This window comes from Parasteatoda tepidariorum, chromosome 4, assembly GCF_982258835.1.
Source record: "Parasteatoda tepidariorum strain Cologne lab strain chromosome 4, Ptep-v5.0, whole genome shotgun sequence".
Lineage (NCBI taxonomy): Eukaryota > Metazoa > Arthropoda > Arachnida > Araneae > Theridiidae > Parasteatoda > Parasteatoda tepidariorum.
Window position 1 is genome coordinate 92,165,949 of NC_141758.1, and position 144,179 is coordinate 92,310,127.

Genomic DNA, 144,179 nt, shown 5'->3' on the forward strand with positions numbered 1-144,179 from the left:
ACTCTTATCATTAACTTGAATGATGAGCATTTATAAAAATAATTTTCGCTGAATAAGCTGCCAATTTATTAAAAATACGTTTTAAAATAGCCTACGTGCTAAACACACTACAATAATAGTAAACATCCTGTTCAAGTTTTAGGTAAATCGGATAAAATTTTGAAAAAGTTACAAGGCTCCTAACTAGAAAATCAAACTAGGGATATTTAAAAGGTAAAAGCATTTTATTCTGAAATTAATTTCTGTATATTTTTCATGAATTTCAGAATGCTCCTGGTGACAAATGTCTCCCTGTCCCCCCCCCTCCAAAACGCCTCTAAATGAACCTACTTTTCTTTGCTAATTAAAAAAAGAAATGCATTTTAACTTCAATTAGTTACTAAAATAATAACACGTCATTTCGTTTTTGGCGGCAGATTTCGAAATCGCGCCAAGGCCGTACTAATGTATAAATTAAAATTTCATCAGAAAAGCAATGGGTGCATAGTATATTAACTATTGTGAATGAGTAATTTTTTTGAAGGTTTTAAATATGCACATATTTAAAACCTTTTTCCGCCAAAGGAACAAACGATCCTTTTATTTATTTCATTTCCTTTTTTAAACGCGTAAAAATTAAATAAAATAAACAAATTTTAAAAAGAAGTTGAATCTCTTAGCAATCAGCTAATTAAAAAATACCTATACATGTTTGAAAAATAGGCATTACTTAAAATGAGCATTTAAAAAATGGATATAGCCAAAACTGCATGTTTATGAAACTGACCATAGCAAGAAATGCACTTTTTAAAGTTAAACAGTGAACATAATTTTTTTAACATCAACGTTTGTTTTAAAAAAGGTCTGTTTCAAATTTGTAAAATTTCTTTTTGTATTTTAGATAATGTAAGCATTAATTTTTCCGTAGTAAATCTTTTAAATACAACAGTCAGAACATTAATTAGAAAATTCAAAATATTATGCTATGTCCATTTGTTTGTTCTATGTCTATTTTTTAAGCACACAATCCAAGCTATGCATATATCCTAAAACATACGTATTTAGCGAAATTAATTTTTTCAAACGCAGATCAAGCTATGTGTATTTACTTGAAAGCGCCTTTTAACCAAGAACATTCAAACAAGCATTTCAAACTATATATTTTTTTTTTCCTTAAAAATGTAACTTCAGCTGCTCCCAAAACAATACAATTTTGGTTACCAAATAGGTTTACCATAAGAATGAAAAAATAATCACGAATTAATGTTTGTTGATTAAAATAACTTACTGATTAACTATGTTATCCCATAAGCTTGTTTGAAAGACAGTTGAAACTATCATCTTTTAAAATAACTTATATTAAACATGCCATATTTTAAAATTAAATGAAATTATCTTGGTCCAAATTATGTCCAATGTTTGCAATAGTTATGCCATGCTGTGAAAATATAATTTTTACTTAACAAATAGCTTATTAAGTGCAAATACTTTTATTCACAAAAAAAGAAGAAAAAAAACATTTTATAATTGCATAAAAAGGCTTAAAAATGAAATTTCAAAGCTAATGACTTAAGGGAGATTGAAAGAAAATTATATTGCACTATTATTTAATAAGTACCATTAAGAAAATATCTTATTGTAAATTTACCTGATATAAAATAATTTTTAGAATATTGGATGAATTTTCAGAGTATTAATTTCCAAATTTCATAATTTTTATCTAGTGGATTTCAGAATTTTAAGGATCGCGTTACGATTTGTTCATTGTATCTTTTATTTTTAAAATGTCAGACAAATTAGCCATTCTGAAGCAATCTTCAAAATTTAAAGCTCGTAAAATATTTAAAAAAAAAAAAAAAAGAGCTTTCTTTCTGCAAGACTTACCTTTGAGTAAGGCTGAACTAGATTAGTAACTTAACTGTATTATTAAGTTCCGTCATATGCTAAATTAAATACATTGGTACTTTTAAAATTACTAATGGTAACGATCACTAACTTGTAATTGAAAATAATATAATAACCGCAAAATCATGAGCCTATTAATACATAAAAATTAAATTATTAGCAAATTAAACACATTAATAAATAGTATTTATAAAATAAAAAATAAAAAATTAAAAAAAAACTTTATTTTCGAACTTTAATGCTCTATACTAGCCGAAAAGTACTTACATTAGAGTTCGCAGCAAACTTGTAGTACATTGTGAATAACTCGGCTTTATAATAATAATTCAGGTTTTGGAACTAAAGTTGACACCAAAAAGAGACAATTAACTACTTAATAATTTTTTAATTTTATTTCTTTAACGATTCAAATATACAATTTGTACAGTAATTGAACTATTTAGTGCTGATACTTTGAGCGCTGTGTGTCAGCCTTCTATGTCAGTTTACATCAGCTGCTACTTCTTAAACCAGCTCCAATGCTTATCTTGATACCTGTCAATATAATAAAATTATTAAAACAAGAAAAAATTACCGGACAACGCTTACAGGAAGACACGGACAATCCTATATAATTTTTAAAATAGTGATTACATTTTCACGAACTAAGATACAAATGGGATACCTGCAAGTGACGTAGTGAGGGTATCTCGATTTTAATTGGTTGTTGAAACGTGGAATTTGTTTACGTTAGTAACTGTTCTTTCCATTCCATTTCGAGTAAGCCAATCCCGTCAAGTATCAATTCTTTTAAGCGATACATTCTAAATTCTTTCACAAAGAGTCTTTCATAAGGATTCCAATTCTTTCACTATAGATTTCTTACTTAACACAAAGACAGACACGAAGCCATGTAGAACATAAATAAACTAATTACGCATCAAAGTTGCCAGGTACACAAAACAAAAATATGTCCTGGTTACATGAAATATATAAACAAATAAAAGAGCTAAGTTAAGTAAAAGACGTAGAAGTAAAATATTTGCATTTCAACAAATTTGATGTGCGTATGGTGCTGCATTTAGTTAACTTCACGTTAATTAACATTCTAACGGATGTGAAGAAACTTTGCTCAATTTTAACACGCCATTTTGTTTATAAACTATCAGCTAGTGCTGACGTCATAGGTCACATGTGTCAGTATCCGTGGTCTTCTTCTTGAAGTGCAAATACCCAATTTAAGATCCAAAGGATACTTTTTTTTTTTTAAATGCTAATGCAGAGAACGTTTTGGTGTCTTATTTTGTTATTTAAAATGACATTAATAATAAATAATTACTTATTATAGATATATCCCTCAAAACATTAAGTACGTGAAAAGTTATACATGTTTTCTGTTATTTATGTATTTTTGATTTTTCTTTGTTTACTTTTGTGTACCTTAGAGAAGACATATAGGTTCCATTGGGCGTTTTTTACATCCCTTAATTCAGCAATCCATCTCGTGTCAGAGGTTCTCAATAAGATTCAGGTCTGGGCTCTGGACCGGCTAGTTCATTCGGTTACCCCCATTATCACAATACTCATTCATGCTGGACCTCGCAACATAGCAGTTAATGTTACTATCTTGGTTACGTGGATTTGACCCGTGAAACTAGCACAAAATGGGAAGCACTTCGTCATCCAAAATAGTCCAAAAGGTGTACAGTCCGCAAAAAAAAAAAGATATCACCCTGAATAACTTTTGTTCTAATGATCGGATTTTCACGATCTAAGTGTCAATCTTAATGGCTCCCGGGGGTGACCTCAAATATGCTAATTAATTAGTGCTAACTATTAATTAAGTTACGAAATCAGACACAAAAACGTACTTTCTCTGAATAAACATGTATTTTTTTTTACATATTTGGAATCCTGGCCCTTAAAATAGGGGGGGTAGACAAAATTTCGAAAAAAATGGGTTGTAAATTAGGTCGCAATAGGGATTTATATATCTGGCGATGGTTTAAAAATATGCCAAATTACCTCGCCATAAAAGGGGAAATAATTTATAACAACCATAAAGAAACTGAATGAATGACAAGATGGGAAAAGATAGTGCTTCTCGTTGCTAAGCAACCAAAAGAATTTTTCACGTTGCTTTCTGGGCTTTTTTTTTTTTAAATCTCTTTTAAAAAGGAAATTTAAATAAATTAATAAATTATTTTTGATTCTCCAAGATTATAGAATCTTTGAATTTTTATCTGACATTATTTATTTTTGTAAAGCTGTTTTAATGTAATTTGTATGACAGTTTTGAATTAAAACCAAATTTTCATAAGTTATCATAAATTTATGAAAAGTTGTAGGGTTAAATGCTTTTGCCCCGCACTTCGAGTTTCTTAGGAAAGGAAAAAAAAGTGATCAAGCAAAGGTGGACCTGAAAAAAGATAGCTATTCTGATGCATAATAGCAAAATTTTATAGAAATCACGGTATTTATTTTCGATAAAATTGTAAAACTTAATAAATGTTATAAGGCATTTTAAAAGCATTTTGATATATATATATATATATATATATATATATATATATATATATATATATATATATATATATATATATATATATATATATATATATATATATATATATATATATATATATATATATATATATATATATATATATATATATATATATATATATATATATATATATATATATATATATATATATATATATATATATATATATATATATATATATATATATATATATATATATATATATCATAATAAATAAAAACAAAAAAAAACACGAAGAAAATTACGAAAAATAATAAGTTTTATTTATTGCGCATAAGCTGCAAGTAAATAGAACTCATAAAATAAGTAAATAAGTTCAAAATGTAGAAAAAACTTGGGAAAAATTACGGAACGATAAAAAAGGGGGGAAGAAAAATAATAATAAAAAATAAAACAGCAAGAAACCGGAAAAAAAATTCTAAAAATATCCAGAAAATAAAAGATATAATCTTTTCATCAGCTTACACGATTATATCAGCAAAAAAATAGTACTTTCTATTATTGTATCAATATAGCCAAAGTAAAATATATCAATGCAATAGTTTGAGAAGCACTCAAAAGCGAAATCAGAAAATTAAGTATAAAGAAGAAACAGAATAAAACATGAAACGAAATTTATAAAGCGAGCTGCGAATTCAAATGAACTTATTACATGAACGTGAAATTTTTAAAGAATTATTTAAAATATTTTCGAAAAAGATTGCCACATTACAAAATATGAAACAAAAAGTGGAAATTGAGCTAAAAGCTTAAATAGAGGGGTTTTGTATTAAAGTGCGTTCTTACTGCAGTGTTTTGGTTATACCTATTTTATATAATCTGATTATAATGCTTTTTGAATTTATTATTATGTTTTTATCGGAGAAAATAGTAACTTCGTTAAATCATGAAAATTCTTGGAATTAGACATGAAAAGTTATGAATTTGAAAATCTAAAATGTAACAGATACCCTGTATTAAGGAAAATAAAATATTTCATTTGAAATCTATTTTTTTATTCAACATTATTTCATTTTATGCTTTACAGAATATTAAAACGGTGCGGAGATCAAGGAGGTATGTAAATAGGAAAATATATTAAAATCCATATCTTAAGTTCAGAACCTTTTTTCATGGCACTTGTTAACCAAAATGCTGTAATGATATTGTCAGCATTTCAATTAAAAGAACTAATTCGTTCTGTTTAAAACTATCTCTATCACACGACTTTTTTTTCCGAATGTCGCATACCTCCCTTAACTATATCCGTACTTCTTCAACTACGATTAAAATAAAACTTTATTTTAAGGAGCAAGTCAAGAATTTGTACTTCTTAATATTTGCAAATGATATTAAGTAAACTTAGTTTGCAGTAAAAAGAGTTGATGTTATTTACACACTCCTTTCGTTAGTTCTTTAAAAAACATGATTAAACGAAAATTAGGTTTATAATACCCTTAATTAAACAAGAGTAACAATTGTTACAGTTTTTACAATAATTTTTCAACTCTGACACTCTTTTCATGAGATAACTTCTTTTGCCAACGATTTTGTCCCTTTTTTTTTTTGTTAGTTGAAACCAGCTTACGCATTCTTGTAATTTTTACATTTTATCTTTGAAATTTCAATCTCGAAAGACATGCATGAAGTGACGCCTAGTCCAAAGAATCTAAGTTAAATAGTTGTAAGGCCGATTATTACGAAAACAATTAACTACTCAGGTTCAATGAAACAATTACAGTAAAACTTGGGTAAGTTGACCACTTCATGTGCATTGTTTTAGTGGCCAACGTAGACAAGTGGTCAACTTATAGAAGGGGTGGGACATTGTTTACTTTTTCGTTTCCTACATGTTGCTATACATTAAAATTTTTTTTTTTTACTTGACTTGAAAATTTGATTTAGCAAATGGCCAAATGAATATCTCAAGAAATGTGTTTAAACCTAAACGAACTTCAATTTGTTACACAGAAATAATTTTAATATTTAACTAACTTTTAAAAAAAAATTATTTTGTTAGTTATGCATGTGAAGTGTTTAATAAAAATAATTTCTTAAAATATCAGAACACGAAAACATTGAAAACTTTAACAAAACAAAATTATTTTAACACTTTAAAATTTATTCTGTTATTACTACGCATACAAGCCTATTTGCTCACTATTGCAACTGGAAGAGCAACTTTTCAACTAACACACCTGTTTTCAATGAATGAATGAAAGAAATGGTCAAAAGCTGACTCCCTACAGTTTCCCCAGATGGTCAACTCACAAAAAGGTTTAGATTAGCTTTTTACACTATTTCACCAAACAAGTGAAATATTAACATACATTGCGAAATGACAGAAAATTTTCTGAATTTTTTTTTTCTGGTCAATTTATGAGGGTTTTAGAATAGAATTTCAGAATACTCCTAGACAAAATTAACTTATTTCAGTGGTCAACATACAAGATAGACAGGTGGTCAAGTTACAAAGGTTTTGCTTCTTTATTATGTAGGAAAATTTCCGTTCTTGACAATTGAGGTCAACTTATTCAGGTGTAAAACTTACAAGTGTGGTCATCTTGGCAGGTTTCACTGTATAAATAAATCATTAATATTCTTGTTTTTTTATTACGAAATATTAGGAGAAATTTGTATACATAATTTCTTCAAAACGTGTGTTAAAACTATGATTATAAGTTATTTAAGAAGAAAAAAGTCAAATGGAGTAAAAGAACAATTTTTGAGATGATGATTCTAAAAATAGCACATTTTTCAAATCTTTTTGCAATTTTTTATTTTAGTAGTTGTTTAACAAAACAAGGCATATCGAACATTTTCCTGATATAGCAATATTTTTTTGAACTGTGCAAAAGTTAAGAAATTATACAAACAACTTTTAAAGAAAATATTTTCAACTTTTTAAGACAAAAGGGTAACTTAAAAGGGTTAGCGCACAAGATTAACTTTGAATGTTGAATTAAAATTGCATGCCCATAGTTTTTTGTTCATTTAAAAAACAAAACAATCTGTTAAATTTTTCCCCTGTGCGCACATACGCATTTACTTTTCATTACTCGAATAAATAAGAAGTAATAAAAAAAATAAAATTAATAATTTATCTTCATTTTTCGTAAACAATAGTATTTTTAGTAAATAGTCAGCTGTTCTGCTTCGAATGATATTGAGTGTGATCAGTAGAATGTTTTTAATTTCTTAACAAGATTTAATTCTCAGATAGCTGGCAATAATTTTAAGTTTTCTTTCAATAAGAACTTAGCAATAATTTAAAAAGTAATTTTATTTTAAAGAAAAACATAAATTAAAGTACTTAAACAATTGATTAGTATATTATTGGAAAAAAATATACATAATAGAATTTTAAAAAAAAATTGCATTAAAATTCAATAAAAAAGTTAGAAAAATAATTCTGCGAAACACGCATAGACAGGTAATTTACAAATTTATTTTAAGATTAAGGCGATATATAAGATGTAAAGAAGTTTTAAAAAACTCTACTCTAAACTCAGCTGCACGACAGCCCATGGAGGGCCAAGGCCTACTATGCCCATCTCAGTTTTCTGGACCTAGGGCTCTGGGGTGCAGGAGCAGATGTTCCGGTCAGGTGGTCAGCCGAACGCGGAACCCCCTGTGTTTAGTTCCCAATCATGCTTGGTACTTATTTATCGACCCACTGAAGGGATGAAAGGCTGAGTCAGCCTTGCCCGGCCCGAGGAACGACAGGACGAAGCGCTACCGCTCAGCCACCGGGGGAAGTTTTAAGATGATTAAAAATGTTGACTACGCATTCGTATTAATAATTATAAAATATATATTCCAGAAATTGATAAATATATTATTCCAAATCTATGCATACGTGTGTATATTATTGAAATTGTATCAGTTATTGAAAAAGAAAATCAAAAATTAAAAAATAATCACATTAAGAAAGCACAATCTGGTGCATAATCATATTCTATCAGAAGCACGCCTTTATAAAACTAGACATTCGTTGAATAAAGTGTTTTTTATTCAAAATGTTTTATTCGTAATTTCTTTACTAAATTACAAATACATTATTAAATGACTAAAAAGAAACATCATATTTTATAGTTTGAAAGAAATAAAAATAAAAAGATTAGCAAACGATTATTAGCGAAAAAAATATGAATGAAATTTTACACTACGCGCGCGAAGTCAAGTTCCTCGCAAGTTTATCACATTTTAATATTAATCGCCCCATTTAATCATTTTTTTATTGTCGCCAAATTATTTTTTTAAAAATAATTAATTTTAATTTTTTTCAGCTTCTAATAAATAAAAACAGTTGAAACTTTAGATTTTTCTATTGAAAAATATGTAGATTATTATGGTATAAAAAAATTCATACCTTATAATTCAAAATTTTTTCATCCTCAATTTAATTAAATAATAAAAAATAATTAATAATTATTAAAAATTATTTTTTTCATGAAATTATCTTTGGGTAAATGAGTTTTATGAGTGTGTGCAATTTTTTTTTGAATTGCTTCATTAGTTTTGAAAATATGACTGAAAACGCAAAAAGCGAAATTAACATTAAGGGGTACGAACTTTGGATCGCTCTCCTGACCAAACTATGGGGACCACATTTCCCAGATTGCGGCTACCCCCTATATTTTGAAGGTTAGGAATCCAAATATGTGAAAAAAATACATGTTTATTCAGAGAAAGTACGTTTTTGTGTCAGATTTCGTAACTTAATTAATAGTTAGCACTAATTAATTAGCATATTTGAGGTCACCCCCGGGAACCATTAAGATTGACACTTAGATCGTGAAAATCCGATCATTAGAACAAAAGTTATTCAGGGTGATATCTTTTTTTTTTTTGCTGACTGTACCATAATAATTTCATAACCATAATAATTTCGTGTAGCATAATAATCATAATTTATTCTTCGCCGATAAGTATGAGGCAGGCGCTGTATTATAATTCAAGTGTCGAAAAAAAAGTATTTACAGTAAAAATTACAAAAACGCACTTATTTATGCACACGACATTACCTCTGGGTAAATGAATCTTAAAATTGGTTGCTTAAAAGCTTTTTGCTCACGCGATTAGGCACTTTCAACTCGAGAAGTGAAATGATTATGCCTAACCATGTGACTTAAAGATTTATTTGGATTGCAAGTGACGTCACGCGCGAGTGTAGAACCTGATTGTCTTCGGTACCACGATTTACCTACGATGACATCACTAGCGAATATCCGATTAGTTCCAGGGACATGACGTAAAACACAAAAAGTGAAAACATTGAAGACCCAATTTTTATAGTTAAACTATTGATATCATACTTTCTACATAACATATATTTAAATGATCTTAATTCCTTCTAAAATTTTTAGAAAATTAAAAATTAAGCTTTAATTTGTAAAAATTTTTATGTCATTCATTTTCTTAATATATGAGTTGCTCCCTGGAATCACCGACATTACTATATTTATTTTTAAAATTCTAACCAAAAATGAAGTAAATAATTATAAACATTAGAAGTTTCAAATTAATACTTAATCTAGGGGGGGAAAACTATTTCAAATTCCGAAACACGATTGAGGAAAGCGGGGTTGATGGCATCACAACCAGCTCGATGTTATGGAAAATCAATTAAGATGAAAAAATGCCTATAACCTATTCTCAGTTACCAATGGCGATGTCTAATCTCATCTTCCTTGTTAATGATTCGTCAAGTTTTGTCCTTCTCACTTTAATATTATGTTGCGATTCTATACTATCACTTTTTCTACTTCCATTTGGACCAGAATTCTAAAAATATATAAGTTCAGAGCAGGTAAAATATAGGGCAGTGATTGCAAAGTACAGGTCACTTTGTTGTTAAATCCGGTACATTGCTTTTTTGATGTTAAAAATAGTTGGGTTTTTTCTGAGATTGTAGAAGAATTTTTACAGACTATTACGTCTTTATTTAGTGACATAGACATGGAGTTACAACCACGAAGTTTGGACTTGAAAAATATCGCAAAGCTCAATAAAATTCTGTGAAACTAAACTTTTTTAAAAACTTCTATTCCTTTTAATAGAGGTGAAATGGTGCATTGTATGTATGATTACAAGTGGCACTTCAATTAGTTCTGTTATTACAGGAATCCATTGTTCCCGATAAATTTTTATTAACTCAACTCTCATTTTCTTTTTCTGAATCTTGGATCATTGCTTAACCATAATTTTACTGATCGAGAGCACTAGGTAAAAATGCAGTCTACATAAAAAATTTATCAATTATATATACAGTCGGACCCCGATTTAACGAATTCATCGGGACCGGAAATTTTATTCCTTAAATCGGGGTCATTCGTAAAATCGGGGTTCAAAAAAATTGTTTTTTGTACATATGTATTATTAAAAATTACTAGTTATAAACGACTATCTAAGATAAGAAAGGAATTTCCTGTTTGACTCATAGTCCACGTGACAAACCCCCGGAAAATGACCTTGCAAGTGTAATGTCTTATTTACTCTGCCCACCTACTCACGACGAATTTGTTTTTCCCTGTTGCCGGCTTTTCTTTTGTTTGAGACGAATATGCACTTTTTCTATTTTATTCCTCCCAGGAAAGTTTTTTTTCCCTTTAGAATCTGCCAATTACAAAAAAATGCAATATTTTTCTGATCAAAATTAATGAAAAATATTTTTTCCTGATGCTGAAATAATTCGTTAATTCGGGGTTAATTATTCTTTAATTAGGGGTTTTTGACTCTGTTTTTGCTGGGATGGAAAAAAAATTCGTTAAATCGCGAAATTCGTTAAATAGGGGTTCGTTAAATCGGGGTCCGACTGTAATTTTTTTTTCCAATTATATATATTAGTACTACAGTTAAATGGTTTCATCTGTACATGTACATGTCATCTGTTATATGTAGGCAATCCATGCCTTACCAGTGGCGGATCCAGCGGGGCCACCGCATGGCCACCCCCAAATCATGACCACCCTCAACCATGACCACCATGATCATGACCACCCCCAAATTGAAAAAAAATATAAAAATAATAATTTTTTTAATAGTTCACAAAAGAAATAAAATATTTTAAAAATTATTAATCGTTCTTGATTTTAAAACTCAAAATCAAGAACGATTAAATGGACTCGCATTAATAAACTTTCATCGAGAAATTGATTTGGATGTTGAAAAAATCATTGAGAGATTTACCAAAGTTTCTAAAAAACGCATTACATTTATCATTTAAAGATTTTGAATAATTGAATTATTTATGTATTGTTCATTATAAAAAAAAATAAATGAGAAGACTAGCATTAAAAAACCAGTTTCTTTTCTTTTTTTCAAAAAAAAATATTTAAAAAATTTTTTTATAAAAAAATTTATTGTGTGGGGGAACTGAGTATATGACCCCTCCCCCCAGGAAAAATTTCTGCATACGCCCCTGTGCCTTACAAAATGACTCGAAAGCTATGGTGTATGGATGGTAGACTGAATGTAAACAATAAAAAGCTTCCTAATACCAGAAGAAATTTGGCAAACTTCCGATGTATCCCTCCGCTTATGTTATCCTTACTAGGCGATGTGTGAACAGGCTTTATATTCTAAGAAGTTTTATTATTTGTGTTTAAAATTATGAGCAGTTTTACCATTCCTAAGAGTTTTCAGCAATTAATAAATTCTAACTGGCTGAGAGCCTAAAACAAATTTAATAAAATTAATATCAAAGCGCAAATAAAGTGTAAAGCTTGCCATGTTTTGAGAGGTTTATTCCTTATTTGAGTAAAATGGCGCCGTTAGTTATATTTTGGGTAGCATCATAGCATTCCGAATTCATTCGTTTTTCGTTTCGTTGAAAGTTAAAATTCAAAGAAAGCGTTATATTGAAAACACTACAATCACAATATTATTGCATGGCAGGGCCGGATTATCCATTAGGCCATGGCCTGGGGCCCCCATAAAATGGATTTTTTGAAAATAAATTTTAAAAAATTTAAGAAAAACAATGATTTTTCAAATGTTATTATTTAGTTCTAATTTAATCAAACAAAGTAAAATTTAATTTATTATTATTTATTTTAATTTTAAATATGCTTTCTTAAATGAAAAGATATATAAATACTTTTATATTTGAATAAATAAAAAATATACGAGAGAAAAAAATTTAATCTAAGGGCCCCAAAAATTTGAATGGCCTTGGACCTCACGTGCGGTTAATCCGGCCCTGTTGGATGGCACAATATTATTTAAAGCTTAGGCATAAAAATCAGTTGGAAGTCATGCGGTAAATTTTGACCTGCAGCGCCATTTGCGCTTAGTTTTACAAGCTCAATCGTTCATTAATAACTGTTTTACTAACTCACCATACTTTTATATTATCTTGCTTTTCATTTTACATAAATGTCCACAAAATTATTTTTTTTTATTATAACTTTTGAATCACAATTTCTTCAAAGTATCAACACGATTGATATATTTTATGTGCCATACACAATTTTTTTTCGGTTAAAAAATGATGTTGAACAAATTTATACTGACACCTAAGTTCAAACTACTCAACCTTTATCGAGAGCAATAAGTGTTATAGCCATCTTTAATATATCCTTTTATTCAAAACATAATGATGCCAAAATAGAAACTTTATTTGTAAAATATATATGCAGGAAAGAAACAAAAATGTCATTAAAATCTGACGAATCATTATTAAAATAAACTATAAGTAAAAGAGGGTTACAAGCGTCAAATTGAAGTTTAAAAAAGTGGAAGCTTTTAGTTTCCTTTTTTCCAAAGGTACACATTTTAGTTTAATTTCTTACGAAACCCAGGTGATCCTTAAACACATTGAAGGACAATGACACCGTACTATAACGTCATCGACAGTTATTCATGACCTTATTTCCTAATGTCCTTCAAAATCCTGCATTTGTTTAATTGAATAAATAAAATTTTAACATAAATTTTTTTAATTGTCTAATGAAAATTGTACCTTCTTTATAATGTTAAATCGAAACTCATTTAATTAAAAAAATATTAAATTATACTTCTTAACATGACTTCTACGCGTTTTGAAAACAAACTTTTTATTTTACTACAAAATATTTCCCCACAATAGTTTTTGTCACTTTTTCATAAAAATAAAAATTAATTTAAAATATACATTTAGTAATAGAGAATTTGATTGGTACATTTTAAAAAATAAAAAAAAGGACGCTCAAACCACATTCAGTAGGAATGTTCTTCCAGTTAGTAATCGTGAATTGTATTTTATTACACTTGATTTTCAACTTCTTTATAGTAGTTTAATTTTCTGAAAGAAACATTTAAATATTAATAAAAGAATTATTATTAAATATAAAACGCCACGTGAAAATTAAGAATTGAATTAAACGAAAGAAATTTACAACAGGCGAGGCGCAATATTAAATTAAAAAGCTGTTGTCACAAGATTTCAATATCATCCCAAGTCATGAAAATAAGAAAACTATCAGAAATGTATCCTTTCTTTTAACTCTTCGTTTGAATACCTTGACTTATGGCACTCAAATACCATTTATTAAATGTGGGCATAAGGTCAAACGTTATAGGGGTGGTTCATTTATAGAAATACTGAGATCCAATCAGCACGCTCAATATCTCTTTACAAATCTGCAGATCTATCTGCAGATGTAAAGGTAGATTACATGCATCCTGAGCAACTCATTTTTGTGAATTTGAGTACAGCAGTCTTAAACGTTTCCAGTTATTAAACGTAAATGCAAATTCTGGGGGAAATATGATTCCTTAATTTTATTTCATAACCGTCATTTAACAGCCGACCAAATTTTTGAATTTACGAATATTGAACTCCGTAGGCTTGAAGACAAGGGAACTTCTGGATCAATTCTTAGGAGAAATTTACCTTCGTGGAGGACTTTTTGATGGAACTATCCCGCATTTGCGTTACATGGAGAAGAAGACCACGAGAGCCTCCCACGGTTAGACTGACGGCAAGGGGACTCTAACCCATGATCCGTCTACCAGAGGATATTTTACGTCAAGATTGTGGTCGGTGCAAGCCGGATGCGGAATTCGTACCGATCAGCTATCGCTGGAAGGCGAACGCCTATCCCCTTTCGCCGCTCTGGTTCTTTTATTTGCCACACATCTGCCAGCTTTAAATATTCTGTCATTATTGGCAAGCTAACAAGGGGAAATTTCGATTCTTGATGTAAGTTATTAAAAGACAACTAGCCATTGAGCTTGGTTCTTTTCCTAAAGATATTAATCGAATTGTAAATAGTGCCCGATTCATCATAAGGCTTGAGAGGCTCAAGCCCCCATTTCCATAGGCCTCTAAATGTTAAATATATTCTATTTGCGTTTTTCCTTAAGAATTGTCTATTAGAAATATAACTTAACAAAAATTGAAATAAGTTTAAGCTAAAATTTACCAAGATATCGCAATTTACTTATGTTATAAATAATTGAAAAATACTTCATAATTAAACTGCATGTAAATTTGGTTTAAAGTAACAATTCCCCCCCTTTTCGAGATCAGGCCCTGATTGTAAATATGTTAGAGATTTGCTTCTTCTATAAAGTTTCTAAAAGTAAATTCAACTGGTTTTGGAAACCATAAAATAAAATAAATAAAATGAAAAATGAATCATTCTACAAAACATGAAAAAAATTTTATTTGCTGACAGTCACGGTTAAGTCGAATTAATTTCAGTCTTTTGCATATGAGAACAAGGTACAAAAGTTCTTCATATAAATAGATACAAATTTGCAATCAGTACTCAATCAATTCATTAGCAATTTTAAATGGTAAAAAGAAAACGATGTACGTAAAACAGGGGGGAAACATAAATAAATAACACTAATAACTTTCAAATAGGAGGAAGTAAAAGAAATAACAGTTAAAATGCCTACAATATATTAAAAATGAATCAATCCTATCTTACATAGATGAGATACAGGAAATGCATTGTTGAGAAACTTTCAATTTTAAATGTGTACCTTTCTTTAAAAGTAGTAATTGCATAAGAGATTAAAGATTCAATACTGTTCCTATACAACTATTAATGAGAGAATCACTTATAAAATGGAATCAATTCTATAAAAAAAAATGCATATTTGTTTCACAAGTAGATATGTTACTGATAAAGCAAGAATAAAAAGATAAAACTAGGTTTAAAGAAATAAAAGTTAAGAATTGCCTTTTAATCCTATCTTGTTAAAGTTCAAAGAAAATTTCAAATGCTACCGCCTTTAACCAGTTAAAACTTACAAGACAGTGAGTCACAAACACTCAGAAAAAAAATCCGACTTTTCAGACTGATTTTAAAGAATTTTCTCGATTTTTGTAACCATATCATACATTGTTAATTAGTAACCATTGTGATTTTGTAACTGTGACAAAATTCTCATATTAAATTTTAAGCTTCATTCGTATGGAAAAAATATATTTCAAAATTGTTATATTTGATTTTCAAGTTGAAAACAAGGAATTTTATTTACTTATTATTATTATTTGAAAAAATATCGACTTTTATATACTTTATATTCAAACTAACTGATTTTCCATAACAAGGGTATTTAAATTAAATCTCCTGACATTTTCCAAATTTTTAGAATGATAAAATTCCCAAACTTTTCCTTGAACTATGGCCACCCTATAGGTCTAATCAATCATAGTCAGTTTAAACCCCAAGTTGTATGTTACATATGATAAAGCAATCATTAACTATTACATAAACAACCCTTGCCTGTGAGTTTCAAATGATATTAGAATTCACTACAGATTTTTAAGGGCTATTATTCAAATAATAACACATATTAAAGATATCGGCTTTGAACTTTAACTGACTGGGAACGGTTACACTTAGTTTTAGCCAGTGAAAGGGCCTTAACCAAGTCTAACCAAACCTAGTCAGTTAAAGCCTAAGTAATATATTATGATAAAGCAATAAATTATTAATTGATAGATTAAAGACCCTCTGAGTTGATTGTGATATCAGGATTCGTTACATTGATGTTTAAAGGCTATTGTTCAGATAATAACAAAGATTGTAGACATTGGGGTATGAGCTTTAACCGACTAGGATCGGTTAAGACTTGGTTTTAGTCAATTAAAGGGTGGAATACTTATACCAACTAAGATTGATAGCAATTAACTTCATTTGGTTAAACCTAAATTTATTATTCATTCTTGCTTTGTCTATAACAAACACAAATGCCAGCTTTTTTAAAGCAAAATAATCCTTTTCATTTTTACATGCACAGCAATTACTTTCTCCAAATAAAAATGTTATTTATAAATGAGAATTTCAATATATACAGATGGATAAAAATGCAATTAATGCTCTGCAAAATAAAAATGTACAAGCGTTTCAAATCCACTGTTATGTAATTGGCGAAAAAAAACGGTGTGAGCAAGTCTTTTTTTTTGTGTCCTGGGCCTGCGTTTACCGTCCAACAGCGACACAAACACAAGAAGGGTTCGACACATGAAGAAGACATCACACAAAAGCGAACAATGGTAAACAGAGGCACAGTCAACCTTTTTAACATTTTTGTTTTCTAACTCCATCTCTTTCTCTCGTGTTCTCTCTTAGAAGAGGCCCTTCTTTTTTTCTTTCTTCTTCTCTTTGCCGTCCAGCCTGAAAAAAACATAGCAAATGCTGTTTTAAGGTGCAGGAGGTAAAAAGCGTCTAAATGCATTTATGGCATGCTGAATGATCATCTATAAGCAAGCTTATATAATTCATGCAGGGCAACAACAACAAAAAAACTAGTGATTGATATTTTCAAAATGTCAAGTACAATTTAGAATCCTTACTTTACCAAGATTCTTTGATAAGAGTAATACAGTACAGAACCCGCTATCCGGAAACCGGAAAACCAAAAAACCGGAACGAAATTCGATAAATTTTCCCGCCATTTTTAAAAATAAAAATTTTTTTTTTCCCCATAAGATTTTAGGTTTTTCTTTCTTTTTTGAAAGATGTTTACCTTACCATCATTTTGAAAATAATCATTAGTGTATTACTTCATCATTTTTTCTTCTTTTTAAGATAAATTCCATTATTTATTTTTTTTTTTTTTTTTTAGTTGGGTTTAACTATAAAAAAAACGGCTTTTTGTAGCGATTCAGAAAACCGGAAAAATCAGTTATCCGGAATATCGATGGTCCGGATCGTTCCGGATAATCGGTTCCCTTCTGTACAAATTTACTCACAAAACATAAAATATTGATTCATAAATTAAAAATTAACTCAATGGAATTAATATAAAAAATAACTGTCTACAATTAGCTAAAATTTTAATTTAATACTTTTTAATTGCAAAATTGCTTGAGGTTACTAAAATATTGCTCACAGAATAAAAACCTCAACAGAATTATGTATTAGTATTTTTAAAATCTTATTTCAATACCACCAAAACCTACTTCAGAAATTAAAAATCGAAAAAAATAATCAAATTTAATATGAAACAATACAGAAACTTCAAAAATAATTTTGAATCTCTAAGTAATATTTTTAATGTTAAATTAAAAATATATAATTGTTATGTTAAATAAAAATCACTAGTTTTATGTTCTAATAAGAAGTTGATAAATTACATTCTATTCAAAGGAAAATCGATAATACAAATATATAAATGAAATTTTAGGCATTTATAACTAGAATTAGATCCAACATACATTTCTGCTAATGATAATTAATAATAAAAACTATTATTTCTACAATAGAAAATGCCAGTTTTTCCCTTACCTAGCAATTTCATATAAAATAATAAATCATATTAAAATCCACATAAAAAACATGTGCTCAAAAATTCTCACAATAACATATCATCTAACATAATTAAAATAGTAATCAATGAAACTTTATACATTTCTTTTCATAAAATCTTGAGTTTTAAGTTTCATTGATATTTTTCACTCATAAGAAGTATATTTAAGAAACTATCACAGCTTAATTCTTGAATAACTGTAGATTTATCTCTTGTATTAGTAAGTTATTAAATTGTTAACTTTCTAAATTATTTGAGTATTATAATAGAAATGCATTAGCAAGTTTTTCTTCGGGATTTTAAAAATATTAATTTGGACCATTTGTTAACGCAATATTAGAGCTAAACTGTTTTACAGTAAATCGAGAAAAGCATTTATACTACACTAATCAATTAGAAAATTATATGAATTTAAATATCAAGCCTAAAATTCTTAAAAAGTTAAAATATCAAATGAAATTGTTCTAAATGTCACACATAAAGATAGCATAAGCAATTTCAAACTGACATCCATGTGTTAGAGCAAGCTGTTACATTATTAAATTGCAAATATTTGAAATATAATTAAATGAAATATTTAAAGCAATTTTAATGCAATGAATATGGTTAGTAGTACATCACAGACAAGAGCATCCTACTGCTAAAACAATGCAATTATTCAAAATACACAAATTATATTATCCATGCCTTGCACTATACCTTTTTTTACAATAATCTTTATAATTCCAGCTGGGTTTTTTTTTTATTTCTTGAATATTTCAGTCCCAAGGTAAAGTCAATTAATTAAGCTTCAAAATCAACATTAGTATAGTCACAATATTTCAGCAAATTAACCTTATTGGAGACAGTCTTTAGAAGATCAATGGAAATAGCAGCAGCACTTTCAGATTTTCAACCAGAAGAGTTAATGAGATTTTATTTTATTTATTTATGCCTTCGTAAAAACAGAAATCTTGAGAGAAATTATTAAAATAAATTCTTAACAAATAAACACACATATAATAGTCTTTTGCTTTTAGAATCTTATTTCAGAATACCGTGGTCTTTTGTTAATGTTGAGTTAGAGAAAAAAAATCTCTAATTGTACTAAACGATTCTTATTTTATTAAATAATCATACATTTTAGACAAAGAATCATCAGAGTAGAAAATAATGCATTTTTGCAATTTTTTGAGAAGGATACAAAACTAATAATTAGTACATGTGTAGTCGGATAAAATTATGCTTGTTTTAATAGAGCAAATAATTATAAATTTTATACAATGGATTACTCATTGAGTAGAAGCTAATGTATTTTTACCACTTTTTAAAAGAAAAAACAATCATTACATGTTTCATAAGGAAAAATTTTTAGTACTCCAATAATTAAATTAATCTATTCAACTAATCCAGGGATGGGCAAACTTTTTCTGGTCGAGGGCCAAAAATCGAGAAAAAAAAGTTCGGTGGGATGAGTAAAAACTTCTAACATAAAAATTCTAATTTCTAAAATAAAATGAAGTCAATTCATAATTGAACGCATGGCACTCTAAATCAACTTTGCGTTTTTTAGTTGCCATTTTGAAGTGAAAATTTTTTACAAATAACTGAAAAAAGCAGTAGCCATTTTATACATTTAATAATTTCACCATTATTTACAATGACATTGTATGTGCGAAATTTTTCCATACGCAATAAATAATGTTAGAACTCGCGAAGGCAGAAAAATCCGCTCGTTGGAAACTTAAAATGTGCAGTCTGCCACATGTGAAGTATTCACCTATATTAGATTCCGTATGTCTGCTCCTCGAGAAAGACAAACGATCGTTGGAGCCAATCTATGGTTATTCTATAAAGAACTTCTGCTTTTAACATTTTACCAATTGAAGCTGTCTGTGCTAACTATTTCCATCAATTTATGTTTTGTAGAACAAAAATAGAGAAAGTAAAAAGGTCATCAGTACTTAGTTAAAAAAGAAAGAACAAAAATAGCTTTAAACAAAGTAGACAAGAAAATGGTTGTTTATTGTTTATATTCGCCACGGATCAGCAAGTTAAAACTCTGTCTGCGGGCCAGATAAAACCTTCCGGCCGGCCACAGTTGGCCCGCGGGCCATAGTTTGCCCATCCCTGGACTAATCTGTGAACAATAATGCAAAATGAAATAATAAATTTGAGATAGTGTTAAGCAACTTACTATCAATTCATGGCCATTATATATCATTCATATAATATCATTCTTAAAGGGAAGAGGGTGAAATTCTTAAATAAATATTGAGGAAAACATTTTCCTAGTGATACTTTGAAGAGATTCATTCCTTAATTTGACCCTTTCTGTAATACTTTATTTCTATAGTTTGGAAACCAACTTATAATAGAAGGAAGTTTTTTAACATAATTTATTGTTGCCATCTTCAGAGATAACAACTATTGTTTAAAAATTTTGTTCAGGGGTGATATATATATATATATATATATATATATATTTGTTCTTTTTTTGTTTCTGTTGCTGAATAGGAAATATTTAAAACAAAACAATAAAAAGTGCTAATCAAGTGTTTTTCTTATTTGTCCCTTTTCACCAGAGATGTGAAAAAGTCACTTTCACAAAAGATCACAGTATTCAACTGAAAAGCATTTCCCAATTTACAAATTAATTTTCCTAACCTTCATAAACTGTTATAAAATTGAATTAAGATACATTACATGCTAATTAGGACAAAAAAAGATCCTGAATACCATAAGAAAGTTTAAACAGCCGTTAACACAATTGATAGCAATGCAAAATATACTGTATTGTAGAGAATGAAAAACAGTAACGATTGAACAGTACTTTTATACATAGAATACAATACAAAAATTAACATGATCCCTTTTCAAAACAATCATACCATTAAATTTAAAAAAAGGGTTTTCAATTAATTTTTTTATCTAAATGCATGAAAACACAAAAAATATCACTTTGATGTTGTTGTTGTCATTTGACTAGTGCAAATTCAAATGGGACCGAAAGCATGGAGCACAGCCCTGGCCACATCTCCGACTTTTTCAGAATAAAGGGAATATCACTATAGTACTATCCATAAGAGCTTTTGAACTGTTGGTGCCAAAAGGAAAATTTAAATTAAGCATTGTTTTATTTTTTTAACAAAAATTTTAATCTCTGTTAAAGTTTAAAATATTTTAGTTATTCATGTATTGAAAATTTTACTTAATCGGAATAGACTTAAAATTTTAAATCTCACTGGTCTGGATTATACTTGTCATACTTTAATATACTTTATATGTCATTTCTAAAACTACAAATTGAAATAATAACTATAAAAAATAAAACAGTTCCAAAATTACAAAATAATATATAACAGCAAAAATAAAATTTCATCAATAAGTACTGCAAATATCAAAAACAAACAATCAGACCTGAAAATAACCACTCGCCCCTTGGCAAGTCAACTAAAAAAGAAAATAAAAAGTGGTGACTTAAATAAACAACCGGTCACTTTTTCTCATTGCTTTTTTTAAAAAAATCGTTTAATGATAAAAGTACATCAATGTAGAAAAAGACTCTGAAAAATAGAATTTTTCTTAAAATGTTCATTGTCACCATTCAAAATTTTAGTTTTGCAGAATCCATTAATTTGTCTTGAAAAGATTTATGAGGAAAGAGAGTTCTTTAACAATTCATATATTTCAAAGTCGTAATGTATACATCAAATGTACTTTGCTTCTCTAAATATTTTTATAAATTAAGTTCTCTAAAGTTACTATGTTTAAATAAATTTTTTAATGCATTTATATTTTTACTGTTGAATTACTTTTTTATGGCCATAGATTAATATGAATTTTGTTTTCAAAATAAAATTTTATCCCAGCAAAAAAAAAAAAAATTCAAAAAGTAGCTATTGAATGAAAAGAAAGGACCTATCAGTTGCCAACTCATTAAGTTTGAAAAAAAAAAGTGGCTGCTAAGTCATTAGACAAAGAATAGCCTTTTAAAATAATAGCCACTGGCTATTAACTGAAAATTTAAAATTTCAGGTTTATGAACAACTATATTAAACTTTTAAACTTAAGACTTATAGATATATAGCAGTGCACATTGCTCGAAATTGAAAGAGGATATATCACTAGAGTACTTCAGGATATAAGAACCTGTGGCAACCGGAAAAAAAAAGCCAAATCCCCTTAGGGGGATGATACAAATGGAAAGGTTCCTAATAACCATTTTTTCCAAAAGAATTTCAAAAATATCAGGAATGCTTTTTGATTCCACACAGCAATTAAACCGGCTTTTTTTTAAATTTTATTTTCCCCTATTTCTGTAGAAGTTTTTCTGCAAAATTTGTTACATTTTGATAAAAAAAATTTTTTTTTTTTACTTTAATATTAATTTAAAACTCTTACTTTATGTTGACAAGAGCTGTAAAAGTATAATACAGACAGTAATTACAAAACACACACTGAATAACACATTTTTAAAAATTGCATTTTTACAAAGCAAACACACATCATACGTGTGTTGAATAATATTTGAAGTACAGTACAGAACCCGCTATACAGAAATCAGAAAACCAAAACGAAATTCAACAAATTTTCCCGCCATTTTTTAAAAAAAAATTTTTTTTTTTCCTCCTAAGATTTTAGGATTTTTCTTTCTTTTTGGAAAGATGTTTACCTTACTATCATTTTGGAAATAATCATTAGTGTATTACTTCGTTTTTTCTTCTTTTTAAGATTATTTCCAAATATTATTTTTTTTAGTTGGGTTTAACAATAAAAAAAACGGCTTTTTGTAGCGATTCAGAAAACCGGAAAAATCAGTTATCTGGAATAGCAATGGTCCCGATCTTTCCGGATAATCGGTTCCCTACTGTATTTCATAAAAACGCAACTACAGTATTTTTAAGCAATGACTAGCAAAAGTGTGCGTTTAATCCAGAGACTACAAGAATATGTATAAATATCTAAGAGCTAAATAACTTTTATTTGTAGATGTTTTGTATTGTTTTGGCACTCTAGTTTTTTGACACTACTAAAAATACTAATAAATAATTAATATTCAATGAAATCTAATTGATCAAGACCTTGTAATTGTACAATTACAGTACAACATTACAGTAGAGTACTGATTATCTGAGTCAAGACCTAAGCTAATTCTGCTTACTAAAAATCCAGATAATTTGGGAACTTTAAAAAATGGCGTTAGCAGTGTTTTAAAGATAAAGCAGTGTTTTTCCCACTTTTTCGAAGCTTACGATGGCGAATCGTCTAAATTCAAAATGCTGTTATTGCCTTTTTTTTAAATATCTGATATATTTTACGTATAAATACCTTACTCAAGAGCTAAACGGTAATGGTTTTTACCTTTCCTCACTCCTTTAACAAAGTTTAAAATTTTACATCAAAAATAATGACTATTTTTTTACTCTTTTCAGAGACATGTGAAAACACCTACAGCGTTTTCAAAATAACGTGTCAACTCCAGCATGTTTCAAAAGCAAATTAAACTGGGAAACTATTTAAACCCTCTCAAAAACTTTAAAAAAGAAATTGGCCACCCCAACCTCTTATCCTGATTGAAATTGGAATGAATTAAAGTGAACAGAAAAGGGGTCTCGGTTTTCGAAGACATCAAGGAAAAAGAAAATTTATAACTCTTTCAGAGAATACAAAAATATATTTTACGATTTTTTGTTTAAGATCATGGTTTCAATTTATTTCAATGGGCAATTAGGTCAATCAGGGCCCGGATAAACGATACTCTACTTTACTTAATCAGCAAATAGAATTAATTAGGTATGCATAATATCTTATGATTAGATATATTGATAAAATAGAAGTATTAAAAATAAATATCGTTTCATATTAAAATATCAAAAAATATGCACTGTAAAATTTTACATATTTTTACAAGTACATTACATAGCTTGTAGATTACTGATAATGCAGTTTAAAACTGTAATTTAATTAAATCAGAGCAATAATACTAATTCATTTAAATAGCAAGGAAAAGTCTAAAATCATGTAAAATAAGAAATATTTCATTGGGGATACAAAATACATTAACAAATTTAAAAAAAATAATAATAATGTTCTTATTTCACATCTTTAAAGTAGCTGATATAAAATATTTTAAGAATATAAACAAAAGAAATTTTTCCCCAAAAAATAATAATACAAGAATAACTTAAACAGCGAAACAAAATATAATGCCAGTCACGTTCTTTACTTAAAAAGAAATGCAGTCAAGTGTTTGGTTTTCAGTCGAGGAGTATTCTTAGCAGATCCAGAAACAGTCCTATAGATTGCAAAATATAATAAAAACAAAATACACCATATAAGTAATTCAAAACAAATATTTAACAAAAACAAGTTTGAACAAAAAAAGATAAAATAAGCAAAAACCTAAAAAGCTGATAGAAATTCCTATGAAAAAATAGATTAAAAAGATGCTAGGCGAAGAAGAAAAAAAAAGGTTAATTTAACGACTGTCAGGAGCTTTAAACAACTTGCGAGTAGACTCTAAAAAGGCAATGAAAGCTCTTTTCATACTCGAAGTAAGAATACTCATTTTGCCTTTAAATATTGCGCAAGGATGTTACTGGTACTTTTACATGCATCAAAAAACTGCAAATATGATAAGCAGCATGCAAAGACTTTTTTGAATTTTAGATGTCACATTACATTTTAGATCCCCATTATCCACAACATAGTGATCTTTAAACATCAATCAAGAAAAGAAATACCCATATATATGTGTTACATTAGAATTTCAGAATTAAATCTAAAGCACATGAAATTTACGAAAATGTGTATTTGAGGACATACATTTTTCTAAATTTATAGAGACAACTGTTTTTTATGTGAAGCCTGTAATAAAATCAAGAAATTTCTTCAATCAAGGACAAACATAAAATCAGCAAGTCATTTCGCCCTTGCAAAACAATTAGGAATCTGAACTTGTTCTTGCATTGAAGTGCTGAATTTATGTACAGAAATTGCAATGTTAGAAATAATCTTCTTCTCTTAACTTCAAGGTTTTTGGATAACAGTACTTAAATAGTATAGTATTTTAACATTAGTATTTTAACATTATTAAGCACAGGTTATATAATTCAAAAAAAAAATTTAATTCAAATTAAATTATTGGAACTTAAATGATTATAGAGGCTTAATTTAAGAAATAAAAAAAAATGAAAGATTTTAGAAATTATATACAAAATAGGTCAAAAAAAATTTTTTTTTAATTCAGAACTTTTAGCTCAATGAATTTTAATATGAATTCATTTAGTAATACATTGTGTAAATACAAATATTTTATAGTTTATTTTGTATATATAAGTTTTTAAACTTCAACAACAAAATTCATCATGATAGACATATCTCAATATTGTGACAAAAGAGAAGTTTCAAAACAATGACTAGGAAAATACTATAGAGAATAATAAAATATTAAGATAACCCAGCAAAACAAACAGCGTGCATTGAGTTACAAGCAAAGATTGAAAAAAGTGTATCTATGTGCATGAAAAACAACTAAGGTTGCCAAAATCGTAAGAAATATATATTTAAATTCCATAAGAACTTTTTAACAATGTTTTTAATTTAAGAAAGAAACAATTATTCTTAAGAATAACTCTTTTAAATAAATGTGTGAAATTAATCCCACAAACAAAATTTTGATACTAAATGTAATGATAGAAATATTAAGGAATTCTCCAGCTTTACTCTCCATTACTTAATAAAGGTTATCATTTCTTGAATTTTTCTAAAAAGACATTGTTACTTCAATATGAAACACAGCAGTACATAAGATGAATTTAATAATTTGAATGCCTTATCTTTTATTAGAGGCTAAGAAGCAAACAGTCAAGTTTGAACCAGGACAGTAACAAGGTCATATGCACTGTGTCTAAAAAAACAATTCAACAATATTTTTATTTTATTTTATAACTGTTGTTGAACAGTCACCTAATTTTTTGCGTTTAAGACTACTAATGTTCAACTCCGTAGCCTTGTAATTTTTAACCCAATCCAGAAGACAAGGGAACTCCTGGATCAAGTATAGAAAGAAATTTGCTTTCATGGTGGCCTTTTTGATGGAACTAACCCGCATTTGAGCTGCATGGAGAGGGAAACCACGGAAACCTCTCACGGTTGGCCTGACCACAAGGAGACTCTTACCCGTGATCCGTCTACCACTGAGGATATTTAACATCAGCACTGTGGTCAGTGCAAGCCAGATGCGGAATTCATATCGACCTGCCATCGCTGGGATTCGAAACCGGTTCACCTCATTGGAAGGCATATGCTCTATCCCCTGAGCCATCACGACATTTCAACACTATTAAACTAGACAAATATAAACACATATTCTCTTTACGAAAATGACAACCTTGATTGATTAGAAAAAATTTGGGAAAAAATAAGTATTTATGCACTGATATAGTTTTAAAGCAGTGTACTATGCAAAGAATGAGTACCTGTAAAGTGAAGAAAATTAAAGAGAAGTAGGAGGTTGACCAAAAATTTTTGAGAATTTCTTTGATGATATAGAACTGCAGCAAGCAGAGAAGATTTTTTCAGGAAAACTTTGCCTGAATAATAAGTGCACCATGTAAATAATGTTAGGAGTACTTCTCCCACCATTAACTACACACATAGAGGATATTAACATAAACTTTTACGACAAAGATTTATTTACTAATATTAAATGGAAATTTAAAGCATTTTTAAACTCATATAACAATAAAAGAAACTACACCTAACTAAACTATTTTATTAACATTAGTATAATATCGTCTTTAATCGTCTGCATTTTAAATTTGCAATTGTTTACAAGAAATTCAATATCAAAACCTTTGTATTATTCTAAGTAATATAGAATGAAGTTAAACCTTTTAACAGTTAAACTAAAACCATTGAACTAAGTAAAACAAAAACTTTGTGACAAGATATTATAGATATTTTAAAAAACGAAGTTATAAAGCCTGATTATTTACTATTTTACAAAGCAAGCAGATTTCAAATTCAGGATTGACAGCAAAAAGATAAAACGAAAAAATTATCTTTTAATATTTACTCTTACTTTTTTGAAAACATTTTACAAGAAAAAAAAGTCAAATATATTGTTTATTTCTTCTTAGAATATGATTGAAAATAGAGAAATGTGTTGAAGTTCCCAACGTTGTTTAATTATTTAAATAGAATATAAAGAAGTTTTTTTTCTCTGTCTCTAAAAAATTTTAAATATTTTTTTATATTTAATTTTTGCTGTGATTTTGTCACAAACTTAGCAAACAAGAGAAAATTAAAGAGCCTATGTACTATTTACAAATATAATCCTTCATAACCAGGGGTGCCACTCTAAAAAAATCACAGGACTGAAAGTTTTATATATTTTAACGGTGTAGAGCAATGTTAACAAATATCCCTCTTGAACATTTTAATTAGTATAATATCAATAATATTTGCATTATTAATCTTAAAAATAACACATAACATTAATTCAGAACAGAAATATAACAATAAAATAAAAATTTAATGTGATTTTAAAGATTGAGAAGTAGTTTTAATTTTCCGATAACATTAAGTAATTACTAACAACTAAGATTATTATAGATAAACAAAGCACAAAAAACAATATAAATTCTTAATTTCTCAATAAAATACTACAAAATGTTCTATAAATAAGGATCCACTACATAGAAACTGCTATCAGAGTCTAATTTTATTGCTTCATAAAAAAACTTGTTATTTTCTTTGAAATAAATTTAGTTTGATTATCAGCTTTCTTAATTCCTTTCTCTTTTAAGGGAGATGAAGCTTTTCTTTTGTTCTGGCAATCAGTTTTTACATTAACACTTTTTGAGGCAGCTGCTGTAAGCTCAACCCCCAGTGGAGCTATATTATTTTTAGGGCAAAAACCCTTTGATGTTGATTCATCACAACTTATTACTTTCTTTGAAATACATTTAGTTTGGTTATCAGATATCTGAATTGAGGGATTTTTAGAACTTGAAAATTCTCGTTTGGCAGTTAAACACTGCTGATACCGTTGTCGAGCAGAATTAATATTTTTTCTCATAACATGATTAGGTTGAAAGTCTGTGCTTTTCTCTTGTCTGCTTTTCAGGTAAAATTTTATCAAACTTGACGCTTCATAATTTTCAATATTTAAAGATAATCTATCATCAACAATAATGTCATCCATAATATTAAATGATCCTTCAACTAAAGGTCCTGAGAAAACTGACAATGCTGCTTTTATGAGAATAGTAAGCAACCTGTATTTTGGATCACCACCTTCTCCTTTTATATTAAACACCTCCGCCCACCAGCTATCTATTCTTGACTCTTCAGAAAATTCCACTAAATTCTCATCCATCACATACATTTTTATTTCCTCCAGCAAAAAGCCTATATCTTCTTCTTGAATGACATTAGGTAACATTTCTCCCAAATTTAGTAATGCAGTTAAGCAGGAATTATCTTTTCTGCATTTTGGATTTAGAGCGGAAAAATAGAGCAAACATTTATTATGACATGGAAAATTATTTATCGTATACTTACTTGTGGCAACATAAGCTTCTCTTAAAGATGTAAAAAAATTATTTACCCACTTGCTCTTATTTTTTTGGGCTTTCTTAATTAGGGCATATGCTTTTGCCCCTACATTTAAAAACTTATCACTTAATTGTCTATCTTCATTTAAATTAAAATCCTTTAAATCAGATACATTGGTTGGCAAATATTCTGGTTTTATGAAAAATGAAAGAAAATTTCTCATAAAATCAAACAACTCAGCGTGTATTAAATGGTGGTTTGGTTGATCATGTTGGAAAAACTTTACTAATTTATTAAAGTGCGGTAAAATTCCACAATAATAATTTAATAAACAGTCAAACTTCTCATTCTGATCAAACAGAGTCAATAAAATCATTTCTTTACGAGATTGATTAGTATCTGATCTTTTTTGATTTTTAATAGTTGCTTGAATGTTTTTAATGGATAATTTTTGACCTTCAGAAACACGATTCCTCTCAAATACTAAAGCTAATAGAAATTCAAATTTCTTACTTTCTTCATCCGTAAGAAAACTTGCATAATAAATTAATAATGCATCTTTAATGCAAACAAGTCTATCACATATTGTAAGCATTTGTAGAAATCTGTTCTCAATCGGACGAAGAATTTGCAAAACAGTTTTGAAATTTAATAAAAGTTGAAGCTCAGCAAATAAGCATTTAGCTTTTGGCGATTCATTAATGTCATAAAATACATTATTTGAGATTTCTTCGATAAATTTTTCAAAATATTTAAAGAAAACCTTTGCAGCATTGTGGAATTTATGAGTTAAATCTCCATCTATTTGCAGCAAATGCATATTTTCGTCTCTGATGAGCTTCTCAACTCCATTCTTGGAGCCTCTCATCATTGCGCAATTGTCAAAAAGACAACTAACAATTTTAGAAAAATTAATATTGTTATCTTCTAAAAGTTCATTTATCTTTAAAAATATGTTTCTTGAAGAAGCCATATTTTCTTTCCTTGATCCTAAATGGGCTGTTATTACCCTATTAAGATCATCATCAAACACTCTAACCAAGACATTTATTATTTTCTCCCCATTATTATTAGTTGCCTCATCTACGTTCATAGAAAAAAAATTAGCATTTTGCTTTGCAACCAATTCATCTCTCATTGTCTTTGCCACACCATGTGTTGTAATATAAGTTGCAGATGTTCTTTCCATTTTAACTTTGAGAAAGCTAATTTATCCTTAGCTAATGCTCGACTTAAATCGATTAATTTAGGAGCTAGCGAAAATGGAAGTGAATGTTCTGATAAAAAACACAAAATAACAGCTTTTTGATTCGCTATACGATCACATAATGCAAGAGGAGCCTTCTCAGACTGTTGTTTTGCACCTGGAAGAGTTTGCACATACTTCTGAGAACGACAGTTTTTCTGATGTCGCTATCTTCTGCATGCTTTAATAAAGCTTTTTTACCATTGTTAGCATAATTTAATTTTTTTCCACAGAGAAAGCAAAAGCAAAAACAATGACCCACTTCTTTTAATTTTTTACACCACTCCACATGTAAAATACCACCGGAATCTTTTTCTTGAAGCCACTCCCCATCGCCATTTATTTTTAATTCCAACATCATACGTCGGTTTATTGGAGTTTACATATTCTATTGTAAAAATAATCAACTTTAAAACATTATACAACGCCAACTAAGTAATCAAAAGCAGTAAAAAGTTTACCATCTGACGATCGATGCCAGATTCAATTTCCCGCTAAGTTAAGGCTGTGAAGAAAGAATTTTTCGCCTGCTTCCCAGTAACGAAGGCCAATCCACTAGCGCATTAGTTTCCATTCGCAATCTATGACGTCATGCCTCCTGACGTCACCTAACTCCGTGACTTAGTGCGTTATCGCATTTTTTGCGCTTTTGTGAATAATTTGACTTTACTTCTAAATTTTAGGAAGAAATAAACGGGAAAAGATATTTTCCTGAAATAATTATCGAAAAAAAAGAACATTTTTAGCAATGTATACATAAATTTTATTTTTAAAATGTTTTTTTTTTTTTAAAATTTAAAATTGAATTTGATATTTTTTAACAGGACGGAATTCCGTCCCCAAGACGGAAGAGTGGCACCCCTGTTCATAACACTTAAGATTATGTTAAAAAAAAATATTTGAGGAAAAAGAACTATTTTGATTTATAAACTAAAAACAGATATTAATTAAATCTTTAAAAAAAAAAAACTCACCAACTAAACTTAATTCTTTATTGTGACACAATAAAAAAAAATTTGGTAGAAATATTAAGACAATAGTTCATATCAGTAAAAAACATTCAACATTTAAAAATATAAAGTAAAAAGTAATCACAGTGTTTCACAAAATGGACAGACTTATAAATAGTTGTACATAACGAGCATGCAAAACACTTTGCTCACTTACATGCACGCTACATGTATTAAATCTTCAAAAAAAAAAAATATATATATATATATACATATACATATACATATATATATATATATATATATATATATATATATATATATATATATATATATATATATATATATATATATATATGTTTCGAAAATTAAAATTATATTTGTCGTAAATTTTAATCAGATAATAGGAAAAAAGATTTTAAATACTTTATCTACAATAACAATCTTTTAATTGTTTCATTTTATTCAATAAAATGTCATTGATATTGATCTTAAAAGATCTAAAAAATGCAGAACTAGAAAAATATATTAATTGAACAAGAAATATAATAAGTTAAAAACAATTTAGATATGAAGCAATGGTTTGATAAAATAAAAAAAAAATTAGGTATTTTATAATTCTATTATTATTGTATTATTGTTGTATTATAATATAATTAGAATATGCAAAAGTTATTTTATTTTTTTACATTCCTGAGTTATTTCACCTTAAAATAATCTATATGAAATGGAATTATTAATTGAATTATTAATAACTATTAATGGAATTAATAATATGAATGGAATTATGGGATAGGAAATTTAATCTCAAGGTTTATCAATACAAGCATATATTTAAAAAAAAAATCAATTAATCTTGAATTATTTGAGCTTAAATTTTCAAAGTCAATAGCCCCATTAAGCAGCAATATTAATTTATAGCAGCAAGTGCTATTTTACTCAATAAAAAAAAATTTCCTGATACACTATTTAATCAATATTTAGTTCTTTTTTAAATATAACAACAAAATCTAGATAAGCATAAAAAACTGAATTAAACAAATTAAATTAGAAATAATGTTTCAAACAACTTTAAATATACTATTTACAGAAGGTCATTTCACATTTTTTAGGAAACAATTTTTTTTTTGTTGTTGCTATTTTCTTTTTTAAACTATATGTTACATTAACAAACTATATTAACAATTTATTATTATAAAGTTTTTAAGGCTTTTAATTAAATAAACTTTTTTTTTCAATTTAATGAGTTTTATTAATTTAGATTAAAATTTGACAGGTCACCAAAACAGCCATTTTGATAATCAGTCTTTGTATACAAATTCATTTTTGACACTTTCTGTATTGATAATTCACAGCTAAAACTTAAGTTTTTATACAAATAAACATTTTCTGAACAGTAACATATCCAACCCCTTACAGAACACTTTTAAAGTCTACTTAGTAACTTATTTAAGACTCGTTCAAAAAAAAAAAATTCAGCAACTATAAATGGAAGTTTGCAGTAATGTTCAATGAATTTATAGGTTTAATTAACTGCCAAACCTCATATTACCATTTAAATTGATTTTTTTAAATTCTCAAAATTTTTAAATTCTCAAAAAGATTCCAGATTTTGATAGAATAAAAAATTATATACATAATAAAATTTCGAGCAAATATTAAAAATGTATTTACTCTTCCACCAGCAGAATATTTTAAAACCAATTTTTGAATGAGAAATCTCAGCAATGACCCAGAATAAAAAGCTAAGCCTAATATAGACTGAATCAATTATCTATCAAATAAATTCAAAATAAAAAACATCTAATTAAAAGATGTAAAACAACTTCAAGGCTCGAAATTAATGAAGGATCATCAACCCCAAAATGAATAATCAGTGGTCCCTATGGGTGATATGATGTTTTGATTAGAGCTTTTATCGCAAAACAATCGATCCTATTATAATTGTGATCATAACAGACTCACTTTATAACAATTTATTCACATTATTATTATTTTTTTAATATCTAATGGAGACAGACAGACCAGTAAGAATGTATGTGGATTAGTAACATTCATTAATTTTTTGACCACTGATTAAATTTTCATAATATTTATTTTTAGCATTTGGTCATTATTCTATGATTTTTCACCTTTTCAGATTGCTAAACAAACCTGACAAATGTACTATCAAAATACACTAGGTCAATAGGAAAAAATTAATATGCTTGAATCAGAAAGTTCACTTTTTGTGGCAGTATCAAGGCTATCAGATAAAAGTAAAATTCAGTTAGAGCTATAAAAATTTAACTAAATTATTTCCAGAAAAAATATGAAAGGCCTTCTGTATATTATGATTTTTCAATAAGAAGAGGCTTGGATGTTAAAGTTGTCAGCAGCAGAAAGGAGGAAAAAGAAAATACAAATTTGTTTTTGTTTAACACACAATGCGCTGAAATACATATTTAATTGCACAGCTAATATACTTATATGTATTTTTTTTAATTCATGTAACAACCTACAGATGCTATAATTAATAAATAAAAATAAAACAGAACACAGTACATAATGTGTATTGCATGACACATTGAGTCAATAAAGCAACAAAAAATCTAAACAAATGCAAGAAGGAAAAAAAAGAAAGAACAAATTAAAGCAGTTAATGCTCAGAACATTAGAAGGAAGCATTCTTAACATTTAATTCACCAACACATAAAAACATCCAAATCATATACACCGAACTTCATTCTGTAATCATTCAAAAATATTTTGTTTAACATTTAAAAACAAAACATACCCTTTTCCCATGAATAAAATTAGATATGAAAATGTTTCATTTGAAAAGGGAATTTTTCAACAACGTTCACTGAAAACACTAAACATAATGAAATTCCTAATAAATTAATAAACGAAGTAATGTGATAAATCGATGTAATTAAGTTCAGCACTTCAAATTTTACTGAAATGTTTTGTTTGATGTCAAAATTTAGTTACAATTAGTATTTCTTTTATAGTTTCCTTGGCAATTAACTAAACGAACAATACTTGTATTAAAACAATATTATTAAATAATATCCTATTAAAAATCTGTTTAGGTGTACAAAAAATATGTTTAAAAACATATTAATCAGCAAAGAATATTAATGAAACCCAAAAGAATCATAATACTTACTCTTTGGAGTTGTTATCCATTGTCATCCTCTTAAACGCATCTTCAGCATCTTTGTTGACTAATTCAAAATTAGCTTTATCTTTTTCAAAATTTTTTCTCCTGTCTTCTAATTCATTCTTTTGTTGTTCTAAACTTTTTCTTATCTGTTCATGCCTTTTTTGAAGCTGCAAATATCAGGAAAAATATTTTATTTTTTACGTAGTTCTTACTTTGTTAGCAATTCAACTGATAACAAACAATTAGCTTTATCAATAGATTTAAGTTAAGTAAATCTATAGATTTAAGTATCCATAGATTTAGGTCTCTTAAGTAATAGATTTAAGTTCAAACATGTTCTTTATCAATAGATTTAGGTTAAGTATTACAGATTAGGCTTTATCTATAGAGTTAAGTTCACAGTTTCAAAGTCAATGTTTATTTTACTAAAGCAACCATAATGTTTAGATCAAATAAATAATACTATTTAATAACATTTTTCAGAATAAGTATTATGAGAAAAGGCAATGAACATGGGTGCATAGCCAAATCTAAGTACTTTTTAAGCTCTCAAAAAATATTTTTAAGCACTATGTACATTAACGAAATACAAAATAATTTTCCAAATCTTTACATGATCATGATAAAATAACTAGTTTCTGCCAAGGAACTCGTTTCTTGATTATGTTAGCCATTATAAAATAATCAAGCGATTTTTCGGTTCGATATCAGAGTGGAAAATGAAGCCTGAAATTGTGAATATCTTGCGAAATGCAGCAGAGTTGGACATGAGAGTGGAATCTCACCGTACCCAGTTCAGTAGACGCACATGCGGAATCTCAAGTATTTCATGAAATATATAACATTATTGGCGCTGTGATACATTACGGACCGACAATACGCCGAAATAGATTGTAGTTGAATGAATTGTGAAAACGTTGAAAAGAACAATGTGATAAGCACGCTTTTACATAATACATGGCGAAAACTGACATGGTAAAGAAAAACAATCTCATTTTCAAAAAAGGAAAATTAAGCACCTTTTAATAACACCTAATTAAAAAAAAACACCTTTAAGGGCTTTTAAAAAACGAAAATCGAAAATAAGCACCTATAAGCACTTTTTAAAAATGCTATGCACTATGCATAACTAATTTAACAAAGCATTAAATAGCAAAACAGAATGTTCAATCAACACTTGAAGGTCAAATGCCTTAATTACATCCGTCTCATTTGCTGTGCGGGTAGAGCATGAATACCTAACAGCTGTTTTAATTGACAGGTAAGGAGACGAACAATGGAGTGTACACATAAAGTAGGAAAGTATCCTTCCTACAGTATATCAACAATACCAATACAGATACACCAAGTATGCTCTAGATACATATTGACTGCTTAAAAGATTGATATAAACTAAATTTATTCTCAATCTGACTAACCCATGTGAAAACTTTCACTTTAAATAAGAAACAAATAACTCATTTAATTATAAACATTTCTTGAATAAGAGATCAATGATCCAATAATAGGTCTTTATCTTTACAACCTTTCAAAAAAAAATTGTGTTTCATCGCATTTTTTAATGTAATTTTCGTGGGAAAAAAATAAATTGATTTCAAATGATTAAACCTGCCTGTAATGTAGCGCAGATAACGCAATTTCAGAAAATTTTTGGAAAAAAAATTTATAGGCACTTATTTATTTTCTAACAGGGGAAAATATTTAACTTTAAAAAAAAAGTTCATTTTTTTACCTAAACACTAAAAATTATATTCCTCTTTTAGTTTGAATATAAGATAATCTAGCATGATATTCTGATTTGATTTTATAGTTAGAAAAAATCTTGATACTTAGAACCTCTAACAATGAATTTAATTTTTAGTACTCAAATTTTAAAACATCGTATGTCCTAAAAACAACCTGCTAAACTATCCTATGTTTACAAGTACAAATTCATCTCTATACGTATTTGAATTAGCCTAACTTTTCTTGTAATAGTCTGAAAAAGTTAACAGTCTAAAAGTTAATAGTCTGAATGTCTGCATATTACAGACTTCACTCTGCAATGGACTCAAATTTCCAAATGTTAATAGTCTATTTATATCATCTATCAACATCTATCGATAAACTCCATCCAAAGAATTTGAATTCTCACTCTTTTTAAAACATTTTACAATAACATTTAAATCAGCATTTCGCCTAGTTTGCCGAATTTTTTGTAGTATAATTTGAATGATCACGTTTATAGGAATAATAATTGACTTACTACCAGTGGATGACTTATACTTCGGACCCACAAGAAATTTGCTATCTCGTTATCAAACACAGGAGGTCAACTTTTACACCACGATATACAGTATGAATATACAATATGTTTTCAAGTTTAAAAAAATGCAAGCATACATTTCTTGTAAATAATTCTAATCTCCCATTTGTAAATTCAGAAAATTCCATATTCTAACATAATAACCCAAACCAAGTTTCCCTAACCTAATCATAACCTAACCCAAGTTTCTAATCTAATCATAAGCTCTAAAGAGAGTAAAAAAGAGGAAATGAAAACTTAAGATAGAAATTAGATTTTCAAACTTATAAGCATGATCAAAAACAATTAAACTAGATGGAAAATAATTTTTTATCAATTTTATAAATGAAACATTCATGAAAAATAAAACTTATTTCATTAAGTCTATATGTTACCACTTAATCTCATTATGAACAAATTAAAAAAAGTGAAATAAGCTTAAAAAATTCTGAAACTTTTTTTTTCTAGCTGCATGAGATCTTTGCTGAAAATAAATATACAAGAATTTGAGTTTTATTTTAACTTTTATTAAACAGGAATTCAACCATAATTATTTTGAAAATCATACTTACATCAAGTTCAGAGTCTTTGAGTTTTTGTCTTTTTTCTCTCACTTTAAGTTCAAATACTTGTTCCATTTCTTGTTCCATTCTCTTCATTTTGTTTTCTTGTTCCCTCTTTTCTTCTTCCAACTGATCAAGAGGATTCCTTTCAGATAAAAAAGGAAGAAAAAGTAAAATAACATGTTTGATGTATAAAATTTCAATTAAGAGTTCTGACAATGAACACAAAATAAAGAAGAAAAAACAATTATCTGGACAAACAGTAATCTAGAATAATAAATTTTTAATGAATATCTCTCCTTAATAACTCATTCAACAATTTCAGAATTACAAATAAATCGTTATATTTATAAATAGAATAGATATCAATAAAATAGATTTCAGGCAAATATATTTTATGAGTAAATGTAACTGTGTAACAAACATAACTGACGGATCAAAAAAAAAAAATAATGTGAGATAATCTGAAAAATAATTTTCTTTTTAAATCAAATAAAAAAACTATTTGAAAATCGAAGAAAAACAAAGGAAATTATAGGCGTTAGATAGGAGAGAATTTTCAGTTTAACAGCATAAATGCTGAATATCGGTATGCTAAGCCAAACTATACGAATCTGATGTAAAACAAGAAAAAAAAAGTGCAAAGGTCACATAGAAACTAAAGATTTATGAACTACTAGAAAGTAAAACTCCTGTGAGAGGTTAATTCCTTGGCTCAATACATCCCTAGCTAATCTGCCTTTGATTAACAATTAGTAGCAATTATACTTGCAGAATTAGTTACATAAAATATTTCGATAGTTTGAAAAACATTTCATTCAACAGTCAATTTTTCTCTAAACTCAAAATTTTTTCAAATATCATTAATTTTTCTTGCTTTCCAATTTAAAATATGCTACATTAATAGATTTGCAAAGTTTATGATATAGAAAAAGATAATTCTTGCAAGAGACTATTATGCAAAATATAATTACTAATCTTTATTTTTATATCAATCCATTAAGATGACTGAAAAGAATTTAAAAAAAAAAATTCTGTTATACCAAATATTCTTATATACCAGTGAATATGGAGAAGATGAAAGTAATTAAGAAAATTATACAAGTTAATCTGTAAGGCAAAGTCTTTTTCTTCAGATAATTTCATGGGGAGAGTTCAATTTATAATTCAACACAAGAATTTGGAGGGGGAAAAAATCAGGAAAAAAATTGCTATTCTAGAATGCTAATTATTTCAGTTCATCATACTAGACATATCCTTAACAGTATAACTCACTTGTTGCATAACCTTGAAGGTTTGCCATCAGTTCCTACACCAGCCAGTTTCCTACACCTGAAATTTTCATAATGAACACTGTTTGTGACATCCTTCAAATCTTGCATATGAGTCCTAAATTTATTTATAAAATAAATTATATTATTTTTATACCTGTCATAAAATAGAAAAAATTTTTAAAAAAATATTTTTTGCTCAAGTACAGTACTTCAAAAAACAAGGACCACCCTGAATAACTTTTGATTTTAAGATTGGATGGATCTGCATGTTCTTGGAATCAATCTTAATGGTTCGAGGAGGTGACCTTAATAATTATAATTAATTAGTGTAGATGATATTTTCAGTTACGAATTCAGGCACAAAAACGTACTTTCTCTGAATAAACATACCCTATTTTCAACAGATTCAGATTCTTGACCCCAAAATATAGAGGGTAGCCACAATCTGGAGAATATGATCCAGATAGTTTGGTTGGGAGAGAGATCTAAAGTTTGGCCCCTTAATGTTAATTTTACTTCTGGAGCATTTGGCAAAACCTAGAGATTCGTCACATTTTGAATTAAAAAATTCTCAAGACGCAAAAAGTAAAACTAATATTAAGGGGTCCAAACATAAGATCACTCTCCCAACCAAACTATGAGAACCATATTTCCCAGATTGGGGGTGCCCCCTATATTTTGGGTGCCTAAAGCCCAAGTCTGTCAAAAAGAGGGTATGTTTATTCAGAGAAAGTATGTTTTTGTGTTTGATATCGTGACTAAAATATCGTCTGCACTAAGTAATTAGCATATTTGAGATCACCCCCTCGAACCATTAAGAACCAGTCATAGAATGTGAAGATTTCGTCATTAGATCAAGTTATTCAGGTGGTCCTTTTTTTTGGCTAACTGTACAAAATCAGCACTTTACAAAGAGTTTTTAAAAAAAACCAGCAGATAGTATTACTAAATACAAGTGGACTTAGAAATCTAAAACTTTAACAAATTAGTTGCAGTGAGTCTCAGAAAAGTCGGGACAATTTTCAAAAAAAAATCAAAACATTCAATGGAATATTACTCATATACAAGACAACAGCTAACAAAGGCAAACTCGTAAAAAGTATGAACTCTACTTAAGCAAAATCAGGGTTGGGTTTTTGACGTCAAAAAGTGGTTTTTGACATGACAAGGGTATAATACTGGTTTAAACCGTCAAAAACCCGTCAAAAATGTCAAAACTGAAGTTTGCCAAGAAAATATATAAACTTCAAAACTACCAACAGTTGCCATGCATTATATTGAAATTTAATTATACTATAGGTAATCAGCAGGTTTTAAAATATTTTTTAATTAAAATTAAGGTAAAATAACAGATTTAAAATCTCAGAAATTTATATTCAAATGCATGTGCAGAAAAATTTTGCACAAAAATTGTTTAAATATTTATACTTAAAATTTTTTTTTTTTCTTTTTGATACTTAAGAAAATTAAAAGTTTATTACTATGCATTTTTGACATATAAGGAACATATAACTAATATTTATAAGGAACTTACAAGTTATGTTGTATAAATACAAACTTGATACAAGATACAAGTGTATAAAAAAAAAATTTTTAATGTTATACCGAATATCTTTATTATCCAATATGTTAATTTGAATTTAAAAGTAGTTATATTTATGAATAATGATAAATATAATTCATATTGTTTATTATATTTATTTATAATTATTACACTTATCATTTTAAAACAATTTTTATCTCTTAATTTTTTTTTCTCCACTTGTATTAAGAATACAAATAATGCATATCTTGAAAGCAAGAAGTAATTATTCAACAGCTGAATATTTAGATATTCAACAAAACTATATGGATAAACTAAATTTTCAGCATAGTAAATGAATAGGCTGAATATACTGTAAATCGACACTAACTACTCTGTGTATTTAACAGAAAGCACTTAAATTTGTATTGTCTTATGTTAAAAAGATTATTAAGAAGATTTAAAAGAATATTAAAAAAAAAATTTCTTTAAAAGAAGATGTCTAATGTACAAAACTGCTAATGTTTATCTTTAAAAATGTCTAATTTTTAGTATAATCTATACTATACACTAAATTTGGTTATAAATAAATTTCTTAATAATATCACTGCAGATTTTCAATAACACATGAAAATGAATACATAATACTACAAAAGATGTGAGTTTTCAAAAGTACAAGATTTTGGTTACTATTCAAAATATAAGTGTTTCTTCAAAATTTAAAATTTATTTTTTCTAGAACATATTTAGAAACACTATCCTTTAAAAAATATATAAATTTTATGTATTAATTAAATTTCACACATGAATATAGGTTTTTGACATTTTTGACAGTGAGGTTTTTGACGTGACGGTTTAAACCATGGTTTAAACTGTCAAAAACTGTCACATGTCAAAAACCTGCCAACCCTGAGCAAAATATAATCAAATTTTATCATAAAATAATATTAATATGCATTATTTTTAATTTCAGAATTACTTTGCTTAGAACAAAAAGTTTTCCCTATTCCGAGTATAATTTTATTAATGAAGCACTACTAAACAACTCATTGTTAGAGATAAAAAATTTAAAAAAACATGAAAAGTTTTATAATTCTGTTGCATTAAAAAAAATAAGCACTTACAATTAAATAGCAATTCCTCATACCGATTATTTAATTAAAATTTTCTAATTTAGTTCAAAATTTTCTTAAATAATTTTAAAGTAGGGTTTCAACAATCTTAATACAAAAATTCAATGAATATGCCCGCATAAAAATTAAGTGCATAAATTCTGAATGCATCATTTAAAATTTCTATGAATACAAGTACAATATTAATAATTGAAATAATTCAATTTTCTTACACCTTTAAGTTAGAACTAGCAAATTTTGCGATTTTTTCTAACATTATTAAATGAAATGAGATGTTGGATTAAAAATTTTAAATCCATTATTTTGAGATTCACATTGGTATTCATAGAAAATGGGATATTATGAACAAAATATTTTACGTAAGAAAAATCAGGAATATCAGAACTGTAAACACTGATAGCAAATTTGACTTTTAACAACAGTTCCTAGCTTTAATTTAATTAAAACAAAAGTTTGTTCAGAAAATTGCTAATGGTATTAAAAATAAAAAAGTGCATTACTTATTTCAAACTATTAACTTAAAACACATTACAATATATTTTTAAAGTAAAGTTATATAATAAACATTATATATATTATTTAAACCATAAGAAGCACATATAATTTAAATTGTTCCAAAAAAAAACGATAATTTTAGTTAAATAATGATAATATAATATTTATATAAGAAGAGCATTTAATTATTTTAGTTTAAGAACAAAACCTGCGTTAGCTCTTAAGACATTAAAAACTACTTTAATTCTTAAATTACCTTTATTAAGCTATAAAGAATGGGATAGAAAACAATAACTACATCAACTTTATAAATAGGAATCTAAAAGAGAAAAATAAATAAAATATACTAACTTTAAAAGCATGTTTCGTAATGCAAGAAAATCACAATGTTCCATATTTTCAACTGAAAAAAATTAAACAAAATTATGAAGTCATATTCATAGGTCCATAACATTTCACATAATAACATGCGAATCATATGGAGAAAAAAATTACCTTCTGCCACACCCCATGGGTATTTTCGACCCCTAACTTGTTTTCCATTGACATCTATGAGCGTATTACTACCAACAACAGCAAATGGCACCCGTTCCTTTAATAGCAATATTTCATATTACACTATGTTACATATAGAAATGAACTAACTATATTTTGAAAGTGTAATGCTAAGAATAGTGTTTGTTAAACAATATTAAATAATAACAATAAAATTTAAGTTTTTAATAAGATAATTAAAATATATAAATAAAAACAAAATATGTGCAAAAAATATTTGTCTTTCAGAAACATCTTCATCTTAAGCATATGTTAAAAGTAAATATTGAAAGCCAACTTAACAAAACTACATCCCTTTAAAGCAACTCGCAAAGAAAAAAATTTAATGCTTAGTACAGCCTAGATCATAAAAAGTCTATAATTCACGCAACAGTTTTATACGTATTTGGGTTAAATTTAAACACTCCAAGTTAATATCAAACTGAATTTTTCATAATAATAAATACAACTGAAGCATTAAGAACAAAAACGACAGATTCCAATCAACCATTTCAACTTTAAGGTATAAAAGAAGATTTAGCTCATTTTTATTGTAGAAAAATTTTGATAATGGAAAATGGGAAGTTTTTGCATATTCTAATTCATTTGATAGTACATGAAATATAAATGGTAAATGTAATGGCGATTGTAATTAACTACAAGAGAGAGTTCATTAAAACAATTCTTTACTTCAGGTTCACAATTCCAAACATAGTAGAAGAACAAAGAGCTAGAACTTAAATAGTTTATTTGCATAACTCGTAGCACACAGCTGTAGAACATAGTTTAACCCTTTTGCGCCGACTGCCAGCAAGAAACGCACTTACTTTCCAACCGACACACCGGTGTGCCAGAGCATTTTCTCGTTCACCCCCGGCCATCACTCATTTGTGCCAATGTCCTGAAACGTTTTAGAAAATAAAATTTCTGTGAGAAGATGGCATTGTATGTCCATATGGTTTCAGATACATGTAGATTTGACCTTCTACTCAAAATGAGAGAATTATGACTCGAATACACGTGGTTTTTAGAGGGAAGGAATGGAGAATAAAGAAATATTTTATGGCGGCTCTTAAAATTCGCACGAGGTATTTGTTAACAGTAAGCAGGGGATGTTGGTTGTTGTTTTTCGCTACAGAGTTAGGTATTTCGATTTGTGGTCCAGTTTTTAGTGCAATGCTAGTGATTTCAAGTTTCTCACACGAAAAAAGAATTTTAAGTCATATATTTAGTTTTCAGATATTATAATGTTAAAAGTTATTAAATGGTAAGTACATAATGAAAATAAAAGGTGTAAAATATATATTTAAACAAGAAATAACTCAAGTAAATAAAGTATCTATAGAAATATATATAAAGCATATTTCATTTAAATATTTTACAGAACATTATTAAACAATGCGTTGATATTTCGTTAATTTCATGAATTTAGGCTTAACGGCAAAAAACCCTCCGGCCCTGAACAGATACTCGCGAGAGAGACTGCCGGCCTCAGCGATAAGCGCACGTTTGCGCTTCCCATCGCAAAAGGGTTTATTATTCTAAAAGTTCTTTTCTAATACACCTTGGCTGTTCATCAACGTCTTTTACACATTCAGTACACATGACCTTGTCACTAAAACCACAAAGGGAATATGCATGGCATTATCCGGGTAGTACAATGGCTGGCAACAGAAAGCTAAGCAAGACTCTTAGGCTTTAACCAAGCTGCAGTTGTTTATACAGTACAGCACACAATTCAAGTTCTCTGCATTCACCTTTCAGGGATGCTGTAATTTCCAGCATCAAAATCTTAACAAGACTGATCACGGAATACAAGCCAAAAACAGGATAATAACTAAAGATAAGGTTTCATCTTTCATTAATTAAATTAGCAGAACATGGAACAGAATACAGCAACTGCTCAACAGGTTAAGCAAACTTCCAGTCGTATTCATCTGACTATCTATTTAACATAGTACTGATTCCAGAAGCAGAACACATAATATAAGCTATTAAGAATTACTTGAAAAAATAAATATATGCTAATTACCTATTTATGACGTACATTACAGAAAAATATATGCTAACTAATTACTTATGACATATATTGTCATCTTTCTGTCCCTTGACGAATAACCACAAGACTACCAAAATAGGTTGCAAAAAGCTTGAATTTTTATAAGTAAAATTAGTGGATCAACCCATTTTAATTCACCAATTGATGTAACGTAACCTAATACACTGACATATATTTATCTCAAAATTTAAGATTGTTTTAATATTACCATTTTTATTCTTAGCACTCGCTACAATTAAGATGGTATTTGATGGAATAATTCAATGGTACAATTCATATATATTAAATTATAAATACTGCTCATATTTATTAAGTCCTAAAAAAATTAAAAAATGCTTTTAATTTATTAATCATAGCTATTGATGACTTACATTTATTAGATTACTGATTAGATGTCCCGACATTTATCTATTATACATCAAGACTATTTAATTTATCACTTAAGATGATATTAAGGAAATTTAAAAAAACATACTTTTATATTAAGTTTAAACTGCAATTTAAACAGCATTACTGAAGTTTAAATTGCAATTAATTTTTTAATGAAACCTATGGGTATTAATAATTTAAAATTAACTAGGTTTTAAATCATGTTGAGTAATGCAACTATTATATGGCGCAGAAACCTGGAAACAGACTAAAATCGAAATACAAAAATTAGAAACCTTTCATTTTTAAAATTTTCTGGCCTTACAAAGTATCAAGTCAAAATCTATTAAAGAAAGCTAAAATAAAAACAATAGAAGATGAAATTAAAAAACGAAGATGGAGCTGGCTCGGACATATCCTTAGAATGCCCAAAGAAAAGATCCAGACTTACCATCCAGCGCATATTTTTGGGAAAATTAAAAGAATGTTTGGGCACTTAAGGCCTCTAGCATTGGAGGGATATGCTAGAGGCCTTAAGTGCCCAAAGGCAGGTAGAGGATAAGTAAGTAAGTAATGCAACTATTAAAAAAAAATAATAATAATAAGATTTCATGAAATAAAAAATAGTTGAAAAATAAGAAATCATTAAGAAAAGCAAAAAATTAAAATTCAAGAAACTGAATACTTTTCTTTTTTTGTGAAATCAAATTTGATTCATTTGCATCAAAGTAATGATGAAACAAAAATTTTTAAAAAGTTAAATAATTTATTACATTAAGTTTTAAAATTAGATTGAGAAATAATTACCTTCATGATTTTGAGCTGTCTGTTTTCATCTTCATCGTCACACTCTGGAAATTCATAAATTTTAATTTGGTTTTGTGCTATTTCAGTCATTATCTGAAAAAGAAAAATAATATTTTGACCATGTAAAAAACATATATTCTACAGTAATAAAACAATGAACAGAACTTTTACAATTATTGAACAAACTATTTAAAGTAACAAATTGAAACAAAAACAAATTAAAATTCAAACTCATTAATTTCAAAACTTTGAGTGAGCTCAAATAAGGTTGCTTTTTAGCATAAGTTAGTTTTGCTTTATGCATTCAATAGAGAGAGAAAAAAACACAAAATTTACTTATAAATATTCAAAATAGAAAAAAATTATACACTTGAAGGAGAATACATGTCATACAGTTGATTTTCCTACACTATTATAAGTTCTTGCAGAGATTTTTAAATTTTTGGCAAGCTTGCTGGGATAATTAATTAACAATACATCATTTAATTATAAAATATATTTTAACAGATAACACATATCAGTATTCAGAGTGATAATATTTACAAGCAACAATATATAAAATCTTCAAAGCAACATTTGGTAGCTCACTAAGTAACATTTCCTGCAACATACTATTGCAAATTGAACATCCCATACCCCTAACAAAAGATAGCTGCCTTATGCATACTTGTTTACCATACTTCTAAAATTTGCTCAAATAGTTCTCCTCCATGAAGAACTACTTTCCTTAAAGCTATCACTGTAGACTACCGCTTTCCTTCCAATATTATTGAGTCCACCAATAGAAAATTAATCTCACAATCTATCATTCTCTCAAATTCGAATTTTAACGATTTAATTGTTTTATTTTATCATCTAAAAATCAGTTCCCAAATTGCTAAGAGTTTGAATAAATTTGAGTTTAAAGTTGTTTCTTCCCATGTAAATAAACAAAATTTCACCAATCTTAAAGATCCCCTTCCTTCTTTTAATAGCAGGTGTTGTTGGCGCATGCACGTTATTCCCTAGCGGAATGAGATTAAATCATCACTTCTCCTATGAGACTCGAAAACATTAGATGTGGATAAATATCTCTTAAACCCTTTCGAAATCCACAATATCTCCAGCTGTTGTTGTTGTTTATGCTTAATGTTGTTATTAATAAAAAACAAAAAGTGCAGCTGGTGATCCGTCGGTATTTACTAAATTATCAAGCGTGTTGGTTTTAGGCCGAAATTGTCTGGCACGTCGAGCACACGGAGCGCTCGAATCAAACTACAACTATGGATACTATAGTGAAACTAAATAAAGCAAAAATTTCCTTGAAAGGAAATATTACTCGAATACAAACCTTTGTCGATAGTATATCTGAAGATATTCCTAATAATACCATACTTGAAGTGAAATTGAAAAAAGTCGAACAATTACAAAGTAAGCTTGATGAATTGAGAGTGCATTCTTTCGGTATTGAAAAAATAACTGATCAAGAATTAGAGGAATTCGAAAAAGAAATCGAACAATGCGAATCTCGTCTAGAAGATTTGGAGGTAAGCCTCAAACTTATAATTGATTCTAAAAAAGAAACTGTATCAACTGTAAACGATGTTAAACAAAGTAATCAAACTGAAAATATAACTAACACAAAAATTCCACCTATTATACTTCCAACATTCTCGGGAAGATATGAACACTATAGTACCTTTAAAAATCAGTTTGATGACTTGATCACCTCTAATGATCAACTCACTCAGTCGCAAAAACTTTATTATTTAAACTCATGTCTCTCAAATGAAGTAAAAGAATTTGCTTCCACATTTGACACATTTTCTTCATTGTATGAAGCACTCGATTCACGTTACGATAATAAAAGATTAATCGTTGATGTGCATGTAAATTCCATCCTAAATTTTAAAAATATAGAACATGAAAATGCTACAGAAATTCGTGCAATGATAGATTGCATTCAAAAGAATTTACGAGCTTTAAAAGTGTTAAAATATGAACGAAATGATTTATTTGACATTTTTCTTCAAAACATAATGCTTAACAAATTGGATAAAGAAACTCGAAAGAATTTCGAATCAATACAAAAAACAAAAGAAGTTCCGTCATACGAACAATTCATTACATTTTTAGAACAACGTGAAGCTGTTCTCTTATCGGTAAATCGAAATTGTTATTCAGAAACGAAAACAATTAAGAAAACAACTAATTTCCCATTTAAAAACAAAACTGTTTTGATGAATGAAAATATAGAAAATAAAAACTGTGTAAATTGCTTGAAAGAATCACATCCTATATTTCGCTGTGATAAATTTTTGAAATTAACACCGCATAAAAGATTTGAACTTGTTAAATATCATAAACTATGTGAAATTTGTTTGAAAGAAAATCATAAAAAATGGGAATGTAAATCGTCTTTTGTATGTAATTGTGGTCAACGCCATTCGAATACATTATGTTTCAGACGAGCTATCGCTGAGAACAGAAAACAGCTGGCGTCAGAAAATCAAATCGCTGACTCAGCATTCGTAGGATCAGAAATAAAAAATGAAAATAAAAGCTCTCTTCATAATGCGGTTTTAAGTAATACTTCTAATGAAAATAAAAAGAATGTTTTATTATCTACTGGAAATATTCTCTTGCAAAAAAGGGATGGGTCATTAATTAAATGTAAAGTTATTTTCGATTCGGCATCAAATGTTAATATATTGAGTAAGAGAACTAGTGAAATTCTTGGGATTAAATTAGAAAGAATCCAAACATTCGTGGCTGGACTTAATTCGACTAAACAAAATCTGAAAGGAAAATTGAGTACTATCATTTCAAATAAAAGTGGTAGTTTTAAAGAACCGATTGAATTCTTAGTCGCAGATAAAATTACGGGTCTGACTCCAAGTGTCAGCTTAGATATATCGAAAACGAAAATACCCGAGTTTTTTGAATTAGCGGATCCTTCATTTTTTGAAGCGAAAGAAGTTCACGCTTTATTAAATGCTGATGTTTTCTTTAGAATAATTAAGGATAACGTTTATAAAGTTAATGAAGATTTGTTGTTAAGAGAAACGGAATTCGGATGGATCGCGAGTGGTCGACTTGATGAGATAAAAATTAATAATGAAAATTCGTGTCTTCTTCTCAAAAACGATGATTCTATAGACGATACCTTAAAACGCTTTTTTGAACTTGAATCTCTCGGCATAAAAGACGACCCTTGTCTTCGAGAAGAAGATCAAGCCATGAACATTTTTGAACAAACTGTACAATATAAAGATGGTCGATATATAGTTGAACTACCATTCCGTAAACACTGGAAAGAATTATCGAATAACGTTTGCGTTGCAAAACGTTTTCTTAATTTATGAAGAAGATTGCGGTTCGATATTGAACTATATTCTCAGTACCAAAATATCATTCGGGACTATTTGGACCAAGGAATAATCGAAGAAGTAGAGAGTTCTGAATCGGACTTTGATAGACCCTTGTTCTATTTGCCACATCAGGCCATTAAAAAGGAAGGTCGCGTTACAACTTCAACTCGAATAGTGTTTGACGCAGCATCTCACCAGCTAGACGAACTTTCATTGAATGACTGTTTATGGCCAGGTCCAAACCTTTACCCTAACCTTTTCGATATACTTATCAACTTTAGACTTAGCCGAGTGGCTATTTCATCAGATATTCGTCAGGCCTTTTTACAAATTTGCATTGCGGATAAGCACAAGGATACAGTACGATTTCTGTGGACAGACAGTGATCCTCGTTTAGACTCAAAACCAAAACTTCGAATTTATCGTTTCAAGAGATTACTCTTTGGACTTAACACTAGCCCTTTCCAACTAGCAGCCACCATCAAACATCATATTGAAAAATACAGAGAGGAATATCCCACGACTGTACATCATCTAGATTCTTACATGTACGTAGACGATTGGATAACAGGTCAAGATACCCGAGAAGAGGCACTTATAATATCCCGAAGTGCAAAGAAAATCATGAAGGAAGCTGGAATGGAGATGAGAAAATGGATTAGCAACGACTCCGCCTTGATGAGTCAGTGGTCAGAAGAAGCCTTTGACACTTATCCACTTGATATTCCTATAAACTTAGGAACTAATAATGCTAAGGTATTAGGCATGACATGGTAAACTGAAGATGATTGCTTGATATTAGACACAAAAGGTATTTTAGAATTCGTTTCAAACTGCCGAAATACCAAAAGATTTCTTCTGCAGACCATCGGAAAGATTTTTGATCCAATGGGATTGCTTACTCCCTTCATTATACGGATGAAATGCCTCATTCAAAAACTTTGGGAAAAGAAAGTTTCGTGGGATGAGAATCTCCCTCCCAGCATTATGGAAAGTTGGAAAAATTGGTGTAAAGAGTTACCGCTCCTGGGAGAACTTAGAATTCCAAGACTTGTGCTAGATTCTAACAGTAATAGTGACATCGTAGAAATGCATGTTTTCTGTGATTCCTCGAAACTTGCATACGGAGCTACCATTTATGTGAAACTTAAAATACAAGACAAAGTGTATGTAAATTTCGTTACTTCGAAAAGCAGAGTTGCACCTCTAAAAGGAGTTACTTTGCCTCGACTTGAGCTTCTAGGAGCCTTAGTAGCTGCACGTCTGAGTTCCAAAGTGCTGAAAATCATCAATCAGAAAGGACAGTGCACAGTGTTCCATTGGACCGATTCAAAAGTCGTTTTGTTTTGGATTAGAGGATCTCAGAAAAAATGGAAACAATTCGTCGCTAATCGTGTTCGAGAAATCACTAAGCTGACTGATCCTAATACTTGGTTTCACTGCGCCGGTAAAGAAAATCCCGCAGACTTGTTGACAAGAGGTCTCAGTGCAGAGTCGCTTCTGCACAGCAAAAAGTGGTGGCATGGTCCTTCATTTTTGTTGATTGATTGATTGAATGTAGAGTTTAATGGCACAAAATCCAAACCTTCATTTTTGTTGTCCGATGAACTCGTGAGTGAATTTGACTGTCCAGTGCCAAATGAAGAAGAATACTTACCAGAACTAAAATTCAAAAACTCAGTAGAAACTACAGTCTTGACTTTAAATCATGACAAAACTTTTTTTGATAATCTGATTAATCGTAGCAATAGATTTTTAACTATAGTTCGAATTTGTAGTTATCTTTTCAGGTACATTCATAACTTGAGAAATCCAGAGAAAAGGATTCTTGGTCCTCTGAAGGTAGAAGAATTGTCCAATGCTGAAACCTATCTAATTCGCTGCTTGCAGGAGCAAGAGTTTCCAAAAGAATTAACTGCTCTAAAGTCGGGAGGTAGCGTTTCCAATAAGAGTAAGATCTTTAATCTATCACCTATTCTAGATGAAGAAGGGTTATTGAGAGTGGGTGGCAGACTAGAAAATTCTCAATTATCGTACTCGAGTAAACATCCCATTTTATTGCCTTCTAAATGTAAATTAACTGAAATAATCGTTAAATACTATCATGTTAAGTATTTTCATGTTGGTGCACAACATCTACTTTTTCAGGTTAGACAAAAATATTGGCCCATTCATGGTAGGAATTTGTGCAAAAAAATCGTGCACAGTTGCATAGTTTGCTTTAAAGCAAATCCTAAAGAGTATAATCAAAAGATGGGTAATTTGCCAAAAGAAAGAATAACACCTGATAAAGTTTTCAGTTCTACTGGAATAGATTTATGCGGACCATTCCTTATTAAAAATAAATATCAGAGGAAAGGTCCTGAAATTAAAATCTACGTTTGTATATTTATCTGTTTAGTAACAAAGGCTATACACCTTGAGCCAATCAGTGACTTGACTTCGCAAGCTCTCATAGCGACGCTTAAACGATTCATTGCCCGAAGGGGTAATTGTCGTAAAATCTTTTCAGATAACGGAACTAACTTGGTAGGGGCTAATAAAGAACTTAATTGTTTGTTTAAGATGGTAAGAGATCGAGAGGAATCATTATTTGCATTTTTTGGCGAAGAAAAAATTGAATGGAGCTTTATTCCCCCAAGGAGCCCAAATTGGGGAGGACTTTGGGAAGCAAACATTAAATCATTTAAATTTAATTTTAAGCGTGTAGCAGGGAACTCTAAATTTAATTGCGAAGAATTTTTAACACTCGTAACTCAAATAGAGGCAATATTGAACTCTCGACCTCTTACTCCTCTTAGTTCTGATATTGAAGATTTAGAAGTGCTGACACCGGCACATTTCTTAATAGGGAGGCCCATAACGGCCATAGTTGAACCATCCCTAACTGATATCGAGCCAAGTCGTTTAAACTCATGGCAGAGAATTACCAAGTCAGTACAAACAATCTGGAAACGATGGAGCCTTTCTTACCTGAATAGCTTACAGCAAAGAAAAAAATGGGTAAAAAATCAGAAAAATTTAAAAATCGGGGATATGGTTTTGATAAAAGAAGAAAACCTTCTCCCATGCAAATGGGTCTTGGGTCGGGTAGTAAAACTGTATCCTGGACAAGATAATCAAATAAGGGTAGTTGAAGTAAAAACTTGTAAGGGAGTATATAAAAGGTCAGTTTCCAGATTGAGTGTACTGCCGATAGAAAATTAAATAGTTGTATATTCATCTAAATATTTGTATATAATTTTATGTAACACTTGTATTTCTATTAGAATTTCATGTAAAAAATGTTAAATGTATCTCAAAGATTCTGATTGAGTATTAGTTATGTTAAAGTTATAATACTCAATAATGTTAAAGTTTTTGTAAAATTATATGCTAAATGTATAAGTGCAAAAAAAATTGTCAAGTTCTTGCATGTGAACAGTGCAAGGCTGGGCGGTGTGTTGGCGCATGCGCGCCATTCCCTAGCGGAACGAGATTAAATCATCACTTCTCCTATGAGACTCGAAAACATTAGATGTGGATAAATATCTCTTAAACCCTTTCGAAATCCACAATATCTCCAGCTGCTGTTGTTGTTTATACTTAATGTTGTTGTTATTAATAAAAAACAAAAAGTGCAGCTGGTGGTCCGTCGTTATTTACTAAATTATCAAGCGTGTTGGTTTTAGGCCGACAGGTGTATTTATCATATTTAGAGTTAATGTTGTCTTACACATATTGAAAATATTAATGTGTCCGTAAACTTCAGCTTAAAGAACACGAAAGATGAGCACACATATCTTAAAAAATATTCTTCGTTTTCTGCTAGAATTGTATTTCTGATTTTCTGTCTCAATTTACTCTTTTCAAAACTATTTTTAATATGCTATATATTATTAATTTCGCATTTGCTCTCATTATATTTCTTTACATTTAAAGTTTTTTTAAAAAAAAAAAAAACAATTCTTGGAATTAAATTCAGAAAAAAAATATTAAGAATATGAAAAGTTAAGATAATTTGTTCAAGAGCAATTCAAAAAATATAACACAAAAAAAAAAAACTTTATTAAGATCAAATCCATCATTAATAGCTATAAATTTAAACATTCCAGAACGTCATCTGTGACAGATTCAATAATGTTGGCAGTGTCCTGTTATGGTTCCCTTTCCGCAAAGAATTCTACTTCATCTGCTGAGTCTAACCAAAAATAGCCCACCCCATCCAACAAGTTCAAAATTCCATTTTTTAAAAAGATTTTACAATAGTATTTTAAACTGTATTTTAAAAGGAGGCGCCTCATAGCACATTCATTTCTGGGCAAATGAATCATATCAAGAAAGAACAATGTGAAATATTTTTAACATAAAAAAAAAAATTAGCAGATGAGAAATAAGAGGTAGACTTATATACCAAAATATATGGTAGTTCAAGAAAATAAGCCTTACTTGTCTTTTAAAAAAGTGGCATTCTTCAGGTGTCATTGTGTCTGCTTTGGCAACAAGAGGAATGATATTCACTCGATCGTGCAGTCTTTTCATAAATTCTATATCTAAAGGCTTTAAACTATAAAAACAAATAACAATTAGCAAAATATGTAAACTAATGATTTCACATTCAAAAATTAATAAATGAAATAGCTATATTTCATACATAGCAAAATTATGAATGTATTACACAAAAAATAGTAGGCTATTTAAAAGTAATGAAAGAAAATGTGGTTTTAAAACTACCATTATCCAATGTTCTAACAATATCAAAAATGATGATGACTGCTTATGATAGCATGCTCTAAGCAATCATCAATGATACTATAAGCTCTTTGAAATTTAAATCACATTTCTTTCAATCTGTCTTTCATTAGTCTTTTAAAATAGATATGTTAAAAAAAATAGATTAAATTAGACTAAATATTCACTATTTGTAAATAAAAAAGTGCATCCAGAAATGTGAATTAACTTACCCATGACCAGAAGGAGCTATGAAATACAAGCAGCAGTGCACTCTACCATCAGGAATTGTTGTTCGATGGACTCTGGATTCAGCATTTAAATATTCTTCATATTTATTGTCAATGTAGTCAGATATTGGTGACCAACTAATAAAATAAAATAAACAAATGTTATTTATATAACTTAATTTAAATGTTATTACATGATTTAAAAATCATTTATTAAGAAAATATAAACAGCTTTGAAATTTTTCAAAATGTCATCAAAATTATCTATGTAAGTCTTAAAATATAAAGAACAAACTAAAAAATTAAAAAATGAATGTATTTAAGACCATAAGAAATAGTTTTACATAAAACAAAAGAAAAATATTTACTGTATCTCTTTTTAAAATCTACATTTAGATATAAAATTTCTTCTTTATTGTAAAAATAAAAAAGTAGTTTTTTAAAAATTTCTTAGGGAACAAACATATCCTTCGGCCGGGCAAGGTCGACTCAGCCTTTCATCCCTTCAGTGGGTAGATAAATGAGTAACAAGCATGCTTGGGAACTAAACACAGGGGGTTCCGCGTTCGGCTGACCACCAACTGGGAACACCTGCTCCTGCACTCCAGAGCCCAAGGTCAAGAAAACTGAGATGGGCACAGCAGGCCTTGGCCCTCTATGGACTGTTGCACCACTGAGTTTAGTTTAGGGAACAAACATTATATTTTTAAGTATAAACAAAAAAAAGTAAGATTACATCAGTTTAATAAGGAAACTACTTATTAGTTGACTTAAATTTTTATTTCAAATAATTTGAACACACAAACGCAGAGCAAGTCTATTTTTATAATAAAATGAGAAATAAAATTTTAAGTCATGACATAAATTAAAATTCTTACTAAAAATTCAAAATAATATTTATAAAAGTTGGGTAACTTAGGTGATAGCAGATGAGAACAATGTTATAGCTAGCGAAAAAAAAAAAAAAAAACAATGACAATTTTTTTTTTAAAGTTATAAATATAAACTGGTTTCTAAAAACAAAGCTAAAAAGATTTTAAATTGCCAAGTCCAAATTATGGATAAAAAGGAGCTAAAAATTAACTCTGTCAAATTGGCTGAAAATTTAATATGTTGTAGTTCAAAACATTTTGATCAAGAGCTCTCATTGACACATAGTCCAAAAATTCATAGTTTCTGAGAAGTAAAATCTGGAACATAAATAGTAATTCTTAATTTTCTAATACCATACTGACATTATCATTAACCAACATTCACCGCATGGAGATTGTCACATCAGATTTTGCACGTTACAGCCCTTAAAAGGATTGATTGTTTAAACAAAACAAAAAAATACTTGGATGTATACAAATATATATAGCTACACATAAACAGAACTAGTTACCAGTTATTTGAATCTTATTTACATTTTGTTGGGAAGATCGATTCACTGCTTCATAGATACATTCTATGAACTTTGTAGATGGGTACTTGATGTTACTCCCATACCATGCATATCTCAAAAACTATGTAACACTAATAATGTGTACGCAACTACATAATGTTGGAGTGGAATATTACTCTTCTAAATATGAATTAACTAACCATTGAATTAACAGAATTTATTTTGGGGCATTTGTTGGCAACAGGTATATTTTCCTTCACAGATAACATGAGTGACGTTCTGTGCACATTCAATTATTGAACTTATAAGAAAGGAATGTATTTTTAACAGTAGTAAGTCACATCACGTTACTAAGTTATTGAATCCTAGTGATTAACGATGTCACATTTCTATGTTTAACCTGTCATAGTTAATTATTTATTAGTTGTTTGCTACATTGAGATGGCACTGTATTTAATAAAAAATGTTTCAATCATCACATTTTATCATGCCCATCCATATTCACTCAACATCCATTGGGCATGCTCTAACAACATGAAAAGAGTGGTCATGGGCCATGAGCTCGCAAACTTCGGTCTATAACATTTGACATTAAGTCAAATTGCAAGTGAAAAGTGGTGTTAAATGTTCAATTTTTTGAACTGTCTGAGAGACGAAGTATTTTTTGCCTTTCTAAAGCTCGGAGAGTTCAATTACAACACAATCTGGATAATTGACATGAAAGTTTTGCTATGGAAAAAGAAGGATGGGACTTAGTAAAGAAAAACCATTTGACAACATAGCACATGAGAAAGAAATCTTCTGGGAAAATAGCAACCCTTCACAGCAATCTACTTAGGAAATGTATGAAAATATCAAGTTGCCCAGACTGTTTGAACTATAACAGGGCTGTCCAACTGGCGGCCCGCCAACCTCTTATTCAGGCAGATCGGCCTCAGTTTTCCTATTAAAATGCAAGCAAATTGTTTTATAATTCTTCTGTTCCTTTTTTTTATAATTAATAATTCAACTATTAATTGTTACTGTATAAGAGGTAAGAGGGTATTGTTCAACTTTTTCAAACTGCGGCCCACCAGGTGATCAGTGACCGGAATTCTGGCCCGTGGATTCTTTGCAGTTGGACAGCCCTGAATTATAACACATTAAAATTCAGCTCATTTGATGGCAAATCAATTTCTAGAAGATTTGTGTGGTGTCCTTTAATAAAGAAAAATCATACTCAAACTAACTAAAACATAAAACTAAAATTTGAAAAAAAATAAATTACCATTGAGAATTATCCACCGCATCACCAAAACCTGGTGTATCTACTACTGTTAGTAATAAATTAACTCCACTTTCTTTGAGCAGTACTTTGGATGTTTCAACCTACAAAAAATCCAAAATTTATTTTCTAAGCACAAGTAAGATTGTTGCTTATGCAATGTAAAAGATTATATAAGCATGTAGAATAAAGGATTAACTATTCAGAGTTAAAATTGTATATATATGTGATTAAAACAAGTAATAAAACTATAATTTTCATAGAAAGCTTTTTTTTTCCTTAATAAGAATTTACTTATACTTTACTTATACTTACAAAAAAAACAGCAAAATTGGGGGCATGCAATAAGCAAAACAAATTAAGAGCAGATGCATAAGCTTAACAAGCAAAAAATCAATCATATTTAAAAGTCTAGCAACACTATTATGTTTAAAAAAATATTTGATTCAACTATAAAGTAAAAAAATAATGTGAGTTCAACAATAACACAAAATTAGAAACAAATAAGATACATATTTATTGAGAGCAAATTTTAATTTAAAAATGTGATTAGGGCAAAAAAATAAAATCCTTTCTGCATTAAAATTTCTTTTTCTGTTTCCTCATTTAAGCCAAGTTGACATAAAATTTCAAGGAAAAAACAATAAAGACAAAATAACCAAAATAGCCAAATAACCACGATTGCCAGGACAAAAAGAATTTTTATGGTTAAATGTTTTTAAACATGTATTTGAAACTTGTAAGTAATTAAATGAGCTTCAATTTTCTTCGCAATAATTTATTTGATAAATGCAAAAAATTAAACAGCATTAACAGCTGTATACCTGAAATGCACTAAAATGAGAAATTAGAATGAAATGCATACTTAAGAGTAAATGGCATAAAAATAAAATTTTTAAGAAGTTATGATGCATTTTTAGAACTTTAGTAAAAAAAGTTTCCATCATTAATAGGTTCCCTAAATTTGTGCTGCAGCACCTTAGAATGTTACAAAAAAATGATGGATCTAAATATGCCAAAATTTAAAATAGCCTCCTTTTTAAAAATGAGCTTATTTGATCTAAATGCATAATTTTCATTAATTAATCTTATATTTATTTTAACAGACAAGTTATATGGCTAGACAAATTATGGCATCTCTTTGAAGCAGAATATTTCAAGACCATTTAAAATCAATTTCGTCTGAAAACAGCCCAAGAAAAAAGTTTCTATCATTCTTACTTGCAAAGTTTTCTTTACACGAAGAGAAGGGCCTGGGTATTCGTTTGAATATATTTCAGTAAGGAACATAGAATTAATTAATGTTGACTTTCCAAGACCAGCTTCACCTAAAATCAAAATATGAATTAGATTAAGAAATTAATGAAACTCAGTACAAATTTGTAACAGCTCTAAATTCACTGTCAAGAGTTGAAAAATCATCAAATATTTATTGAAAAAAAGAAAATGCATTGAAACTAAATTGGGATAGTTAAACATGAGGCTTAAATTAGAATAAAGTTGCTTAAAAATGGATAAAGTAAACAAAATGAAAAAATTTTCGCAAACAATTTTAATATTTTTCAGAAATTTAATGTATGAATTGCTGCAATAAGTAAGCCTTTCAGACCTGCAAACAATTTTCCAGAAAAATGAAAAAATACTTTTAAGAAACTTTGAATCTTTTTAATATCAATGAAAAAAGTCTGGAAAAAAATATTAATAAAAAATATGCTGAAAAAACCAGTAAATAGTTCTCTTTTTTTTAGCATTACTAAAAACTAGTTAACAAGAGTAAAGCTTTTTCTGCATAAAATTATTTATATAAGGATTTCTAGAACAAGGATTTGGATATTTAGCCATGTTACACATATTATCATTAAGGAGGTGCCATATTGCAGGAAAAAACCATCTTGGCAAATTATTTTATGTAAAAAGTAATTCAAAGTTTAAATGATAGAAAAATAGAGTTCAGGTAAACCTAGAATAAAACACGAAGTTTTAAATACTGAAAGAAGTTTTTTCAAAACATCAATATGTAAAAAAATTATGGCAGAATTATGCAATGTGGAAGTCATCCAGTTGTACTTTGTTTGTATTTTGATAACTTTAAAATATTTCTTCCGCATTTGAAATTTAATCGTTCACTCTGGGTTAAACGGAACTCACTTTTCTCTACTCTTTTAATTTTAAAATACCAATGGAGCAAAACAGAATTCCCCATGAAAAGTTACTTACAACGTATAGCATCATCTTAAGTGAGAAAAATGGTGTAGTAACAAATCATTATCTAAAATTCAATCACAAAAGCACTTTTGAAAAGCATAATATAGCACAACTACATTTAAATCTAAGCAATACTCTTCCTTACCAACAACCATGAGCGTGAATTCAAAGCCTCTCTTCACAGCCTTTCTGTAGACTTGATTTGGGAGGTTTGCAAAGCCTACATAACCATCCATATCTTTGGGAAGAGTATCCTTCATTCTGTCACTGTCTCTGCTAGACAAAGACTCTTTGGAAGAGGAATTGGAATTGACGCTTAATGGGGGAGGTACAGTTGAATTTGTTAACGTAGGATTAGTAGTTGTAGCATCATGCCGATAGAATAAATCCCTTTTCGCATTTAACTGAAAGAAAAATAAACAGGATTTCATTAGAACAAGGAAAGAAACACACAAGCACAAAAAATACAACAATATAAGACTTAAATATAATTCGAGATGGTCTTGAATGTTAAAAGAAACACATCAATAAATGGGTTCAAATATTTTTCCAGAACAGTCAGATATTTCAAATAAATTAGTGGAAAACCACATTTATGGCCTAAAGCAGTGTTTCCCAAAGTGTGGCACGCGTACCCCCAGGGATACGGGAGGAAGAGTCTAGTGGGGGTACGTGCTCTTATGCGAAATATCTTGCAACAAACGAAAATTTCAAAAAATTTTATTTAAAAACAAAGCTAGTCATAAAATTTACTAATTACGTACTTTTCTATTGGCTATTTTTAGCAGAGGTAACAGTTAATAATTAGTGGTGTCAACAGCCAGTTGTGATTTTTAACTTTTGTGCAATTTTTTTAGAGTAAATAAAGCATTCATTTTTTTATTAGTCGTACACAGCGGTACGAAAAATTTAGAAAGGGTACACAAAAGTCATAAGTTTGGGAAATTCTGGCTTAAAGTGAAGCTTTAAAACAAGTACATATATATTATAATTAATTTTTAAAAATTAAAATGTTTGGGCTCCTTTTGGAACTTGTTAAACAGTTTCATAAAAAATTTAAAATATTAAAATATACCTGAGCATATAAAAGGAGCTAGTATATAAAAACAGGCAAAATCATATAAAAATGCTGCAAGTGTGTAATAAAAAAATAAACTAAATACTAATAAAAAATAAAAGTGAAAATGACAACCAAGTTACAACTTTTTAGCTTTAAAAATGTATATTATTATGAAATCTTGAAATTTTCTAGCTCAATAAAATAAATTAATAAAAAATAAATTGCAAAATTGATTGCGAAAATATTGATTAAATCTATAAATTCCACATTTTAAAAAAATCATTAACTTTAAGTCAGAACAGACAAAACAATTGAGAATTAATATATTTATTATCTCCACTGAATTGAAGATATGCAACATAATCATATATCAATACATAAAAATGCAAAACCTAAGATATATTTAGTTTTCTGTTTGAATGTAAGATTTGCAATATAATTATCTGACAATAAATTAAAGCAAAACGGAAGTTATATTTCCTTTTGTTCCTGAATGGTGAACTTGCTATAAGATAATAAAAATGTTGCAGTTTAAATAAAAGAATTAGTAAACAAATAAATTGAAAGCATCAGCGTAAGGTCAAATGGACCTAAGGATGTGATTTTTACAAAAGAAAAACAGAGCATACATCTAAAAAAAAAAAAAAAAAAAAAAAAAAAAAAAAAACTTTATCGCTATTACTTAGGAAACAATACAAACAAAGCTTAAGATGTATTTATAGTTTAAGAAACAATTTAATCTCTGTTTTTGAATGACAGATAAACAAAAACAATTTCTTCACAATTTCAGTTAAAAGCTTATTTATAAACAAATAATTTCAAAATTCAACACAATGATTTATTCAAAATTAATGTTAAGTCTGAGCAATCAAACAAAAACGCACAAACTGCAGAAGAAATAAACACAAAAAAGTTAAATAAATAGAGAGCATTAAATTCACTTAAAACAAATTATTAACTCAATGAACTTAGATGCACTGCTTTATTATACGTAAGGCAAACTTCAATGTTTATAATTATCCTCTCCCAGCCATCAACACTAGAATAAAACAAGAAAAACTCAAGGCAGTCTTCAGATTTCATAAACAACGGAAGTTGAAATGTAAATAACTAAAAAACAGTTTTAACATCATGGAAATTCTTGGTTCTTTTTAATGACAAGGCTTATCAATTGTTTGAACCAATTATATGATGGCATAAAGCAAATCAAAACTAAAAATGATTATGTTCAAAAATAGTTTATTTGCGACTTAAATATTTTAATCAAAATAACGTATCTTATAATTATTAGCACCAACGGTGGCAGCAGCAAGATAAACGGTTCAAAATTCGTCAACAATCAAATTTAAAATCGACAAATTATTGATAAAATCTTAACTTTCAAAGAAATAACTATAAAGCTTAATTTAAAAATAAATATTAAGAAAACAAATTTTGAAAATCCTACTTAAAAGAAAAACATTTTCTGGAAACATTACTTTTATTTCTGTTAAAAAATCGTTTTCTCCTAAAACGCAAACGATGCTTACATTACAAAAATGCTTTAAAGAATTTTGTAGGTTTAAAATCTTATTAACATTGAGATTAACTTATCAATGGTAAATGAATGATAAAGAAGTGAGTCATCTGTTGCTTCCGGAACATGCTTATGCGACAAGCAAAACTTCTTGCATTTCTTCTTAATTAATTTTTAAAGGTTTTTACTTTAATTAAAACGACTTGTAACTTAGATGAATTTCTAGATATAATAAAAGTCTCTCATAAATTAGGCAATAAAAAAATATTTTATACATTCATATTTTATTCTACATTTTCTGGTGAATCACATTTTAAAAAGATTCCCAGGAAAAATGATTTTAACAACCTCAAATCCACTTAGGATAAAACTAGTTCTAAATACACTTCATAACTCTTCTAACTCAACCAGATAATTGCGTATTTTTACCCTCAGGCTTTAAAAAAAAAAAACACCTTCCAATTTATTTAATTAATCTTTTAAATAAAAAGTCTACTTCAAGAATATATAATCATATTTCGATTCGTAATTTAGAGAGGAAAAATTTTAAAAAAACATTTCTGAACTAGAAAAATACAGAGTTGGTAATAAATAAGTTTTTTTAGAAGTTTAAGTTTTTTTTCAGAAAATAATAGAGAGCAAGATTTTTAAACCAGTTTTGTAGAGAATTCTTATGTTTTTTTAATAAGTTTTTTTTTTAAACCAATTCGTAGTACAAGGCAAAATTTTCCCGATTTATATTACCTGATTCAGATTAATTAAATTTTGAAATTTAAATTACCAGAATTTCACAAAATCCACGAGACTTAGCAAAACCTAAAAGCTAAATTTTTATACAGATTTTTGTTACAAAACAAATTTCTTAAAATAACTGAAATTTTTAAAATTTTAAGGATCTATATGCTCTACTATAGCTGATATGATTTTCAGAAGGCTCGTTGTCGATAAACATAGCCAATTTATGCATTAAGAATAAAAAATACTTTTTTTTTAAAAAAAAAAATACAACTTAGGTTTCCTTTTAATTAAATAAGAACTCACTTTGCCATCGATAATTAGACAGTAAATTACATTTGAAAACAAAATTGATGATTTGGACAAAATTTGACAAACCAAATCTACAAGAGTCAGGAAAAATGATTATATAAAAAAAATTATTTGACCTACCGTTTTGAGACAAAGCATGTCTAGAAAAGTTTTTCACACAAATGATACAACAAATTTAAAATCTAGAGACACTATTCTAAAATGAATACAATTTTTAAAAAAAATAAATTTGTAAAGCTACAGTTGTGATGTTACATTAAATATTACGGTCACACGAAGGTTTATTTCAAGGCCAACGATACGCCATCATGCACAAAAACGACACAAATAGTAACAATCTAGAACAATTTTCAAGAAAATGTTAAGAAGAAATCACGCAAAAATAAAATGTTCATGCTTACAGTGCAAATTACTCTCACGTGAGACATCGATCCATGCAGCTATTTCCGGCTTTGAAATTGGTCACAAACAGTACCAATTTTATACCAAAAATAGAGAATTAATGATCACTAGGTATATTGAGTGTTTAATAAAATTAATGATTGGAGATCAGATGTAGATTACACTTTTTTTTTTAATAATTTAACTTGGCGAGAAATTTTATTGAGGTTTCTAAAAATCTTTTTTAAAAAATCCAGCTACTAAGAAACATTATTTAAGATATGATAATTAATTTGAATTATGAAAAATAATTTGAATTATGAAAAATAATTTAAATTTGAATTATGAAAAATAATTTATTTCGAACACTCACTATTTTAAAAAATTCAACTTTCTCTTTCTAGAAATTTGAGTTGTGAAAATTCGAATTCTTCATAATTTTACGAGTTGTTTAGACGGAATATATTTTGCAAGCAGTTAACGAAATTTAACGACAACTACGTATATTGGCTTTAATGTAACATAGATTGACTGTATTAGTTGTTGCAATTCACGTAACATTGAATGAAAAAAATAAATATTGTAGAAAAAACATGTTAAAAGCAAAATAAAACGTGTCTCGTTTTTAATAAAACAATCTCTAGCTGCAATTACCACATCACTATGTAAACGTAAAAAACAAATAGAAAAGTTCAATAAAAATCGAAAAAATATATCTATAATATGCTTAAGACTTAGTGACAGCCTGCCCCTTTTCCGAAAGTGACATCTTTACATCAAAATGTTCTTTATAATTGTTTTCAGATAGCCACTTAAGTTTCCGTAATATCCTCTAAACATCAGTATATAAAGCAGAAATGGTTTATTTTCTACTTGCGAATTTCTGAATTTTTCACCAAAAATTCACTCCTAAACAATTTGAAAATGTGGCTTATTATAACCCAAGATCTTCATACATAAACAAAAGTATTCAAAACAAAATTTATGAGTAAGATTTCGTAAACAATTTCTACACATTCATCATTATTCTGGATATCATGCGCAATGTTATAAGAATACGACGATATAAAGCTAACAAAAACAATTTTTTAAAAAAACAAAACACATAAATTTTCCGGCGATCATAATCATAGTCATAAGTCGCAGTACTATCATTAATAAATTCTCGTATTCTAGCGATAAAATTTCAAAGAACTGTTGAGGTCTTCGTATGATGAATAATTTATTACTCACAAGGCACGAGACCTTGGGAACAACCAACTAGACACGCACTTTTTTTTTTTCACTGTATCTTGTTCAATAATACACAATTTCATTAAACATAATTAAATTGCTTAGTTCGTATTGATGCAAAAACAGTGAAATTCCTCAGCTCTTCTTTTTAATCATTTATTTTTTTATGTTAGTTCACTCTTCAAAAAAAATATTACCAAGTTTTGCATATTTTCATTAACAAATATATAAGTTTGACAAACAAAATAAGTAAAAGTTATTTGTAATTCTTTTTCCAATTTTATTATTGCCACAATTTATCAAATACTTATTTTATTATTTAGAATTTCGTGAAATTTTTTTATTTCCTATGAGCTGCACAATCCATCTTCCCGATGAGCAGACCTAGTGCATTCTCCAGAAGTGGTATCCACTCTTTCAGGACCACCACAATGGGTGAGATACCGTTAGCCATGTTAATTTGGACGTCTGGTTTCTGCCACACTAGATGACAGCACCGAGACTCTATTTGAATGCTAAAGTGCACTAGGAATTTAATTTTGCCGGAAATGCCAAGAGCCAACAAGGCACTCCAGGGATCTTTTACATGCCTCATAATCATACGGCATGGCCGCTGAGGATTTTCAGCATTCCGAAAACCCGGTGTCTGGGCCGGGGATCGAACCCGAAGACTTGGGCTCAGAAGGCCGACGACAAACCAACTGCGTCACCCAGCCACTTCGTAACATTTCAGACCTTATAAATAACGCGTAGCCACCATCCCAAGCTGGCTCGTTTTTCAGGGTTTAATCATTAATGGTAGGCAACGGCGTAATTATTAATGCATTTAAACGTTTAGAAGGAGCTGACAAGGCCTAAAAATTTACGCAACCTCAAGAATTAACCTCATCAGGTAACAACGGGTTCCACGACCCCGAGAGACGCCACAGGATCCTATGTGAAAGTGCTAAATATATTACCCCATAACTGGATTAAAACAATGGGCCCACACGTGTCGGAAGTGTACGCAAGTGTGTAATATGGTCGGTTAAAATAGCAATTTTTTAAATCTGAAATAATTTCACAAAAATAATAAACAATTTATAAAAGCAGTTTAAAAGATGCAGGTTTTGGAACCATGAAGCCATTAAGTTCGTCATTAAAATACTTTTATAATTGATTTAAGATCAAATATCAAAAAAGCTTTAGTAGAATCTATTCTCTTTTTAAGATTGAACAAATGACTCAACTGTAAATTAAGTTCGTATTTCCTATGTGAGCTGATATTTTTTTAAAGTTACGTTTTATAATTAAAATTTCAAATTAAAATCTGAGACTCAAACGCCCGCATAAGTATGTAGTAAAATTACTGGAGCTTTAGCATACTATCTAGCTAGAGCATTTAACTTATCTTCTGGATCTGCACTAGAGCATCAAAAATGTTTCAGCTCCGGATTCCCCTATAATAACTTAACACACCAAAAATATAATATTATTTATAAAAATAGTGATTGAATACGATATTGTGTTATGTAAATCTATATTATATAAAACGCTATTACGTATGTATCAATAAAACCGATATTTCTTTTCTCGCGTTGGCAACAGTTTTCATTTTTAATTGATAGGCTTCGGCGCGCAAGAGCACGTATTGAGCATCATGTGGCTAATCTATATTATATAAAACGCTAATACGTTTTAATTGATAGGCTTCGGCTCGCAAGAGCACGTAGTGAGCATCATATGTCTAATCGGGTGAATTCTCACCGAATTATCAAAAAAATTCTCACAAAATTATCTTCATCGAAGCCGATGCTTTACATCCGGCGTTCAGTACTATTTCATATTGTTTTACAACACATGGTTTTAGCCCTCTGGTGGGAAAGACTTTAAAACAAAACTTACAACAGTTACTTTTCTCAACAACTGAAATTTAGAATAGTGTTATTAAGAAAAATATGTGAACAGTTTGCAATTTCAAATTAATATTGAAATGCACAGGTTTAGAATTTTCTACAGTGAAAAGTTTTCGGAACTTCAGTGTTCAAAAAAGTATACAAAAGCTAGACGTTAAGAACGTATCCAATGAGCGAGCAAAGCGAGCATCGGATTACGAAGCAATCCGAAATGAACTGTGAAAGCAGTTCCGGGGGTTGGCGAGCGCCAGCGGGCAGGGGGCGAAGCCTCCTAGAAAATTTTATTTGAGTAACAAAAATACTGATCAGTGTAAAAAAAAAAAATTAAGTCACACTGCCGAAATATATTGTTAAATTTCGATATTTTTTTATACAATACATCACGATATTAAAAATATGCACAAAATGATTATAAGGACCAATATTTGAGGTGGGGATGATTCGGAAAATAACTGACAAGTACCGAAAGATGACATCGAAGTTCACGCGTTTTCTGGAATATTTCAGAGCAATTGACTAACATTAAAATAATCAGCTTAACAGACAAATCAAGCAAATGACAATAACAACCACAACTGAAAGATAGCGAACAATGGTTGTGATCGGGATTAAAGAACATAAAGAACATTACGAGCATTCCTGCCCATTAAATGTCTGGTTTTTGACAGCTGTCCAAATTCTCTTTCCAAACACGGCCATCAATGTTCGGGCAAAAGCAAAACAGATGCGCAGAGCATCGCACGAAGAATTACTGGTCGATTTATTAGAGATCCTTGCCCTCGCCTCATTATAGCTGCCATATTTAGAGAAAGGATGCAACATTTTCTCTTCTTGCTCGCAAAAGAAAAAAAGTACAGAACGGTGTTCGATACCGAGTTCGAACTATCCTGGCTCAAACAGCCGGAAGTCGTGCTCGTGATTCATCCTAAGAAACGGAAAGTGAAAAAAAAAATGGTACCAATTTCTGGAACAACTCGAACACGCACTAAAGTGGAGAGGGAAAAAAAATGAATGCATTAATATGCTGAAAAAAGAAGAAGAGTAATCAATTACCCTGACGAAACTAGAAAACAGTGCGAGAACAGATTTATGCGTCAAGAACGTGATGAAACGAATAAGTAATGAGTGCAGACGGATAAGTTGAGCGCAGTTTTCAAGGTCTGATTGAGACTGACAATTTCCATATTCATGAACACTTTTTATTTTATCAGAGAAAGAAAATATTATACTATTATTCTCGGGAAAGTACCTTTGCACTTAGGTAGGTGAAAAAATTAAATGGGAATTATCATAATAATTACAGAAAAAAAAATCGAAAATAATAATTTGCCATGATAACAATTCATACATAAGAGAACTATCCTTGGAGAAAAGTTCGATAGGATGGAGAAAAGTTCGAATGTTTTTTGATAAGCTTTCAGGTTTGAGACTGCTCGTTATCACTTTTTTTTTTATTCCCCTTTTTAACGGGGTGGTGAAAGAAGTTTTTAATGACAATTTTTTCTAAGTTGAACCCTCTGAGATCGAGACAAATTTTGACCATCATTTTAAACTTATTATTTTGAACAACAAAAATTTGTATAAATCTCAGATCGGCAAGTATTCATTCAGGCTCCAGCTTCCAAGAGTAACACCTAACTCGTCTGTAACACAACCAAAAAAACTTCCCATTAAATTAATTTTATTCTATATGTAAATAAACATTTTAACAAAAAAAAAACGGAAAAATAGTGTAATTTTACTTACATATTTGAAACTAGAAAACTAAAACTTTTTACTAAACGGGTGATCTTCGGAATAAAACGGGATATTTTTTCCACTTTAAAAAATATTATATAAACTTAAATCATGAATAGCTTTTATTTATTATAAAAATTATTTCCCGTATCAAATGTGTACTATTTAAATTAAAATGTATTCGTTTATTTCCTTTATTCTAATAAAAACGAATTTTAATCATTAAAAAAAAAATCGTAAAGGGGGAGACGATTGCGTAGCACCCAATTTTATAAAATTTCATTTCCGAAATTACAGAATTCGTAAATTTTCGAAGATTGAAGCAGGATTGGTAGGATTACTAGAGTAACAAACTTTAAGGATTACTAGAGTAAGCAGGATCACTAAAGTAAACAAAAGAAACCGTCATTGCGCGAAAAAAAAACTTACACCTTTTAGCAGTTAATTAGCTTTAATTACCAAAAAATTTAACTGGTACAAAAATTAAGGTTATTATTAACAATTATTACAATTCCAAATGTTATTATTTACAATCGCAAAGAAATTTTCAAACGAATCTATATTTTTTAATCTCTTTTATTACTTTATTTATTAATTTATTTTAAAGAGTATCTTCCTTAAGTTCTTAATGCTTTATTTCCGCTATAGTTAAATATCATTGATTTTTTTAACATGTTTCAAACTCAAAACAAAAAACATTTTATAAAAAAAAAAAAAACGCCCAAGTAAAACCGTTGCACTTAAAAAAAAATACACTGTTAATGCAATTACACTTAGTGCATATTACATAAATAAATAAGTGCATATTACATAATTACATAAATAAATTTCTTATCCTCGTAATTCAAAATTCCAAACAGCTGATAAATTAATCCAGTTGATTTATGTGATTAATACCAATGAGCGGAAAAAATACAAGCTCAGACTTTCAAAAAGAAAAAATATTTGTGAAATGCGGCGAGTAAGCAAACAATAAAGATAGACAACCAAAACATGCTGAGTAATCGAACGGATAAATTAATGTCGTAATATATTTTCTCCGCTTCCATCCGCAACACCGTTTAGTATATCGTAAAAGTCACGCAATTTTTCTCAGCATTCCTAAACGCTCCGGTAAGAATAGGTATGGCGATAGAAGAAAAAAAAAATTAGGAAACGTAAAAACGTCAAGGGATAAATTTATAGGCAGTCCGACAAAGAATGCATTTGTAACTTTCCAACGAATCGAAGCGTGACTTCAGATTTACACAGCTTGCATATAAAATATAGAAAAATCAAAGCCTCATGTTTAGCAGAAATGTCACTCAAATGGTTAAGCCGTTTTTTTACAGTATTTTTAAAATTTATTCATGTTTTCTAAACACGGAAAATTGCATCTTTTACCGGGGTCAATTTATGATAGATTTGGGTTCGCTAACTACATTCACGAAATATTTATATCGTTAAAACGCACCCATCATAAAATATTTTATTGCAAAAACACACCTTTCACAAAATATTCTTTCGCAAAAAAACAAATAAATTAAAGTCGCCAACTTTAATTTATAATTTCTGAAACCAAAACTCCTTAATAATAAAAAGAAGAAAAAAACTATACCTATAGACCTGAGGTTTCCAACTTACATGATGCCGTGGGCAGCAATTAAAAACACCAGTCAAATGGCGGGTCGCAACTTTATCAAAATTTTATATCGGACTCTTTTATATTTGAAGGAACATTAAATATTACTGTCAGATTTTTATCAAGCTGTACAAAACAAAATTATTGAATCACAAATCAAGATACGTAGATTTTTACCTAGGAAAAAAAAAAAAATTTGCACCTTTGGTATGTTAAATTTCACAGAAACGAAGAAATTAGGCTTTTTTTAACGGAGGAAAAGTATTTAAAACCCATAGAGATTTTTTACGAAAATTGTCCGCAAAAAAAAATTTACATATTTTAGTTCGTGGGCCTGAAAAAAAGCTTCGCGGGCCGGACGTGGCCAGCGGGCTGGCAGTTGGTTACCACTGCCAGGGGTCTGTCTAGACATTTTGTGAAAGGTCCGTTTTTTGTGAAATTGTGAAAAAATTACACTCACATTCTTTCAACCAGGGTCCGCTTTTATGAATTTGTGCAAATAGGGTCCGGTTATTGCAAAACCCTTTTGAAGGAGTTTTTAAATTGTAAATAGATACAAGATTATGCTCGGCACTGTAAAATTATAATAAAAATATTAAATTTTCACAGCAATTGCTACTTCTAAATTAGAGATGAAACATACAAATATTTGGTATTTATCCTATACTGCTGAACGCAGAATATTAATTTCGGACGAATAATGAAAGAATCGTCTGCCGAAGACAAAACTTAATTCGTTTACATCCATCTTTCTTGTTTTCTGCCCTGGGAAGGGTTTATTCGATTAACAAAACAACAATGAAGATAAACAAATTTGTGAAGGGTCCGTTTTTAAATTAAAATATTTTGTGAAGGGTCCGTTTTTAAGAATAGATATTTTGTGAAGTTAACGGACCCAAATTTCTTCTAAACAGACCCCTGACTGCTATAGACATTCGGAAAAAGTCTGAGGAGACCACTGCCTTTTGTGATTTTTCATAAAATCAGAACCCTTTTTTTACATGTTCGCAATATTATGAGAAGATTTTTCACAAAAACGGACCTTTCAGAAAAAGTCAGAACAGATTTTGTGATTCTTTACAAAATCAGCACCCTATTTTATAGCTTCATAAAATTGTGAAGTTTTTTTTAACTTACTTTTTAAAAAATCCATACAAAAAAAATTCTATTTTGTGAGGTAAAATATTCGGAAAGCATTATTGAGTCAAAGAGTGCATTATAAGAACAGATACAAAATGATAAAAAAAAATAATAATAGTCGATTAAATATTTTCTGAAAAAAATGTTGTTCCTAGTTGATTTTACCATGGGTTGGCATGGAACAAAAACTCTTCCATTTTTAAGCAATTAGAGAATGGTAGTTCAGTTTAACAACTTTTGGTATTCAGTTTCATATTTTTATTCCATAATCATTATACATTAAACAGCTGAAAACGCTGTGCAAATTTTTTATCTAATCCTTTCTATTTCTTAATTTTTTATCTAGACTTTCTATAAATAAAATAAAAGCTAGAATGAAAATTGAATAACCAGCTTCAATTATAAAAAAAATACCATCACTTTTTCCCCCCTCTAACAATAAATTGTGATCCCGCTCACGCAGTGAACTTAAAAAATATCAAACTTATGAGCAAAAAATATTCAACACATGAAAACACTTACTAAATATTATATCTTGAATATCTCAATAAAGATAACTCAAAATACGTAAGATTTTCTCAATTTAAAAGAATAAAAAATACTTCCCTTTTTCAAAAAACGCGATACGAAAAAAGAAGAGAGAGAACGGTCATAAAATAATCGCCAATATGATAAAGCAAAGGAGCCTGATTAGAAGACTAAGCATATTCGGCATGGTATCACAGACTACAAAAAACTCACTGTCTTGGAACTGTCGACACGATTAAATGTTATATGAATATCCCACTCCAGCTCATTAAGTTAGCTTTATCGTTATGGCAAAGCATTTCGATGAGAAGGCAGAGATAACAACGACTTTGCTATTTATAAGATCCTTTTTTTATTGAACCACATATTAGGAGAGTGGTGATAAGTGGAAGGGAGGGTTTCGCTTAAGATATTGTTAAAAGCATAGTTTGTTTCAGTACATTATCAACCCATTGGCGACAGAGCTCAATGATTAGAGATAATTAAGGTGTAAATAAAGATTAAAGATCCAATATTTATCAATGAAAATTTATGCTCACAGGGAAACAAGGCCAAATAAACATCTTCATTTTATCATTTATACTATATTTGTGCTTAGTAAAATTAACAGAGGTAAAATCAGCAGTAGACCAGGAAATTTAAATCTTCAGTCAGTTAGCCAATGGACGATAGACACTAATGACCAAGTAGTAACTTTTTCCTCAAACCTAATAAGTCGATACCGAACAAACCGATATCGATTGGTCCTTTTCATTTATAGCTACTTTTTACACTTTTTTTTCCCGGTTGAATTAAATTTTATTTTAAGAAAGATTCATATTAGAAAAAATCTACGGCTATAAAAAGTTAATTCAACAGTAAAAATATAATACATATGTGAAGAAATTAAATTAAACATACTGACTCTTTATGTAAAAATATCCGGGGAGGCAAAATACATTTAATGTATACATTACAACTTAGAATTGTTAAAGAACTCTCCTTTCACGTGAATCTTTCCACCACTAACTTATGGATTCCGAAGAATCAAAATTTTAAATGGTGACATTGGACATTTTAATGAAAATTCTATTTTTCAGAGTCTGATGTACTTAGTAAAAAAAGCAATAAAAAAAAGTGACCGACTGTTTAGTTAATTCAAATAGCCACTTTTTTTTTTCTTTTGTTGACTCGAAACTTTGTAAGTGGTTATTTCAGGTCAAATTAGCAGTAGTAAATAAATTATGGACATCAATTACCAAACCAAAGATTATAAGTCAATAAATTCGATTTACAAACTAGTTCATAGATTCATTATAGCTCCGCTCCGAATTTACAAGTTCACTCGCCTTCTTCTCTCATTTTTCTTTCCTTTATTTCCTCACTATATCAATAATCATTTATGGTAACGATTGTCATACATCGTCATTAAATACATAGTAATAAATTATAAGTAATGACAATTATTTAAGTTAATAACCTCTTTCCCCAGATTAAAAATATTTATTATGTATGTATATTTAAAAACGCTTAAAAATGCGTTCGTCTACTGCCGTTTATGATAAATTATAAATTCATAAATTTTACCCATTTTCAAACGGTATTTTGTACAATGATACTAATTAGTTTTTTTTTTTTTCCCTCGTTCCCTTTTAGATTTACTTTATCAGCGACTCCAAAAAGGTGTTTTGCGGAACACTAGGGTTTCGTGGAAAGATCACAGGGGTTCTATGAGGACTTTTTTTTTTTCTTTTTAACCAGTAAAGATTTTCTTTAATCTTGTAAAAGGTTTGTATAGCTCAATAATCAATTATTTATTTAATATTTAAATTATTTTATGAAATTAAAGTAAAACACCAATAAAAAAAGAACAAGAAATAGATATAGAATAAAATTACTAAGAGGATATTCATTTATTAATGATTACATCAGTATTTCTCATGGAATTTTAAAATTCAAAACAAAATTACTAAATTCAAGAAAGGAGAATTATTTTTATCCGATAACCATTTTAACAGTTAAGAATAGTTCAAAAACTGTATTTTCAGTCTATTTTATTCAATATGGTTTATGCATATGCCAAAAACTACTAGACTAAAATCCACTGCAGACTTGAGTATTTAATTGATTATTTTATTTTATTTTGGTTAGCATATTCACACTTTCAGGCCTGCTAATGATTTTTTTCTTCTTTTTTTTTAAAAAAAAAAAAGTCAGGGTTCGTTAACCCTTTGACTGCGAATTTTAAAAAATGATTTTTTTGTCCCGTTAATAATTCAAAAGGTCACAAATAAGGCAAATTTAGTATTTGGGATTTTTCTACAAGTGGTTATCAATTTAGAGGCTGTGACATATATGTCCCGGCCGTACTTAATGAGGGGATACATGTGTCCATTAGTAATATATAAACATTTGTTGGGACAAATGAGTCCCGTTAGTAGTCAGTGTGGGGGTTAAAAGAGGTTGGATCGTTTAGGATTCCGTAACTGAAAAAAAAGGGGGATAACTTTTGGTGTTCCGCATAGCCACAGACCTCCGTGGAAAAACCACTGGAGTTTCGTGGTTAAGGATTTTTTTTAAAAACAACAGCGATATTTGAAACCTGTAAATATGTTCGTATCCAACCAATAATGTACTATTTTCACAATATATTTGCTAAATTTTTTTAAATTATTTGAGTGAAATGCCTACGAAAAAAAAAAATTAAACGGATAAAGATTTTCTATACTTTTCCATTTAGCAGAAGCAAATAAATTCAAATATTTATTTAGTTCGTTTTTTAGATACATAGACATCCTCAAATAACAAATAATAAAAAAATTTTAAAAAAGTACAATTTACATGAGCACGGTGACTTTATTAGTAAAATCAATCGCTTGTGGTGGCGAAATGGAAAAATACCATGTTTTCAATAACAATACATAGAATGAAGTAAAATATGGATATGTATTTATAAATAATGGCATCAGTAATTCTTATAGCGCTCAACTATTCAAAATGAAATAAACAAATTCAATAATAAAGAAATTATTTTTCTCTGATAACTGTTCTCACATTTCAAAATACTCCTTTAAAAAACCATAATTCAATGAAAAAATTTCTATCAAATTTACTCGTAGTTTATTTACCTATTAATTAATTAAAAAAAATTTTTCAGTTAGTAAATTTACAGTTCCTAATGAACTTTATTAAATTTGGGTTCCGGTAAGAGAAGCTCGATTGTTTAGTGTTCCTTACTAGAAACAAATAGGGAACAGCTGTACTAAAGAACAATAATAAGTACTTACTTATAAAATGCATATTTGTAAGCTATAGCATATTCTAACAAATACCCAATTATACCTTTAACTAATAAACCGCACTAAAATAATTGCATTCGTTGTAAAAAATAATAAAAAAAACGTTATTGAATAGCCTACGATCAAAACTCTATCATAATAGCTCTCTTCGGAAATTCTCACGCACAGAATAACATAACAGCAGCGGAGACTGCTTTAATTGGAAGGCAATAATTAAAGGGATAAAACCGTTGTTAGCAATAGAGGCGCAAAAAAGGAACATAAAAATGTGTTCCTTAAACCAATCAATGGGCCCGGAATTAAATAAAACAGTTATTCAAAGGTATGCTGGTGATCAGTTTGGCGTAAAAAATAAGCAGGAGGTATTCGGGAGAACTAAATAGTACGGTATAATGAGAAGAAAAACTATTAAAAGTTCGAAACAGAACATAAGTTTAGCAAATAAAAAAACAATAATAAGGTAAATCAATCACAACTATTGCCTTCCGGGCTAACTTATGTAAAATAAAATCTTGAGATAAAATTATGAAGCCATATAAAAACAATTAGTAGTTTTCCACCAACGATAAGATAAAATTCCCATATGAATGGGAATTAAGTGTAATAGCGGTTTTTGTTCTAATCAAAACGTTCCAATTGTAGCATTCTAAAATAATTGAAAACTGATTAAAAGAATAAATCGTGTATATTAAATAATGATTATTAAGAAAGTAAATTTCTGACCTAACTCCAGTTTGGATGTCTAGTTTACACGATTACGTCATCTAGTAGAATAGCAATAAATTATTAAAGTCTTCTAATACTTAAACCTACATTATTTTATTAAAAGATAAATAAAGGATACTAAAATTTTCCTTCAACGCAAGATAAACTAAAAAAGAGGTACTAGTTTATTAATGATTTGAGTTATACCCTTACACCATAAGAGATGTTATACAAGTTTTCCCATGCTAATAAATAGAGGGTAAGTGGATGAAAATGATTAATTGGTTGAATCTAGTCTTCAAAGGCACTAGTGCCAGAGTCAACTGTGTAGTGCCAAAAGTAAACATAGCTATGCAATATATAATATATATGTGATCTGTGTAAGCTAAGCAAACAAACTAAATCTGAAATGTTTAAAAAGCAAAAAAGAAATTTTCTTATGCTTACAACTTCAAGCTACATGACAACTGACAGTAGTATAACTAAAGCATTCCCGCAACAGCCCGTTGTGGGCCAGCGGGATCGTGGAGGTTAAGGATTCACAATTTCGTGACCAACGGCATAATTATGGTAACGTAATTAGCACAGAACATCGGCCGTCTTTACTTCCGAAACAAACTGGTACCCATCGATCTGAAGCTGGTTAGGCTTTAAGCCGCCACTGGGAATCGAACCCCAGTTCTTCACAATGAGAGTTCAGTGCTTTAACCACTGAGTCATCGCAACCACAACATTAATGCATAGAATAAAAATTCACTAATCATTTTTTTTGATGAAAATCAACGCCTAATTTGCTGGTTTAAAATTCTTTGATAGTTTATTAGTTAAAAAAAATTTTTCTTTAAACGTAAAAATTAAATACCAAAAGAAATAAATATTAAAGGCAATTTTTTTATTATTTGTGTACTTTAACATTAGTATACATTGATACTTAATAAAATTCGTCAAAATTTAGAGAAAAAAAAACCCTAGTGGACAAGGTTTTTCATAAAGCCAGCACTAATCTTTTCTTAGTTTTCTACAACGATGCAAAGGAACAATTCATATTTCATATCAGTGGCGTGCATCCCACGACTAAGGACACTAAAACCTAAAATTTTATTTTATTTTTTTTTAAAGTTTTTTGTGAAAGTTCTTTTAATAAATACTTGGCTCAAGCAAAATATTTTATGAAGAATAAATTTTGATTTTCAAACAAATTTCATGATTAACTTTTGGTCATTAAAATTTAAATATTCTTTACATATACGAATATTTTGTTTGAAAAAAAAGGTTTTTTTAACTAAAAAATAATTTTATTTAACTTCAAATTTTACCTTTTGATTTTTATAGTTTGAATGATTGTTTTTTAATTTATTTTTTTTAATTATGCTTTTTCTGCCAAATTTATAATTATTCCACTTCTTTTTTAGAAGCATCCACGCCACTGCTTCATATCTACAATACCACAACAACTTAAAACTTTTTAACAATTCATCCTTTAACTTATTTACATATTTTATTCATCCACTTACTCCCTGACCTGAATAAAGAGGCATTTACAATTTCATTTGGCAAACAGACAAAGTGTGTTTAGCGCAACAATCCATTCATCCCTTGCCTCATAAATTTAAAGCGCGATTCAGCGATTTGATTCAAATTTCATTAGTTGAGTCATAAAATTCTTACCTCCACCGACAACATTAAAACAGGCAAAATAATCCCATGAATGTCACTAAATAAAAAGAAACGAAAGAAATTAAAGCACACACACACTCCTTTGATGAGATAAGTATTCCAAGAAGTCCGAATTCGTTCCGCGCAATCAGTTGGCAGTAGTACGTACTACTAAAACTTCAACCCGACCAACACGCTGAATTAAGGATGTGACGTAATCTCGGGCACAAAAAAGCTATAATCAGTGCTTCAAACGATAGCACACTACTGTGTGCTCAAGAGAAAGTCGCGGATCATAGAGAGTAAGTGGATACGAAAAAAAGTAATAGTGGAAGGTTGGAAGGAAGAAGAAAAAAAAATCTTTCCAACTCATCCTAAAAGAACAAAATCTCGGGCATCGTCTGACAAACCACGCCTTACTTGGCGGGATTGGAAAAAAAAAGAAAAAGGAAAACAAGACGAATGGGTGGAATTTGATTGAATGATTTAACGCAACGCCTTAAAATCTAGTCTTGGTGGTCTCAGAAAGAAATTGCTTCTGATTCCGAGTCAATGATGTCATTGTCTCTTAAAATGCAATTTAAATAATAATACTTCATTGTTTTGTGGGAAAATATCAATCGTAGAATAACTTATGGTCATGATAACCTTTTAACATGGCAAAACTATGTTATCAATCACAATCTTCAAATTAAAACTAGGTGTTCTTTTTAAATCGAAATTGTTTCTAAGTCAATGTCTTCTACAACGATATAATTCTTTGAAAATAAAATTTAAATATTTTGTCGTTTAAGAGGAAAAATTAATTACAAACTTATTTTTGGTGTGAAAATAAGTAGAATGCACAAAACATGCCACGAAAAATCTAAAATTTTTACTAATTCTGACAGGCATGTTTATCCACAAAATATTCCTTTGAATAAAAACCTTTATGAATCCCTATCACACAAAACATAATGTACTTTTATGAATGTAACTATGCATTTAAAGAAACTTATCCCCTCGCTTATCAGAAAGACGAAACAAACCAGTAAAAGATAATATGAATATTAAGTCAGAACAAATTTCATACTAACTTTACAGATAAAAAAAAATCACCAGTCTTTAAAATGGTCGAATTTCATTAGGACGTAAAGATCTATTTAACAAAACAATAACACACTCGCTTTTCATAACTTTTTTTCGTGCACAACGATTGGGATACACTTAAAAATAAAAAAATTAAAATAATTATATTTAAGAGAATAAAAAACCACAAGCTAACTTTAATTCATAAATTCTAATTTGTTATCAATGTTTGAAGGAGGGAGGTTTCTCCGGTATTTTAGAATAATTTTAATTAAAATCTAAGGTTAAAAGTAAGATGCCCGATCGAAATTTTTACACGCCCTAGAAATGTCGGACAACATTTTCGAGCTCAGGCGAAAACATTAAATTGTCACATAGTATACAACATATGAGATGCATATTTTAAAGCTAATCCTTTATAAGAGACTTCTTTAAACCACTTGCAATTGACCGCCTCAAACAAAGCTACAATTACAGTAGAAAGAGAAAATGTTTAAAGCCAAATAATCTTATAAAAGCAAACAATTCCTACACACGCCGGAAACAGATTCAAAAAGGACTCCCATTCCTTGGCCGTATTCCAAAATCAGCCAGTTAAGCTGATCGATTTCGTGATACAGCTTATCTATTTTAAAACTAAAAAATAAATAAATAAATACATGGTTTGAATCATTACAGCATACAATATCGTGTCATCACGTTGTTTACATTATTTTAGAAAAGGAACACAACACTGGAGAAAAAATATAACATAAAATAACATTGGCAATTTATATATTAGTGTGATTAGCACTCATAGTTGCGGTAATGTTCGAATTCGAAACAAATTTACTTATTAACGACATTAGTTCTTCACCTCTTTATAGCGTGTGGAATGCCTTTTGTATTGTTTTGTCTCTCTCGCACACTGTGGTTTTTCTTGCTCCGTTTTTTCCCTTTTTTCCTCTCTCGGCTACTGTGGCTTTTCAAATTTTGTTTCTTACCTTTATTTTTCCATTATTCTATGGTAACTTCAAGTTTTAAATTTCAAATAATTTTTATTGTGTATCTTGAAAATGGGAGCCTGTTTTTTAGCGCTTGAAACATGTCGAGTGTTATTTCCAGTTCGTCTATTTTTGAAGCGAATTAAGTTTTTAATCGAGTAATATCTCACCGCCTCAGTTTCTTGGGATAATTTAATTAATATAATTTAAATTATTTCTTTTCACTTAAATATCTTCATAAAAATTTAGAGATAGATTCGCTTAAATGTTCAGAATTCGGATCACTTAAATGTCTTTTACTTATCAGTTTTGTCATAACTAATAAAAAAAAAACATTTTTTAGTACAATAGTTATGAATACGTTTCCCATCCACACATAGATCTCTAGAACTTAAACATTCTTAAAGCATATTCCAAATATTATGACAGAGGTCGATTCCGAACAGAGAACAGAGATATTAAAAGAATGCTCCTCATAAAAAGGGGAAAAGGACAGAGATAATGATCATGAAGGGACACGTCAAAGATGATTAACCCTCCGGTGTTATCTTTGGTGGATAAAACGAGATAATGATGTTACACCATATAGGCAAGATCATTAGGCCGGAAACAATGGTACGGTGTTGATAGCCGCTCTTCGCGCCCAACTGATAGGGAAGTTACCCAAAACCATTCATAATGATACACTTGTAGAGTGGTCGTAAAAAAACAGAAATGGGAAAAGAGATTTTGATTGTGTTGATTTGGAGCTCCTAAAAGAGGTATTAAGACTTAATTGGTTTGAATTTTAGTGATATTTTAGATTCAAAAAGTAAACAGCAGGAATAAAAATTTAATGTCAGTAATGGAGAAGATAATCAAGATAAGTCCATTTTAACGGAGGAAAAAAATAAACACTTATATTTTAAAATGATTGAAAGTGGATTCGGGGTTAGTTACCCAGCTGATAGGGAAGTTATTCATAACCATTCATAATGATACACTTGTAGAGTGGTCGTAAAAAAACAGAAATGGGAAAAAGAGATTTTGATTGTGTTGATTTGGAGCTTCTAAATGAGGTGTTAAGACTTAATTGGTTTGAATTTTAGTGATATTTTAGTTTCAAAAAGTAAACAGCAGGAATAAAAATTTAATGTCAGTAATGGAGAAGATAATCAAGATAAGTCCATTTTAACGGAGGAAAAAAATAAACACTTATATTTTAAAATGATTGAAAGTGGATTCGGGGTTAGTTACCCAGCTGATAGGGAAGTTATTCATAACCATTCATAATGATACACTTGTAGAGTGGTCGTAAAAAAACAGAAATGGGAAAAGAGATTTTGATTGTGTTGATTTGGAGCTCCTAAAAGAGGTGTTAAGACTTAATTGGTTTGAATTTTAGAAGTATGCTTTAGTTTCACGAAAGAACGTTTTAGTTTTGCAAAAATTTGAATAAACAGCAAGAATAATAATTGATTGTGAATAACGGAGAAGAGATAATCATAAAAGCATATTTTAACAGGATAAAAAAAATAAGTAAACATGCATTTAAAGATGGTTGGGGAAGTTAATAAAGATTAGACGAGCTCGTTTACTGAAAAAAGTTTTCTGGTTAGAACAGGCTCGAACCAAAGATAAAACTTTTTTACTACTTCTAAACAAACGTTTGGTACAGCTATTAAGTATTAAAAAAAAATTAAAATTTGTTAATTAATTTTGATAAAAAAAGGTTTTAATGACTAATTTCCTTATTTAGGCATCAAAGGCCTAATAGTGAAACTTCAAAATTGGGCCTTTATCTCGGGCGTTCTGGGGCTCAAAGTAATCCTAAATATCTCGGGATAAATTTATTCGGGCTCGAACCTCGAAAAGCGAACTCGAACTCATATCTAGCAGTTGCCCAATTGATAGGGAAGCAACCTAAAACCACTCATGATAATACACTTGAAGAGTTATCATAAAAACAGTGGGAGTGAGGTTTTGATTGAGTTGATTTTTTAACAGAGTGCGTAGCCAAATCTAGCAACAAAAAAATAAGCACCTTTTAAAATAAGTACTTTTTAAGCACTCAAAAAAATTTAAGCACTACATACATTAACAAAATGCAAAATAATTTTCAAAGATTTTACATGACCAAGATAAAATAACTAGTTTCTGACAAAGAACTCTTTTCTTGATTATACTAGCCATTTTTCGGTTCGATATCTGAGGGTGGAAAATGAAGCATGAAATTGAGAATATCGACTTGCAAAATGCAGCAAAGTTACACATGAGAGTGCAATAATCTCACCGAACCCAGGTCATAATACGTGGTGAAAATCGACATGGTAAAGTAAAAAATCTCATTTTCGAAAAGGCAAAATTAAGCACTTTTTAAAAACATTCAATGAAAAAAGCACCTTTAAGGGCTTTTAAAAAACTAAAATCGAAAATAAGCACCTTTAAGCACTTTTTAAAAACGCTACGCGCCATGTTTAAAAAGGAGTTAATTGGTTTGGATTATAGTAGTATGCTTTAGTTTTAAAAAGAACGTTTGATTTTACAAAAAAATAAACGGTAGGGAAAAACAGATTCTGAGCAACAGGGTAGACAATCAGAAGTACAAATTTTAAATCTAAATATGTACAAAAAATGGCTTTACAGAGCTTCAAATATACCAATACTTCGTTTAAAATATTTAAAATATAAAACAAAAAACTATGTGATTTTTTTTAAAAAAATTCATTTTATATTCTTTACTTCTGTGATAAAATATCATTTTGTTAAATTCACTCAAATAAAACCTAGCATGATGTATTTGCCATGACAAATACATCAGGCAAAACACAAGTAAGCAGACAGGGTAGAGAAGAGCAATTACATAGCAAAATCTGAAGAAGGAAAAAAATGATAAAGATAAAAATAAAACATCTTAACGCAATTTAAGCTGACAATTTCACACGGTACAGTAGCAAAATAAGACACGCAAGTTGTCACTGAAACCCAAGAACAAAAAGAGCGTATTTACAGAAGTGATAACAAACACATGTTTTAACATAAATCACAAACTGCCCTACGCATTAAAATATGTTTTGAGAATTGTCATTAAAAAAAAAAAAAAATCTCATATCTTGTGAGGTCTCTTTGAGAGCCGTAACACGCCCCGTAATGGAACTCAGGCATCCTCATGGGATTAGCGTGTAGTAGTTTTCTTTACGCATCTTCCAGAGACAGAGAAGCGCACGCACGATGAACGATCTTGGCCTTCCCGTTGCCATAGTTACATAGAAGGATGTTGAACTTGGGAGTAAAGTAGCAGATGCACAATGAAAGAATGGGGTCGATTTTTCTACATGCATTTTTACTCATTTTACTCCAACAGAACGTAGAATAGTAAAGCCAGACAAGAGATAGTGAATCTCTCGGTAAGACATAGTAAGATCAATCTTTCATCCGATTTTTGTTAACTAAATTAAACAGGGATAAGTAGTCAGTTTTCAAATTATATTTTCGTACGTAAACTTAAAAATACTGCATAGTTATTTTGCAAATATTTTTCCTAACAAAGAGACAAAAACCAAAAACGAATTTCTGTTGCATGATCTACCAATAAACAATACAATTACAATCGCTTTATTAAAAAATAAATAAATAAACGAGAATCATATTTAACAGAAAATGACAGCCTCCAAGTAAAAAGCCATATCGAATCTTGTGATGTCACAATCAAAAACCAATATATTTATTTAAAAAAAATCTTAAAAACACGCAGTAAAACGTGAATTGAAATAATAACAGTTCCACATGATAAATTTTTAAAACCGGCGAGGATTGAATTCACAACCTCTGGGACATGGGCTCAACGCCCTACCAACCAGACTATCCTGGTATACAGACATGTACGTATTTCTTTTTGTTTTATCTAATTGATTTCATCTAAAACAATTCGTAATGAATTCCCAGGCCTAACATCAACCTCGACTGGGTTTTCCTCGGCAGAGCATTAAATAAACTTTCCAGAGAATGTCCTGCATAACTAAATGATTCCAAAACGTGTTTTACCGTCCGTAACTTTTTTTTTATCTTATCAGAAAAAGAAGCCACCGTTTTAAGGATTAACAGAACAAAAAACGTCAACAAGAAGCGATGAAACATTAACTTGGATAAAGTCAGTGGTGCGTCGCAAGAGAAATAATGTATTGGAAAGTTCAAAAACACGTTAAGAGTGGCCGATTTCCACTGAGCAAGAAATCATTTGAAAAAAGAATTCAGACTTAAAAAATAAAACCTTACTCTACGCCCAGACAATGGTGCTTTGCAACTATACTTAATACCAGTGGCTCAGCGAGGAAGGAAAAAAAAACCACAGAATTCCTTTTCTATGTGCGGTTTAAAGAAAAACATCTAGTAATTACAAATTGTTATAAGAAAAAGTTTGAAAAAATTGTCTTTGAAAATTAAAAAAATAAATCAATAAATAAGAACACTTCATAGTTTTTTTGACACAGAATTTTAAACACATTAAATATAAGTAATTACCACTAAAGGATAAAAAAAAAAAAAGAATTACCAAATTAAAAAATATATTTTTTTTAGAAATCGATGGATTTTTCAAACTAAATTTAGAAGAAAAAAAATATGACATTATACTGATTTGTCTTAACGAAGTTTGTCATAAAATTGGTTGTCGCTATAGCCACAGCTAATTTACCATCAAACGAAATTTATTAATTTGTCATAAACGACAGATGATTTGCCATCAAACGAAATCTACTAATTTGTCATTAACGACAGGTAAATTATCTTAAGTCATAAACGCAATTAAAAAAAGTAGCCTAAATGCTAACTAATTTTTTAGATAAAACGTTAGACTGGGAAAAATGATAGAAAAGAGCTAACGAGGATTGAGCTGAGATAAGATTTTATCTTTAAAAATTGAAATTTTAAGTAAGCAAAAGTGTCAACTAAATACTTGTTTTTCTCTTTCAATAATAAAAAAAAAGATCAGTTACGAAGTTTAACATTTGAACGATTCAAATATAAACTTTGAAATAACTTAACGAAAAGAATAATTTTAAATATTAACCAAAATACTTAGCGACATAAAGCAACTATTTAAAACTATGTAGCAACTATGTAAAAATTTCCTTAAAGATATTAAACTACTAAATAAATCATTAATTTGATTCAAATTTTTTCATTCTTAGAGGCAATTTTGATAACCTTAACTGCAAAAATCAACAACTGTGGACACCTGCACAAAAAATGTATCCATAAAATGCTATCACAGTCTTTGTATATAATAAAAAAACATCTTACTTCTTACTAGCGACGATTTCTCTAACTAAACCGATTCCTAAAATATCCAAGAGATGACACTTCAACACACAAAACAAAACAAATGCATTCGTTTTCTAACCAAGCTATTCTCAGCGGCGTTGTTGGTCAACCAATTTTCATAACTTAACAGAAACGAAATACTCGTGGAAAATTATCCACTGAAGGAACACCATGGTTCGCTGACTTCTAAAATCGATCGAAGAGTCCATGTTGGCTCGGAGCACGTGCGCCACGGAGTATGTACCGGTGGTGTGGCCGCGTCGTAAAAAGGCTATGGATTTCAAGGGTGGAGGCTCTTCTATCTCTACCCCAGGTGTTGTAAAGGGGGAGAAAGGGGAAGATTGTTAATGAATTGGTAGATAGGAAAAAAATATGGTTCATTTTGTTCTTTACGTGACATGAAATTATCACGCAAAAAGCCTATTCCTGTAAGTCAGAGACGTATTACCCTTTTTAGCGTTTTTTTTATTTTATTATAATAAATAATTGAATTTGAATTACTTAGCCAGCATTGAACACACGATATGTGCTTAGGGGAAAAAAAAGCAGTACGTTTCTGCATAAAATCAAAGCTCCGTCAAATAATTTTACTTTACAAGATCAAAAATACACGTACCGAGTTCCTATATAGGATTTAATATAGTTAGTGCCTGAGACGCTTGTGCCCCTTAAATTTTGCGTTTTTTTCCCCCTCTTTAAGAATTATCTACATTAAGATTCTAAGTTAGTAAAAATTGAAAAAAATGAAGAGTTTACAAGATGGTTCCAAGAAACATTTTGAAAAATAAAATGTCGTAATCAAATGCATGTATAGTTTCGTATCACATGCATGTATACATGCCTTAACCACCATGATCTCCACCTTGCTCATAATAGGTCGTTCGGGAAATACTTTACTTTATTTACTCGAAAAATATCTTTCGTAAACCAGCTTTCTGGTTTTACTATGTTTTCTGGCTGGTGGCGCAGTTGGTTTGTCGTCGGCCTTCTGAGCCCAAGTTTGCGGGTTCGATCCCCGGCCCAGACACCGGATTTTCGGGATGCAGAAAATCCTCAGCGGCCATGTCGTATGATTATGTGGCATGTAAAAGATCCCTGAAGTGCCTTATTGGCTCTTGGCATTTCCGGCAAAATTAAATTCCTAGTGCACTTTAGCATCCAAATAGTCTCGGTGCTGCCATCTAGTGTGGCAGAAACTAGACGTCCAAATTAACATGACCAACGGTATCTCACCCATTGTGGTGGTCCTGAAAGAGTGGATACCACCTCTGGAGAACGCACTAGGTCTGCTTATCGGCAAGACCGATTGTGCAGCTCATTGGAAATAAAATTAAAAATTAAAAAAAAAACTATGTTTTCTAAAATTGATGTATTGAAATTCCCTGTTATAGCGGAACCCTAGGGTTCCTTTGAAGGGACACATGGTTTCTGAGAATTAGGACTGGTTTGCGATTTGCTAAAACCTTCAACGTAAACGCAACAGGAACATCATTTATGCCAAGTTACATGATTGGTCGAGTTGGATAAACCACTCACCATTGCAAAAAAAACTAATTAAACTACGTATGACAGAAATAGCTGAATGTGTACTCGGAAAAGTTGTAGATTAAAAAAAAATGTTTTTCCATTGTTGAAAAAACAATTTCTAGAGCCATGAATTATGCTGAGCCATATTGCAAGACAAGAACTGGCTTTTTTTTCCTTCCTTTCCAATATATTCAATAAACTCAAGTTGGTGCTCTGCCAAAATAATGTCAACCATTCAAAGTTCCATAGTGGGAAAAAATAGGGAAATTTCTCGTAAAAGCTTATAAGCTTCACATGTTCACTTACAAGTTTCCTAACATAACATTTCACGATACAATTATATAGTTGAAAACATCAAAGAACAGTTTAATATGAAAATGAAACCTCTTTGGTAAAATTGCAGCTTAACACGCTATTGCTTCCTCAGTCAATTATGTAATTTTCATTCTTTATCAAAAATGAAATATATATATATACATTTGAAACATCGCAAATCTAATTACTATTAAAGTAGAGGAAGGAGGGAAAAGTTAACAAAATCTGACCAATGACAAACAAGAACAAAGCAAAGGAAAAATAATCATAGAAACGAACTCCCACCCAAAGGAAGTATAGAATTTTACATCAGGAGGCGTTATAAAAACAAAGAATTTCTTTAGAAATCATCCCTCCTCCAGCGAAAGAACGTCTAAAACGATTTAATAGCATATTATGTAAAATGTAAAACTAAAACATAATATATTTGCAAAGCTTGGTGAATTTTGCAGTACTTTCAGATAATAGCATACTTATAAAAAAAAAATTAAAAAAACTAAAATGCATAGGTAAACTAACACAAATCACCAAGAGAAATAAGCTGTCACAGTGATTGTCACAGTAAACTAAAAATGAGATAAGAAAAAAAGCTTCCGGTGAAAAAGCAAACACGGATACAATGGCCAGGTGTGTTAAGTGTGAGCAGATGGTGAAACATTTGGCCTCTGGTAAAACCAAAACTCCCACCAATTTCATAATTATTTACGCACTTTTTGAAATGTACAAAATATTTAAAGTACTTTTTTTTCTTTAAAAACAACACACATAACGATAGAATTAGGAAATAAGCGGTAAAACACCGACTTCATGCTTTTTGCTAAGAAAACCAAAAAATAAATACCAAAACGGGAAAAAAATTCGGTCAATGAAAATGTATACATGAATCGCCCCCATAAAAATAGAGGGAAAATTCTGTTACTCCTCTGTCTGGAATTTTCCCGTTTCTCGAATTTTCTAAGGTACAGAGTGAAATGTTTTATTTTATATTATAACCGTCGTTGAACAACCGACCCAATTTTTGGGTTTACGACTTCTAATGTTCAACTCCGTAGCCTTATAATTTTGAACCCAATCCAGAAGACAAGGGAACTTCGGATCAAGTATTGGGAGAAATTTTGCCTTCGTGGAGAAATTTTTGATGGATTTGCATTACATGGAGAGGAAGACCACGAGAACCTCCCACGGTAGCCTGACGGCAAGGGGACTGTAACCCATGATCCGTCTACCACTGAGGATATTTCACGTCAGCACTGTGGTCGGTGCAAGCGGTATGCAGAATTCGTATCGACTGGGATTCGAACCCGGTTCGCCTCATTGAAAGCTCTATCCTCTGAGGCATCAAGGCTCAGAGTGCAATGTTTGTCAAGCATAAATAGGTTGTTTTTTTAATGCGTGGAACAAATAAAAAGTATTGCAATATAAAAAAATAAAAAATAAAAGGATTCTTCATATCCGCCAAATTTTCTGCTATTTGCAAAAGAATTTTTCAATAAAAGAGAAATAACAATTAAAATAGTAAGACACTAATGTTATAAAAAAACAATACAAATAAATGAAATAAAAACAAATATCGTAACCTGATCGTAAAAATCTTGTTTACGATAACAAATCGAATAAATATAATATAAGTAACCAGTACTTAAAAACATCAATATTCCTTGAACATCATTATTTATTGCATATAAAACGGTAAGGGGTAATATAACGAAAAGACACAGTTTCAAATAGTAAATCAAAAAAGCATTTTGAAGAATAAAACCACGATTTTTATGTAGGAAATATGATGATTCTGCTAATTGGGCTGCTATCCAACGAAAAATCTGTTTACTAGTAAAATACCAATCATAAAACATAAGGAAAAACTTAATGTAAAAACGCAACCTCCAGAAAAAATATAGCTAATAACTAGATTGACCCAAACCCTTCTAACGTATTTAAATCATTCTGCATGCGATGATCATCATAATAATTTTTAATTAAATTTACAAAATCAAGAATCAAATAGTTAAGAAAAACTTTAAAATTTGGAAGTAAGTAGCTAAGGGTTTTCACTTTGTCTTCTAAGGAAAAAAAAAAAATTTTTCAAATAGAATTTTTGTTGTTTATCATTATTTTATTATTTTTATAGGGACACGGACACCCAGTGGATAATCAGACTCGCATTAAAATGTTTAAAAAATAAATCCTAATCCACAGCCATAAATAACAGTTTTACAAACCCAGCAATACATCAAAATACATTACATTCAAAGAAACGCAACATCTTTCATACAAGTACTAAAAAAAATACATAAAAAAAGTAAGGCAAACAAGAAAGGGAAATATTTCTTTCCATGTTCTCTTTATATGAGGGACATTCTGGTGACAGAAAAAGCAATCTATCCGTAACCTCAACCTTCAAATCGGGAGGGGCCCCTCGACCTCTTGCCCCATGACTAACCGCCACTCTTAATTTTTCTACATTACTGACTCACTCTCATCTATGCACTTTACCTTATGCTCTAACTTCAGTCGAACAGATTGAATAAAAAAAAGAACTTGTAGGCTCGAATCAACGCCTTTATTAGATAGAAAAACAGTTACCTCAGCAGGTACAACGGCGAACATTTTTTTGGAAATCAGCCAATAAGTGCTTTTTTTTTATTTCATTTTCTTCCTTTCAAACTGAAAGGAGAGATCGAATTTTTCAACGGATATTTAGGTAAGGTTGCAAGCAGTGTAACGTATCTAATAAAATGTGATTGGAAAGTTATTTTTGTTTAGGCGCAATTGAAGTTCTTTTTTCATTGATACATAAAAACGGATTTGTATCATTATCAGGACTTGCTCTGATAATAATACAAATTCAGTTAGTTATCTATGAAAACACTTTGAAGGTAGGTCTAAGATAAAGTGACCACACGTCCCGATTTTGGCGGGACAGTCCCGCTTTTTTGTGGACTGTCCCGCGTCCCGCCGATTTTTTAAAATGTCCCGCTTTTTAGAAAATATCTGCATTTCTTATTTTAAATGTACTGTAAAAATATATTACCTATTATTTATTAAGTATTATGGTGAATATAAAGAAATAAAAAATAGATTTAAAAAAAAAACACATTAAATGCATGCAGAGTAAACTAAATTAGGCAATGTACTGAGTTAGATTTATTCGGTGGTGTTCGATCATTGTCGTTACGCCTCGGCTTAATTCAGATAAGTGCAGACAGGCGGACTGCCGATAGACAGTGCGGTTTGTTGTTTTCAATTTGACTTTCGGTTTGACTCGATTCGATTGACGAGGATAGTGGTAGAGCAATAGTCGCTACAACGTAGTGGCCAAAAAGGTAAAATTTAATACTCCTTTTTAGCCTTTGTAGTAATTTTTTTTATTTATTTCTAGTATTTACCCACAGAATAAAAGATGAGTAAAAAAAGAGAATGCAAATTTAATGAAGAGCTAAGCAGAGAATTTCCATTTATTAAAAAAACTAAAATAGACTATATGGTACGGTGTGATAAATGCAATGCTGAATTTTCGGTCTCACATGGTGGAAAAAACGATATTACTAAACATCTAGCGACAAAGAGGCACAAAAGATTTTTGAATAATGCCGCTTCTTCGTCTAAAATGGAACAGTTTTTTCGCAGTGCTAGCTTTGGCAACACGGAAAAACAGCTAGCATTAGCGGAAGGGCTATTTGCTTTCCACACCATAAACCACAATCAAAGTTTCCGATCAATGGATTGTACGTCGCAAATGATCAAAACATTATTCGACAAAAAATTTGCATGTGCAAGGACAAAAACCGAAGCAATTATTTGTAATATTTTTTCACCATATTCGTTTTCACAACTGCAGAAAGAATTAGAAAAATGCTCATTTATATCCATATATTCTGATGCTTCCAACCACAAAGATTTAAAATTATTTCCCTCAATTGTTAGATTTTTTGATCCAGAAACAGGAATTAAAATTAGAATATTAGATTTTGTTTCATTGCCGGGTGAAACTTCACAAATAATTTTTGACTCAATAAGTACTATTTTGAAAAAGAATAATTTGAACGATAAAATTATTGCCTATTGTGCGGATAACACTAACGCAAATTTTGGTGGAAAAGCTAGAAGAGGCATCAATAACGTTTTTACGAAACTTAACGAACATTTGAACCAAAAAATTATTGGAGTAGGTTGTGCAGCTCACATTCTACATAATGCTATTCAAACAGCATCTGACTTACTTCCAGTTGATGTTGAAAATATTATTGCAAAAATTTATTCGTATTTTTATTTATATACTGTGCGTGTTGAAAGTTTGAAGGATTTTTGTGAAATCGCAGAAATCGAATATAAAAGAATTCTTGGTTACAGCAAAACACGATGGCTAGCTCTTTTACCAGCTGTAGAAAATGTTTTAAAAATATACGAACCATTAAAATCATACTTTTTATCACAAGATAAATGTCCAAGAATATTGCAGCTCTTTTTTGAAAATGGCACATCACAAATTTGGCTTCAGTTTATTCACAACCAAGCTACATTATTTCACAATGCTGTGAAAATTATTGAAGGGGACAAAATTTCAATTACGGAAGTGTCAAATGAAATCAATATTTTAAAAACAAAATTACGAGAAAGAATTGATAACGATTACATTCCTTTAATTATTCGGAAAGACATCACTAGGTTGGAAGAACAAGGTGCCATTAAACGACCTGATTTTTTAAACCATGTCAAAAATTTCTATAATAACTGCTTGGAATATCTGGAAGAATGGACAGTTCAATTCGAAGATGTTAAAAATTTTCATTGGGTGACATTAAAAAAGGAGATTTTATGGGAATATGTAGAAAAATCTTTTGAATATATTAGTAACCATTTTCCGAAAAATAATATTTGCGAAAATGATCTTTTTGATGAGGTGTCATTGGTAAAAAGATATGTTACAGATGAAAAAATTAAATGTTGGTTGTCTGCAAATGTGGAAACAGACAAAAAATGGACGGAGTTATTCCTTCATTTTAAACAGAATAATATTCCTTATCAAAATATTTTGAAAATTGTAGAATTCGCGCTCTCCCTTCCGGGAACAAATGCAGCAACAGAACGTGTTTTTTCTAGTATCAATAAAATATGGACAACTGAAAAAACGCAGTTGAACATTAAAACTTTAAAATCTATTTTAAGTGTAAAATATAATTTGACCAATTCATGTGAAATATTTCACGACATTTTAATAAATGATCCGAATCTATTGCAAAGTATTCACTCGGATCAAAAATATGACCGTGAAAGAAAATCATAATTTTTTTTAAATAAAAAATTTAATTTGATTAAAAATCATAATGTTCAAATTATTATTTTTTACAAATATTTTTATAGTCACCGATAATTAATAATAAATACATTTTTGTACAAGTATATGAATGTATACAATAAAATATATATAACTAAATTGTAATTCTCATTTCATCCCATTTGTCCCGCTTTGTCTCAGTGAAAATGTGGTCACTTTAGTCTAAGAGCACTAAGAAAAATAATCTATATACAAAATCTTGCATGTAGACTTTCACTTTTGAGCGATATTCTGTCTGTGCAGCTAATTCAAAACAAATTTCTCTTCAGCAAATTCAAAGCTATATACATTTACTACTAATGAATAATATGAGGGGAAAAACACCATACGCAGCAAAGCCGGGTTGCTAATTTACAAATCAGCGGCTTAGATGTAGATTTTTGTTGGTCGCAATTATGAAGCAAGCTTTTATTTCTTTTAAAATTCGTTACCTCAAAGGGAAAAAAGTAAAAACCCAAGCTTTTTTTTCTTATTTAAGAAAATACCCTTCCAACCATTAATCGAGTCTTAGAACGTGAAGATCCAATCATTAGAGCAAAAGTTATTCTAGAGTGATCTGTTTTTTTTTTTTTCGCACTGTACTTTATTTCTTGGAGGATATAAAAAGCATTGATCATTTAAATCACAAATATTTAATAATTTCCCAGCATTTCTTAAATCAATGTCGAGAAAAGCACTGAGTTAGAAGGTTAAAAGAACGAATTCGTAAAAAGTGCTTTAGAATAAAATAAATTAAATAAATATAAAAAAATATTTCATGTAAACATGAATTAACTTCTTAATATATCCAATATCGTAAACTGAACTAAGTCAATTTTTTATTAAAAATCTTTTTGAATATTGGTGAAAATTAAGTTCTCCAGTTCAGTTTGCCTTCTAAAAGAAGTGACTAAATTTCGAAAGTAGTTTGTAATCGTTACATTTTTAAAAAAAAAGTAGTTGTAGATAACTACAATTATAATAAAGTAGCAGTAGTAACTACAAAGAAAATGTAGTTCTTCCGACCACTGGTCCTGCCTAATACTAAGAAAAGATTAAATGGTAGTGTACCTTATTGGATAATTATAAAAGACTTTTAAAAGCTATTTGAGAAACTTTTTAAATCTGAAAACAAAACACAAAAAAAAAACTTATTTTGAGATAGGTTACGAATAAAGTTGTCCTGCATGATGATCATGGCTAATCCCTAGAATTTTTATGGAGAGTTCATTAGTGTTAAATAGTGAAAAATCTACTCACAAGTTTGTGAAAATTAAGTCCTGATTACGTGAAAAACAAGAGGACTGTCCAGACTTTATTTTTGTGTAAGACCAGTTCAACAAAACTACGAAAAATCTACTTATAATTGCATGAATGTGTAAAAATAAGGTTCTATGTTTTAGGAGGGGGGGGGGACAAAAACCGGCACATTTCAAGGATATTTAGTTTTAAAATTATGAGTTAGAGGCATAATTAACTCAAAAGAAAAGTCAGAAAGATCAGTTTTCGAGATAAAATATATTGTGTATGATCCATTTAATCCATAAAAATTTTATGAAGGGGTTATTAAGAGATCAAAATTCCCCTAAAATAATGCCTGGTGGCAAAATGAATTAAGCAACACTCAAAATAAAATCTTCCTTTTTTTTATATTACAGCTGATATTAAATATAGCTTGATATCAATATAGAGCAGATTTTTTTTTTCCCCTTTTGATCTTCCGGGAAGCAAATTCCTTTTACGTCACGTTCAACTCGAAGCTTTTTATAAACAAAGAAGGAAAAAAAAAATTCTTATCTCTGGTTAATTCGGGAGTACTCCAGTGGGCCATCTGGAAGCTAACTGTCAATTAGTGTTCCGGGGCAAAAGCAAGCGTTGAGTTGAGTGGATAGGCTCAACCTTCTCCAGATGGCAATTTGATGCGAACTGGCCCATTGACAGAAGCTAAACGAAACTTATTCCGAATGAAATTTAAGACACAGTGACACACGAATTCATTCATAATAGAAAGGAATAGGTGGAAGGATATTGAAATTTTAAGCCTTCATTTATTTATTTAGAAAAATTAAATGTGTAATATCAATGAAGATTATGTCAACAGTGCACTTAGCGTTGAATTAAATTGATTTGCAGGCATCTGTTTAACTCTTTCTTTGACAGAAAATTTTTATTCTACATAGTTTTCATACTTTTTACCTTATTTTGTATTAAAGTCAAAATAAAATAAAAATATTATATTTAGCATTTAAATTAAGGCTGTGAAATACAGCATAAAATACCGGTCCCTTTTCCTGCGTTAAAGGTAAAATCTTCCTAACACGGCTCAATTTTTCAAATTTACAGTTATTTAGATCTAAAAAAACAGTAATTCACCATTGAAGTTTTTTAATTTACAAAATAAATTATTGACATGCTTTTAAATAATAATAAAATAAAATAAAATAAATTCTTTTTTTTTTCTTTTTTAGATTTTAAATTTTTGTACATAGATAAAACCGATAAAAGTTTTTTTTAAGTAATTCTTAAACCATTTTTTTTTTTTTTTTTTTTGTCATTGAAAAACATCGAAATATATTTCTTATAATTAGAGCGTCAAAAAAAAAAAAATACATAAGAGGGACATCTGGGTCAAAGGGTCAAAGTTGTATTTAGCTTTGTTGGCTGAATTAACTCTTTTTAACGAATATGTAATATGCTTGATTGATTTGTTGATTTGTTCATTTACGTCGCACTAGAGCTACACAATGGGCTATTGGCGACGGTCTGGGAAACATCCCTGAAGATGATCCGAAGACATGCCATCACAATTTTGATCCTCTGCAGAGGGGATGGCACCCCCGCTTCGGTAGCCCGACGACCTGCACGCGAAGTCGAGCACTATGCACATGTAATATGCAATTTACATAATAGCTGCGATTTTGCAATAGTTATTGATGACTGACAGACCGTCAGCGCCCTCTATGCAGTCTGAAAATGGCGCAAAACGTCAATATGTTGAAAGACTGTACCTTAGTAGCAAAATAACTTGGACCCTCATTGGTGCAATATCCTCGAATCTTGGCTCAATAAGGGTTCAAAACGTCGTTATTTTTCCGACATTGGCCTTATATAATATAGATTTACAAGATTCACCTGATATTTTACTGCCACTTTACAACCAATATCAGCCCGATATAGAATTGTCAGATTCACCCAATATTTAATATTCATAATTCAGCAAATTTAGGTCCTGTATATGTCATTCTAGGACCAATATTAAAAAATCTTATGTTCATAAAGGACCCAATTTGGGGTCGAGGTAAAATTGTTGCTACAGTAATTTTTCCTCATTCTAAAAATAGATTTGTGAAATTATCACTAAGTTACGGAGTTGGATATTAAAACCGGATGATCAAGCTTTTCCACATTGAAGATATATAAAATCCATTATCGTAGAATATTTACATAGAAGATGGTAATATGTAAATGGTTAAAAAACAAAATCGAAACAGAGAATCTTAATTAAAATTTCATATAAAAAAGTAAGCTTAGTATTCAAAACTGATAAAAGAATTTCAAAAGTTTTAGGAACAGTGTTTCGAATATTTGTTATTTAAGGAAACTTGTTATTTAAGGAACTGTAAGGAAAAAAAATATTATCCCTATTTTCTTAACACTAGAAAGAATCAACATTGTTGTATTCCTAAGAAGACTGAAACGGCTAATTTTGGTGTTTGTTATGTAAATCAATAAGACAGGAAAATGTTAAAAATATAATCACAATTAATTTAATAAAAACATATTATATCGAACTTCTATAATACAGTCGAATTAGTCAACGAAAATATTTGATTAAACGAAACAATGCCTTTTTAATTATACGTGTGTTTATTAGCTCTTTAGAAAATTGAGTTTCCTTTTCTCTATAAATAATAATTATAGATACTTAAGTGGAAATAGTCCTTTTTAATGAAACTGGGGTACCTTATATATAAAAAAGGGTACCCAAATCCCAAAACTACCTGGGGTTATGGGATACCTACCAAAATACCTAACGAATCTTGACCTTCGTCATTCTAGGTATAAGGTTCCATAGATAAGTTTCTATAAGGCTAGTACATAAATGATTAAATAAGCTCTTAAATTGGATCAAATTACTATAAGTCTAAAATTCTCAACACTTTCAATAAGTTAATTTTGGAATTCAGAATAACAAAACAAGAGGAGCCAAGTAAATCCCATCCGTCTTTCTGGCGTTAAAATTAAAAAAATAATAAAAACAATTAGTTTTTTTATAATTAAAATAGAATGAGAATTTAATTACTTACTTCGAGCAGTATATTTTACGAAATATAATCAACTAATCTATCGGTATCAATTCTGTTCCATAATAAAAAATTAAAAAATCACCGTATAAAAATTTTAGAATACCACGAATTTATCATATCTGAGTGAAAGAACGCAAAATAAATAACATATCTAAGCGCAAAATCAATATATTTAAACAACTCTCAAAAAGAGGTATTTTCTTTTTAATGAGAAAATATGTACTTTCTTCAGAAGCATGCGTAAAAAAAAAATGCTTTTTTTCATAAAACAATGGCCGACTATACAAAAATTCAAGAAAAAAACAATTATTTAAACATATTTGGCAACGTTAGGAGAGACCACTAAAACAAATAACACGACCTTCTCAGAAAAGGAAAAACTTTACATAAGCATCCACTCGAACACTCGGCGGTACATTAACATCGTGAATAAGTGCATTCTCACGTTTTCACCAGACTTGAGACACTTGGTCGAAAAACAAAGGCAAACACAGATGACACTTAAAATTTATAAATAAATTGGTTTGACAAAATGCAGAAGAAAGAAAAGGAAGAAAAAAATAAAGCAATCCATGGCAAGAAAAAAAAAAGGCTTACCGCTGCTGCAGAGTGGTTTCATCCATAGAAGAGGCCAACATAAAAAGAAAAAGAGAAAGAAGATCATGTTACTAAAGAATTGGGTCAATAAATGAATTAGTAAAATATTTGAAAACAATGTTATTCAGCTGAAAAGTTTAGTGGAAAAAAGTGTTATCAAATAAAGATCAGCATGGCTACTAAATAATTGATACTAACGACCCCTTTCGAACAATATATTTAAATGACGAACACAAAATGCAAACATACACAAAATACTAACACACTACCTAATTGTAAAACATTTACTAATCACGTGGCTTTTTAAAATGAAATATAGATGGCAGCACAAAATACTTTAAACAGAAACACAGCACAATATAAGTATTACATAAAATCAATATTACACGTATTACTTGATTAAAAACTTCATTCGCTTCAAAAATATACAAATAGGAAATAACAGTTGATATGTTTTAAGCGCTCAAAAACAGACGGCCATTATCAAGACTTGCCTGCCGTGAATGAGGAGTAACACGAATGATTTGAAATACAAAATATAAAGTTGTAAACGAAAAATGGAAACATAAAGGTGAGAAACAAAATTAGAAAAACACAGTACGCGAGAGAAAAAATTGCTGAACATTATAGGAATCTTGGGCGCAAATTCAATTTTGACAGTTCCAAAATTATTTCTAAGCCAGTCACATCAACTCATCTTGATGCCTTAGAATCATGTTTTATTCATACGAATGCTGATTTCCTTGTTAGAAACATTAGTTACTTACCATCTCTCCATAGAGCTTGGAAATGCATTTTGCCCTTATTTGCTCTCTCTGCCACTGTGGTGTTTCTTTTCTGGTTTTCACATTTTTTCCTCTCTCAGCAACTGTGGTTTTTCTAGTTTTGTTTCTCGCCTTTATTTTTTTTTTATTTCTTTTTTATTTTCCGTCTGTAACTTTACGTTTTATATCTCACATCACCTTTATTTGTTTCCATTTACGTCTGGCAAGTCTTGAAAATGGGCGTCTGTTTTGAGCGCGTGAAACATGTCGACTGTTATTCCCAATTTGTATATTTTTGAAGCGAATGAAGTTTTTAATCAAATAATATCTTACTGCTTTAGTTTCTTCTGATTATTTACTTAATTATTACACGTAGTTGGATTGAAGCACTAGGTTATATTGGATGCTAAAATCAAAAACACTAAGTTGAAAGTTTGTAAAATACACACCCAGGAAAATGGGTTCAACATTGCACACAAAATTGGTATCTTGAATCATGGTAAAGGTTCAATTCGCTGTAAGCATAAATATTAAATTGTACCAATCAAGTCGAACCATAAAAGAGATGGCCAAGCCGGAGACTAAACTAGATCACAGAGTGGAATAAAGCAATAGTCGTTTGCCCTAATGCTATTGGACGATTCATATTCGCATCCCAATAGAAACGTATACGTTTTTATCTGCATCTCATTGATGGATTTCCAGTGGATAGCTAAGTGGAAATGACGTAAGCTTAGATATCTCTATACCATGTTATCAAGTATATGAAGGATGGTTCACCTTAGCACTAGTTGCAGCAGATTTGAACTATTTTATGAATTAATAAGCCTCAAAAATTTAAACGATTATCAGAAAGAACACAGTGAATGGGTGTAATTTTCAAACTTTATATAACTAATTTAAAATTTTTATAATAAAGATTTTAGTGCTTATTAAAATAAATTTAAGAAAATCGTACATCGCAAAATATATTATTAAGGTTAGGGGGTAAAGATTACTGGTATTTTATAGCCATCGGGTAATTTTAGCCATGAAGTTCCAATTGCTGAAAAAAGTATTTCAAAATATCATAATGAAATTTTGTTTTTGTTTTTATTTTTTTTTGGTTAATGGCGGGCATTTGGGCGGCATAATGCAAAAAAATCGATGGAAGAAAAATTTCTCATTGCGTGATAAGTTATCCTCTAATAATTTGTTCTCATTTTGATATTTAGAAGAAAAAAATTTCAGTAGCTGAAATTTTATTTATTCTAGATTTGCCTGAACTCAATATTATAATTCTATACTTAAAATTTTATTTAACTTATGGCAGAGAATTTACGATGAAAAGTTTCTCCCATGGTGCATCCTAGTTTATTAAAACAGGATAGCAGCAAACGTCAATTCCCAGTAGCGCACAGGTACAAGAGATCTCTGTTGAGGATTTATGATAACAGATGGCGCTGAGCGCAAACAATTTTCTTATTATTTTTTCTTCACTTCTTAAGTTTCAGTTTGGATTTAACCACTGAACCACAATGAAATAAAATCCTTTTTATTATTACAATTTGTGTAATTATTGTCGAATTATTGTAGAATTCGAATCATGGTGCTACACCGGCCGAAAATAGGCCACCTGCATGAAATGTAAGTTAACATTTGTTTTGTTTTGGTCTCCCTTAAGTCGGTAATTTATTTTGATATTTTATTGTATTAATTGTATTGTATTTATTATAGTAACGTGCGAGCTGTTTATAATGGATGATTTTGAAAAATTAAAGTCCAAAAGAGCAGTAATCAGACAGCTGATTACAAAATTAATAAATAAAATTGATAAATCGTTATTAGAAACACTTCCTGATTATCCTGATTTGTATGATTATCTAAATCAGTTAAATGAAAAAAACGAAACTTTAAAGGCTCTTGATTTAAAAATTGAAAATTATTTTGATAAGAGCGAGGAATTAGAGAGTGAAATCATACAAAGTCAAGAGTATCAAGATCGAGTAGTGGCTTATAAAGGCAAAATTGAAAGATATTTACTGAAATGCCAGACTACAAGACAGGAAGTAACGATTAATAGTGGTAACAATAATTTACAAGAAAATATAACTTATGGAAATATCTCGCACGTTGCTAACGTTAAATTACCTAAATTGGAGATAAACAAATTTTTTGGTGATGCTTGTGAGTGGCACAGTTTTTGGAATAGCTATAACATAGCTATACATAGTAATGAGAGTCTTAAAAAAATTGATAAATTTAATTATCTTAAGATGTATTTAGGGGGAGTTGCTTTGAGTGCAATTTCTGGATTCTCATTAACTGAAAGTAATTATGATTCTTCTATTAAGTTGCTAACCGAAAGATTTGGTAGGCAAGATTTAATTATTAGTAGTCATATGAATAAACTTTTATCAATTAATTCTGTAAGAAATTCATATGATATTAAAGCTCTACGTAAATTCTATGACGAATGTGAAATCCACATTCGCAGTTTGAAATCAATGAATGTAACAAAAGGTAGTTATGGTAATTTACTCTGTCCTGTTATTTTGCAAAAGCTACCAGAGGATTTAAATTTAGATTATAATAAAAATAGAAAATCAAGTGTAGATTTTGACATTGATGAACTAATTTCATTTATTAGAAAAGAGGTAGAATGTAGAGAAGCCTCACATGTGTTGTCTAATAGTTCTAAAAAACTAAGTGTTCATTTCGAAACACAGCAACGGTCGGAGAGCCATAGTAAACATAATTGTAATCGGAAGTTCTCATCTTCCTCGGCATTAGTTTCGGCATCTAACAACATATTTTGTTTGTTTTGTAATTCCAAAAATCACGAATCGAAAGATTGTTCTCTGACCATCGAAGAAAAAAAACAAACGCTAAAAGATCAATTTCGCTGTTTCCGGTGCTTAAAGAAATATCACACATCCAAAAAATGTTGGAATACATGTATTTGCACATTATGTAAGAAACCGCATAGCGAATTAATTTGTGATAAATCAGTAATAAATAATGAGTCGAAAGAGAAAAACGATACTCTGGCATCCGTTACCGCTTCATGTGTTTCGAAACGAAAACAAAATGAAATGATCTATTTACAGACTTCTTTAGCGTATTTGATTTGTGGTAATGTAAAGAAGTTGGTTAGAATTTTATTTGACTCTGGTAGCCATCGCAGTTTTTTGAAACGGGATATTTGTAATGAGTTGAACCTCAGGACCATTAAAACTGAACGGTTGCATGTTTTCGGTTTTGGAGAAAAAAATTCCAAGGGGTGTTCTTATGATTTAGTGAAAGTGAATCTTCAGTACAAAAACGATAAAAAATTAAATGTGTGCATTGAAGCATTTGTAGTAGAAAAAATAACGTGTGGGAAAATAGCCGCACCCCCTGAGAGAATTAAACAATTAACAAGGAAAAATAATATTTTTCTTTCGGATACCGGAGAAATTGCTGATATAGACATTTTGATCGGCGCCGATTTCCTACATGACGTAATCTTTGATACGTCTTTGAGGCTCGGAAAAGGGCTCGTTGCAACCGATAGTTTATTTGGTTTTGTGGTTCAAGGGAGATTCATGAATAATTGCCAATTAAGTAGAATTGTAAACAATACTATAATATCTGATGTTGATTATTCTTTGTTTTGGAACCTTGAAGGATTAGGAATAAATACTATGAACGAAGAAAATGTTGATAATAAAAGTGAATTGTTAAAAGGTTTTAATTCTGATTTGCATTTTGAAAATAATAGGTATAGTGTGCGACTTCTCTGGAGACCAAATACAAAACATTTGTTAAATGATAACTTTGAGCTGGCTTCAGAGAGGTTTGACAAATTAAAGAGGAGATTTAAGAATGATAAATCCTTGTTTGAAGAATATAAAAAAGTTATAAAAACTTACGAAAATGAAGGGATAATTGAGAAAGTTAAAAACACTGATCCCCAAAATTATAAACAATGTTATTTACCTCATAGGGCTGTTATAAGAAACGATAAACTAACTAGCAAATTAAGGATTGTATTTGACGGTTCCGCGCATAAGAAAAATGAATTGTCTCTTAACGATTGTTTGTATATTGGGCCAAATTTATACCCAGATATATATGAACTTATGCTAGCGTTTCGGGAAAACAAGATTGCTTTTATAGGGGACGTGCAACAAGCTTTCTTACAAATAGGGATTAATGTAGAAGATCGAGATGTCACAAGATTTCTTTGGTCAGATGACCCCGATAATGATTCGTCTACAGTAATTTATAGATTTTGCCGCGTACTATTTGGTATCAACTGTAGCCCTTTTCTCTTAGCGGCTACTATTAAAGAGCATATTAAAAAGTTTGCAAAATCAAAGCCTCTTGCGTATGAATTACTAAATGAAAGGGTATATGTCGATGACGTCATAGGGGGAAGTGACAGTACAGATACAGCATTTCAAATAAGTTCTGATTGTGTTGAAATATTTCGGGATGCGGGAATGGTATTGAGAAAGTTTCAAACAAATGATAAAAAATTACGCGAATTATGGAAGAATGCAGGTATAGATGTTCAGAATGAAAAGGAATCGTTAGGTCAATCAGGTTTTCCATTTAAAGTTTTGGGAGTTTGTTGGGATCCTGAAAGAGATGTATTTTACTTTGAGTCCAAATATCTGTTAAAATTGATAGACACAGGGCAAATAACAAAACGATTTATTTTGAAAATCATTGGGCGTATTTTTGATCCAGTAGGATTTTTGGGACCCTTTACAATGCTTCTAAAATCTCTAGTTCAAAGCATTTGGAAAAGCGGATTGGAATGGGATCAAGAGCTACCCTTAGATATGGAAAATCAGTGGCGCGAAATATGTAAACAATTCGGTGAACTTAATGATTTGAAAATACCGCGTTATTATTTTTTTGAAGCAGGTAACAAAGAAATTATAAGTTCACAATTACATATCTTCTCTGACGCCAGCTTAAAGGGTTATGGTACAGTAGCATATATCAGATCAGAAACTAGTGATGGGCATATTTCTACATGTTTTGTTTCAGCTAAAAGTAGAATTGCGCCCCTCAAAATGATTACATTACCACGACTTGAGCTACTAGGTGCCCTCCTCTCTGCTAGATTATTTCGAACTATTACTAGAGCCATAAAAATTACGTGTGACAGTTTCTTTTGGTGCGATTCCTCTATTGTGTGTTGTTGGATAAAAACTCCTGCCATTCGTTTTAAACAATTTGTGCGTAACCGATTGGAAGAAATTCAAGAGATTACTCAACCTAAGGACTGGTTCCACTGCCCCGGAATTGACAATCCTGCCGATCTTATTAGTAGAGGTGCTTCCATGAGTATATTGAAGAATTCCGACATTTGGTGGAAGGGGCCACCTTGGTTGTCGCTTCCGACCGAAATGTGGCCAGAATTGAAACTCTTCAAAGAAAATGATGAACAAATTGAGTATCGTAAAAATGAAATCACCGTTATGAAATGTGTAGATGGTGAAGAACTTGAGTTGATAAATATCGCTAACTTTAGCAACCTCGAAAAAGTTGTTAGAATCATAGCGTGGGTAGTGCGATATTTGAACTGTTTAAAGAAAGTTGAGCCGAATATGGAAACTCTGACTGCAGAAGAGCTCCGAAATTCTGAAAATATACTAGTAAAGCTTACTCAAGCAAAATTCTTTGAAAGTGAGATACGAGCTCTCCAATCTAGTTTGCCTATTCCAGCTTCTTCTACTATTTTCAATTTAGCTCCTTATCTTGATGAAAAAGGTATCCTGAGAATCACAGGAAGATTGGACGAAGGAGATTATTCTTTTGATGAGAAAAAGCCTATAATCGTACCAAGACAGTCTAAATTTGCGGAGTTGCTTGTCAAGCGAGAACACGAAAATGTATTTCACTCTGGAGTAGAGAGCACTCTAGTACAAATTCGGAGAAGATTTTGGGTGCCTAAAGGAAGACAATTAGTAAAAAAGGTTGTCTCGAAATGTTTGACTTGTCGCAGATACACAGCCAAGCCTTCTACCCAAATGACTGGACAGCTTCCAAAAGATCGAATTAGTGAAACTCCTGCTTTTACCGTATGCGGAATTGATTTTGCCGGACCAATCTACATCAAGGGTGAAAATGGAATAAAGAAATCATATATAGCCTTGTTCACATGTGCAGTCACGAGAGCAATACATCTTGAATTAGTCACAGACATGTCTACTTCGACTTTTCTGCTGGCATTCAGAAGATTTCTCTGTAGAAGAGGTGGTTGTCATACAATCTACTCCGACAACGCCAAGACTTTTAAATGTACCGATAAAGAGCTTCAAAGATTATTTGATATTTTGGAAAATTCCGAGTTCAAAAACTTTCTTGCTGCTAAAAGAATATCCTGGAAATTCATCGTCCAACTTGCCCCTTGGTGGGGAGGATTTTATGAAAGATTGGTAAAAAGTGTCAAAGAGCCTCTAAAGAAAATACTTCGAAAAGCTCTCTTAAATTTTGAAGAGATGACCACTATATTGACTGAAATCGAAACCATCGTTAATCTTCGACCCTTGTCCTACGTCACTAACGAAATTGGTGAACCGGAAATTCTTACCCCATCACAATTGTTAACCTCTGGTAAAGAAAAGGCAGAGTATCCAGCCCATTTCATAGAAACCATCCATAGAGAATCCACCAAAAAGATTCTTATAAAAAGAAAAGAATACCAAGCTACATTATTGGCTAATTTATGGAAGCGCTGGAAGGAGAGCTATTTGTTTAATTTGAGATCTGCACACAACTTTACTTCTCCTAACCAAGCAAAATGTTTGAAAGTGGGAGATGTGGTTATGATGGAGGGCACCACAAAATCAAAACTATTATGGGACATAGGTATTATAACAAAAGTATTTCAAGGGCGTGATGGACGTGTAAGATCTTGCCTTATTCGCAAATCCAACGGCGAATATAAACGCCCAGTACAACTTATTTATCCTTTAGAACTCAATGACTGAAATGAACAATGATAATGTTTTTATTTTAATTTTCTTATTAGATTATGTTTTTTTTATTTTCTTTCAAGTGAATATTTGCATCTCATTTCAAATTTATTTGCATTTAAATGTTATTTTTTTTTAAATATGTTTATGTTATTTTTGTCTAATTTTTATGTTTAAAATTTTAGTGAACTCGGAGGAGTTCAAGTGGGGAGTGTTGAGGATTTATGATAACAGATGGCGCTGAGCGCAAACAATTTTCTTATTATTTTTTCTTCACTTCTTAAGTTTCAGTTTGGATTTAACCACTGAACCACAATGAAATAAAATCCTTTTTATTATTACAATTTGTGTAATTATTGTCGAATTATTGTAGAATTCGAATCAATCTCAGATTCAAAATCCACCTTGTTCTAACCTTTTCACTTATTTCATTCCTCTATCATCTACAGCAGTGTTTCCCAAACTTATGACTTTTGTGTACCCTTTCTAAATTTTTCGTAAAGCTGAGTACCCCTAATAAAAAAATGAATGAATTTTTTACTATAAAAAATCGCACAAAAAGTAAAAATCACAACTGGCTGTTGACACTACTAATTATTAACTGTTAACTCTGCAAAAAATATCCAATAGAAAAATACGTAATCGTAAATTTTCATGGCTAGCTTTGTTTTTAAATAAAATTTTTTGTAATTTTCGTTTGTTGCAAGATATTTCGCATAAGAACGCGTACCCCTGCTAAACTGTTCCCGTACCCCTGGGGGTACGCGTACCACACTTTGGGAAACACTGATCTACAGCAGTGTTCCTCATCCTCCGGTCCGGTACCGGTACGTGGATCAAATGGTACCGGGCCGCCCATTTCATTGAAATTGAATTTAAATTCCTAGGTTTATACCCAAATTAAAAATATCTCTGTTCCATTAAAATTTTATTTATTTAAAAAAAAGGGGCCCCCGAAGGTAGTGACATAATTTTTTGAATGTTTGTAATATATCATTGTCTCCGATTACCCCCAGATGGAGCCGTCTTATTGCAAAGAAACAAGCTCACGGTTCTCATTGATTTAACGTTCTAGTAAGTTAAAATGTTAATGTCACTTTATATTTATTTTTTGGTGTAACTGTATTTTATTTTGAAAACATGTTCAAATACAATTAAAATAAAATAATCTAAAATATAAACAATCAATTAATAAATCAAAATAATCTAAAATATAAACAAACAATCCCCCCCCCAGAGGGGCGCGGTTAAATTATGAAACGTTGACAGGTCCGCGGTGATAAAAATGTTGGGGAACACTGATCTACAGGATTGAAAAATTTTTTATTTTCTTTCTTGACATTTAAATGTTTCTCAAAATTTAACTGTTCAGGTAAATAATTAAAATTTTTTTCATTATCAAGATTGTGCAATCAAAGTTTACACAATTAAAAAAAAAAAACTTTTAAAAATTATTCTACTCACTCAATTCAGCGATAACTTTACATTTTAAGGTTCAAAATGACATTGCTCAATGAAACAAATAATAATCGCTAGTTAACTAGTGAAAACTATTAAAACCCGTCTTTACCAGACAAGTTTTACTATGTGAAAAAGTCACTATGGGTGAACACACAAAACTTAAAAAAAAAAAAGAAGAAGAAACAATCTAGATGCTTTAACTTACTGCCTAATTAGGTGAACTTTAAAATACACATCGATCAACTTACCTCGTGGTGGTTTCTTCATACTCATATCGCTACAAGGCGTTAATGACGAATTTTGAAATTATTTTTACCGCAAGAAAAGAACAGAAACTCAACATCCTCGCCTCTCGCAGGAAGGAAGTGAATAAACGAACGAAAAACGTTTACTTGACGCGTTTAAGTCAGTTAAAGTCCTATTTTCCAATTGCATCTTTCAAAGAACAATTGATTTTTTTAACTGTTAGCGTTTGTTCTCTTCAAGTTTATAAAGGAAATTGACCTTAAAAGAGAAGACTAGAAAATTAAATTTAAGTTTTAAAACAGCTTTCTTCAAGTGTTTTTTTTTTTTTTTTAATGAAAAATCACACGAAAAATGATAATAGTGGGGCGTGTCACTTTCGAAAAAGTAGAGAAATTTAGGTGATAATAGAAATTTAATGCTTAAATGATACTCTTAACGTTGTTGCTTTTAGATGTGACTAAAATTTAACCCTTTTAAAGAACAGTGCCACCATATAAGTGGCATGGCACTCTCACTTAGTAGATTAAATGACCGTACATAGTGGCAAACATTTTATTTTATTTTTATATCTCTTATTTTTCTCATATTTAATTTATATAACTAAAATTAATTATATAATTAAAATTAGTTATATAATTATAATTAATTATTATAATCATACTTGGTGGGCAGAAAACTTGCAATGTTATCAGGCAGTCATGGGTTAAATTTTTTCACTTTTTTAATTAATTAACGTTTCTAGACTTTTTAAATTTGTTATTTTTCAAGTTTTATAGAACGGAAAATTGTCACTTGGAAGTTTGTAGCAAACAAAAAACTTATATTTTCACCCAGTTCAAAGCTTTAGTTAAATCTTGGCATTCTAGCTACCCAGAAACTGATCGAAATTCCGCCTGCACAGATTGAAGCAAGTAAAAGGTTGAAAATACCTTCATTTGTCCAACTTCATTAAAAAAATAAAAATTACACATAAAGCACAACTTTCATTATTTTGTTTGTATTTAAAAGATTAATAAGATCTAGCCAAGCTTAAGTCCTACATTCACTACCATACTTTAAAATAATTTTATAATGAAAGAAAAATTTTGCTCTACAAACCAATTTTGACAGATAACCTTAGACTTTAATCACTTAAAGAAATATTGAGTTTCAGATTAAAGTTTTCATTTTAATTCAAAATATACATAAATGAAGTAACCAAAAGCAAAATTCAGGAAAAAAGAACAAATATAGGGGGGGGATTCAAATGTCCAGCAAAATTTTCGAAGTTTTATTTCTGCATTTTTAGAACTCTGTTATAGATTTAAGAAAGTATAATTCACTATTTATCATGGATACATCGAGATTATTCAGAAATTCATTTTAAAGATTTATCTTTGGATGCAATAAATTAATAACTATGCGCAAGAAGTATTCAAATTGTTTCAAAAAATATTTAGAGACATAGCGAAACATGTTAAAAGAAAAAATAACATTAACTGGCCCACATTTTTAATTGCCCTTACAGCTAAAGGGACAGTATTTTTCAGATTGTGTTTACCCCCATATTTTGAGAAATCTAACTGTTAAAAAAAGGGTATGTTTTTTCCAAGGAAACCCATTTTTATGGCTGATTCTTTTAATTATTATCTAGCACTAATAAAAATATTTAAGGCCAAACCTTTTGAAACGTTAAGGTTGGTGTGTAGTTACAATTAAGTTTTTACGATGGGTAATATTTCTTTTCTTTTTTTGGTTCACCGTACACATATACATTTATAACTCAGTTTCAAAAACCAGCTGTTTTTTTAACGCTATAAGTTTGTACTTGTGAAGGTCTTAAGAATTTTTACATATTACAGTATAGTAACTTTAATTAATAGCAGTTAAGTTGAAATAAATACATTTGATACATGGAACTCAAACTGTAATAAGCATGAATATTTTCCACGATAAATTTGATACTTAATACTTGTCTAGATTTTCTGGAGAGGTACCTATTTTGTGAAAATGTAGACATAATTTGTGAAAATTAAAAATTATATTAAAAAATAAACACAAAAAAATGGTAAAAATACAGATTTATTTGTGAAAATTAAAAATTATATCAAAAAATCTACACAAAAGATGTCAAAAATATGGATTTATTGTTTCCTACGGGATACAAAAATAAAATTTTAAGAAAAAGTATTTTGTGAAACTACCGTTTTTCCTAAAGTTGAATTTGTGAAGGTACCGCTAAACGGTAGTAAATTTGGACTGGACTGACCCCTGAATATCAATTTGAATGCTTAATAAGCATTCATTACAAATTAATGTATAAGTGTGATTCTAGTTATTATAGTATACACTTGGTAAATGGCACTTTATCTAGAATCAATTTACACAATGATTTGATACTTTGTATTGATAGTAAAAACTTAGCACAAACATTAATTCATTCACATATCTTACGTTTAAGTCCTAATCAAATCACTAAGGAAAAGTAAATTCGAAAGCATTGAATACTATTAATTAAATATTCTTATTTGCAAGTTTGTAATAATTTATTGGTAATAATTAGAACAAAGTATAAAACAAATGGTTGATGATTATACAGCAGGTTCTCTGGTAACGCTTCATAGAAATCATTCAACAATTAGAAGAGAATTTACCTACTATTTATAGAAACTTGCTCTCATAATAATTACAAGTAGATTAAAACAAATTTTATAACTTTTAAATTTCAGCAAAAAAATAATTTTTCATGAACCACAATTCTAATATGTAGCATTATAAATTTAATTTAGCGAACATTACTATTTAAAAAAAAAACTATTGTAAAAATTGAGCTGCAAATTAATGTTTATTTGAATGTAATTTGATTTTTCATTAAATATCATAAAACCAAATTTCGATCATAGTTTGTAAAACCAAAATCTAATGCAAATACTCTAATAAAATATAATCCACTACTTTATAACACTTTTTTTAGGCCCGTAAATTTGAATGGATTTTTTTTACATAAAAATCACACACACACTTAAGAGTGGAGATTGTGTAATGTATAAAACATTCCGTTCAAGTCTTAACTTTAAATTGTGCTTCCATTGGATGAAAAAGAAGAAAAAAATATGATATTTCATTTACCACGTGGAACTACTGTTGCTGTTGTTACCAATCTGAGATTGTCTAACACAGTGTTTCCCAAACTTATGACTTTAGTGTACCCTTTCTAAATTTTTCGTAATGCTGTGTACCACTAATAAAAAAATTAATGTATTTTTTACTATAAAAAAATTGCACAAAAGTTAAAAAACACAACTGGCTGTTGACATTACTAATTATTAACTGTTAACTATGCAAAAAATAGTCAATAGAAAAATACATAATCGTAAATTTTCATGGCTAGCTTCATTTTTATATTAAAAAAAAGTGAAATTTTCGTTTATTGCAAGATATTTCATATAAGAACGTGCACCCCTGCTAAATTGCTCCCATACCCCTGGGGGTACGCGTATCACACTTCGAAAAACACTGGTCTAACAGAAAATGAAACCAAAAATCTGAGATGTCCAAAAACATTTGTGGACGACGGAGGATATTGTCTTTCGTCTATCAAGCTAACTAAATTGTGGGTAAGGAAGACCATGTGAAGAGAGCACGACTGGCACTCTAAAAAAGTGCTTGGACCCTACCGAAAAATGAGGGCTCTAGTATGGCTGTTAATGAAGTACAAATAGGTGTTTTGGTGATAGCTTGGTCAGAGCTACAAAGACCCCTTGTGGGATAAATTTATCGGGTTCCCTGCGACAAACCCCCTGTGGCAGAATTTTTTTGAGCTATCAGCGACAAAACTCTCTAGCACTAATATTTTTCTGCAAGATACTTTAAATTATAACAAATATATATGTTACTCATTTAAAATAACAAAAGCGCTGTGTTAAAAAAAATTTAAAAAAAATATTTTTTTAAATTGGACATGGAATAATTTTTTATTCTTATATTATAGGTGATATTCTCGCATTTTGCTGGTGGGAGGGGGTGCACAAATTATTTCCTTTTTCGCATCTTTTTAAATAATCATCACAATAAAACAAAATAATAGAAAATCATGAAATCCGCAGTAGTAATTGTCGAAAAAAAGACTGATGACGAAATCACACGAATCGCACATCTCAAATGCGTGTTTAGTTTCGAGATTAGGTTGTTGTATTCATAATATTGGATTTTAAAATTATTGAGAAATCAATAGCAATAGCTGCCAAAAACTATGGCCTTAAAAAGTAAATACTCAAATGTACGATTCGAATTTTCTCTAATGTTAGAAATATCTTGAGATATTTAAAATCATCGTGATAATCAATATCAATAACTGCCGAAAATACAATTGAAACATTACATCGATTTACGCTAATATCGGCATAAATTAAGCGCTTCAAAAAGTGATTCAAATATTACGTGTAAATTTCTGTATCAAAGAAAAGTAAACTCTTTTTTACTTTTCAAAAGAAAAATCTTTCTGCAAGAGCTCTGTAACGTTCTGCGACAATGTCGCCGTGTCTGCCACGGGGGAAAAACCTATCTTGTACTAATATCCTTCAGCAAGATACTTTTAATAATGAAAAATATGCATATATAATACTATTTTAAAGTAACAGAAGCGTGAACTTCAAAAAAAAAATTTCGGAAAAAATGCAATTCTTTAAACTGAATATGTAATATTTTTTTATTCAAATATTATGAGTTATATTCTCACATTTGGTAAGGGAGAAACACACTAATTATTTCCTTTTTCTTTTTTTGAAAGTCATCACCTAATTTAAAATAGTGAAATCCGTAGATGTAACTACCGAAAAAAAAGATCGATGGTGAAATAACGCAAATCGAACTCTTTGAAAAGGGCGTTACAAATGCGTGTTTTCATTTCACGATTCAGCTGTTGTAATAAATAATAACAGATTAAAAATATTGTATTTTAAAAACAGTGTGGAAATCGATAGCAATAACTGCCAAAAAAATAAAAAAATTTTGCAGAAAAGGAAACCAAAATTTTTACTTCATTATTCTCAAATGAGAATAGAAAAATTAGCATTTTTTTCCATTCCGATGTACTAGAGTAGCATCTTTTGAATATATTTCTGAAGAAAAGATAAAATCTTTCCAAAATTTCCGCAAAAAAAAAATTTTTTTTTTTACTTCCCTAAGAAAAAATCTTTCTGCAAGAACTCAGTAACATTCTGCGACAATGTCGCTGTGCCACCACGATTCTGACATAGAGCAGAGACCTACCTAAACATCTTTCAAAGTACCATGAGTGGTTGGAAAAATTATGTTCCCACTAGATTTACCATGTTGAACTATTAAAGATCAACAGTAAAATCTCTGTATCTCTTGTGTTAAGAGATTAGTCCACATTTTGAAGGCAAATTTTCCTCTCTATATTCTAACCAGTCCTGTTCGGGAATAAGGGTCTTAAGAAATATAATTAAGTTTGAGTGCTCAAAACAAACAAACCATTTTTCAATTCTTTGGCATGAAAAACTTCAGTTTTTTTTTTACCAAACATGATAGTAAATGTGGTACTTTGTGAATCAAATGAATAAACATTTCAGAAAAGAGAAAGTAATATAACATAGCAAAACTAGGACACAACACAGGAAGTGTTTTACATAGAACAGCCGGCAAACATACTTCGTAACAAACTAATAAGACAAACTAATAAATACATAACTACATAATCTTAATAAGGATGCATGTAAAGCAAACTTGCACATTAGAACTTGTAAGGAAGTCAGCGGTGTATTTATCCACAATGCATCTCCAAGATAGATTTACTTTACTATTTTATTTAATGTAAAATGTATTTACACATGATTTTTTTTAAAGAAAAAATTTCATATTTACTTTGCAATTATAACTAAGTTAGTAAAAAAGGAATTATAAAAATAAAAGCTCTTTAAGTGTAGAGTTTAATGATAACTCAAAATACTAAATTAAATTATTATATAGTGTAAAAAGTGATTATTTTACAGCGATTAACTTTATTAACAAACATCAATGTGTGCAAAAATACATAAAATAATAAAGGTTCTCCATATATATTAAAACAACTTATTCCAATGTGACAATGTACCATCATTTCAATTGGTCAAAAGAATAATAATCATGCAGCTTTTGTAAAATACAGTAATCTTCGACAATATAAATTATGAAACAGCCGGCAAACTTTAAAATATGACAAAATTAATGTACATGAAGTTTGAAAATATTTATGTTAATATTTGTAAAAATAATAATAAAAACAACAACTTACCATTAAGACGTCTACTAGATGGATAAGCCGGAAGTTCTACAAAAAATTTTGAATACATAAAAATATTGAATTAACAAAACAATTACAACAAAATTTATTATTTACATACATCAAATATCTAAACCTAGAAAACATTTATATATGATGAGCACTTATGTCGGAATAAAAAAAAATTTAAAAAATATCAATATTTTACTAATATTTAAATAAATGAAATATTTCATTAAATCTAATTTCTAACCTAAAATTTACCTCAGTTCAGGTTATGAAAACAATGTTATATTATGATTAATATATAAATATATGCATACATATATAACATGATAAAGACAACAAAAAAAAAAACACAGATTATTGAAGAAAATTAACAAAAATACTAAGTCTTAATAATAAGGTGTAAGTAGATAAGTTTAAAATTTAGAAAAAAAAAAACATGGAAAAGAACTTAAAGATTTAACACACTCAGAGATATTTTTTATTTATTTATAAAATAACATTCACATGATTTAAAATCACGTGTCGCGATTCTTATTTATGCTATATAAAATCGCTCATCGTGTTTCGCATTTTCACAATTTTATACCAAATATCCCATTTCGTATTCCCACGGTTTAAAAGCCACTATTCTGATTCATGTTCAAGTGACTTAAAAATTACACAACGGAATCCCTATTCATAAGATTTTAGAATAAAGCACTGAGATATGTATTCACACGATTTTAAAATCAAACAGTGAGATTCGTATTCACAAGATTTTATAATAGAACATCGATATTTGTATTGCAACTTTAAAATTGAATGTTCAGATTTGTAATCGCATGAATAAAAAATCACACATTGAATTTCACAATCACACAATTTAAATAAATAAAAAATATCCATCGATATTTTTATAAAAACGCTAATGACATTCTGTTTATAAATATTTCTTAGATACACTTTTTTCTTGATTAAATTTCAGGTATTTTTTAAATTAGTAAAAAAGTGTTTTTGCATATAACATTTTTGGATTTCTATTTTCAGCTTCTCTGGTTCTTTACCAAACTCATCCCTGGCAGGCCCGTAGCCAGGGAGGGGACGGTAGGACAAATCCCCCCCCCCTGAAATTCTGGGAATCAAACATTTTAGTCTTTCTTTGAGCCTCGCAGTAAAAAGAAAAACAAAAGCTTCCTAATCAAACCTTTTATTAACTAACTTTATTAAGCATATTTCGGGACATTCCGATTTGTCCTAAGAAAGTAATCGAAAAATTTTCTTCAAATCCCGTCGCATGTCTTTGTAAACTTTGCTTACATATTGATTATAATTATTATGCAATATTAATTGAAAAATAATTATTATGTAATATTTTTAATTATTAATTTAACTTTTGCAAACAACAGAATAAACAATATTTGTTACAATGTTTTTCCCCTACTTTGCATAACTGAAACTTTCCCCCGAAAAAATATCCTGGTTACCGCCTTGCCCTGAGGTATGAATTAATACAGAGATCTATAAAAATGAAACATTTTTTAAAAAGATCTCTGATTTTTCAAGCGAATTTACCAGAACGATCTGGTGACGAAAAGATTGAAACTAATTACAAGAGTTAATCAATGTGAGCAGAAGGTTTTATAGTTAAAATTTTAGCAAGATTTAATGTTGCAAATTTTTAATTTTATCTAAGTCTGCATAAATACAAATATAATATTTATAAGTATAGTATAACTATAATAAAATCACAAATATAACAATTAAATTTATGTTGATAATACATGTATGCTCTTTGACTAACAAGCATTACTACCTAGTATTAACTAAATAATAAGTTTCACCAAGTCAAATAAACCACTAAAAATAAGGTCTCTAATGCGAATTAAATCTGCTTTTAATGCATTTTCCTGAAGCAAATTTAAGAAAAATTAAAACAAAATCTGGTCAATAAATAAGGCTTTTAGCTTTTAACTAGATTTAAAAAAAGTCACACCCAACTTTAGGAATTGGTTTTTAAAAAAGTTATAGATATGAATATCACAACATTGGTATCAATATAAAATAGCTGCGTCATAGCTTTTGATTAAATATTATTTGACCTGTCAACAAGAAATTAATTAATCATGTGAAAAAGTACAAAAGTTTTTGACATCTCCAGATTCAACGAAAATACATTTTAAGAAATTTGCCCTAAGATTTACATTAAATAACATAAGAGTAAAAAGGAATTAATTGTAAGTATAACATTTGATAAATGAACAAAAAATAACAAAAGAGTAAATATTTCATTTTTGTAAGTTTATTTGTGAGTATTTTATTTACATAACAACCAATGATTTTCAACTTATAAATGCCAAAAAACACAGCGGAAAAAGATACAGATTTAAACACAAATAAAAATAACAGTTAATTTTGTAGTACACACCTGGTTTTTGCATGACTAATATTCGACAATATTGAGCATATTAAAAATTAAAAAGCCGACAGTTATTCTTGATCAAAGCAAGAGCAATCGCTTTAATCCATCCAGAGATAAAAGAAGATTTACAGTTAAGACCCGGTGTACAACCGTCGAGCCAAGTTTCGATTTGGGATATAGAACTAAAGCCCAAACAAAAATATAAAAAGTGTAATTTTGCAAAAACAAGTTTTAATATATATTGAGTGTTAAACTGATCTTCAAAAATAATTTTGATTATAACTTTGAATCAGCTACTGATTGAATAAAAATTTAAATATTTTTAGGACGTGGAACTTAAACCATTCTTATTCCCACAGTGGACTGATCGTTAAGACACAGTTCTCAACAGATCACCAAAGTCAAGCATCATTCGCTGCGGTCAGTGTGCGCGTGAGTGACCACTTGGATTAATCTGCGTAGGGACCGAGGGTGTGCGGTATTGGCCCTCGTTAACGTCGGACTACCGAAGCGGGGGTGCCATCCCCCTGCAGAGGATCAAAATTGTGATGGCATGTCTTCGCATCATCCTCAGGGACGTTTCCCAGACCATTGTCAAGATCTAGTGCGACGTAAATGGTCACAACAAATGAACTACAACAACAATAACAATGGTTCACGCAGGCTGGATATTTTGGATAGCTCAGTGTTTGGCGCGAAGTGCAACTAACTGATTCATCAAATCTGTGTTGTCCTAATAAACTTATGCTAATTATGATTCACACATTTGCGAACAGTTCTTTTTATACTTGTAGTTTTAAGAGCCAATCTTACTGAATGCAGCTCATGCACTTCCAGTTGCGGTCGAGGGGGGATAAGAAACTGAGTTATCTCGTATGGTATCTACCACTACAAAAATACAATTACAATTCACTAGTATATAAGACGTGTTAACTCGATTCTATGATAGGGTACCTTTTCGTAGATGACGGTTGACATTGTCGATAGCTACCATGAGCACGCCTATCTTGACAGTTCGATCTGGAAACGTCTACTTCGAAGGATGGTCCGCATTGAACAGTTGACTTGCGACTGCGACATTATCCACCTCCTCACGCTGTTCCTACTCAGTCTCGTCTCGATCACGCTCAACGTTGACTTGCATATACTCGACTGCTAACGGCAACACAGGAGCGACTACGATCGTGAAGATAATACACCTCTCACATTCAGCACTCAAAAAGTACGGTGATCTTAATACAGCTCTCCCGGCTTCTCACAAAACAGCAATGAATCAACTAGTAGTATCCGTTTATCGAATTCTATCACGGATATAATTCTGGTGGGGGAGTACCGTAGGGTATCTACCACTACAAAATTGCAATTCACTAGACGTGTTAACTCGACTCCATGATGGGGTATCTTTTCGTAGATGACGGTTGACATTATCGATAACTACCCCACAATCTGCAGCTCTCAGAAGAGCGTAAATCCCTGCGTGTACACTGTACAGACAGTTTTTTCTCTGGATGGATTAACGCGATAGTACAGAGAATCACCTTTTCCTCTCCTCAGGTCGTACCGCTTAATCTTAAATGTCTCTCACAACAGTATGATCGTAAAGACACGGTTTTCAGTAAAACAATGCTAGCACCAAAGCAATAACACAAAGTATCACCGACAGCGGGTAGGTGTCCACTTTGCGCAGGATGCTCAATGCGAAATTTCAAAACATTCGTACATTTTCGATCATTGTATGGCGTTCCGCATCAATATTATAGGTAGCAATCGTTCTTATAGCCTGTAATATTTTTCGCATGTGTTTGAGAACCTGATTACCGAATTATTCGCTTATTTATTTCACCAATAAAGTTCTCATTTGCATTTGATTTTCCGCTAGCCCGCCCCCCAGACCGTTATTGTGACATTCACGCTCTTCATTCGTTGTTCCCACTAGTTCGTTCAGAAGGCGTTACCACTCTGAAGCTCAAGTGTACCATAAAAAAGACCTACAGGAAACTAGGTATTGTGAGTACGTGGATTACCTGTACGTACAATCAAATGCATGTATTGAATTACCTCTTTCAGAAAGCAAAGGGGTGGCATTGGCATAAGAATGGCTCGAAACAGTATGCGCGTGAGCTCGTATTGTAACGATGGGAAATGAATCCCCCCCATAGAGCCCTATCATTTCTCGTATCCAGTTTTCTTTCCTCCTGCCACCATTTTTAAGAAACGATTCCTGCAGTGGACAAATTGAAAACTGTTTCCTGCATCATCAGTAACAGTACTTCAAACTAGAGCTGCACTATGGATTGTTGGCGACACATCCGAAGTCTAGTGCTGCACAATAAAACAAAACAATTTAACGAGGTTTGATACCAAGCACCCTTGGTGCTTTCTTAGGATCATCTAAGTAGTCCCCACCAGCTCAATGACCGCTGTCAGTGATGATAGACAACAGCAATCTACTGGAAACCATGCTAGTCCACTGTGAGACTATTCTACATCACCATTTCTTAATTAATTGAAAATTTTGAAACTGGTTTCAAAAGCAAAATTGAGAGCCATATTTTCCAAAAAATCTCAAATGGAATCAATCCCATAGCTTTATTTCACCTAGTAGCCTAGCACCATATGCAAATTTTTTTGGCATTAGTTAAGTTATTTAAAACTATTTTTTTTGAAAGAAGTTATGAAATTAGTCACAACTCAAAAACGAGTATTGAATATAAATGAGTAATTTTTTATTTTTTAGTGAAGTATTCACTTCTATGAAGGAAAGTATGGAATAATGGTGAAAAGTGTAAAACATTTTATTTAAAAATCAGATTTTATTAAAATTAAATTTTTATTCACGAAGTCTTCTTAAAGTGTCTCTTTTACAGAATCAAATGAGAAAACAAAGAAGCTCTATACATATTTTTCAACATTAATTGGATAAGGAAAAAATTCTATAAAATTGAAACTGACAGCTTTTTATTTCGTCAAACAAACAAAAATTAGATACAAATTTATCTAGAATACAAAATTCCTTAAAATAAATGTTCCATAATTATATATCATTGCTGCCAACTCAGAGTTCTTTAAACATAACTTGATATAGAATGCATACATATTAACAATATTTACTTTATTTGATTACATATACATGCAATTAATATGCAGGAAATCATAGTGAAGCTTTCCTATATTATCTGTTTAACATGCAACCAGGATATCTTTTAATAATCAATAATATTAACTCAAAAGTATTCATAATATTTCAGACTGAAATTTTTATAGATGTGTCTGAAAAATAAATGCTAAAGTAAGAAATAAAATAAATCCTTTAAAAAGAAAAATATTGCTTTTTTTTTCAACTCCAAAAAAATATTTTCCACTTGAGGAAAAAGAAAATTATTGCATTGAAATATTGATTCTATAGAAACAGAATTTCTTCCCCCTGCAATGGAAAATTTTTCTTGTTAAAATTGCTAATATATTTAGAAAAGTCCAAAGCATTTTTTTTTTAATTTTTTTATTTTTATAAATGGTGTTATTTATATAAAAACAAAATTTGTATTCACTATGTAAGCAAAAGAGGTTTAAAGCTTGGTTTCTATTTTGATAACTAATTTTGAATATAATTTAGCAAAATAGTACTAATAATCCAATTATCTTATAAAGAGTAGAATAAATTTATATAGGAAAAGATGCACAATGGCACATGAAGATATAATTTTTAGAGAAGGCCAGAATAATTTAAAATTCACCTTTTCAAAAACATCTGCTCACACAAAGTAATACAGATTTTGCAGAGTTAAAATAGCACCATTTTTAAAAGTTTGACCTTTGAAAACGTACAAGAAATGTTAACATTTAAATTTTTTTAAGACACTTGCAGGAAAAGAATATCTTGTGTTCATGTTTAACATAAAGTGAATTTAATTTTTTTCTAGGATTGTAAAGATGAGAAATTTCTAAACTAACACGAGAAGTTTGAAAAATTATAGAGTTGGTAGCTATGATATAAAAACTTTACAAATTGTAAAACATAAATTATTGTAAACATTAATAAGCACACAAATCATAACTTAATGATTAAAAAAATTTTTTTTTAACATAGCAATAATTTTATTACCATATACAAGTTTTCATCAATTATCAATAATTTGAACAGTAGCCGTGAGAAAATGTATGGAAAAAACTGCTACAATCAATTACATGTGCCTTTGTTTCATAATATCTACAAGTATATGAAAAAGAGAACAAAAGGCACAACTTTAAGTATCATTCGCAATTTGCGTGCTAATGCTTGTGAAAACTTATTACTTTATCTTTTATGTTGGTTAAAGCCAATTACTTGCGTTTACTAGTACCTTGCCATTTTATTTATTTATTTATTTTTGTGTAATTAAGAACAATCTGCAGCGTCCACACATAACAGTGGAGGGAGAGACCAACAAGGTAGTGTAAAGCATTAATATACAAAAAGACTTTATTATTGACTCCAGTAGTCCAACTTGGGCAAATAAATACCAAGCACACGAGAATGCCTGGCAACAAACAGTCGTTTAGAACCCTTTTCATATAGTATATGTGCACTTAATGCTAAAATGCAGAGCCCTCTGGTGGTTGACTTAGCCTTTGATTTTCTTTTAAAGTCATTGCTCTGCGAAGCTCTTGAAGAACTGTTTTAATTGAATAATTTCTCTGCCAGTGACTTAATACAGGCAAGGTTCTTCTATCCACCTATAAATAAAAATAATAAATCAATATTACACTTTTTTCTATATTTGTTAAATGAATTTTTTTTTCTTTTAGAATAACATAGTAACAGAAAGAATTTGTACGAAATGTATGCGATGTAACAATTGTAAGTTTTAATTTTTCCCCTTTAATAAAGTCTATTTCCTTATACAGTAAAAAAAAAGAGAAAAAGATAAGCTTAAAAGTAACTTTTGTAATGATCAGATTTTCATAAACTGAGTACCAATTTATAGTTTTTGGATGAAGAACTTGTTTATAAAAAGCAAGAAAGGGCAAATTTTGTTCCTGTTCTCAAACGGGTATTTTTCTCTAATGAAGAATGACGTGTAGTATACAACTTAATTAGTTAAATTGTTTTAAAAAAATTTAAAGGTTTTTATAATGTAATAAATTTAAATTTCAGAATCCATCATGCACAATAACTATTTCGCAAATAATTATTTTCAAATCCCAATTTATAATTAATAAAATAAAAAATTATCACAAAGCAACGTTTTTTTTTTGTTTTTAATGATATAGAATATAAAAGTAAATTGGTTTACTAAAAATCACTGGATTTTAAAATCAGCCACATTTTAAAATCTAACCTACAAGAAATCGTTACAGTTTCAAAACATGTTTAAATCATCCTTTAATAAAAAATCCTTATAACCGATTTAAAAAATTGAGCTTTTGAAGGGCATCTGAGTGTTAGTCTTGGCTTTTTCCAAACTTTCAGGCGCAGGTTTTCTTGTATCAAAAAATCTGTGCGTCCAAGTTATTGAATAGGTAAATAATATGAAACAGATGGTTTTTTTTACCAAGGAGCTTAACGTTTTAACGGTTAAAAAAAAATAATAAATAAAAAAATAAAAACATTTTGTTCAAAGTGTACTTAGAATTTTCAATAAGTCTCAGTTCAAAGTGTACTAAGAATTTTCAATAAGGTAGAGGATTCAAACAGCAACTTAAAAAAAAAAAAAAACTTAAAAAAGCCAACAAATGTGGATTACACTTTTTGAAAAATTGATGGGAAGTCTTAAAAATCAATGAAGGGAATGTAGAAGAATCCTAATGAAAACCGATTATCAATTACGGAAAGTTATTAAATGCTCATCATTTAACATCAATGACCATTTTTTATTTTTCAACTCTCTCAATTAAGAAGCTACCAAGTAGGGTTGAAAAGTAATTCACAAATGTAAGTAAAGGTAAGGAATAGATTAAATGATTTGTTCATACCATGAGATAAACCATATTAAGAGATACTCATTATTCATTACATCAAACGGAAAAGAAAGTGAAGATAGAATATTAAACTAATCTTGGCTCATATTCTTTTATAAATTAGCTATGAATTACGGTTTTGGGTACATTTTTACATTTATTTTGAGCTAAATTTGATTGCTAGAATCATGCCAAAATGGAAAGATTTGAGTGTCAAGGAAAAATTTGAAAGGTCTTTAAAATTCAAAAGCTTATATAAAATTCCAAACGATAAGTGGTGGGCACTACTGTATATGTTGTAATATAGATAGAATCTTGAAATTTTATAAATGTTGAAAAGGTCATCTAGATATTGCTCACGTGTAATATTTGCACCTTTATAATATGACAATGGAGGAGTTTTTTAAAATATTACTTTTAGATAGGAATGAAAAAAAGGTCAAATAAAATACTTATTTACATTGCTAGTAAAAAGCAGAAAAACAGGAACATAAAATTCATTCGGAACAAATTCATGAGTTAAAAGAAAGCAGCACAAATGTTATGTTAATGTTCCATAATACAAATTATAATAAATTTTTTAAACTAATATTTTTAACATTTAATATGCCACTCTAAATTTAAAGTAATCTTTACATACAAATATAGAGACCTCCCTGGGAATTAAAAAAAAAAAAAAAAAAAATACAGGGGGCTTCCTTATAGAAAAATGCACTTTTGAAATTGGAAAAGGCCCTACTTAACACCGTAAAAATTAATCAAAATAATTAATATTATGTGATAACTGAATTTGATTCTGAACAATTTTGAAATTACCCTCTTATGCTATTTTATCTGTGTATTTCAGAAAAGTAATTCTCAGTCATTATCAAAATAAGAGAAAATTTTGTATTTTATAAAAAATAATTAAAAGCATGTTAAAAGATAATCACTGTGCACTGCGTTTCTTCAACAAATATATATATATATACACACTTTTTACAAAAAAACGAAGATTAATACTTTTTTCTACAATTTAAACTGAAAATTATGAGAGAAGGAAAATTTAAAATCACTAAAAAAATTTGATAAAATGCCCCCGAAAAAAGAGAAATTTATAAAAATTAATCCAGCTGAGAATAATCCAAACAAAATAAACATTTGTAATAGTAATCAGAATTAAACCTATAAATGCAGATAATTTTACCACCATGAAATTACTATTTAAACAGTCAATTTTTTTTAAAATGAAACATAAATAAAAGCACTGTGTCATGCCTCCATATATGTTTTTACTGAACGTTTCATACTGCTATACGTTTGTATAATATTACATTGTGTTTCTATGTTAGTATTAAAAAGGTTGTTCATAATTTTTTTATTGAATGTCCCATATTATACTTTTTTATGCTTGTATTGAATATTTTATATTAAATAGCTTAATGGTACACTTATTGAATGTTTTACACTACAACATTTTATGATGTTTGTCATGCCTCCATGTTGTGATGGCGCTGTAAAGGTGGATTTTGTAAATAAAGATAGGAGCTCGCACGAAGTGTCGGTGGTGTAAAGACGTTCTTTTTGTAGTAGTCTAATTATTGTTCGGACAGTGTTATATCACACAATGTTTTTAAGGGATTGTGGTTTATTATTACAAAAAGGGCACAGAAATAGCATCAAAGGATAGACCATCCTTCTAAAAAGGCTTAGGGAGAACACTGTACAATAGAGAGTAAAATATATACCTAATTCAAATTGAAGCAATAAAGAAAAACAATGTAAATAAAAATATGGCCACCGAACGTAACGTCTTCAGGGGGTACCAGCTTCGGAAGCTATAGAGCAATACCTTTTCTATTGAGAGAGCCAAACAAGTGTCAAAATTTGTTCCCTCAGTACCCCGAAGGTTTTGCATAAGTCCAGGAAAAATACAAGAAATACATAAAATCAAATCAGAAGAGAAATTTCTAACAAAATCTTGAAAATGCAGTCAGACCTTGATATAAGGTCACTTTTCCAAAGTCCTGGCTGACTGAATAGGAATTCTTTGTTACAGATTATCGGATATATGGTCAATTTTATCTGAGGGGAGCTCTTTTCTAACAAAAGCCTATTTAACTTTTTTCCCTTCTTGAGTTCTATGAAAATGTTGCAACCAACGAACAAGCTACAATTTCTGAAATTGTTTCACAGTTAGGACAATGACAGTGATCCTGAGACTGTAGCTGTAACCCAAGCGGAAGCCTTCAATACAATAAATGTCATACGATATTTTTTTACAAACCATGAGAGAACTGAGGAACTTTGAGAAGTTACAAAATCCAGAAAACATTGTTCGAAAAATGAAACCAAAAATGAGGCAGACCTGCATAAATGATTTATTTTAAATAAAGTCAGATGTAATGTATGTATGTACACTTTGAGAAAATTTTTAAACAGCTTTATTTAAAAAAAAATTTTTTTTTTAAATCTAACTTTCTGTACTAATTCTGTTAAAATTTATTATTCCTTAATATTTAACTTAAATATTTAATTTATGGTCGATCATTTTCGTTTGTACTACCATTTTTAAAAAGTCACCGTGTGTACTATTTATGTGCTTAGTTACGAAACTGCTAATGAATCGGTCAAAAGATCACCCCGCTTATAAGGTCACTTTTGTGATGTCCCTTAGGGTGACCTTATATCGAGGTCTGACTGTATAATACAAAAACACTCAGTAAACTGGTCAAACAGCAATTTCATGAAACAAACTCAATGTAAAAGAAACATTTGAAATAAAGAAAACAATGTCCCCTATTAAAATGGGCAGTAGAAGAAAAAAAGGACAGGGAAGAAAGGTTGTCTAAAGTTGTAAGAACTGCACTCATGCAAGTTTGTCATGTACTAAAATAATATTTTACCTTATTTGAATGGAGACATAAAATAAAAATATATCATATTAATACTAAATATTTAAATTAATAAATACTAAATAATAATTTCAATTAGCAATAGTTTTTAGTTATATTTGTGCACAGCAAGATAAAGGGCTTTGAATGGCAGCAAAAAATCTGTAGCAAGGCAGAGGACATTGCAGGTTATCACAGCATCCTCTTTCCTTCCAGATTTTTTTAAAATTGAAAAAATTTCAGAGGGAAAATTTATTTTTAATTTTTAAATTTACTCAATAACTAGCAGTTTTAATTCATTAATAATACTTGTTTGCTAATCTGCAGACAAAGTAAATCGATGATTCTTCATTTCATTAAATTAAAGTTAGAAAAAAAAATATTTAAAAACAAGAAATAATCAAAATATTTTTTCTTGTAAATTTCTAAAATCTTGGTTATTTGCTCACAGGTTGCTTTAAGATTTATTCCATTTTTTAAAAGTCTTGAAGTATGTAAAAGTAAATTAAACAAACAAGCTTTTAACACAATTTCTTGGTAGCTAGAATTTTTATCTGCATTCTAAATATGCAAATTTTACTATATACATGCTAGATAAAGCTTAATTTTTATACTAATAATCTGTGATTAGGCTAGAGAGGCTGACAAATTTACATTTATGAAGATTGTGCTACAGATTTGCTCAGTTAATTTTGCTATCAGAGGCATTTGTTCTCAGTAAAATTTGGTTTTAATTCATCATATTCTATCATAAATTACATGATTTTCATTTAGCAAAACTTTTACATACATTTATTTTCCAATAGTAGATTATCTACCTTATCTAGGGCATGAAATTTTATAACAACCTTTCAAACTTATTTCTATAAAATAGGAAATATATTAAAATTAAAACAACTAACTCCAAACATTTCAATAATTTGCTTACAACAAATTTCAATAATTTGTTTACAACAAATTTCAATAATTTGTTTACAACAAATTTCAATAATTTATTTGTCCATTATTTCCTTTTTTTTAAAAACTTTCTTTAACCAAAACATAATTTTGACAAAAAAAAAAAAAAAAAAAAAAAAAAAAAAACAGCTGGAATGTTACGCAATTTGACATTGAATGGCAAAGACTTTTTTTAATGAAATAAGAGTATAAAAACAATAACAAAATGTAACATTTGATTGGTTTAAAGATTAATCTGTATATTTTTACAATGATTATATACTTACAATTCCAGAGTCACTAACACCAGTCATCTTAATTTTTGAAATAAATCTAACACTTGGTGGTTCATCAGGATATTGAAGTCCACATTCAACTTTCAAACTGTAAATCCTGTTCTCGTATGGGGTCTAAAAAATATAGAAATAAAAATAGTATATTGCCTAGAGGATAACTGATGCAATGTTTTTAATAATTTCCAAATTAAAACATGAGGATAATATTTCAAGAGAAAAAATTTGCATACTTAGAAATAGGAGAGCAAATTATTGAATAATAGAGTAAGACAATTCCTTCATTATCAGATAAAACGGAAAACTTTCTGCAAGCACTAACTCTCAACTAAAAAACTTTCTGCAAGCTTTGATTAACACATGTAAATACTTTCAACCCTAGCTTACCACCTCATTTTGGAACAATTCGTTTGAAAAGAACGTATTAAAAAATAATAATAATTTTTATAGAATTCTATATAGATTCATATCACAGAGACGAGTTTGGTAAACAAAAAAGCTGAAAAAAGATATCTTAAAATGTTATATGCTTTTTAAATAATTGAAAAAAATACATGAAATTTGAGCAAGAAAAAGGTGAAAGTAGAAAACATTTATACACAGAATGTTATCAATGTTTTAATGAAAATACTGATGCATGAATTTATTTATTTTGTTTAAATTGTGTGAATGTGAATCTCAACATTTAATTAAAAAAATTTAGTGAACACAAATCTTGACATTTGGTTTTAAAACAGGGTTGGCTAGTTTTGACAATTGGCAGTTTTATCCGGTTTTAACTGTGTGTAACATGCCAAAAAACCCTTTATGACAAGTGTCAAAAACAATTTCTTTTAATTAATTGTAAGGACAATTACTAGCTATTATAAACAAAAAGTATTTGCAATAAAGTATGGATTAAAATTTCCCAAAAAATTTTACCTTTAATAAAAAAAAAATTATAATTTAAAAAAAAAAAGCTTGTAAAAGAAAAAGTGAAGCGAAAAAGAAAAGAATATTTGATTTTACACAATTTGAATTGAGGATATGTGTTATAAAATAATAGAAATCAAAATATATTGAAATAGTAATAAATTATTCAATTAAATTTAAGGTCTCACTTATAAACTAAAGGAATTTGAGCTAATTAAAATACAAATTGACATAGGTTTTTTTAACAAGAAAAAGTTTGCAAAGCGACACTTTTCTTTAACAAAAAACTTTGTAGGAATTTTTTAGACCGAAAATTTTCCCATGGCTGTCCTAATTTCCTCCAGAGTCATGTTCCTGCAGTCGGACAAATTCTGCTCATTTGAATGTAATTAATAACAAACATTAAAAATCAATAAAAAAAAATTATATCTTGAGATCAGATAATTGATGGTGCTCACTAATTTTATTGAATATCAAACATCTGCCTAATTTACAACATAAAAGAATTAAAATCAATATTTATTTTGATATTAATTAATAACTCAGAGTTCTTACCTGAAATATAAAAGGAATAGTTGTAATATGGATCTTAAAGATGTAATAGTTGTAATATGGGTCTGCATAGCACACTGGTCCAATTATTGTAAATGTCAGATTGACAGACTTTTAATTTCATATAATGCAGTTAAAAAATATCACGCTGTTCAACTAATTATTGTCAAAATAACTGTTTGTATTATTAGCACTAAAATTTTTATTAACTTTCAAAAATGCACAAATTAAAAACTTTCTGTTAAGAATGTATCAATGTGTGAAAAGATATTCAAAGTATTTACAAGATTTATTCTTTTATTATTCCTATCATTCTCTACAAATAGGCTATTTTTAGGTACTGAAAAAAAAAAAAATTGTCAGAAATTTTTAACTTTTCATATAAAATACAATAGAAGGAGCTAGAAAAGAACAAACCCAGCAGTCAGGCTTAACATGGGGAAAAAAAAAAAAAAAAGGATGAAATTATTTCAAGTTTTTATTTAAATCAGAGCAAAAATAAATTTCAGTAGTAAACATGTTTAAAATAATTTTAATGAATATATATTAGTACTTGCCAGTCAACTGTTTAACTTTACAATGACACTTTACAAAAGTGTCATTTTGTCACAGCGAGGCACAGACAATAGTGAAGATATGAGAAAATAAGATTTGCTTTAGAAGTTTACACCCATAAATAAAATCAAAACCATAACATCTATTGTAAAAAGAAAATTAGAACACCTTGTAATTTACATAAGTGCTCACCATGAGAGAATGATAAAACAGGGAATGAGAAAATATGCATTATTTGCTCCAGGGTTGGCAAGGTTTAGGACAGAATGGATTAATCCACAGTTTAAACTGTCCCGTCCAAAACCCTTTTGCTCAAATTATGTCACAATTTCACCTGAACAATATTTACAAGGTAAAATAAACATAGAACTAATAACATATTGATAATTAAATCTACTAGAGAATATTTGTTTTGAAAACTATACTGTTTTATTAATATTGTTTGACTCTTCAATTTAAACATTAAACAAAGGAAGATTAATCAGTAATCAAGTTAAATTGGTCCTCTCATTCAATAGTACATAACTGAAGTTTGACCTTGCCATACAGATTAAGCTATTAGGGACTAAGTGCTTGGTAAGTCATAAACAGGTTTATTACTGTTCAAGAATACTTTTATTTCATTCATGTTCAATTCTTTTAGCATAGTGCTGATACATCACTAGTGGCAGAAACTGATGTTATGCCCTTCAATACTGCTAATACATTTTTCAGTTATTTTGTATTTCCAATTTAAACTAATATATTTATATTTAAAAACATTTTTTTTTAATTATATGTCTTTTTTTATCATCCTGTGATGCAGAAATTATAAAATTTTGTTAAAAAAATATTGTGAAAAATAAAAGGACAAATTTAGTACTTTTTTTAAAAAATTATTATTATTTTTTTAATATTGCATTTTTTATCAGTATTAAAAGCATATTTATATTTAAAGGATTAGGTATTCACTTTTGTTGTTCAATGAATTGTGGAGCTTCAAGAATTATAAACCTTTTCCTATCATATTATATTACTTTCCTTTAATAAGCTAAAGTAAATTGTATAAAAAATATCAAAATATTTACTGATGCATGTAATTATTATGTGTACTATGGTTAACACCTATAGAATTTTTACCTTTTAACAAAGTTCAAGGTTTTGGACATTGCTCATTTATTAACACATTTTTAGAAAATAAATTAACTTCATAAATTTAAATGAGGAAAAGTGCGTGTCATCTTAATAGTTATTCAATTTGCTCATTCAGTTCCTTCACACATGCTAAAGAGCTTCTCCCAATGTACTGAAATTTGTTTCAGTTTTATCAGTACATGTTCTCAGTGCACAGTTACTACCCAAATAATAATGCCATAGATCTAGAACATTTTGAATCGCTATGCAGGAGTTCCAAACGCTTATGCTAAATAAAAAATCCATTTACAAATCCAAAAAATGAACTTAATACATAGAAATAACACAACAAGCCTAATTTTAAAATATGAAGGTTGAACAAAAAAAGTAAGAGTATTTTAGTGAGAAATAATGTTTGTGCATGTAGATGGTAAGAGTTACAAATGAGGGATTAAGATCTCATAGACTTAAAAAATAATAAAAAATATTTATTTCAAATAACACTTAAAACATGAGATAATTTAATAAAGACATCTTCAAATTATATATTTTTGTATGTATGTATTTTTCTATGAAAAAAAAAAACTTAAATATATATTTACATAATTATAGCCTGCTTGCAGAGAATACCTTTTCATTCACATAAACATATACTTTTGAAATCACTATTTGCAAACTAATCTAATAAAGTTTGAAAATAAACTTTATAACGAAAATAAATTTGAAGTATAAAGGACTTAGTAAAATATGATATGAACTAATAATATTTAAAAAATATATATATTTTTAAGATAATGTATAGTCTTTTACATCAAAATATAAATAAAAGAAATTACATTTAAGGCTAAAAACATTAGTTACAGTGATAAAGAAGTAGCATATGTTTATAATAGCTATGGACGTGTATAATGAAGGAAATGATTTTTGTTGCATAAGAAATAAGGAGCATTCAGCTAACTCATGGATTATGGTCCACCCACATCGCAAGTGCCACAACAGAGTTTAAACAACGACATGCCAAGACTTGAAAAAAATAAAATTCGCCAAAAAGAACTTTGTTAAAATCTAAAAAAAATCTTACTAATCAAATTAGATTGAATTTTAGTTATTTATACTAGCAAGTAATTTTTCATATCCCCATGATTAGGACCTGAGAGATTTTAGGTTTGGATCAAAACCATGGGTGCAAGTTGGAAAAAAGGCCAAGACTGAAAATTTTTTGACTGAAATACCTAACATACACAATACCCCCTCGACCTATGCAAACTATCTAAGAAAGCTTTACCATAATACATCTAGTTTAAATACTGTACAAAAAATATTTATTCATCTGTCTTTTGATAAAATAACAACAGGACATAAGAAAGTAGACCAATAACGTAGACCTAAAAAATATTTTTAAGGACAGAAAAAAAAAATTCCGATTTCCGTCTTCGCGTCAGTCTTGTTTCCGGCCGCGGACATTTTCGAAAGACGGAAATCTGTCCTGGAGACGGAAGACTTGCACCCATGATCAAAACATTTGTCATGATAAAATCAAAACATAGTTGGAAAAAAAAACATATAATAAAAGAAATTTAATCAAATACGCATTCAAAAATCAAGTTATAACTTATTGTTTTAAAATTAATTCAAAATTTAATGCTTCAAGTTATTCATTTTTATTTTACTCATAACCCAATTCACTAAACCTATAAAAATGTTTAGAAACAATAACACCTAAATTTGCTTTGTTTGTAATCAAGTTTTCACTGTTCAGACTTACTTGAAAATAATGTGCTATTTGAGAAAAATTACATACAATCAACTTAAAAATAACCTTCACTATTTTTTTTAAATTTTTTATAGTGGGGTGGGGAACTTGTAAGTAGCATGCATATTTTTTTTTCTTTTGAAAGAGGCAATTTTCATTAAAAATTAAATACTTATTCAACAATCACAAATACATTATTTGAGCTAAAATTACATAGTCAATTTAAAATTATTTTCATTATTATTTTTTCAATGGGGGAGTAAATTGCTAGTGACAAGCATATTTTGTTCTTTTGAACGAGGCAATTTCCACCAAAGGTAAACCACTGAATCACTAATTTGACACTCACTTTTTGCATAAAATATCCTAAAAAAGTAATGAGCAATAAATATAGAACCATAAAAATAATCAATCCATGATGAAATACCTTTTCATTTCATCTATTAAGTTGATTTTTATAAGTTTGTTCTTGTTCATTTTTATCTCCAGATTTCAAATAAAAAGAATTTTTTAGATGCATTGTTATATTAATAGGTGAAAAGTCAGGAAAAATTACAAATGAACAAAATAATTTTAATAAAACAAAAATTAAATTAAATATTACTACTAGTTCACAATTAGTAATTATTCAGTGCAGTATAAAATTCTATGCATAAGTTCTTTTTGAAATAGTGTGATAATTTTCATTCATGCTTTATTTATAATGTACATAAAACTTACATGTTTTAAATTCAAAAAATATTTTCTAATTTGTTTAATATAAATATTTCTGCTATAAATTTGATCCTTGTGGGTCCTTTTAAGCATATCTCTATTAGATTTTTTAATTTAAAAAAAAAGTTAGAAATAAATTATTAAGATAAAATTTTTTTTTAAAAATTATGGTACGAAGAACGTTAAATATTCACTATTATGATGAAATCTGCAATTTTGTAACATTAATAGAAAGAAAAAAAATGAAAGAAAGAAAGCAGGGAGAGAACTTATTAATTTATTAAACTTAGCATACTAACTTGTTAGAAAATTAAACTTTTAGAAGATAAGTTAAATAATTAATATTAGAGCTAATCATTAATAAATGGTTAAAGGAAATTTTAATAAAACTAATTTACTCTAGGTGGTCCAATAATCATTCCAGTCCATTGAGTTAAGGTCATATCACTGTCGTCTTCCAAACCCCAACTAATAGTGCCATCTCCAACACCTTTCTGTCCTTGTTCTAGTTCTTCAAGAAGACGAAAATTTCGGGGTACTACAACACCTTAAAAAAATAGAATTATATACATCAATTATACAGTAAATACGAACAGCATCATGCATCCATACAAAAAAGCTATATAGTTATGACGCTAAAAGAGCACCAAGCCATAATTAGATTATCTAGACTTTTTTTGTATAAAATAAGGGTAGCATTTTTAGCAGGATAAGGAATAACATTGATAATGCTGAAATTAGATTCTTATTTCTCAGTTTTAAATAATAAAAAAAAATTAATTCTAAAGAAACATTTCTAGTTTTTTTCTTTATAATTTATACTCAATGCAAAGAAACTCTTATTCTCAAGAATAATTAGTGTTTTTAATACAATTACCAATTCATATATTTTTATTTGAATATTTCACAAATACAATTTACTTAGGAAAGATTTTTTTTTTAACTATTTAAGGTACCTTTGTGAAAAAGCTCTGTGGAAGATAACTACCAACAATTTAAACTTTTGTGTTTATTAATTCTACAAAAAACTTAATAAATTCAAAAGTTAGAAGGATTGTAAAGTTTCCCAAAAGAAAGGTACCATTTACAGCCTCCTGATAGAGAATGAAATCTTAAGGAATTTTTTTGTCAAGAAATAAGTAAAAAATATATATATATATAGCTATAACATTTAATTATTTCTTTTAGTAAATATTGATTTTATATTTAATAACTATTAGCATTGGCAAGCTCTTAATCACACTTTTCATAATAAAATTTAACAAAAATAACTTTGATTACACCAATACAAATTAACTTTAATGTAATTTACTACTGATTGATAAATTACATTAAGCAGCTAATGATTTCAGCAATACTCTATGGTATGAATACTTGAGACTTTGGAATTAGTTAGTCTAGTCTTAACCAAAACAATTTTTTTTCCCTTTAAAACAAAAAAATGTTTTAATTGTTCAATGTTAATCGAATAAAGTTGATGTCGCAATGTCAAGTGTTTCGACAATGCACTGAAGATTAAACTATTTAAGAGTACATCATAGCCTACTTATTTTATCAATAATAGGTAAGACCTTGCTTAGGATAATTAAATATTTTTATACAGTATAAACTTAAATAAAATCACTATTCTTAAAAACATTTGGTAAGAGGAAAATATAGACCTTTATTGTAATTGTTAAATGTTTATTCCTGTCAAAAGCATTGCTGTTAACAAGGTTTAGACTGCATATATACTTATTAATTTCCTTTCAACTTATTTACATTTAAGAACATTAATTAAAAAATAACTTACATGCTCACAAAAAATTATACATTACATTTAACAATCGAATCTAATTTATAATTCTTATTGACTCAAACCTTATTAACTACATTCCGCATAATTACATTAAATCTGAAAATACGTTTTACGGAAAGTATTTAAATAATAGTTGTATATAAATTTAGCAACTATTTTGTCCTATAAAAATAACGTTTACACTGAATATTGGTTCCATAACTAAAATTCATTTATTAGGAAGTGGATAAAATTGAAAAATTAAGAGTTGTCAACACTTAAGAATTAAAACATACAAATGCACTAAAATAATGCGGTATCATAATGAAATTTTAAAATTGGAAGAAAAACTGACAAACAAAAGTAGAAATCAGTTATAAAGAAAATATAGATTTAATTGTCGAATGTGTTAACTAAAATTATTATGTTTGATTCAAAATTTCGTGGAATATTTAAAAGAAACTGATGACAGGGACAATTAAGACATGTGAAATCTTAGATTCTAAGAAGTACAATGTCTAAACATTCAGTTTATTCTTGAGCCTATTTGAATTAGCAATACATTATTTATTTTAATTACATAAAAAGTTGAAACAATCCCAAATATTATTATTCTAATCATACCAGATCCGCCGGTGGGAGCCGCCATATTTAACTAAATATCAATCCCAAAAACGCATTGCAAGAAGAATGTTGTTGCCACTTTAAAAATAAAGTAAATTAAAGCAAAAGATCTCTGTGGTCGAGGCACCCGAGCATATCATTGAGGCGCATTCTCACTGACGTATGACAGGTAAAAATCGTAACTTTCGCGATGCATGATGGGAAATCTCGTGAATTTCAATTCAACTGAAACATTTACGTCGAAATGATAAATCGGTCTTATGGCTGTTAGTTCGTCTGACTTATGTAAAGTTATAAAACATTATTTTGAAGTATTCAGTCGTTGTGGTTGTAGTTTATTTACTGTGCACTAGAGCTGCGCAATGGGCTATTGGCGACGGTCTGGGAAACATGATCCCTGAGGATGATCCGAAGACATGCCATCACAATTTGGATCTTCTGCAGAGGGGATGGCACCCCCACTTCGGTTGCCCGACGATCTGCACTCGAAGCCGAGCACTTTACGGTAGAACAGTTTAACGAGGACCAATACCGCACACCCTCCCTACGCAGACTGATCCAAGTGGTCACCCACCAGCACAGCCAGCGATGCTTGACTACGGTGATCTGCTGGGAGCCGTGTATTAATGATCAGTCCACTGTGGGACGAAGTATTCAGTCATATGCGACAGTTTAAATTAACTCTACTGCTTCAGGAAATGCATCTCCCACTATACAATAAGCGAGCTATAAGCGCATCCAAGCAGAGAGCTCCAAAACAACCCGTCAATCATCATCATCAAGAAAAGCGTAACGTAATTTAAAAGCTCTTCAAATGAAAGATGAATATCTTGAAATATTCAATATTATATGTAGATATATAGAAAATTTTATTTTGTTTACAAATATGTTCTAATTTAAGGCGTATTGACGCAGAATGTGATCAACGTACTTTCAATCATTGTCGAGAGGAAAGGCTCATCAACTTAGGTTCTCATTTTTTCTCGATAGCAGTCAGGGGTGTGTTAAATGTTAACTGTGATAATGTTCCTTAAAGACACAAAAATAGTGCATGCTGAAAACTCGTGTGTGAATTCAGAGATGTAAACACGACTTTATTAGTGAAATGCTAAACTTTGAAAAAATCTTCCAAACATTTTCTCAATGGCATCTTTGGAATCGCATATGCTGTTTTTTATAATGCAGTATGAATGCTCTCTTAAGTTAAGGATAAGCTGATATTTTGTGAAAGTTTCCTCAACTTTTTAAAACCTGTCCCAACATTCTGGACATCAGTTGTGTTGAAGTAGGCAACCGATAACGTAACCAACGCTCATGGCAAATGTGTACTAATTTGTTGAAAAATTCTTTGCTGAGATAAACTATATCAAAACATACTTTCTTACTTAGACCGAAAACGACTTTAATTAACCCTATTTGTATAAAGAAAAACTTTAAAAAAAAGTGTTTTTGATTTGCCCCTACTTGGATGAAATTTGTAAGCCTGCTCATCCATAATTTTACAAATGTAAAGTGAATTATCATCTTAGTAATGGAAAAAATATAGAAAGTGCTTTAAAAGGTTATTTCCATGCAGATATAATTCATATATTATCCTCTTTATACAGAAAGAAAAATCAATGTGAATGATAAAATATCTTCTTCCTGACAGCAAATAAAATTCCTATTGTGTATTATATATCTTTTTTTTAAAAGATTGTGTTTTCTGCATGATTCATATAATCAATAAACTAATCATTAAGTGTGTAATTTCTTTCTTGCGAAAGAAAACATTATTATTGAAGGCAATCTTATTCTATGTTGGCAGTAACATTCTAATCACTAAAATTCATACTGGTGAAAAACCTTATTCTTGTTGTATATAAAATAAGGATTTTTCACAAAAAAGTAATCTAACAAAACATTGTCGTGCTCATACTATTGATATTGAGAAGTGTAATAAGAGTTCTTGTCAAAGTGAGCTTCTGAATAACAAAGTTGTGTTCATACAGGGGAGAAACATTGTTATTGTGGTATATGTAATAAATTTTTTCAGATAAAAGTAAGATGACTAAACACAGTCGTACCCATACTGGTGAGAAACTTTATTCTTGCAGTTTATGCAATAAGAGTTTTTCCCAAAAAAATTATTTAATGAAACACTATCTTGTTCATACTGAGGAGAAGCCTTATTCTTGTAGTATATGTAATAAAAGTTTTTCACAAAAAGGACATCTCACTACACACGGCCGTGTTCATACTGGTGAGAAGCCTTATTCTTGTAGTATATGTAATAAGAGTTTTTCAAGGGGAAGGACTCTGAATGTGCACTATCGTGTTCATACTGGGGAGAAACCTTATTCGTGTAGTATATGTAATAAAAGTTTTTCACAAAAAGGTAATCTGAAAAAACACAGTCATATTCATACTGGTGAGAAGCCTTATTCTTGTAGTATGTGCAATAAGAGTTTTTCACAAAAAGCTAATCTCACTCAACACTATCGTGTTCATACTGGGGAGAAACCTTATTCGTGTAGTATATGTAATAAAAGTTTTTCACTAAAAGGTAATCTGAAAAAACACAGTCATATTCATACTAGTGAGAAGCCATATTCTTGTAGTATATGCAATAAAAGTTTTTCACAAAAAAGACATCTCACTGCACACTATTGTGTTCATGCTTGTGAGAAGCCTTATTCTTGTAATATATGTAATAAGAGTTTTTTACTCAAAGGTAATCTCACTAGTCACAATCTTGTTCATATTGGTGATAAGCCTCATTCTTGTAGTATATGCAATAAGAGTTTTTCACGAAAAGCTAATCTCACTCGACACAAACGTGTTCATACAGGTGAGAAGCCTTATTCTTGTATTATATGTGATAAAAAATTTTCAGAAAGAAGGAATCTGAATGAACACTGTCATATTCATACTGGTGAGAAGCCTTATTCTTGTAGTATATGTAATAAAAGTTTTTCACGAAAAACACATCTCACTACACACTGTTGTGTTCATGCTGGTGAGAAGCCTTGTTCTTGTAGTATATGTAATAAAAGTTTTTCACAAAAAAGTAATCTCACTACAAACAGTCGTGTTCACACTGGTAAGAAGCCTTATTCTTATAGTATATGTAATAAGAGTTTTTTACTCAAAGGTAATGTCACTAGTCACAATCTTGTTCATACTGGTGATAAGCCTTATTCTTGTAGTATATGCAATAAGAGTTTTTCACAAAAAGCTAATCTCACTCGACACAATCGTGTTCATACTGGTGAGAAGCCTTATTCTTGTAGTATATGTGATAAACGTTTTTCACGAAAAAGACATCTCACTGCACACTGTTGTGTTCATGTTGGTGAGAAGGCTTATTCTTGTAGTATATGTAATAAAAGTTTTTCACAAAAAGGTAATCTCACTAGTCACAATCTTGTTCATACTGGTGATAAGCCTTATTCTTGTAGTATATGCAATAAGAGTTTTTCACGAAAAGCTAATCTCATTCGACACAAACGTGTTCATACTGGTGAGAAGCCTTATTCTTGTAGTATATGTGATAAAAAATTTTCAGAAAGAAGGAATCTGAATGAACACTGTCATATTCATACTGGTGAGAAGCCTTATTCTTGTAGTATATGTAATAAAAGTTTTTCACGAAAAAGACATCTCACTGCACACTGTTGTGTTCATGTTGGTGAGAAGGCTTATTCTTGTAGTATATGTAATAAAAGTTTTTCACAAAAAGGTAATCTCACTACACACTGTCATATTCATACTGGTGAGAAGCCTTATTCTTGTAGTATATGTAATAAAAGTTTTTCACAAAAAGGTAATCTTACTGCACACAGTCGTGTTCACACTGGTGAGAAGCCTTATTCTTGTAGTATATGTAATAAGAGTTTTTCACAAAAAGCTAATCTCACTCGACACAATCGTGTTCATATTGGGTGAGAAGCCTTATTTATGTAGTATATGAAATAAGAGTTTCACAGAAAGAGTGAGAAGCCTTGTTCTTTTATCATATGTTATAAAAATTTTACACAAAAATTTTGTCTGACAAAACACAATCATGCTCATGCTGGTGAGAAACATTATTCTTGTAATATATGTAAATATGTAACAAGAGTTTTTTGGTAGTTTGACTCACCATAGTGGTAAGAAACCTTACTCTTGTACTATATGTAATAAAGCTTTTTCAAGAAAGAATTATATTTAATTAGTCGCAGTCATGTTCACGCTATTTAAAAGCCATATTTTTGTTTATGTTAATAGTTTTCTTTTTTTTCACTTAAGGTCCATCTAATTTATTGTAGTCTTATTCATACTGGTGAGAAACCTCATTCTTTTAATATATATATATTTTTAAAAGCTGACTTTACTGTTTGTGTTTTCAGTGGTGAGAAACCTTTTTGTCAGGGGCTGATTATCGCCGAGGCCCAATAAGCACAGGCCTAGGGCCCACACTATCTGGGGTCCCTCAAAAATTAGTAAAAAAAAACCTATAATACTGTTTTTTTTTTTAATACTGAAAGAAACAGCTTTTCTCAAGCAAATGCATTTTTTTATTTAAAATTTTCTTTATATTGTGATAAACCAAACTCGTGTAAACATTGCACAAATCAAATTCGAATGTACAGCTAAATTTGAATTGGTGCAATTTTTACGTCAACGGCATAAGTGAATATGAATTTTAATTTTTTAAAAGTGTTATATTTAAATAAATTAATAGTTAAATGTGTTTTTAATTTTCTATGAGTAGATATAATTTTGGCACTTTTGGATATTTTTTGAGTGTATTTTAAAATAAAATTTGTAATTAATAACCTTAGTATCAGTGTATATCTTAGTATCAGTGGTATTAATATCTTAGTATCAGTAGTGCAAGTGCTGCGCCAATTGTGGAAGCCTGCTCCAAATTGAAGGAATTGGCTTAAATTGCGCTAATCTACGCCAAAAAGGATATTTTTCCCTGGGTATCGCCAAGTCACAATTTTGCAGCAACCAAGCTTCTGCCATGTGGTGGGTTGCTCTGGATTCAGTGGGAAGGATTCTTGCACTCTCATATGCAACTCTGCTTCATTTTGCATATTCTCAATTTCAGGCTTCATTTTCCACTCTCTGAAATGAAACCGAAACTTCTCTCTTCACTCGACCAACTAAACATTGCCAAATTTTAATAGCAAAAGAAAATGTTATTTCTCTTGTTAATTTCGTCGTTATTGAAGTGCCATCGTCTTCGTCAATGGCAAGCTAATGGCCTTCTTGCGCTTTTCTATTTATAGATTAGTACCATGGTTTTTAAATTAACTTGAGGGACCATTCACTAAGTACATATTTTCATGTTGACCCTCAGAGCAGTGAAGAACCACAAAGCTTCATATACCTCAAAATTTCCATCTCCCTTTTATTCATTTAATTTAATAAAGATAAGAATTAATTGAGTTTTAAATAAGTATGAAGAGAGGGGCTTTCAGCAAAAAATCTTATGTTTTTCAGATTTGTCATTCAAAAATATTTTAATTCATCTCTTAATTGATTTGATTTAAAACAATTGATATAAAAATTTTTAATTATCACAAATATGCTAAATATTTTGAGTGTAGGGACAATATAATAATTTACTTCTGACAAAAATTACTCATTGTATTTGCATTAAAAATTATTTTTTTTTTTTTTAATCATTTCACTAATGAAATACTGTACTAGGTAACCAATTTTAATAAAAATTTATTAGGGGCCATTTACTAATTTATATTTGTAATATAAATTTATTAAAGTTTTCTTAATTTGTTTAATTCTTTACATATTTTTATAAATTCAGTATGTATATTAATCCTGTTAATGTTTTGTTGAATTTACTATTACAAATAACATTTATTTAAAATTTAAGAAAAATGCACTCCATAACCTTAAATAATAGTTAAATTAATTAGAGTTTTAAATTACCTTTTACAGAATTAAATAAAGTAATTGTTAATTTAAAAAATAGTATGAGCCACTCAATATTGAATTTATTTAAATTGCTTTTGCCAAAAGCTCTTTTTTAAGAAATATTTCGGCTATATTAAATAAATTTTTAGATCTTTTGCAAACTGAGAGACCATTGATTCACTTGCTGTATGATGAAATGGTGTCTCTAGTTAAAGCATTGTTAGGACGTTTTTTTTTTTTTGAAAAGTTATGCTTTTCTTCGTTTGTCAGGAAAGGACTTAAAATCATTGGATGTAGAAAACGCAGATATTTGGCAAAATTCAAATTTAATAGATGTTGGACTAGATACCACAAAGGCGATGACGTCCTTATCTTCTTCCGAAAAAAAATCTATGTATTTAGGTTCAGATCTTTTTACTTGGCATGCGCAAAAAAGTTTTTAAAAGCATTGTCTCTTGAAAATAGGTTACTGTACCATCTTAAAGTGTTGCATTTTGTAATGCAACACTTTGTGAGCGAAACGCTACTTGACAATAGGGCAAGTTTAAATTCGCATGGTGTTAATGGTTTGAAACAAGTTGTCACATATTAATAAAGTAGGGGGTTTAAATAACTTTAAAGTGGACAACAATATGATTAAAGTGGCACACTTCTATTAAGTCAATAAGATATCTGGCAACAGTAACCCCATCCATTATAAAACCTGAAGAGGCATCTTTGTTACTAGATGAATGGATGAGGTTACATGGGAAACCAGAAGGTTATTCTTCTAAGTCAAATGAATACGCACCAATTGGTGTGTTTTGGAAAAACTATTTTGTGAAGAGAGATAATTTTCGAAGCATCAAATATCCTTTTTGTAATAAAGCTCTTTTGTGCATACCACATGTTGATGTTGAAAGAGGTTTTAGTGTGAGCGAAACGCTACTTGACAATAGGGCAAGTTGTGTCACATATTAACAAAGTAGGGGGTTTAAATAACTTTAAAGTGGACAACAATATGATTAAAGTGGCACGTGCAGCATTTAAAAATTATTCTGCTCGATTATAGGTTGAGGAAAAAGAATGTGAAAACACTGAAACTGAGGAAAGCAGATTGAAATTGATTTGCAAAAAAAATATAAGGCTTCTTATGATCTCTTAGCCACAGCTGAAAAAATTATGAGAGATGGGTTAAATAATAAAGACATGTTGATTATAGAAAGCGGACAGATCCTCTTATCTGAGGCTAAGTCGAGGATAGCAGAGTATTTAACAGCATTGGAGGATAGCAAAAAGAAACTTAATTTGTTAATGCAGGGGCCTTCATAAAAGTGTAAAAAATAAGATATGTTATTAATGAACAAAATTAAAAATTCTTGTTATTAAATTCTTATTTTAATTCTTTTTATTAACTATGCTCCAAATCTTTGTTTCACTGCTCCAAAATTGCTTTTTTGTTGCTCCAAAGATGCTCCCAAACCATGTTTTGCCTCTCTCTAGTATACATGCTGAACTTATCGTTAAATCTAATGAAAAGTCATCTAGCTTTGTGTTGGTTTAAGATCTAAATAAAGTAATAATTACAGCTTACAATAAAAAACAATCTAGCTAATTAGTGACTTTTAGCAATGTTCACTGATTTCAATTGTTTGTGGTCACCAAACTATTTTTATTTTGGCACAACATTGTTTTGTTGTTTTATATTTTGCTTTAATATACAGTTGCGTAAACTTTATCTTAGAAAAATAATCTTCAATTGTCTGTTTTCAAAATTTCTTAGAATGTTTCTCTTGAATCATGCAGTTTCATCAATTCCTTTTTTACTATTAGGGCTATTCTTCAGAAATATAACTTCAAAATATTTTGTAAGGGGCCCGGAAAATTTGGTGGGCCTTGGGTCTGAATTTCTCTTGATCGGTTCCAGAGTATAATGGAATGAGAGTTTTTCTCAGGAATGTCATCTGACTAAATACAGTATTGTTTATACTATTGACCAGGGTTGGCAAGATTTTGCCGCAGGTGGAAAAAACCATGGTAAAAACCAGTTACAAAACCTGTTTTTGCCAATTTGCTGGCAAAAACAGGTTTTTGCCAAGCAAATTGGCAAAAAGTGGCAAAAACTTATATTTTCCCAGATGAGGACAAAAACTCATTTTTGGTACAAAATTATTCCTAAAATTGAAATATATACTATAACTATAAATAATTACAAAAAAATTAACAAAATTATTATTCCATAATTAAATCATAATTTAATAATATATCATTTTAGTAGTTTAAAGCATTATTGATTGGAAAATTTGCGATTATTCTCTTTTCCAGTGAAATGAACTTATTTTAAATTAATATAACTATAATTTAAAGCATAAAATATCTATCAAGATGTGTAGTTAATTATTGTACAAATAATAATTTTTTATAATATAGTAATAATAATACTATACAAATAATACTATTTATTTATTTGTAAAAAAAAACATTTATTTAAGGATTCTAAAATGAAAAGAGGTCAAAAACTTTCAATGTTTTAAAAATTATTGCCTTTATATTTAATATGTTAAAAATAATTTTTTCATGTAATGTATCAAAATAATAATGTTTTAAAAATTATTGCCTTTATATTTAGTATGTTAAAAATAATTTTTTCATGTAATGTATCAAAATTATTATTCCTTATGATTGATTTAAATTTGTTTCAAGTTTTTTGTAATAATATCTAATTAGCAATTTAGATAATTTGGTTTTTGCCGGTTTTTGCCACTGTCCTGGCAAAAACCCATTTCTAGCAACTTTTATTAAAATTATTTGTAACATCTTTTATTTACAAATAAATCTTTTCTAACGCATGTTGTACAATTGCTTTTATAAAAGTAGCTGTTGTAATTTTATTACTAAATGTTTTTTCTTTTAAAAAACAAGTGGGTAAAAACACAAATTAATATCTAAAATTACTTTTGGTATTAATATTTGTAATAAAAATTTCACTAATTGAGAAAAAATTAAAGTTATATTAGATGAATAAGCCGCAAAAGTTGAATGTCTGTTATTGTTAAGTAAATGTTAATAATCAATAGAAATTTATATTTTTTTTAAGTTTTCAATTTTTGCAGATTAGCAAAAATTAGTTATTAAATATGATTTTTAAGTCAGTTATCTTAGATACATAAAATAACTTGTATATAACACTTAGGCTACCGGGATAAATATATTTCTCACAAAAAAGATCAATAATATTTAACCAATTTTAAAACCTACTGATTCAAAGTCTCTAATAATATGTATAATTACATCTAAGTTTGTCTGACTTCAAAATATCTATTAAATGCAAGTTTATTCGAAACCAAAAATCCAGTCTCAAAGATGAAATAAATTTTGTCAAAGATTTAATTAGTTAAAAAATTTTCTTTTCTGAATAATGATTAGTAGTATTGAATTATTGTCTTTACGTAAATAAGGGTTTAAATGGTTATCATTTAGAATTTACATTAATGAAATAGTTTGAAAAATATACTTTTAATTTATATTTTAAAGTGTTTAATTTAGAATGAACTGAGAGTTTTAAAACATTAACATCATATTTTCGAGTTATTAAATAGTTTCTGTAACAGAGTGTGATGGTAATAATTTAACTTGTGCTACTTAATAGAGAATGAACCTTCACTCATCTAGCATGGGTGAAAGAAATGTAAATTCTTATACGAACGAAAAGTTTTATCTAGCGGGCATCTTCAAAGTAGGTCATGATGACAATTTTTAAAAAATAAGCATACATTATGGTTGATTGACTGAATACACCTTATATGTAGTACAGGACTATAGAAAAGTTAGAAATAGAAGCCGATGCTTTACATCCGGCTTTCAGTACTATTTCATATTGTTTTACAACACATGGTTTTAGCCCTCTGGTGGGAAAAACTTTAAAACAAAGCTTACAACAGTTACTTTTCGCAACAACTGAAATTTAGAATAGTGTGATTAAGAGAAATATGTGAACTGTTTGCAATTTCAAATTAATATTGAAATTCACAGGTTTAGAATTTTCTACAGTGAAAAGTTTTCGGAACTTCAGTGTTCAAAAAAGTATACAAAAACTTGACGTTAAGAACGTATCCAATGAGCGAGCATCGGATTACGAAGCAATCCGTAATGAACTGCGAAAGCAGTTCCGGGGGTTGGCGAGCGAGCAGGGGGCGAAGCCTCCTAGTTATAAATATATTATAGAAAGCTTTTAGCATAAAGAAAACAATAGTTAATAATGATTATTTAATTTATCCATAATTTATAACTTTCTATTTATAACTATATTCTTATTTATTAACATTTTATTAAATTAATGATTATTTTTTATAATTATTTTATTTCATGCCTCAAATGATAAAATGCGTAACTTTATACCACTAAAATCTTTTAATTTTAAAGGTGCAATAAGTATCAAAATGATGTGCAATAAATAAGCTTGAATTAAAAAGGTCGAATGCATGAAATAAACTTTAAACTTGCTAACTTAGATTATTAATTATTTATTTTTGTTAAGTAGTAGTTAATTTTCGTAACAGTATCTTTTAAATAGTTGTTAGTTTAAATAATCAGGAAAAAAATTGCATTGCAAATAAAAAAAACTACCTTTTCTACTTTTCTCTTGTTTGTTATGACTTTTCTTTTTTATTACAATTACCCAACTTATACATTTTACAAAATTAATCATTAGTGTTTCAAAAAAAAATTTGTTTTCTTTTTTTTATTTTTTATGATAAATTGCAATTCCCAAACACAACCAATGCAATATTTTTTTTTTTTTTCAAATTTAATAATTTATTTCTTGACGATTAAAAATACCATTTTCTAAAGAAAATGGTATTTTTAATCGTTGTGTTTTATTGAATTATATTTGGAAAAAAAATTCTCTGCAATTAATTTTTTGTCTTTTATTACCTTCTTAAACTCAGAAGACAAAGGTGACAAGTAGTCGATAGTACAGTAGATTTCAGAAATATTAGCGAAAGATCATTCTAATATTACAAAATAATATTAACTTACGTCAGAACACATTTTAAATAAATCAGCGGAATGTCCATTCCAGTATCACAAAACAATATCAAGAAAAGATGTAAATCAACGTTTGCGCAACACTATTGTTATAGATGTGCTTATTATTTGTAAACTATTTAAACTTTTCGGCAATTAAGACAGTAATATTTTCCTTAATAAAATTCTTTAAATAAAATATATTACTTTGTCGTAATAAGTGATAAATGGTTTTCCTTTTTAGTGAAGAAACTAAATTTCCATCATAAAAGTAATAACAGAAATATAATTTTTTTTTTGTTTTAATTTTAAAAATTATATTTTATTCGTTATTACTTTGAATGCGTGTACTTTTTAATTGAAAATTTAAAAAAGTGCGACCTTTTACCGACTTATGTATAATGTCACTCGACTATAAAAATTGATTTTATTCAGTGTCGTAATCTTAATTTTGAGTAATCAATTCAGCTATCCCGTCATTATTTGAGATTAATAACTAAAATTCTCTTTTTTTATTTGATTTATTCATTTATTTTTGAAGAATGTATGTAATTTAAGAAATAAATTCGCATGTGCGATTACTTTTATTACTTTCAATGTAAATTTTAAGAAGCTTCACCTCTTAAATGCAAATTAAATCGGTTGCGTAATCTCCATTATTCCAAGGAAGGTGCACTATAAAATGTCGCTCGACATGTTCTTCAACTACGATCAGCTATATTTATCACCAAATATCATGATTACTTTGTTTTTTTTTTTTCCTTCTTTTTCTTCCTTAATTTGCAGAATTATTTTACGATTGTCACCACCATTATATACAGTCAGACCTCTATTTAACGAAGTCGCTAAATCTCGATAATAAGTTCGTTATGGGGAAAATTAGTTGAGTAGAAAATCGCCGTTTGAAATACTTTTTTTTTCCGATGCCCATCTGTGTTAACATTCGTCAATTCAGGCATCTACAGGGCAGATTTATTAGCCTCTCTATCAGGGGCACAATATTAGGTGGGCCAACGTTGCTCCCACATTAAGTACAGAGAAGGAAAGAACATCCATGCCTTGCCCGGGATTCAAACCCAGAACCTTTCTGATGCAAGGGCAGTTCGGCCCTTTTGAAATACTTAAATGTCACATAACAGGTTTCAAATTCATAAACTCGAGACATAATTAAAAAAGCAATTGATACACCTTTAACTTATAAACTAGTATCTATACTACTTATTTTTTAAATCTTAATCACAAAAGAAATCTGCAAGAATAGAGCAAAACATTATTCAGTGTTACACTATCATGCTGCATACATTTTCAAATAAAAAAAGATAAATGTATGCATAAAATTATAGCTGCATTTATTATAAAAGTATTTTTAAACATACATTACCACATGCATTCTTAAGCTTAATTGCTACAGATAAAATCCTTTTTGTCTGAGTTTTTCGTTTGAAATGCAAATAAAAAGAGAAAGGGGTTTTACCGCTTTCTTTAAGAGTTAAGTGGCTTCGAAAATCAATTCAATGTTATTTCCCTCATAAAATGCGTTTACAAGTTTAAAATTCTCTGAAATATTTTGGGAAATAGGAAAAGTGTATCTCAAAGAAAAGTTCCTTAAATGGAAAATTTACTTCGCTGTTTGGAAGTTATTTTACGAAGAGATTTCCAAAATGTTCTTGATTCCACAAAAAAATT

At 29.4% G+C, this 144,179-nt stretch overlaps 3 protein-coding genes across 14 annotated transcripts; 1 reads left to right on the plus strand and 2 right to left on the minus strand.

Moving 5' to 3' along the window:
• Nucleotides 1-2,253: 2,253 nt before the first annotated feature.
• On the minus strand, nt 2,254-113,709 carry LOC107457025 (protein peanut). Of its 11 annotated transcripts, XM_087161622.1 has the most exons (15): nt 113,547-113,709; nt 111,146-111,181; nt 58,381-58,639; nt 57,252-57,358; nt 56,034-56,134; nt 53,386-53,520; nt 52,871-52,988; nt 45,093-45,185; nt 41,819-41,915; nt 41,675-41,726; nt 38,175-38,288; nt 36,909-37,044; nt 34,056-34,219; nt 24,372-24,440; nt 15,036-17,028 (listed from the first exon to the last, which is right to left on the minus strand). In XM_087161622.1, exons 2-15 carry the CDS (start codon nt 111,146-111,148, stop codon nt 16,980-16,982), a joined length of 1,497 nt encoding a protein of 498 aa, XP_087017748.1. In that variant the 5' UTR covers nt 111,149-111,181; nt 113,547-113,709; the 3' UTR covers nt 15,036-16,979. The 11 variants fall into 11 exon arrangements, with proteins under 11 accessions (XP_087017751.1, XP_087017748.1, XP_087017750.1 ...); XM_087161625.1 differs by lacking the exons at nt 15,036-17,028; nt 24,372-24,440 and adding an exon at nt 2,254-2,418; XM_087161624.1 differs by lacking the exon at nt 24,372-24,440.
• Nucleotides 113,710-116,351: 2,642 nt separating this feature from the next.
• Uev1A (Ubiquitin-conjugating enzyme variant 1A) lies at nt 116,352-131,734 on the minus strand. 2 transcript variants are annotated; one of them, XM_016075062.3, is made up of 4 exons: nt 131,580-131,734; nt 129,577-129,725; nt 123,574-123,696; nt 116,352-118,253 (listed from the first exon to the last, which is right to left on the minus strand). In XM_016075062.3, exons 1-4 carry the CDS (start codon nt 131,602-131,604, stop codon nt 118,113-118,115), a joined length of 438 nt encoding a protein of 145 aa, XP_015930548.1. In that variant the 5' UTR covers nt 131,605-131,734; the 3' UTR covers nt 116,352-118,112. The 2 variants fall into 2 exon arrangements, with proteins under 2 accessions (XP_015930548.1, XP_087017753.1); XM_087161627.1 differs by having other exon boundaries at nt 131,536-131,626.
• A 622-nt stretch (nt 131,735-132,356) lies between these two features.
• LOC107457024 (uncharacterized) lies at nt 132,357-135,761 on the plus strand. Its single transcript, XM_043052077.3, has one exon. It carries the CDS (start codon nt 133,626-133,628, stop codon nt 135,504-135,506), a length of 1,881 nt encoding a protein of 626 aa, XP_042908011.2. The 5' UTR covers nt 132,357-133,625; the 3' UTR covers nt 135,507-135,761.
• The last annotated feature ends 8,418 nt before the right edge of the window (nt 135,762-144,179 follow it).

Excerpts from the sequence above, each read along its gene's own strand:
- LOC107457025 (XM_043052069.3), bottom strand. Across the intron at positions 56,135-57,251 it reads GTGTAAAGAAAACTTTGCAA|GTTGAAACATCCAAAGTACT; the intron begins GTAAGAATGATA and ends GATTTTTTGTAG. Across the intron at positions 34,220-36,908 it reads TCAAAGACTCTGAACTTGAT|CTTCAAAAAAGGCATGAACA; the intron begins GTAAGTATGATT and ends TGATATTTGCAG.
- Uev1A (XM_016075062.3), bottom strand. The coding sequence starts at position 131,604 with ATGGCGGCTCCCACCGGCGGATCTG. Across the intron at positions 129,726-131,579 it reads GGCTCCCACCGGCGGATCTG|GTGTTGTAGTACCCCGAAAT; the intron begins GTATGATTAGAA and ends TATTTTTTTAAG. Across the intron at positions 123,697-129,576 it reads TGATTATTGGACCACCTAGA|ACCCCATACGAGAACAGGAT; the intron begins GTAAATTAGTTT and ends TATATTTTTTAG.
- LOC107457024 (XM_043052077.3), top strand. The coding sequence starts at position 133,626 with ATGACTAAACACAGTCGTACCCATACTGGTGAGAAACTTTATTCTTGC.